A 144,179-nucleotide genomic window follows, 5' to 3' on the forward strand; every position below is an offset into this window, starting at 1 on the left:
TGGGTTTGTGGAGAGTTTCTGTTTCCTTTGGAAGGTTTCGGAGCATTTGCTGTCCTTTCCTCTTCTATCCCTCTGTATTTTGTATTTTTGCTCCATAAAATGTGTACAAAGTCGCCCCCTTCTTCTTCTTTTTTTTTTTTCTTGGAGTGTTGAGTCTTTTCTGTGCTGTTTTCTGTCTCTATCTGAGTGGCGAGGTCTAGGTTTTCTTATCTTTGTCTGGTGTTCAGAGGCTTTAGCCCCAGGCAAATTGTCCATTTTTGGGTGTTACTGCTCTCAGTTCCCTCCCGATGCTTCTTCATTGCCTTACTCCCACGCTCTGAACCTGGCTTTGCACTGTCCCCAAGGTATTTCAGAGCCTTTTTGGGCCAGAGAGGCCTGCACTCTGAGGGGGGGAGGGGCCGAGGCTTCCTGGAGATCCGAAGGCTCCTGATAGGATTAACTTCAGTTGGGTTGGATTGAGTGTGTCTTAAAGCAGGGGCCTTCCCTGAGCCTGGGAAGGAAGGATCCAGCCAGGGGGCTACAGTCTCTCCTCTGTCTCTCTCTGTTTCCCTGCTGTCTGGGTGCCCCCATGACTGGCTCAGGTTGTTTTCAGTGTGAGACCTTCAGAATAGGCTGCCCTGGGGTCCTTTTGCTGGCTCTTATGTTCATGCTGCTGCCTCAGACTCAGTGCTCTGGGTTGGGGGGGATGGGTCCTAGGACCTTCCTTCTGCCTATCCTTTAGATCCAAGTGATCTTGGGTTCTGACTTTTGGGGGGCATACCTTTTGATCCAGGTTCAGGTGGAGGGTTCCCTGGATCTATCCTGTTGTTTGTTTTGACCTAGGTGTCCTAGGAGCATTGAGTTTGAGATCAGTATGGAAGGGGTTTTGACTGGAACTTGATTCTTGAAATTCTTAAAACACAAACATAGCAGAACAATTTATGTGGTAGCAGAATGAGGTCCATGTCTATCTGTTACAGGAGTTGCTCTGAATATACTATCAATTATCCTTAAGAAAATCAACTGATACCACTACTAGGTTTGCATTCCCAAAAATTAAAAAAAAAGGAAAACAATCTATTTATATAAAAATATTTCTTTTGGTGGTAGTAAAGAATCAGAAATTTGGGCTATCTCAATTAATTGGGTAATAGTTGAACAACTTCTGGCATATAATTGGAATGGAATACTACTTTGCTCTAAGAAATGATCAGCAATATGATTTCCTAAAAACCTGGAAAGTCTTACATGAACAGATGAAATGTGAAGAAAGCAGAAACAGAAGAACTTTGTACAATACACAACAATATTTTTTGACGAGCAAGTATGAATAATCTAGCTATTCTCACTAATGAAGTGATCCAAGACAATCTCAAAGAGACATGATGAAAAATGCTATTGGCTTCTAAAGAAAGAACTAATGGTCTGAATGCAGCCAGATTTTATTTCTTTTTTATTGTTTGAGATCTCTTCCACAAAATACCTAATATGTGGAAATTTTTTACATGATTATAAAGGTAAAATCTATATCATATAGTTTATCTCAGGGAGGGTAAATGGGAAAGGAATATGGGAGGGAAGGGAGAGGGAGAGATTTTGGAACTCAAATTAAAAAATTATATATGTAATTGGGGAAAATAAAATAATATTTAAAAATTTTAAAACAGAATAAAAACTCTAAAGGAAGGGGGAGAAATATATATTAATTTAATATGACAATATTGACATTGTTCTGATTTTCTGAATTCCCTCCTAATCTCCTTTCTGTATATTTGTTCAAACTTTCACACACCCCAAATCAATTTGTATGTGAAAATTCAAAACTGCCATTACATTTATTGATTGACTCATTCAATGAACACCCATTAAAAACAACACAAGATTGCAGAGCTGTCCGCGGTGGTGGTGGCCTAGGCTGAACATCTCTTCTCAGGCAGCTCAGCACTCATTTTTAAAACCCTGTACCACTGCCCTGCTCTAGGCTCTGGTGCCTCAGTCTCCTCTTGGCCAGAAGGGAAATGAACTGGCAATTCCCTAGTCCAGTTTTGACTTTCCAGGGGCTCTCCCACACACCCCCCCAGAAAACCATGAAGAGGGAGGGGATAACTAAATTGATGACAACTCCTTCCCAAGCCCAGCAAGACCCCTGGACCAGGGTGGAAGATGTTGGTACCTAGCCAAAAAAACTTCACTGGAGATTTGGTGGAGGATATTGGAAATCCCTCCACCAGACCTCACTCCCTTAGCGCCTCTGGTGTCCTCAGAGCACACCAGACAAGATCAGTTGAACTTCAAAAACCATCAAAGGCAGAAGATACAAAGAGAAGGAAAAATGCTGAAACCAATCAATGTAAGAGTAACCAGTATGGTTTCTCAGCTGGAATTCGCTCTCCAACCCAAACAGCTATTTCACCAAGTAGTGAAAACGGGCTGCATGAGGTTTTTTGGGCTGCAATATGTAGACAGTAAAAGCTATTTGACTTGGCTTGAGCTAAACAAAAAGGTAACACAGCAAGATGTCAGAAAAGAAAATCCTCTGCAGTTGAAGTTTCAAGCTAAATTCTTTCCTGAAGATGTGTCTGAGGAAGGAATTCAAGAAATAATGGGCTTTTCCTTAACAAGTTACAGAATCTGTCTTAAATGATGAAATAAATTGGCCCCTTGAAACTGCTGTTCTTTTGGCTTCTTATGCTGTCAGATTTGAATATGGAGATCATAATAAAGAGGTTCATAAACCAGGCAACCTGGCTAATGATAGACTTCTGCCTCAATGAGGGCAGCTGCAGCTGCTGGACGTAGAAGTGGCCATTAAGAAAAATTCCTTAGAATTGTACAGAAATTGATTGGCTGCATCAGATGAAGATCTCCTCTGAATGTCTTCCTATAGATGCTGGATGGTCATTTGTCATCAATCTCTAAAGCTTAATTATTTGAATGTTCTTATTCTATATCATGTTGTGACATATATTTTAAAGTAATAATGTCAGGAAATAGGTGTGTACTCTTTTTATGATGTTTAAGAGAAGCATATACATGAGATAGCAATGTGTTAATATTTTTATATCCAATTAGACATGCTTGGCATTTCAACATTAATACTCTCCTCAATGAACCTTGAGTGTTGCATTCATTGTACTGTGTTGTGGATAATAAAAATGACTTGTTTTTTCTCCTAAAAACTAATTATTTTAATTGCTGACCATTTAAAAAAGCTCCACCCTGATGAATTTTTGAGTATGTTATTGAGAGCATATAGGCAAAGATCACTTCTTCCAAACCTGTCCCCACCTTGTGGTTTGCTATTTAAGTGGAGAAATATAATTTAGGAGAATAAAAAATTTAACAAAAATAATATAGTTACCTGTCCCAGAGTCATTTCTATTTGAATTCCATGTAATACATGGGAAGGAATAAGAACGTTGTCCAAAAGTTATATTGTTCTTCAGTATTTGCAAATACTTTACATATAGTTGTTTTTGTTTTTGTTTTTCCATTTGGGCTTTATAACTATTCTTACAGAACATTTTTATACTATGTGGGGTGGCAGATTCTTTTATCTTCATTTTAGAGATATGGGAATTGAGTTGTAAAATTTCTTGGAGAACACCTCCACATTCAGCAGCTAGTGAGTGTCCAGACTGATTTGTGAACACAGACCTTCCTGTCTACTGATTCATAACTCTGTCTCCTATGACAGATTATCCCTACATAAATAAGCATTAAAAGCAAATATTTTAAGTCATTTTAAATGATATTTTATATATACACATAGATATAAAAATTATGAATTTTATATAGACCATACACTTGAATTTTTACAGATTACTTAACACCTATATCGAACTGTTTGGTATTCAGCTGGATTCATGGAAAGCACGGGAATTTTTACACAAAGCAAAGAAAAAGCAGAGAAGCCTAAATCCCAGGAAAACAGCAAAAGGGCTTTACAACTGCTCTGTTATCATCCACCTTCAGCAATGCCAGTTCTACTTTTCTTCCAAATGAATTCAGTGCACCCAGCAACAAATCCTGCCAAGCAGCCCTGAAGCTCTAGTTGGCAGTTCAGAATTCAGAGCCAATCCTATCTGAGACAGCTGTTCTCACGGATGGCATCAAAGGCTGTCCAAACCTGACTTTTGGCTGTTTCCTTAACTCACCCAAAAACACATTTGAAAATTCACTCCTAATTGTTGGAACAGTGAAATTTTTTCATCAAAGACTATTTTTCACCTCTTCTTCAAACTTTCTTTTTTGAAAGAGGAAGAGTTGAGTTGATAAGGAAATAACATTAAAAAAAAGAAACTGATTAATGTAAAATAAAAATGACACATAGGATGGGGTAGATAAGAGACAAAATTGTGAATCAGATCAAAGCAGTTTTTAGCATACATCTTACTTTTCTTCAACCTATGACAACATATAATATCCTTTAGGACATGCTTAATCCTCTTCCTGGGAATAAAATTACAATCACAAATTAAGACACTTCCTCTCCTGAAGTAGATGAAAAATCAAGGTGTGTGAGGGTATACCCAAATGCCTAGATAACAGCCACTCTTCTCTTGTCCACTGATACACTTTTTTATGATGATTATTCAGTGATCCCTTACCAATCAAGGAAGTTTTGTTCCAGAGTCCCCTGTGATAAGTGAAAATCTACAAAGTAGCAGTGTTAAGTTTATTTCCTTACTTATTCATATTTTAAGGCTTTATAAACCCTTCCCACTTTCATTTCAATCTTTTCCACACTCTAATTAAGCTACAGTCACTGAGCCAATCAGTGGCCAGCATATAGGACACAATGCTGAGGGTGGTTGCCTTTCATTCCATCAGTCAATAGTGTACTGAGAAAAGTATAACTCCATGATATAGTCTTAGATATGTATTTTTATCCATTTTAATCCATGATAAGTGAAATGCAATATAGTGAAAGACAGGACGACTGAACTTGCATAATGATCCATGGACCATATTTTCACAGTTTAGTCAAATTATTTAAACTCCATAGTCGATAATTTCCTCAAAAGTAAAATTATGGTATCAGATGAGATGACCATTTAGATCTGTTCTTGTTCTAGATATTTATTCAATAACTGTTTTCCTCGTCTTAATTTTTAGGGATTAGTTTTGAGGTGAAAATCATACATTTATTCATGCTAAGATATGATTGAGTAAGGGGCCTAGGTTCATAGAAGCTTATAGAATCCACAGAATTATAGGATTAGAGGTGAAAGGGACCTTGGTGGTCATGAAGAGGTCATCAAAACTAACAGATTAGAGCATTGGATATTGGAGGTTAAATGAGTTCCCCAAAGGGACAGATGATATGTAGGAAAGCTTGGGTTAGTCTTTAAATTCCCTGATTCTAAATCCAAAACTGATTTCAGGGTGCCAAAACTATTTTCAAAGGTTGTTAATTAAAATGAATTTTGGATGTTCAGTCAATTCTTGAAATTCACACATTTAACTTTCACAACTTCACTGCTAGGGTAATAATTGTGTGAGAGTGTACTAGAAGAGAAGGAAGAATCTTTTTACTTAGTCACTACATTGAACAAAATGTGTTTGACGTCAATTTATATAATATTCTTTCTCTTTGAAAGAAAAAAATAACAGATATATCAGTTGGGAGCTTATGATCTACTGTTTGATAATGTGCTCAACCTCCAAATAAATCCCTTACACTTGGAGTAGCTTTCTGTGTCCCCATGTATGAAGAAGGCCACTGTTGCAATGCTGAATTTTTAGAAATATATGACACTGAAATTTTTATTTCCTGCCAGAGAGAATAGGAGAGTGTACAAAAAAAAATTCAAAAGTAAAGGCTTCCTTTTAATGTTTTTCACCCTGTCTTGTTTATTTTTTTCCAACTCATACACTAATAGAAGTATCATATTCTTTACCTTATATTTCAAGCAGAGAAAACTAGATATATTTCCGGTAGTCCTTTGTTTGTATGAATAATTTCATCAACTTTGGAAATGCTAATATGTTTCTGACATCAATTTCGGCAATTAGAATTGTTTAGTTATTCAGTTAACAAGATAATAATTAGTTAGTGCAGATGTGCAGTTTTTTTTTTTTCATTTGCTAGAATAACTTATGGGAACAATACTTCAGTGTATTAGATTTTTGTTTGAAAAACATGTGGAAAACAAAAACAGAAACAAAATATTATCTATTATGAAGGTCATCTTTGTGGACCAGGATAAAGGAAGAAAAAGTAGTGTACCTTTATCTTGTCAAAAGGCCACTGAGACAGTCTGGAGAGAATTCTTTCATACTAAAATATAAGATGAAAATGAATCATTTTTTTTTGTTTAGATTAGGTATATTTTTGGAGAGTGGGGGACTTTGCAATATATTTTCAGGAATGTTAGGATCATTGTTAATGATCCTAATTTACATTCTGTATTCAAAGCATGGGAACTTCAATGGAATTTTTCCTCAAAGCAGGGAAGTGCTTGTTGAAATTATGTTCTAACCCAGGAGAAGAACTTCCCAGCCCCACTGGAGGAGTCTAGCACCAAAACTCAGCATGATATTGACCAAGGGAGCTGATTGATTCAGTCTTAGGTTTTGTGTGTAATTATGGGAAGACATTAAGAAGGATCTGATTTCAGGAAAAGTCAACAAGTATGAATATAATATTCTTCGTTTTACATTATATTCTCTCAATCATGGAAAGCAATTTGTTTTCTACCTTCTTGCCTTTCTCTAGTTATACCTCATTATAAATATCCTTTCTTCTTTAACTCATCCACTAAGAATCCTTATCTTCCTTCAAGGGTTAGTTAAGGTACCATATTTTCTTTTAAACTTTCCATAATTCTACTATAACTAAAGGCTCTCTCTACCTCAAAATGGCTAGAATTTACTTTTCTATCCATAATACATTCAACTTCTTTAATTTTAAAATGTTATCCAAAGACCCTGGAAAAAATAATTGGAAACAGATACATAGAAGAATGGACTTGAAGTTAGAATTAACTTAGTTAAAATTTTGGCTGCCATTTTATAAATGTGTAATTCATTCAAACTCTTTTCATTTTAGCTTTTCTATTACTTGAAGTGGAAGATTTTAACTACATGATCCTTTATGATCCCTTCCATCTCTAAATGTATGACCGTATGAATTTGATGAGTTATTCATTGATAGTGTATAAAAACTGCACTGTGGATTAAATTTTTGAGATATTCTAAGTTAATCTTCCTACAATATCCCATGTATACAAAGCTGTAATGACCCAAATGAGCACTTTCACTGACTCCTTACTTTATACTTCAACTTGAATTCCTGCATCTGGAAGAAGTAGAAATTAATTATATCTTCCAAAATTACATGACAAGAAACAACAATGTGCTTCTCTTCATCTAATAATATAATATTCCTAAAACAACTTCTCTTTTAGTTCATGACTCATGAGAATACACAGTCTCCTCTGAACCTTCTTTAGGATTGCTTATCTAGCTCTCATTGTGACCAAGACATTCATTTACATAATCTTAACTCAAAGGATATTTTTTTTGATCAATAATGACAAAAAACTAACTAGATTAAATCCATGACCTTCACAACATAAGTCCTATGCTCTATGATCTCACTAGCCATGGGCAAATGCTAACTATTCATTAGAGAAATGATAAGATCATTCTTAGTCATTACCCTACCCAAAAAGCAACATGTGCATTCTCATTAATGAAAACAATAATAAAAACTTCTAATCTTTAATACTATGTAAAATAATGTTTGTTAAAATATTTTCCTTTTCTTAAGTGATTTTCTATTATTCTGCTCTGTTCCCTCTGAAACAAAACACAGTTATTTATATATATATACATATTATATGAACTATTGGAGTGAAAGAAAATTATTTTAATATTTTTTCAGTTCTTTTAGTTTAGTTCTACTCTAAATGTATTGCATAGATTGAATTGAAGTCCTTGTTTACTGAACTTTGATGCTTTCTTATAAATTATTTGTAGGGCTATAAAAATCATGATAAGAATTTGAGGAAACTTCAGGAGAGTAAAGATATCTGGAATTCCGGGAATGATATGACAGACATCCTTTTGTTAGCTTCATTGAGAAATGTCACAACCTACAAATTATGTATATCCAGGTAAATGTACTACTATATATACCTACACATAAATGTATATTTAATTTTCTATTTAATTACCCAACAAAAAGTATCTTTTTTTTTAACCCTTACCTTCTGTCTTAGAGTCAATACTGCGTATTGGCTCCAAGGCAGAAGAGTGGCAAAGGCTAGGCAATGGGGGTCAAATGACTTGCCCAGGGTCACACAGCTGGGAAGTGTCTGAGGCCATATTTGAACCTAGGACCTCTCATCTCTTGGCCTGACTCTCAATCCACTGAGCCACTCAGCTGCCCCCCCAACTGAAATTATCTTGCAAATGAAAGTACCTTAGAATCTAATGCCTCTCACAAAACAGTAATAGATTAAAAATCCCTGGAATAATTCCCTTCACTTTGGTTCTGATTCAAATATGATAGAGAGCTCATAGTTTCCAGAGACAGCTGTACCATTTGTCAATCAACTCTCATTGTTTTCATTAACCTTTTTTGTCATCATCCCATCATTATTTATATATTTTATTCAGACTTCTGGAATCATTAAAGTAGGTGGCAGAACTATTTTCTCTATGAGGAAATGTCCTTTAATGATACAAATATATAACTTTTGTTATTTAATAAATGTTTGCGTTACTGAGAGGAATGTGATTGGCCCAGATTCACAAAATGTTGACACTTGAACCTGGGTTGTAAAAATGTGGGGACAACCATTTATCCACTATGGCATGATGATGGTGTTGGTGGTGAATCAATACTTATTAAGTATCTACTTTATGCCAGCAAGTGCTGATGATGCAAGAAGAGGCAAAATAGCATCTTTACCTTTAGAGAACTCATATTCTATTTGGAGAGACCCATGCAGGCAAAAAATTAAACAAACAATATATGGGGTGAATAGGAAATAATAAAAAGAAGTCACTACAATGAATAGAAATTCAAAAATGCATCAAGAAGATTCAAGATGGGATTTTAGTTGCAGTTTAGCTGCAAGTGAATTGGATTTAAAAGAGGTAGAGTTGTACAATTTGAATAAGCTTCAAGCTCTCTTCTAAAGTTGTCAAAGTCCAATGACAAGACAAAAGTCAAGATGACTGCTGATGGCCTGGAATACCAAGGAGGACCTTAGAGGACTTAAAGTTTGACCAATTTCTAAATTCTTCATAGTACTTGCTTGAGCTTCCTTTGTGGTTGTTGCAATAAAATGTTCTCATCAGCCTATTATACTGGAGACAATCTTTACATGTTTGGAGTAGTCATCCCACTAAATCACTAACATGCTTGATGTATGGCAATGACTCTCATCCTGAGAGGATTTTTATTGTGGCCTGGCCACTTGGTATGCTTTAGGTAAGAGTTAAGTGAGAGGTATGATACCAAAGATAGATAAGAACTGCTAAAAAGGATGTATCAAGTCCTCTCTCCAAAATTAATAGTCTTTCATACAACACACCCCACACCCCAAAGTGGTTAAATGAGTGCAGCTAGGTGGCACAGTTGATGGAGTGCTGGGCCTGGAGCCAAGAGGACCTGAAATCAAATGGAAGTTCAAACATTAGAACTGTAACCCAGGACAAATCACTTAACCCCATTTGTCTAAGTTTCCTTATTTGTACAATGAGCTAGATAAGCAAATAGCAACCCATTCCAGTATCTTTGCCAAGAAAACCCCAAAAATGGTCATGAAAATTTGGGCACACTGGAAAACAACTAACTAACACAACTTTAAAATAGTATGGCAGAAACTAGGCCCAGACCTATATCTCACACCATCTACCAAAGTAAAGCTGAAATGGATACATGGTTTAGAAATAAAGGGGGATACCATGAAGAAACTAGGAGAGCACAAAGTAGTTTATCTGTCAAATCAATGGATAACAGAAGAAATTTTTGACCAAAGAAGACATAAAGAACATTACAAGATATAAAATAGATAACTGACTACAAATTTAAAAGTCTTTGCACAAACCAAAATGAATACAATGAAGATTATAAGAGGGAAAGAGATAAAAATTAAAATATTTGTACAAGAATATTCATAGCCATGCTCTTTGTGGTGGTAAAAATATTGGAAAATGAGGGGGTATCCTCAATTAGGGGATGGATGAACAAATTTTGGTATATAATGGTGATGGAATATTACTGTGCTGTTAGGACTGATGACCTGGAGGATTTCTATATGAAATGGAAGGAACTCCAGGAAGTGATGCAGAGCGAAATGAGCAGAACCAAGAGAACATTATATACAAAAAGTGAAACATTGTCTAATATTAGACAATCCCAAGGAACTTAAGAAAAAGAATGCCATCTGAGAGAAAGGACTGTGGGAGTAGGAACAGAAGAAAAACAAATTACATCATTTGTTTATATGAATATATGATTTGGGGGTTTGGTTTTAAAAGACTGCTTTATTGCAAAAATAAATACTGTGGAAATAGGTATAAGGGATAACACTTGTATAACCCAGTGGAAGTTCTTATTGGATCTGGGAGAAAGAAGAGAAGAATAAAGGGAAAGAAAGAAAAATATGTAAACAGGGAAATATTTTTTTTAATTGAGATTATAAGGGGAGAAATTATAGCAAGTGAATCTGATGAAGATTTAATTTCTCAATATGTAGAGAACTAAATCAAATTTATAAGAAGTCATTCCCCAACTGATAGTCAAAAGTGTTGATCAGTCAGTTCTCAGATGAAGAAATTAAAAGTATCTTTTGTCATATAAAAAGTATACCAAATCACTTGTTTTTTTTTTAATTTCCAACAACTGATTTTATTACATAGTTCAGAAACTTTCACAAGATGTTTAAAAAAAGCAGAAAATCTCAACCTAAACCAAAACAAAACAGAACAACTTCCCAAAAAACTTTACAACCACTTTCAATGTAGTTTTCTATTTTTCTCACTCAGCTCCAAACCACCTATTGTGTGCAAAGCGCATTGACTATGCATCTAAATGATAGATATAGACTATGAAATTCTTTATAGTATTTGTAGCAGCTTATGCAAGTGCAGGCAAATACAAAGCCTCAAGACAAATTGTACACAAACTTTACAATGTAGAATTTGAACTTAAAATAGGAAACAAAATCTACACAACTGTAAAAATCAAGCACAGATACCAGTTCTGAAACTTAGAAACCATGTAAAAGGGAATCTTGTTTTTTTTTTTCCTTTCAAGTGCTTTATTCTGCTTCAGAACAGTCAAAATGAAGATGTAAGCTTTTGTTGTTAGTTTAAATTATGTATGGGGTGTATGGGGTGCTCACGGAGAAGTAGTATCTCTGGTATGGAGGGCTTGTCGTGCCCTCCTAGGGCAGCTCTCCAACCTCAGACCCTCACATGACACCCAGCTCTCACTTGTGGCCCCTAGTAGCTGCAAGCATGCGGCAGCAGCCACAGCCAGGGCAAGGGCTTTGTGAGGGTATCCAGCAGGTTATAGACCCCTGGTGAACAAGGGCTTTGCTCACCCAGCATGTGAAGACTGCTTCAGCCAAACAGATGGAAGAAACCAATAAGAAAGTTCAACGGCTGAGAGGGCGACGCAGCAAAACACTGTGGAGTGCTTAGGGCATGTTGCAGCACAGAAGACAACACGTTCATCCAATGCAGCTGAGGAAGTCTCCAGGTGTAACGACTTTTTGTGCCACTGGACTCAGGCTTCCAATGCCGAGAGAGTAGGACTGTCTCTGTGCATCAACTTTTCCACTTAAATCTCCTTCACACAGAAGTGTTTTTGTGCACACTCTTCTACATCACAGATGAAAGTACAGAAAGACAATCGTCATCCTCAGTTACCAAGAGACTACTACTAAATTATGTACTCTGTAGATAGTATAACCAATTTTAAAAGTTACAAATAGATCAATGGATGTCCATCAGTTCATTTGGATTGGATAGACAATCAATCTATATCCCTGAAAACAATTCAGGCAAAACTGGAAGGTATTTCATCTTGTGCAACTTTTCATTCTTTTCTTTTTCTTTTTAAGCAATTTTTACTGATGGGCATTGTAGGGGGATAAAGGACGTGATTTATAAAATGGTTGGGCTGAATTATTCAAAATTAGGGTCCAAATAGATTTAATTTAAATTTATTTACATAATATAGAAAGAGTGAAGTTAGAAAATCAGAGGGAGGATAGGGTAAGATATCTAGCCTAAGCACTAGGTAATTTACTCTTAGCCCCTGACTCAAAAACTGGAAGGGGAGTTTAGTCCTTAACTGGAGAGGCCTCAACCCTTGTAGCCAAGGATCTGAGGATGCAGGGCACCTCTCTCAAGAGCTTTGATCTCTTCTAAGGCTAGTCTCTTCAGAAAATCCAGGAACAGAGTCAGCCATTTTCATTCACACATGTCAATTGAAAGGGAGAGATTTAAGAACAGTCACACCAAGTTCAAGGTCTCAGGTCCAGTCAGCAGATTCTTCACCAGCCCCCAACCTGAACTCAGAAATCCAGAAGAAGTTAAAGTTCTTCCTGAAGATCTATCTCTCTGAAGAAGATCTCTGAAAATCTCAGACAAATCTCAGACAATTTTCCCGCACAGGAAGTTGTAACTCCCTTTTAAAGACACTTTCCTTTTCGTCACTTCCTGTGCCTTCTTCCACTTTTTGAGTGGACAAATAATATTCTAAATCCTTGCTTAGGACTGAGTCAGTTGATTCTGATTTGTTACCCACTATTGCACACATGGGTCACAGTCCTCCCCACTCAAGTGGAAGTAGGGTATTTACACTTTTGGTGATTAAACCTAAAAATGGGCAGGGGAATTAATTCAATCTTCACAATCAGGGGAGAGTTAGTTAGTTTCATTTTCACAATCAGGGGAGTTAAATTTAATCTTTACAATCTCCCTGATGATCATTGGAGACTAGTCTCCCCATTGAACTTTTAACATAAGCATCTTTTTCCCCTAAAACTTTCTTCACTACAGCTATCTACAATATTACACTTTCTAAGAGGAAACTGCAATTGTTAGATAATAAGAGGTATGGTGAAGGAGGCACACATGCAAGACAGAAAGCTGAGGAATCATCTGTCAGTCAAATGAAAATTCCATTTTGGAATGTTACTAGGAAAAGCAGTTGGAGCCAAGCCAATTGTTGGACTGGGCAAAAAGGCTTTTGCTGACAGCCTGAGGTGAAAGAAGAAGCTAATTGTATCTCTGGAGCTTGAGTTAATCAAGTTGGAGGTGAGCTGGCTGATTTGAAGGAAGAAGAAGAAGGACCATAGTCCTTATTTCTCTCTCTGACTGACTCTATTTCAAGCTTGTGACAGAATTGCCATTTCCCTCAATATCCTCCAAACCAACACTCATTGTATATAATAGGGAAATGCTACTCCTCTTACCTTATCCTCTACCCTTTTCCTCTCTTCCCCAAATAAACTCTTACTTGAAAAAAGAAGAGAAAAGAGTATTTCCTCTGAAATATCATAGCTCACATTGAGTGACTTGAGGGAGACAGAGGAAAAGGGGGTAGGGGAAGCTGAAAGGCTTCTGAAGAGGGAGGAAATTGGAGGCATTGAGGGAGGAGGGTAGGCAAACTTTGATCTATTAGTTATTGAGTATCCATTGTAAAAAATAGACTCGAACTCTGGACTTCAATCCCCAGAAGTCCTTTCTCCACTGCCCCAGAATGCTTTGAATTCTCACGTGGGCCGAGATTGAGAAGGTATTTAACCTGATTGCAAAGGTTTTTGAGGTCTCTTTTGGACTTCCGTTTTCGGGCAGACGTGGCTCTTTCCATAATGTATGTGAGGTCTTGTCTAGGCCTCTCTGGCCTAGGCATGTTTTCCTTATCCTGTATTTTCTTTAATCCTTAATCTTCAATAAACCTCTAAAAATATAATACTCCTTGCAGAGAGAAACTAATTTCTACCTGCCTCAGTCTCCCCTAAATTTTAACTGTTACGCCATCAAATATACAGCCCTGTACTCCAGGTACATGATGGCTACTTTCCTCATTAGATTTGTAGTTATAAGCTTCCCTCATCTGGCCACCTGCAGGGCTCTAAGTGTTATTATACTGGTGAAGATATACCTCTTCTGTCACCAATTAAATTAGGAAATTCAGGTCTCAGGTCTAGCTAGAAGAATGTCTTCAATTTCAGAAAGTTTCTCAGGACTAATCCAGTTGTTTTCAGGAAACTGTACATCAAACTTCATGTAAAGATCACCTTTTTCAAAGGGATTGTGATATTGTGGCATTCCTTCTACTCCAACTACATGGACACAGTTCATGAACAGCCTAATTCAATTTCTTTGCCAGGTGGAAATTTCACCACAATTTGACAGGCATCTATGTGCTTAAATGTGAATTGAAATCCACATAGTGTTTCAACAAGTCGGATCTCTCTGGAACACCTCATGCTTTTTCTCTTTTAGCAAAAGAACAACATCACCTGTTTCCAATCCTGGGAACTGGTCTGCTTCTCCAGAAAAATGTAATTCTCTGTCCATGTTTCATGCCTTTGCCTACATGGACTTCAAGCATCTTCACTTCTTTTATCACCTTCTTTCCTTCACATTTTTCACTATGGTCTTTCTCATTAATTACTTCTCCTTCTCCATTACAATTGGAGCACTCACACTACATCTGCTTTACCATCCCAGGAGCCAGCTGTCTTATAATTATTCGTACACATTGTGTAAAGGGAACCCTTTCCTCCCAGGATTATGAACTGAACTTTCTTCTTGTCTGAGCCAGCCCATTAGCATAGCTGGAATGCTCCAAATAGAAACTTTGATTTGTTCCTGAGTTGTGATAGATCAGCACACAGGGAAAGGAAAGGATGTGGAGAAAGAGAACTATAAAAAAAGAGACTGTAAAGGAGATTGAATTCTCCTCTGAAGGTCTTTGGCTGGCAGTCTTTCTGTGATTCAGAGTTGGTGGCTTGGGTGGAAGACATTCTTGTGTACTAGTAAGATTAGGGTAAAAGGCTAGGAAATATTTTTCTATTTCCTTCCCTCCTTATTTCTTTCTTAGACTATATATTAAAATTGAATTGTTAAACACTAATATCATCCTTGTATCTTAAGGATTAATAATTTTATAAATGGCATCCACAATAATCTTTTAAAAACTAATATATTTCCAAACTAATTTCTAAATATTTCATTTATTAATATTACATTTGGTATGTAACATTAATTTTCAATATTACAAAGTCGACCCTGACATGCACTACATTTCTAACAGTTCCTGTCTTGTCACCTTCGCCATTGCAAGCACTGAAAAGAACATTTTTGCTAAGTTGCAGTTTGGTGGTTTTGCCATTATAAAGATCTTCTAAAGACACCTTGAGTGGATGCATCAAGTCCTCGCCTCTTCCACCATTTTGACTTCTATTTTGATTACCCATAAAACTGAACCATCTTCCACTAAAAATGTGAGAAAAAATAACATCCACTCCACTGTCTCTACCACTACCCTCTGAAAGGCCTTCTTTTCCAAAGAGATCAAATAACTCCCATTTCTCAGGGTTTGATAAAACTTCTTATGCAAAACTTATATCTTTGAATTTGTCCACACCATTTGGATTCTTATCAAGGGTGGTATTCCTAGGTCAACTTTGTATTTGCCTTCTAGAGTTCATTCTTACTGGTGCCCAGGGGAGGATGAGTCATCAAAGAGGAACTAGGTTTCAATAACAGCTAATAAATAGCAGTATGGAGGTAAATTATTTAAGATTAATGAGGGGGCATCTGGGTGGTTCAGTGGAATGAAAGCCAGGCTTGGAGAAGGGAGATACTGGGTTCAAGTCTGGCCTCAGACACTTCCTAATTGTGTGACCCTGGGTAAGTCACTTAACTTCCATTGCTTAGCCCTTACCATTCTTCTGTTTTAGACCCAATACACAGTAGTGATTTTAAGATGGAAGGTAGGGGTATAAAAAAAGATTAAGGGAAGTTTTCTGTCTCTTAAGCAGATATTACAAAGGGCATAGTAGAAAGCTCAATACTGTTTGGATGAAACTTTACAGTAGGAGGTTTGGGGAAATGGAAATGAGGTAGTAGAGATCAGAGGTTTGGAATAGAATTTGGATGATCATTTACAGGAGTGATTAGTTTCAGCTGAATTCATCACTAATTTTAAAGCATTACTCCAATTCCCATGAAGTTGAGAGATTGAGCTGAAGGCGAGTAAAACTATTGTGGGAGGCACATGGGCAGAAGCTCTATTGGGAGGGCATATTTATCAACTCTTTTCCCCCTCCAAAAGCTGGAGATTGGGCAGGAAAAAGGGCATAGCTAGATATGGAAATTGAAACTGCACAGTAGGAGAAATAAGTCACATTCCCCACTAACTTTCCTCTTCCTCAAAGGACAAGTATAGCAGCAAATAGAAGGCCTGAATTGAAAGAGGAGGGTGCTCTTTGAATCTGGTAAAAGATATCCCAGTTAGGAAATTGGCCTAGAGCAAGAGATAGAAGTTGACTTGTGCTGTCACAATGATGATGGTATCCACATATACTTTGATCACACCTGTTATTTATTTAGTATTGGTAATGCAGAACAATTAGAGTTTATAAACTATATATCATCTAAAATATAGTTATATTCTCTGAGTTAAATTCTCAGAGATTATATTTGAACCCATATGTTCTTGGCTATGTTCATCTCTCTTTCCATTACATCTTTCTTCCTAGTAAGATCAGAATCAAATGCATATTCTTTTGTTGTTGGTTTATAATTCATATTTCTATATTGGATCATGGGATTATCATCAATCTATAGGGAAAAGCAACTTAGAAGATTCAAATATGAAATAATATATTTGTGATTTAGAGATCTTTCAGACATATAAATATGAATTATTATTAATATTATTATTGTATATTCTGTAACCCTAAGTGTTGCAGATAAGGAATTGATGCCCAAAGAGATCAAAGGAGTTGCTCAAAGACCCAAGGGCTGTCACTACCCAAACAAAGATTCTTGTGGAGATGTTGTATTCCCATTTTCATTGTGGTTCCCACTTAATGAAATGCCTTACATCCTCTATCTCTCGGAATTTTCAATATTTCTTTGAGATAGGTAGTAGATACAACATTTTCCTATTTTTCTATGAGGAAATTTAGACTGGTGGAATTGGAGAGAACTCGTCAGAATTACACAAGGATGCATCAAATCCAACATTTTAGCTCACTTCTTTAAAGTCCAAGTAAGTACCTTTTCCATTAATGTCAGGTTTTTAAATTGAGCCTTTCCTAGACTTAACTCTCAATCATTAGCCCCAAAGAAGATAAACTTAATCACTTTCCCTTCCCTCAAAATATTCCCCCTTCTACTGATATTTCTATTACTTCTATTCCTAAGTTTCCTACTATTATACCTCTTCCTGCTCCTCCTCCTTCTTGTTATATAATGGTTTAAGTTTTGAAAAGTGTTTTAGAAATATCTCAGTGTATCCATAGGAAGACTTTTCAAGAATAGTTTTGGAAGATTTCACCATTTCTGACTGGTGAAACTTCCTCTTCTTAGTCTTTTTTTCAGATGACCCATTTTCTAGATTCCCCACTATTTTTGTTGCCTTCTGTCTACTTTCTAAATATTCTGTCCACTTTTAAGTGGACTATCCCCCCAAATGGCCATAATATCAGTACTGTAATAGAAATCCATATGATCACAGTATAACTATTATTGCTCTTCCTCTAAGGGGGAAAAGTCATGAAATGGAAAACATAGACATTTGGGGGTAAAAAAAAACAACAAGGTCCAATTCTTTTTTTTTTTTATATTTTAACTATGTATCTTTGATCTGGCAATTTTACACCTAAGGACCTCAAATCCTTTATCTGCAATATAAGGGAGTTAGACTACATGGCCACTGAAGTCACTGCCAGTTCAAAATCTATGATCTCATTATATTATGCTTTTATTAATGCAGTTTAAGACATTAGATTTTCTTAGCAGTCATTTCATAATATTGGCTCATACTGAGCTTTGAAATGCCTAAATCTTTCTTTAGATGAACTCTCATCAATTTCATTTCCCTTCTTTTATATGTGGGTCATTTTTCCCCCTTGCCTAATGGAGAATGTTATGTTTGGCCTAAAGAGATTCTTTGTCTTAGTATAGATTGATGAGTTCCATGTGCTTCAATAATTTAGAATTTGATGATCACATCCAGCATTTTGACTATTCCTATCCACTCCATCTAATCCATACATACATACTTCCTTGCATCACTTTCTCACCAAAATTTTTTGAGAACTTTGTGGCAGATGCATAAAATAACAATAATAAATAGGATAATGATAGAATTTGCTCCACAAATCAGTGATCTTTGCATAGTTATTCAACAAAGAATCACTTAATTAACTATATTTTCTAGAAATTTACTCATCAGAAATATAAATGTTTTAATTTTTGCAATCAATGTGATGGATTATTTTTTGGATCTTTGAATCATCTATAGTCTTTTGTCTTCATAACCAACCACATGCATTTGTGAAATGCCTAACTATAGCTACCAGGTAGTAATCAACCATGAAAGAGAAAAGCTAAAACTAGTAGACCCATATATTGAACACATATTGACTCTGATCATATTACCACTATACTCTTATTGAATGCCTATAGAAATTTTAGGGTTTGTTACAGTTACTTATATAGTGATAAAGAGAAGTTACTACTTTTGACAAATATCATGTAGTTCAATGGAAAGAGCATTAGATTTAGAGTCAGGAGTTCTTGCTTTGATTTCTGGTTTTTCTATTTATTATCTAAATGGCATTGAACAAGTCACTTAATATTGCTAAAATGGGTTCTTATGTATTAAATGTGACAATGGGAGATAATAATGTAATAAAGAGTGTAGGTATCGTTGATGTCTTTGTCCTCTTCTCTTTATTTTCTGCAGTTCTTTCCCGCTATCTACAACTGTTAGAATATTCATTGCTTCATGTTCATTGAACATATGTTTTATACAAGTTTTTTCAACATATTGTCTCCCCAATTAGAATAAGAACAGGCACCATATTTGTATTGGGGTCATTGTTATTGAAGTTTTTTTTTTGCTTTCCCCTTTATAATCTCAATTAACATGCTTTTTGACTCATTGACAAAGATTTCTAGTGTAGGGAAGCAATATAACCAGATGTGTGTTATTAGGAAGATTCATTGGTACCTCTGGGGGATTGGATTAAAAAATTAAGAAACTATAGGTAATGTCATTAGCTTGTCACCTATTCTCAAATCATAATCCCCTCTGCCATATAACTGGTATATCATCATCTGACCATTGATTTAAGAGTTCTAGTAAAGAAGTTCCAGGGACTGAGGGAAAATCATAAGATAGACAAATACCAATGGAAACAGAAGGGAATAGAGAAAAATCTCATGGTGCAATGGATACAAACATTAGAAAAATTATGACACAATTGAAAGTGCACTGGGATTGAAAGTCAAGAGATATATGTATAGACAATAGAGTTTTGTGGCATTAGACAAAACCACTTTGAACCTTAGTTTGGTCATTTTTAAGTGTTTTATTTTGTTATTTTTATAATATTTTATTCATTATATTATATAATAATTTATTTTATAAAATTTTAAATATTCTTTTTTGAAGCTTTACAATTCTGTGATCCTATTTCAATAGGTAAAATGTGTCCCCTCCCCATCACCATCACTCTGAAAAATAAACCTATAAAATAAAATCCTGAAGTTATGAATCTGAATAGCAACATTTGACAGTTCTTCTATGAATTTAGCCTGATATATTCCTCAGAGGACCTGTTTTTCTACCTTGGTATTCCTCTATCCTTATAGAGCATTGACATGTGAGAAAGATGAATCATACTAAGATAAGTTAAAAACATCAGTGCATAAAATGAAATTAAATGTCTTCCATTCAATAATCATATTATATACATACACACTATATTATATATGGAAAATGAGGGAAAGAAATTAGTAATTTCCTCAGGGAAAGAGGTCAATTATTGGCAGAAAAGAACCTATAATGTAAACTTAATTAATCATCAAATATTTATTAATCATGTACTATGTGAAAAAAACCTGTATCCACTCAAAGAGTACATATCTCTTAGGGAAATTAAGTTTCCTTAGAGAATTAACCTTCTCTACTTTATTTGGACTCCATGGAAGAAGATTCACATGCACTAGGTACCCCTCAGTACTAGTGTCCTGTTTTAACCAATTACATTATTACCTTACTGAAGGCAAGGACTATTTTATTTATTTGTTCACCCTGTAAGAATAAAATTTAATATCCAAATACTCCCAAGTATTATATTTAATAATATTTACAAATAATAAGTTGAAGTAAAGGAAAATAAAAAAGGCTACAGCAAAGAGGGAGTTAACCCAGCTCTGGTCATGGGGAAAAAGAGATCACAAAAGGTGGAGTTAGAGAACTTATGCAAGGACACCATGTGGAAGAAGGGAAAAGGATTCTGGGAGATGAAGTTTAGGGTTCAAGATTTCCTAATTACACAACCCCATATCTTAATACTGTACATGGCACATAATCAATAATTAATAAATGTTCATTGAATTGCATTGAATTGAAACTCAATGTAGCTTATTTAAGAACATCTCTATCTTTATCCATATGTATACATCTATGTACAAACACAGAAAAGCAATATAGAACATACCAAATAATTAGTAGTTATTGAATTAGTTAGTGCAACTATTAAGAAAGAAAATTCAGCATACACTTTGTTCCATTGTTCTAATCAAAATATGAGGAAACTAACATATATAGAGTTTTGCATTCCCAAGGTCCCGTTATAGCCAGTGGCAAAGGTAAGTTCTTGAAAAGTCATCTGCCTCACAATTGGGACTGTTTTCACTATACTGAAGAAGGATTGTAGTGGAAATGATTTGAAAATCATGTCACATATTGATGCTTATGATTTCTCATATTATCTAGATATCCAAAGTGGACTTATGGAATTCGTTAAAAATACAATTTCATTGGTAGTTGATATAAACTCCATTTGGGTTAATCATAATAATTCTTCACAGATTCCTTTACTATAATAGCCATTTCATTAAACAAACAACAAAAGAAACTTTAAAATGAAATGCTGAAATAATAAATCTGAAAACCACACTCTCAAATATTTGATAAGACTTTTACAAACTTGGCTTTTTCTATTTCTCAGCTTACATTGATGTAATAGAGACATGGATCATGGCATTTTCATGAAAGATTGCACTAACTGATCCATTAAGAATTAGAGTTCAAGTGAATAGGTATAGTTTCTTGCCTCAGGCAGAACAATACTTTTTTTTTTTTGCATCTTGGTCCTTAAGGAGTTTTATCTAATGAAGTTATTTTTCATATATTTTATACCATAGCCACAAGTATATATTTCATTGACTTCAGGAATTACTGGTGAAAAATGCCTTGAGAACAGAAGACTTGAAATGAAATTATAGTTATCTCCAAATATTCATAAGCTCAGGGTTTAAAGGTAATCAGGCCAAATCTAGAAATTTTATATATAAGGAAACTGAAAAACATACATCTGGAATCTGGTTGACTACTTTAAAAAAACAATGATAAATTTACAATTGTATTTCTGGAGGTACTTAGTGTGCCTTTCCTTATCTCACTTTTTTTTAAATGCTCCAGTTGGCTTTTCTCTCAATTATATGTAAAAACAGTTTTTAACATTATTTTAATGACTTTTTGATTCCAAATTAATTCCTTCCTCTCCTCCTTGAGAAGGCAATCACATGAATATAGACTATATATGCAAAGTCATGAAAATATCTTTCCATATTGGCCATGTTGCAAAAGAAAACAACAGATAAAAATAAAGGAAAAAAAAACATGAAAGAAAAATTTAAGTATGCTTTGAACAACATTCAGACTTGCTCACTTCTTTCTTTGGAAATGGATAGCATTTTCCATTAAAAGTCCTTCAGAATTTCTAATATCATTATATTGTTGAGAATAACTGAGACACTTACAGTTGATCATCATAAAATATTGCTATTACTGTGTGAATGATCTCCTGACTGTTCATTTTACTTTGCATCAATTCATATGAGTCATTCCAGGTTTTTCTGAAACATGAATGCTTTCTTTTGAAATATACTTTGGAGGACTGTTTAAATTACATCAAAGTAAGAATTTAGTTTCAGAGATCCCCTCCAGCTCAGAGATTCTGTTATTTTTTGTTTGTTTGTTTTATAGTATCTTCTGCAACATCTTACACAGTTGTCTAAATTCAGTAGCTACTGTTAAAAGTAATAGCTAGTGTTCTGATGATTAAAATAAGTGGGAGTCATAAACTGTGGCAGATAAAAGAGTGGTTGGCTTAAATTGTGACCACAGAAAATATTGTTTTAAGACAGTGTCTTGTTTTAAATCAAATATAAGGTGGTCGCCACGTGAAAATAACCCAAATATAAAATATACCCAAGTTAGCTGGGTTTTATAGAGATTTTAATTAATACAAATGAGGCATTAATGAAAGAGAGAGAGAGAAAAAAGGAAATAATGAGAAAAAGGGCTTGACTAGCCAGCCTAGGCCAGCATGAGCCAGCCTAGGCTGAAAACCCTAAGAGAGAGATCAGTCATTCTTTTATCCACTCACCACAAAATTTGTTCAAGCAAGATTCTAGTTTTCAGAGAGACACCAGCTGCCTCCTCCAATTCAGCTTTTCCCAGCTGAATCTCCCAAGACCTCCTTTTAATGGGAATTTTCTCCTATGTCACCTCCCCTAAGTTCTCACATCTACCAATCACAGTAGACATTTTTCCAAAGGACAGACCATTCTTAATTCACACCTGAGTAGACTTAAACTTTTAATTAAGTTCACACCAGAAAAAACCTCTGAGTAAGTTCTCACCTCTTTGCTCCTTGTAAATTCACAAGTTGCCTTACCTTTATAGGTACTTAGCACCCTTTTGTATTGGATCTAAAAATAGGCACAGCTTATGAACTTTTGCCTTATTATAAGTATGGGTTTAAGTATTTTTCATTATTCAGCAAGGAGTTTCTTCCCCTAAAGCACGCTTAAGTAGGGGTAGAGTAGAGGTCTCACATTCCTGATCTAAGTTCCTTCATTGTTTAAAATGGGGAATGGTTTTAACCAAGTGTTCTGAAGTAGGGTCTGAGAATTTTTAAGATTCACAGTGTGAAGGCAGTCAGCCAAGGAGTAGATGAGTCTGCTAGTATAGATTGGATATAGGATTCCTGAAAAAATAAATGCTTTGGTAGCTCTTACCACTCTTTTGCCTTAGAACAAATACTCAGTATCATATTTGACACAAGGATATTTTGTTTGTTTGTTTTATGGGAGAGGCTAGTGTGAAGAATAAATTTTCTCTCCCCTGATTGTAAAAATTAAATTAACTCCCCTGTTCATCTTTAGACTTAATCACTGAAAATGTAAACATCCTACCTTAAAGTTGTTGGGAGATCTGCCCATTTTTAGATTTAATCACCAAAGGTGTAAACACTCTATTTACACTTGAGTGGGGATGTCTGTGACCCATGTGTGCAATAGTGGGTGACAAATCAGAATTAAACTGACTGCCCCTGGGCAATCCTAAAGGAAAACTTCAATTGTGATTGGTAGATATAAAATTAGAAGGCAAAGGAAGTGATGCAAAAGAAAGTTTCTCTAAAAGGGAGATACAACTTCCTGTGGAGAGAGAATTGTCTAAGCCTTGTGGGAGAATTGTCTGAGATCTTCAGCTGAAGAAGAATCTGTTGACTTTACAGGAGACCATTTTCCTGATGAGGCTGTTTATAAGTCTCTTCTTTTGGACTGATGCGTGCTGAGTGAAAAAGCTGACTCATTTCCTGGATATTTTCTGATGAAACTAGTCTCAGGAGAGACCTACCGCTTGAGATAGATTTACCCAGGTGGCTTTGCTGAGGCTAGCTAAGGCCTATCTCTCCCTGCCCAAGTTGAGCTAGAGGCCAGGATACATTTCTTAGTGCTTAGGTTAGATATCTTACACTATTCTCTCTCTGATTTTCTACTTCATTCTTTCTATAGTTTGTAAATAAATTATAAGTAATTCTCATTGAAATAAATTAAATTCCTGGTGACCCCATATTCTTAAATAATCCAGGCCAAACTTTTATAAAAAATAACCCTTTCCCCCCCTTACAACAGCTAAATGGCTCAAGGAATAGAGAGCAAAAGTTAGAAACTAGAGCTACTGCATTCAAACCTGGCCTCATAAACTGCCTAGCAATGAGTCTCTGGGCAAGTCTTTTAGCATCAATTGTCTTGCCCTTAGGGACCTTTTGCCTTAGAACTGATACTCTATTAATTCTATGACAGAAGGTAAGGGATCTTTTATTTTTAAAGGAATTAGCTTGGGATGAGGGTGTGAAGATGGAATTAATTCTCTCCTATTCATTTTTAGATTTAATCACTAGAAGCATATACACCATATTTATACTTGAGTGGGAGGAGGTCTGTGACCCACATGTGTGAAAGTGGGTGACAAATCAAAAACCACTGACTGGCCCCATGAGCAGTTCTAAGAAAAACTATAGACTATAATTTGTCCATGTAAAAAGTAGAGGAAGGCAAAGGAAGTGACACAAAGAAGCATCTTTAAAAGGAGTTACAACTTCCTGTGAAGGACTTCTTCCTTCTTCAGAGTTCTGAATTCGAGTTGGAGGCTGGTGGAGAATCTGTTTATTGGACCTGAGACCTTGGAATTCATGAGACTGTTCTTAAATCTCTCCCTTTGAACTACGCTGTGGGTAAATGAAAAAGGCTGACTCCTTTCCTGGATTTTCTGAAGAGACTAGCCTCAGGAGAAGCCTGCACTCTTGAGAGAGGCTTCATGACTAAAGCCCTTACTTTATTCATCCCTGGGTCCTCAGCTTAAGGCTGAGAACCCTCTGGCTGAGGACTAATTAGGTCTGCTTGGATTGAGCCTGAGGCCAGAGTGAAACACTTAGAGTGTTAGGTTAGATATCTTACCCTAACCTGTCTCAGATTTTCTTTTACTCTTTCTATATTTTATAAACAAGTTACTAAAAAATCATTTGGAATTAATTAATTCCTGGTGATGACACTCTGATAAATTGAGGCCAATCATAATTTTACCCCTTACATTCTACCCCTCATAAAGGAAAGGGGAAGAGTGGTTCTATTTCTCAATGACTATAGAATGAATATACAAACTACAAAAGATCAAAATATCTGGCGTTTGGTTTGGTTTCAGTAGCTGTGTCCCAAAGGGCTTAAAACTGCATGTGTTTAAAACAGTGGTGGCTGGCTACAATATCAGCATTGGGATCTGAGATGTATGATGAGAACAAACAAGATAAGCCAAGAGAGAGCTTAACAGAGCCTATCAAATGTAGCCTGGTGTGAAGGCCTAACTAGAGATTCTACAAAGATACTAACTTTAGAGCCTAGTAGAATTATAGATAAGTGAAGGGAGGCTCATGTGGAATCTTTGAACAGAGAAAAGAATTTGCCGTAATTAGAAGTTTAGACTTATCTTTTAGTCTTCTGTTTTCTTGACATGTTTGCATCTCTGTGTGCTAAGTAGAATAAATTATCTCCTTGTTCATTGGGTCTGTAAGAGGAAAGTATACCTCCAGTTTGGAAGAAATGCTTTTTGTAACCCCTTGTCTTATTATATCTTCTAATAAATATTCCATCTAAAGGGTATTTAGAATAGAATGCTAACTGACTGACAATGAAAAGGAAACTCACCAATGGGGGCTTGTGTATGAAAATACCAGAAAGGTTAGCCCAGGAAGGATGCCTAACATGAATAAAGAAAAAAAATGCTTAATGAGAATTCACACTATCAATGCAAGAAAATGTCTGATAATTAGCCCATAATGTTTCTCTATAGTTATTTTTTTTAAAGGATTGAAATACCCAATTTGTTAAATAGGTTGGAAAATTCCAATAGACAGAGACCAGATGAAGATGCTTGAGAGGGATGGGATGTGTCCTGTAGGAAATTTTCAGAGGCTTTAGGAGAAAATAGAAAAATGGTATTAGCAAAGATCTATCAAGAGGAAAAAGTAAAACTCTCTAAGTCTAAAGATGTAAGGATAGGATTGAAATCAATGCAGAGAAATTTAAAGGAAAAGATAAAGAAATGGAAAGAGATATATAAAAGAAATCTTTCATCAACTTTGTGGAATACTTTAGTTATTTAATTGTCATGATTCATGTTTTTGTTCCTAGCTTAAATGAGAGATTGACCTAGCTTGGCTCCATAGTGTTCGATACAGGAACTAAAGAGAAAATATAATTAGAAACATGAAATTATTTCCTTTCTTGAAATACAAGTTAGGGATATACATTGGAAGATCCTGCACTCTATTATTCCTTATGCCAAGTACCGATATCTAGGGAAACATTTCCAGAACAATGTGTTGAAAGCACTGATTTATCTTATTGTTAATAACTTTATGCTGAAAGGGATTATAGACTTCATGCAATCTACTTCCTTTTTTACATAATAGAAAGCTGAGGCATAGAGAAAAAGAAGTTACTTGACATAATTCATAAGAGAAAGAAAGGAAAGATTCAAGATTAAAACTTATGCCTTGACTCTAAGTTTAGTGGTCTCTTCAAACATAGCTAGTCAGGCAGAGTCAAGATGGTGTCTTAGAAACAGCAAAAATTGATACCATTTAAAAATGTTTATTTAATTAATTTAGAATATCTTTACATGATTCATGTTTTCCCTCCCCCTCTCAGAGCCAACAAGCAATTCTACTGGGTTGTACATGTGTCATTGTTCAGAATATATTTCCAAAGTATTATTTGCAATATTTGCAAAATTTGTAAAGTCTACATCCCCAATCATATCCCCATCAAATCAAGTGATCAATCATATGTTTTTTTTTCTTCTATATTTCTGCTCCCACAGTTCTTCCTCTGGATGTGGATAGCATCTTTCTCAAAAGTCCCTTAGAATTGTCCTGGGTCATTGAATCGCTGCTAGTAGAGAAGTCCATTCTGTTCATTTGTAACACAGTGGATCAGTCTCTGTGTACAGTGTTCTCCTGGTTCTGCTCCTTTCACTTGACATCCATTCCTAGAGGTTTTTCCACTTGTAAATACCCCTCTATACCAATCAAAAACAAAGCACTTTGAGGGCAGCTGGGTAGTTTAGTGGATTGAGAGCCAGGACTAGAGATGGAAGGTCCTAGGTTCAAATGTGTCCTCAGACACTTCTGAGCTATGTGAGCCTGGGCAAGTCACTTCACCCCCATTGCCTAGCCCTTACCACGCTTCTGCCTTAGAACCAATACACAGTATTGACTCCAAGACCAAAGGTAAGGGTTTAAAAAAAAATCACTTCCAGGGGGACAGAAGACCAAAATCAATAAAAAAGAAAGAACTACAGGATCCTAGATTCAACTTAACAGGGATGTAGAGAAGGTTGAATTCTTGGGTATAAGGAAAAGAAAGAAGGAAGGTCCCAATGCCCCTCCCTCACCTACTGTACTTAGGCAGATGGTGGGATCTCAGAGTGAGGGCTACAACTGGGATGGAGTACCTTGCTAGCACAACTACTTGAAGCTCAGGGTTCTTACCACATCAGGAAAGGATACAGTTAGTGGAGAGGACCAAAGGAGAGGGCAGACTGGTTATAGCCCTCAGTCATGACACTTCCATCTCAGGTAACTGATGTGGGAAATGTGGCCTCAGGGCATATTCAGCTCTGCAGATCAGCTCAAATTGCCTAATCTGGTATACCAGCAGATGAGAGAAGAAGCCTCAAGAGAGCAGAAAAGCTTAAACTCACATAGTGAGCAAAGAGAGGAGCAAATGTACAGCCCACAAGGTGGGGTGGAGAAAATTATGAGTAAAAAACAGAAGAAAATAAAAAGAAACTGAAATTGAAAGGTTCTATTCAGAAAAACCACATATTTGGACCAGAGGTGGACCAAGGAACATTAAGCAATACTTCAGAAACTCCAGGTAACTGAAGTCAGTCTCTGGAAGAGCTTATTACTAGTCAGAGTTATAGGAAGTCACTTAGAAGACTTGTTCTGTATGAAGCATGTAGATAGTTTGTGATCCACATTCCTGGAGTCAGAATCACTGATGATATTATAGACATATTCACATGTTTAAGCAAAGCAATGAAACTGTAGTCCTTTAAGCAGAGATACTAGGGGAATATGTAGATCTGCATCATTTACTTTTGGCTTTAATAATTATTAAACTGAAATCTAAGATCCAGAAGTTTATTCAGATATGTAGAAAGGTCAAATGGTCAAAAAGAAAGAAAATTTTAATAAAAATACGATGCTTATGTGTAGATGGAGTTCTTTTTAATTGTGAGATATGTCATAGAACAGAACATATTATTTTGTCTTAAAAGAACTTCTTTGCTAAAAATGAAGAGTCCTCATGATATCACCACTCTATCACTCAAAACATGCAAATGTGAACTACTCAAGGACAAATCCATTTATACATATCCAACATAGAATTTTTCCGTTGTTACATGAGGCAATAAGGCCACATGCAATTAAAAATTAATTCCTGAGAGTTGTTAACTTAAGGGTCATTCAAATAATTTTTTAAGGATCTATAAATAATGTATTCCTTGCTAATTAGCTGCATCTACATTACCTTCACATTTCCTAGTTAACAACTAGCAGCAGATCTTTCGGGTAATTTAAACTCCTATTTGTTATTTTTTTTTAAAAAAGAGTCAATTATACAGATATGTTTTAGGAGACATTCAGGACTCTTCAAAACAGTCTTATTTGATGGAATAAAAATATTTGTTTCTATATTAATGAAAAGAGTAACATATGAATGGGAATGATTCTGTCTTGAACCAATCAGTAATCAGAGACCTTAGAGAACTTATCTTGACAAGGAAGAGGTGCTCGGTGTGGGTGTCTATTGAAAAAATACAAAGCAACATCAGAATCAATTTTTGATGAAATTAAGCTTCAGTTTGTCATATTGCAATACCTTCATCCATCAAACTTTTTCCTCTCTGCCTCTCTCCTTTTCCTTTCTTCTTTCCTTCCTTCCTTTTTCCCCATCCTACTTTTTCCAGTTTCCTATCTTTCCTATCCTTCTCAACCCTCTAAACTGTACTATTCTTTATTCTTCATCTAGTAGATCTTTTAATTACTCCTAATCCAATGCCCTTTCCATTGTACTAAAGATTCATTTGAGATTTAGGATAAGGTATGGTCCTTCTCCTTATTACTTCATGTATATATGTGTAGTGATAGAGGGAGATTAATCTCAAAGAGATCATGTCATGAAATCCAAGTGAACTATAGTCCATGGTGCAAGAAGAACTGGAAAATTTGGTTGCTAAGTCTTCATCAATGATTCTTCTTTGGTTGAGAAGAAAGGGAAAGGTGCTGCCAAACTAGAGAAGGGAAATATATTTAACTCCCTCTGTCTCTGCTTTCCCTCTGTCTATTTCTTTCTTGGGCTAGGGAACCAGATTTTACTGAAATTTTCGCACCCCAAAATTGATCTATAAATTCACATACTATCACTGAAAAGGGTAGATATGTAGGCTATGTGGAGCATCTGTATCTGGAGTACCTGTCTGTCTTTCCATCTATCTATCTTTTAGCTATAACAGAAAATAAGATGAGGGGATTGGATTATCTTCTCCTCTCTTCTATACAAAACAGGAAGACCTGACAGGAAGATCTTTAAGATACATTCAAATGCAGACATTTTGTGATTTTCAAATCTTTAAACTATTTTTTTAAATGATGTGTTGTTTCTAGAAAACAATAGAGAATTGTAGAAGTATTTGAATCAATTACAACTATATCAGAAATCACTGACAATCACTGTTGGGTTATACATAGAGATAATATCCTTTGAATAAGGAAGAACTGAGTATGGACCTCTATTATATATTTATGGTATAAATTAGGAAGAACTACTAAACTTAAAAGCTTCTCATTATTTCTTTTTTCTTTTTTTTTAAACCTTTCTTTGGTCTTGGAGTCAATACTGTGTATTGGTTCCAAGGCAGAATAGTGGTAAGGGCTAGGCAATGGGGGTCAAGTGACTTTCCCAGGGTCACACAGCTAATAAGTGGCTGAGGCCAGATTTGAACCTAGGACCTCCTGTCTCTAGGCCTGGTTCTCAATCCACTGAGCTACCCAGCTGCCCCCTCATTATTTCTTGAAGACTAAGTTTTGGGGAAAATACTCAACTGCATTGGGAAAAAAAGAAATCTAAAGTATGAAAATTTGAAAGGATCTTGTTGATTACATGGAGTGAGTATAGAGGTTGTATTTCATTAAAAAGAAACCTATGCAATATGATAGTTTATATATATACTCTAGATAGTTCATAAGAATTTATTAAGTAATCATATTTCATATACTGTGCTAACCATTGGGTGAATAAAGACAAGCAAGAATACAATCCCTTATCTCATAACCTTAAAAGGAAATCAACATCCATATCACTATATAGAAACAAGATATATTGTAGAGATTATCTTGACCTCTGCAACTAACTGGTTATGTATATTTCCTTCAACTTTAAATAATCTATATGATCTCTAAGGTCATTTCCACCCTTAACATTCTATGATTTCAGGAAAGTTCTGATTTTGGAAGGGGAAAATACAAAAGGAAGTATCTACATTATAACTACATAGTTGAAAATGTCAGAACAAAATTAGTTTAGGTGAAATTGAAATGCAAGATAAGTTTCGTGGTAGTGGAATGACAGCAAACGTATGATATGGATGCCAAAGATAGCATGCAGATTGCTTTCTGTGGGCATGGGGCTGCCATCCTCCATAATTCCTTACTAGAAAGGCAGAGGGACGCAGGCAAAGCTTCTCCCTTCCCCACACTCCACCATTCCTGATAACATTTTTCACACCATCAGTCCCTCTGCCCAGTAACGTAATGGGAATGCATCCTCCCTTCCTCCCCTGTGTGGGATAAGATGGGGAGGCAGGGAGCATCCAAAACTCAGTGAGGGATAGCAGCATGGCCTGAGGTCTCTGAGGGGAGGCAAACATGTCTCTCTGTGTCTAAAAGGTTCACCACCACCATAATAGAGAGAGATTACCTAGATAATCTCCTCAAAGAGATCAAGTCATGAAATCCAGATATAGTCCAGGGTAAAAAAAGAACTTAAAAATGTCATTTTTAAGTCCTCATTAGTGATTCTTCTATGATTGGTTGTAAAGAAAGCACTCCAGGCATTCCACATAGTGCTGACCAGCATATGGGAAGAGGAAGACATGCCCCCAAAACTCAGAGATGCCTCCATCGTAGCCCTATACAAGAACAAAGGCTCACGAGCAGCCTGTGACAACTAGAGGCATCTCACTACTTTCCACTGCTGGAAAGATCCTCGCCCGTGTTATACTCAACAGACTCCTGTCAACTGTTTCAGAGAAGAACCTGCCTGAATCACAATGTGGCTTCCGACCAGATTGCAGCACCATCGACATGGTCTACATGGTGAGGCAAATGCAGGAAAAATGCCTTGAGCAGAACCTGAGTCTCTACATTGTCTTCATAGACCTGACAAAGGCGTTCGACACAGTGAACAGGGATGCATTGTGGGTGATCCTCAGCAAGCTCTGTTGCCCAGCAAAATTCATCAAACTGATCCAGCTCTTTCATGTCGACATGACAGGGGAAGTCCTATCTGGTGGAGAGACTTCCAATCGCTTCAACATCTCCAATGGTGTGAAACAAGGCTATGTCTTCGCTCCGATACTATTCAATCTATCCTTCACCTAGGTATTACGAAATGCTGTGATAGGTCTAGACCTGGGCGTCTACATCAAATACCGACTGGATGGCTCACTATTCGACCTTTGCCGCCTGATTGCAAAAACAAAGACAACAGAGAGACTCATCCTGGAAGCTCTCTTTGCAGATGACTGTGCTCTCATGGCCCACCAAGAAAGTCATCTCCAAACCATTGTGGACAGGTTCTCCACGCAACAAAACTGTTTGGCCTGACTATCAGCCTCAGCAAACTAGAGGTGCTGCTCCAACCTGCACCAGGGAGGCCAACTAACCAGCCGTGCATTACAATCGACAGCAAGCAGCTTTCTAACGTCAACACCTTCAAGTACCTGGGCAGCACCATTGCCAACGATGGATCCCTAGACCATGAGATTAATGCCAGGATCCAAAAGACCAGCCAGGCACTCGGGCGGCTGCGCTCCAAAGTCCTCCAACACAGAAGTGTAAGCACTGCGACGAAGCTCAAAGTGTATAACGCAGTGGTCCTCAGCTCACTCCTGTATGATTGCGAGACATGGACACTGTACTGGAAGCACATGAAACAGCATTACACCAAAGCAACTAGAACTCGCTGCCTCTGACAGAAGCAGCTGGCGAACCCACATTAACCATGCCGCCACCACCTTTGAAGATGAGCGACGTTGACGCCTTGCCGATGCGCCGTGAATGTCGACACCAGGCCACAACCGCACCTCCCGTAACAACTGAAGTCCCATGCCCCATGTGCCACAAAATTTGTGCCTCAGCCTTTGGACTCCAAAGCCACATGAGGGTACACCATAGATGAAACTGCACAAAGACAATAGTCATTCTCAATCACCAAGAGACTAACACTACTACTACTTCTACTACTTGTCTATTTCTTTCTTGGGCAACTAGATAGTATGGTGATTAGAGAGATAGGCTTGGAGTCAGGAAGACTAATCTTAAGTTAAAATCTGGCCTCACATACTTAGTAGCTGTGGAACAATGGGCAAATACTTAATCTTGTTTGCCACATTTTTCTCATTTGAATAATTATCTGAAGTAGAAAATGGCAAAATATTCCAGTATCTTCACAAAAAAAAAAAAGTAAATAATGTGGTGAGTTGGACTTGACTGAAGCATGAGCAAACAACAATAAGGATCTCTATTTTCTCTAAGATAAAATTCAAACTCCTCTGTTTGGCTTACAAAGCCCTTCATAATTCTGACTCCTCAAAATATTTCTAAATTGATGTCATGTTATCCCATCACAAGTATCCTACATTGCAGCAAAAGTGGACTGTTTCTGTATTTTCATTACAGGCTGTATTCCATCTTAGAATGTCTCTCCCTCAAATCTATGCCACTTGGAAATCTTAGTTCCCTTCATAGCTCAGGTGAAGAGGTACTAACATCTTTAGCAATATTCCTCATATTTGGATCTCATGTCTAATTATTGCATTTTTCTTGAATTAATAATTATTCCAGTACCATTCATTCATTTGGCTTATTTTTGATCATCCATATTAAGTCTGAATAGTTCTTCATATGTCTCCTTTGTTTGTTTTTATCAATTATTGTACTATGTTTTTTTAAAGGATTTCTTAATTGACCATTTTCCCAGTTATTTATGAATTCTTTATGACCTGGTATGTTTTATTAACTTAAAAAGATATTATTCAGAAAAATGAGTACAACTTAACATTCCCATATTATGTTAAAGATACATTTTCACCCTAATATTATATTTAAATCTTGAAGCTATTTATTGTTTTTTAATTTGGTAGCCCAGAAATAATATCTGAATGTGAACCCACAAACTCTAAAGCTATCATAATTACACACTGTAGATTGATGCCTCCTTCCATCAAAACCTCTATTTCTTTTCTCTATGAAGTGTACCATTTAAAAGGGAAAAAAAAGAAAATAATAAGGTGTAGTCAGTGTGGACTCCCTCTTTCTCTATGTCTAGATCTGAATTTTACCTTTGCTTCTGATTCAGAATCTTCCTGTCTCTCTGTACTCCCTTTCCTCTCTGAAATTATCATTTTGTTTCATTCAGAGTCTGCCTATTGTATCTGGAGTCTGCCCTTCATTTTCTTCTTACCATATTTTCCCCACCTTTACTCTTCTGCTCAAATCTGTGTCTTTTTCCTTACTCATATAGCTCAATATCCTATTCACAATTTATCAGATTTTTCTTTGCCAGATGAAATACCTGTGATGTTTACCATCTCCTTCTTCACTCCACCCTCACCCCAAGAGAGTAAGCAAGTTGATCTGGACCATACATGTATTATCATGTAAAACATACTTCTGTATTGGTCATTGTAAGAGCACATTCATACAAAACCAAAACCCAAAATAAAACCATAAATAGATCAATGTGAAAGATAGTATTCTTTGATCTGCATCTGACTTAAAAAAGTTCTTTCTCTGGAGGTAGATAGCATTTCCCATCATAAATCTTTTGAGGATTGGGACAGATCATTGCATTGCTGAGAGTAGCCAAATTTTCACAGATGATCATTGTACAATATTACTGTTCCTGAATACAATGTTCTTCCTATTCTGCTTATTTTGCTCTTCATCAGTTCATACAAATTTTTCTAGTTTCATGCTCATCATTTCTTATAGCACAATAGTATTCTATCACCAAAATGTAGCACAATTTGTTTAGCCATTTTCCATTGATGGACATCCCTTCAATTTCTAATTCTTTGCCATGAAAAAAGAGCTGTTATGAATATATATATATATATATATATATATATATATTTACAAGTAAATTATTTTCCCTTTTTATTATCTCTTTAAGATACATACACAGTAGTGCTATTACGGGATCAATAGTTATGCATAGTTTTATAGTCCTTAGGGAATATTCCAAATTTTCCTCCAGTGTTCAGATCTGTCAACAATTCCATCAAGAATGCATTAGTGTTACAGTTTTGCTATATCCCCTCCAACATTTACCACTTTCCTTTACTGACATATTGGCAAGTCTAATAGGTGTGAGGTGGTGTCTGTGTCCTTTTAATTGGCATTTATCTAATTAAGAGTGATTTGGAACATTTTTTCTTACGATTATTGTTAGTTTTGATTTTTTGTTCTGAAAATTGCTTGTTCTTAACTTTTGGTAATTGGGAAATGGCTTATAATCTTGGAAATTTGACTCAGACTCAGTTCTCTATAGAGCTGAGAAATTAGCCATTTATCAGAAAAATTTGTTATAAATATTTTTCCAAGTTTGTTGATTTACTTCTAATCTTGGTTATATTAGTTTTGTTTGTACAAAAGTTTTTTTAATTTAATATAATCAATTATTCATTTTATATCTTTTAATGCTTGGTCTCTTGTTTGTTCATAAATATTTCACTTCTCCATAGATCTGCCAGGTAAACCATTCATTTTTCCTCTGTTTTAGTTATATCACCCTTTATATCTAAATCATATACCCATTTCAACCTTATCTTGATATAGAGTGTAAGCTATTGGACTTTACATAATTTCTGTTGTACTATTTTTCAATTTTTCCCTTAAGTTTTTGTTAAACAATGAATTCTTATTCCAAAATCTGGGGTTTTCTTCGGTTTATGAAACACAAGATTGGTAAGTTAATTTACACCTGTATATTGTATATCTAATCTATTCCATTGTTCTACCATTTGATTTCTTAGCCAATAGCAGACTGTTTTGATGACTATTGCTTTATAGTATAGTTTGAGATCTGGTACTACTAGGCCATCTTCCTTCACTTTTTTTGCCCATTAATTCCTTTGATCTTCTTGGCCCATCTTGGCCTGGTTCTCAGGTCCTTTATTTGGGCTAAGGCATATTATATATACTCTCTCCTGCCTTGAACTGGGGTTTACATCTTCATTACAAACTTGGGTTGGGGCTTCTGTCATTGCTCTGGGCTTACACAGATCAGGCATGCCTTGTAGACTGCTTTTGGAAGTGATTCCATACCTTACTGTAGCCTTGAGTAGGTGCTTGAAACTTTACCAGATATGATTGGGGGGCAGTTGTTATACTGTTATTAGCTTAGACAAAGTCTCAGGATCTGGAAATTGGCTTAGGCTCATGTTCATGGCCTGGAACAATAGATATGGGGTAGAGGGGCTTATTGTTGACCTACATGGGTACACCTTGGTATTTCTTCCTTTTTGTTGTGCTCTCTTCTCACCCCTGCTAATCAGGTCTTCTTTGCCTATATTTCTAGTTCCCTGGTTGAAAGTAAGTTGTTTCACTCTGTCTCCTTTTTGATTCTTTCTCTCTAGTATTCATTTTGAGGTGTTATTTTAGAGAAAATTCTCATAGTAGATCTTGCTTTCCCCCCTGCTTCTATTCTGCCATTTTGGCTTTGCCAAAAATGAATTTTAATGAGTGACAAACAAAAAATTTGCATGGAAGACAAACTACCTGTCTTTCTGCTTCTGCATTTTGACAACTGAATCAAATTGATACCTTAGCGTTGGGAAATTGGTGATGAGCTAGTGTAGTAGAGTTGAGGGTATTTTTTTGTTTGTTGGTTTTGTTTATTTGTTTCATTTTGTCCCAACTATGACTCATAATAGTTATGACCTTAATAAAGTTAGCTAATTTCTAGGAAACTCACTTGTTTCATTTAAAAAAGACATAACTTTAAGAGAAATGTTATTTCTGCACGTGTTAGTGAAGATATGGTGCTTTCTAATAATCTGCTCTATTTAATTGGAATGTGATGAAAAGGAAGATAGTAAATTCTCTATCACTGGAAACATTAAAACCAATATTGATGATTACATTTGTAAACATTAGAAAAATAATTTCTGTATTGCACAGCTTCTAAAATCAGATGTTCTTCCAGTCCCCTTTCCAAGTCTGAGATTCATCTGAGTATTTGGCTTCAAGAATAAAGAGAAGTGAAACATACTGGTAACCATTTTTTAAAACATAGGTGCAAATCTATGAGAATTTCTTGGATTAAATTAAAAAAAGAAGTTGGAAATATATCCCCACCTCTATTCTCTTTTATTATTAATCTGTATACTATATTACATCTAATCAAACAAAAAAAGAAAGCATTCATTAATATTTTAATTAATTAAATTAATTCCATGAAGTAATTGCTAAGACCTAAGATTATTCAAGAATGAAGTTTTGTTTGGTCATCTTTCTGACATCATAGATCACAGAGTGGGATATATTTAAGTTAAAGTTTTTACTGTAAAGAGGAATAGGCTATAGGAAAGAATGTGTTAATGAATCACAAAATTTGGGGCCTACAAATGAAAAGGAAGAAAAATATCCTTGACTTTATGAAACTTATAGTATATTGAGGGAGGTAATATATAAATGAAAAAAATGTTCATAAGACATGAAATAAGTACATAGCAATTATCCAGAATCCTTTTCTAGATAGCATCTTTATTTCACTGAAGTTGAGAATAGGAAATTACTTTCTAGAACATATTAATTTATTTCCCTTTTCTGACACTTTAAACAAAGAAACACATGCAAAAATCCTAAAGGTTCTACTTCTAGAACAAGAAAAAAACTAGTAGGCCACCATCACATTATAGATCTTAACTCCAAAGCAAGGATAGTAGCTTGTAATAGAGATAGTAAGCATTAGAAGTAGAATTGTAACTTTACCTTCTCACTACAGTGACTATATTCTAGCCATTGCCCATTGCTATCCTGATGAAGATTGTATTTTATTCAGTGGTAGAGCTAAGGCTAAGCCTCAGGTATTTTAATTGTAAGACCACTACTCTAACTTAATATAACACTGCGTTAATAATATCAAGTGAGAAAATATATTTAAAATTCTTTGGATAAACCTTAAAATGCTATAAAATGTCAGTTTCTGCTATTACTACCACTACATCTCCCTAAAGCTAAAAGAACCTCCTACTGATTATTCAATGAGTCTTAGATTTCAAAAACCTCCACAATCTAACTCTATTCAACTTTTCCAGCTTTCTATAATATTTGTCTTGAATGAAATGAAAACTTCAAGTTCTATTCAAAATGTCTATTCATAATTCTCCAAATATGTTTCTAAACATGTTTTTCCTAAAACTATATCTTAATCTGTTAATACTTCACACTTCACCCCAATGTGGAAAAACTGTGCCTGATGTGAGGGATGATTTCAAATCCTATATCCTCCCAGAAAGCTGTTCCATTGTGAAAGAAATGCTATTTTCTTCCCCTGAATTCTCAGGGCTTGACTTAGGTATTTACATGTCACCTCTCCTATATACTTGTCACATTCTTTAATTATTCATATGAATATATCTGACCCTTCCCCTTACTACTGCTGTGTGATTGGATACAGGGAATGTGTTTTATTTGATATTGATTTGTAACCCATCAGAGCATTTAGTGAATCAAGAAGTAAGGGTATTTGTTTAAATTTCTCTATTCAACAGTAAGGGGAAGAATGTAAGGAGTTAAAATTAAAAGGCTGGAATAAATTATTTATAATTATGATTGCCAGGAATTAGTTTCTTAATGCCAAATGATTTTTTTAGCAATTTATTTATTAATATAGAAAGAGTAAAAGTAAAAAAAATCAGAGAGAGGATAGGGTAAGGTATCTAACCCAACACACTAAGTATTTTCTCCAACCTCTGGCTCAACCCAGGCAGGGCTAATTAGTCCTTAGTCAGAGGGACCTCAGCTTTGAGCCAAGAATCTGGGGATGAATAAAGTAAGGGCTTCAGTCATGAAGCTTCTCTCAAGAGAAGAGGCCTCTCCTGAGGCTAGTCCCTTCAGAAAATCCAGGAAAGGAGTCAGCCTTTTTCATTCACTCATGAGGTAGTTCAAAGGGAGAGATTTAAGAATAGTCTCACCAAGTCCAAGGTCTCAGGTCCAGTCAATAGACTCTTTACCAGCCTCCAACTCAAACTCTGAACTCTAAAGAATGAAGAACTCCCTCACAGGAAGTTGTAACTCCTTTTTAAAGGCTCTTCTTTGTGTCACTTCCTGTGTATTTCTCTATTTTTTATGGACAAATTATAGTATATAGTTTTGATTAGGACTGCCCAGGAGGCAGTCAGTGGTCTTTGATTTGTCACCCACTTTTGCATTTGTGAGTCACAGACCTCCCCCACTCAAGTGTAAGTAGGATATTTACACTTTTGGTGATTAAATCTCAAAATGGCATGGGGTAGGTAATCCCATCTTCACACAACTTTGGGTTTCTTGAGGGCAAGGACTATTTTTATATGTGCTTATATTTGAATCTTCATCAACTAAAATTTTACAAGCAACTGGCTAATAAGTTCTTATTAGGAGACAATAATTTATGTGGTTACTATTTGCAATTACAAGCTCAAAAAGACAAGCATCTGTAGTCCTTGCTCTCCATGACCTCATGTTCTATCAGGATGAACAACATGTTGTAAGATTTAAATTACTGTACAAAATTTCAAGTGTTATTTTTATAAAGTTTATTATCTGACAAAATAGAACCACATGATTAAGTATTTCTATCTGCTCAAAAATTCCACTACACCAAAGCCACAACAGGAAGAAGAGCAAGAGATGAAACTACACCCAATTTCTATCCTCTCTACATAAGCACATAATGACAGTAAATGAGTAGGGTGATGAGGATCATGGTTTTGCTGGGGATTGTAGTTTATAGGGTGACAGATTCTAATTGCACAATGTAGAGATTAAAAATAATAAAGACATACTATCTTTATAAAGTAAATTAATTTTGGTAATTATATGAAGATATAATAGCCACCATCATCAATAACTAGCATTTTATATAGTAGTTTAAAGCATACAAAGTCCTTTAAATACATTAAAGTATTTTGATTCTTAAATAACTGTACAAGGTGAGTGCCATTCTTGCCCTCCATTTTATAGATGAAGAAATGGAGGTTGAGAGGTTAAGTGACTTTCCCAAGGTCTCACTGATAAATGAGTCTATAGCATTACGTGACCTCAATTGTTCCTGAATCCACTCCAAACACTGACAATTTTAATTGAAGGAGTAATCAAGAAAAAACATATAGAACACTTTCAATGAATTTGGAATGAAATAGAAATAAATATAGCGTACATTTGAAAAATGGTCATGGGTCATCATGAGAAATAACAGCAAAAGCAACAAGAAATTCAGGTTTTCATAAGCCATAGAGTATTTGGAGGAGGAATTATGAAGTAGATAGAAACTTATTGTGTAAGATTTGGTTTAAATAATGCATCATATATTTATAAATTAAATTACTAGTTTAGTCATCTAGCCCCTCTGTGTATTAAAAAAATTGGTATAATAGTTTCTACCTCACAAGTTCCGATGAGAATTGAAATAGATCATAATAAAATGGATGCTACATTATATATGTTATTAATAACATTAAGGTATGTTAATTATATTCAACATGAAAGGTACTAATATCTAATATTAAGAAAAGTGTTTTCTCACAAGGAAGAACTAAAAACTACCTACCAAAGGCATTTGACTTCCATTCCAACTACTCCTCACTGATTGTATTGAATTTAGTTGATATTATATATGTTTTTTTTATGGAAACAATTACAAGATATTTATTGACATAAATGTAAATATTTTACTTCTTCCTGAGTAATTTATATTCCTATTTATTATCACTATATGGCCACATATAAAGCACAGTATTCTAATTATAATGATGATGGTGATGCTATGCAAGCAACAATGCTGCTGCTGCTGATGTTTGCTAAAAATGAATAGAAGAACTACAAAGTCCTGAATGTTTTCTAGAATTTGTTTTTCTATTATTTTCTTTCTTAAAATGCCAAATTTCTTTACTTTATTCTTACTATTCATAATGCATTTCTGTATCTTTGAAGCTAATATTCCAAGAGCCAAGTCCCTAATTTCATTTGAATGACAGGGAACTTCAATCACAAAATAAGTCCAATTTTCCTATAACTTAAGGCAACATGGAGGCCCCTTTTCTTCCATATTGAATTTTCATTAATACAATATTGCTTACCAAAGGCAAGAAGACCCTATATTTCTTTGTCAAGTTTAAGATTCCTTTACAAGTGTTGATCTTTGTTTGGAAATTAAAGTAATCTCCAAGTTTATTATAGTGGATCAGAATAGCCACCTTGATTAGGCCAGCCAGCCAGCCCAAGGAGAAGAGGAGAACTCTCTCTTAATTGACATACCAGAAAGAAGAAGTTCTAGGAACGTTATAGTTCGCTATTCTGAGAAAAGTTGGTTGACATTCAGGTAAGGCTAATCGTGCAGCTCTCTGACAATTAAGGAATGATAATCATTTCTGGGACTCATCTGCTTCTAATGATCTTTTCCAGGGGATCAGTACTTCCTAGATCAAATCTCCTATAACTGAATAAGGACAGACAAGGAGAAAGACATATCTTTTAGCAGACAGCACCAGATTAAGATGGTTGGAGCTTTCAGACAACAAGGAGATGTCCCAGGGCCTAATGGTAGGGCTGATAAGAACATTCCTTTAAACTAACTCTGAGGGAAAACTGCATTTCTGAGTTGAGCTCTATGATGAAAAAATGTGGGTTGGGCCATAATGTAAATTGGGACTATGTATAGAATAGGGAAAAATGCAGAATAGAAGCTATTATTAAATAATATGATATATATTTAAATTTTTCTCAGTGAACCTGACTTTTAAAATAATCAGATACTTTAAGATGGGAAAATAATTTCACTTCCTTTACATTATCAGTGGAGCATTATATGTAAAATCCTTGATGTCTGAACTTACTCAAAATCTATATTTACCAACAGCAATATCTGGAAAGGGAGCAGCTGGGTGGCTCAGTGGATGAAAAGCCAGGTCTAGAGATGGGAAGTCCTAGGTTTAAATCTGGCCCCAGATACTTTCCAGCTGTCTGACCCTGCGTAAATATCTTAATCCCCATTGCCTGGCTCTTACCACTCTTCTGCCTAGGAAACAATATGGCTTATTAAAAAAGAAGAGAGAAGTATCTGGAAGCCAAATATTCATACAAATGTACATATATATGTATACATGCATACATAGTTACATGTACTATGTGTGTGTATATATATATATATATATGTATATATATATATATATATATATATATATATATATGTCCTGGAAATGAGTCTAATCATATTGCTTTCTAAAAATTTACTATTCCATTTAATTATAAAAATTGTATACCTCATTACTTTGGCTAATGCTAATCCCCTCCAAAGGAAAATATCACTCATATATTACAATTTGAACTCAAATGTTTCAGCACTAATCTATTAATGAATAATATCAGCATTACAATGATAAAACTTTTACTCTTCACAGCCATTTAGAGATATTTGCTATGAAAGAAAAAGTAAGGATCATAGTTACAACAGAATCAAGACTGTTTCCTCAAGAGTACGGCCTCTCATAGTATGATGTTACAGAGGAAAAACAACCTTAGCTCTGTTTGTTTTCATAAGTCTTATTTATCAGCCAATTAGGTAACAAAACTTCACATTTTTCATAGAGTATCATAACCTGACTCACAATTAACCAGGTAGAAAAATTTCCCATTCAGAAAGAAATAAAACTGTGCAAAAAATAAGTTAAGATATTCTACCATGGACCATTCCAAGGATATCCCCTCAATATTCTTGGGAATAGACATCCACATATAACAGTTTATAGACTTCAGCAAATACCATTTGCTCCTTGAGTAGTGGACTATAGGCTTCTTGACAATACAGTAAACTATCTGGTTATTAAAACTCTAAACAATATGAAGTTACAATTCCAAGAAAATTTTCAACAAATAATAAAATTTCAGTCATCGTAGTCCGAATATTTTAATCTAAATATTGTTAATTGTCTCATGTTTCCCTAACAGTTATATTGTTTTGTAAATTAAAAATATAAATAATGAAAATAAAAAATAAAAATTCTGGAGTTCATCCACTGATACATACAGTGAGTACATAATATTTAACTCCTGATAATGTCTTCAAATTCATGTATACATATGTGAACATTACATTTTGATACATTTTCACTTTAATTCACCAGGATAGTTGAATAATTTCAGTAGAAAATTCCCTCTTTATTAAAGTAGCTTTACTTCCACTATTTGGCAAGATGCAGGTAAGGTGAACATTTTTCCTTAATTCTAGGTTCTCAAACTTTAGAATCTTACAATCTTTAGTCAGCAAAGCTGACAAAATATCATAATCCAGCCTGAAAACAAAGTCCAGCCTGAACCTAAAAGGTACCTAAAAGATAAAAGTACTTATAAAGTCTTGAATATTTCTTCAGACAGCAAATTACTATCATCATTTTATTGTTTTGTTACTTATTTAAAAAAATACATCCCCTTAAATACTGAATAGATTTCAAATGTTTATATTATCACATTTGTCTCAAAATTCAATTTTTAATCAAATAGGATCCTGATTAAAAGATAATTTATTTATCTAGCAGCATTTCTGACCATGGCTTTTAAATTTCATAATATGAAAAATAGAAACACAATAATGACATATAAAATAGCATCCACCTAAAACATGAAAGAAAACTTATTAGCAGTTACATGATGTTAATTAATATGAATGCATTTCCAAATTATCTTCCTAGAAAATAATTTATTTCATTACCTCTGACACTTTATGTTAACTACATCTAAAACCTAATATAGAATTATCCTGTATTCAGTAATTATATTCAATTAAAGAAATAATAACAATAATAGTCAATATTATTATAATCCTTTCCATAGGATTTCACAATGATTAAATAATGTGATCCTTACAACAACCCTGGGAGGTGGGTAACATTAATATTTTCATCTTCACAAAATGGAAAAATAAGGTAAACAGAAGATAAAATAAGTTGCTTAAGATCACACAGCTAATAAACTTCTGAGACCAGAGTGTAAATCAAGTTTTCCCTAATATGTGCATTCTTTCAATAATATTTCCATTTTTACAGATTGAAATGCTTTTTGTATTTAATTGCCACAATTAATAAGACACATTTTACTACATCTTAACTTAGTTTCTAAAAAAATATCAAAGAAGTCAAATCTTTATTTGCAACCATAAAATCAAAACCTCAATTTTCCAGGGTCCTTAGGTACCTGAACTTTACAAATGGAGAGCCAAGAGTCAATAATTAACTCATTTTCAAAGCTTTGTGTTAACACTTTTACCTTTCCATAAATATTTTTATTTTCTTTTAGAAATCACCCCAAATCCTTATTAATTCCTTTTCTTTTGACAACAGAAATTCCAAATTTTTTGAAATTTTATGAGTTTATGAAACTCCAAATTGATTCTTGACCCTGACAACCTGGTTTCAAGCAACCCCGTTGCTCAGTCTTGTCCCCAACAGAACCATAAACCATATTCAAGCACCCCTTTATTTTTTTAGATGGAATTAATGTTTATAATCACATCTTAAGTACCAGTTTTATTTCTTAGTTTATCATTTTGTTCTAAGCAATTTCCTGACACCCTAAACTTTGGCTATTGTATCTCAGCTTCTCAAAGTCAGTTTAGATTTTAGCTAGCATACTTTCCAAGTGAATGACAGGGCATAAGCCTTCCTCCTTTTCCAATATCTATATAAGTACACTGTGTCCTGTACTGCAGTGGAAATCACAGGTCTGAGGTTCTTTGCAGCTTCCCAGATTTAATCTCTACCTCAATGAAAAACCCTTATTATAACTACTTTGGTAGGTCCATATTTTTTCAAGTGAACACTGTTCATAGTCTAACTCTTTCCTCTCATTTTTCCCTTAGGATTTTCAGTTTCATGACCAGACAAAACATAGGGAAAGGATCCATTTAGCAAGGTCAAATCATTATTCTCCTGCTTTGGCACTTCAAATGTTACATACGTCTGGAATCCATTTATAGAGTCGTCTTTCAAGGACAAACTATTGTATTTCCTTATCATATCCAAGACTATCTAATGTACTAATTTTTATTCATAGTTATCCTTTTGTAATATAGGATAAAAAATTTAAACAGCCCCAATTAATTATAATACTATTACTATTCTGGGTCTATAAGAGCTTATAGATGCAAGGTCTTTCCCAATTTCTTTTATTGATTTTTGTTCTAATTTACCTAAATGACACTCATATAAGGCTTTACAAGTTCCACTTCAGTCTATCCAAAAACCATTTTTCATTCTTGGTTACTTCTCTTACCCTGGAACTGCAAATATCTACTCTATTATCCAAAACAGAGTCTGAATTTGATGGTGGGAGTGGAGCAGATAGGCCTTACTCATGGATACTTCTCTGTATTTTTCTAATTATCCTTTTAAAATAATTATTTATTTAAATTTACTAATTTTATTAATCAATTAATAAATATTATATATTGTATTTTTGTTAAATATTATAATAATAAAATTATTAAATTAATTAAATTTCACTTATTTAAGTTATTCTCTTATTCTCTTTTCTTGGTCAAGAAAGAGTTAATAAAAGGCAATTATTAAGTACCAGATTTTTTATTTGAATTATGACACCATATTTTAAATTGCACTAAAATAGCATTTCCATACTATTGTGCTAAAAGGAATAATGAACTGGATGAATTCCATGTGAACTGTAATGATCTCCAGGAATTGATGCAGAGTGAAAGGAGCAGAACCAGGAGAACATTGTATACAGAGATGGATGCTCTGTGGCACAATTGAATGTAATCGACTTCTCTACTAGCATCAATGTAATGATTCAGGACAATTCTGAGTGACTTATGAGAAAGAATGCTGTCCACATCCAGAGAAAGAACTGTGGGAGTAGAAAATTAGGAGAAAAACAACTGCTTGATCACATGGTTAGATGGGGATATGATTGGGGATATAGACTCTAAATGATCACTCTATTTAAAATATTAGTAATAGGGAAATAGATTTTGATCAATGATACATGTAAAACCCAGTTGAATTGCTCATTGGCTACAGGGGGAAGGGAAAATAGGAATTATATAACCATGAAAAATTCTAAATTAATTAATTGAATTAAGAAATTAAAAATAATAATAATATTTCTAACAAGGAATGATTCCTCAAAGATTAAGTTTTATTTTTCCTTAAAATAAATTCTAGAGAATAGTATCTGAAATCTCTAAAATATGTCATCATTCTTTAAGCTATTACTAAGTGCTTTATCAGAAAGGAAAACAAAACAAAACAAAACAAAGAGTTGAATTCCTTAACCAACAAATGTCTTAAATCTGCTGGTTTTAATGGAATCAATCTCAGGCCTCTTTCCTAACCTCAAATATATCCCCCCCAGAAAAAGGTGTTTAAGCTTAATCTGAAAACTTCTAAAATATACTAAAATATTTTTATCAGTTATCCAAATTGGGAAATTAATAGTATAGGTATTTTTTTGGTTATTGTTGTTCAGTAATTTTTCAGTCATGTCTGATTCTTTTTTACTTAATTTCATGTTTTCTTGGCAAAAGTAATGGAGTGACTCATTATTTCCTAATCCAGATAATTTTATACGTGAGGAAACTGATGTAAATAAGATTAAGTGACTTGCCAGTGATCATACAGTAAGAATTTGAGGCTAGATTTGAACTCTGGTCCTCCTGCTCCAGGGTTGATAATCTATTCACTTATCCATCCAAGTTGATAATTGTATTTCAGTTTAAAAATGTAATTACTCATTTATATTTCTCAGCCAAAAGTTGTCCTTTCTTTGATTGTTTGACTTGATCCTTGTTACCATAATCTAGCCATGTGTAAAATAACAGAAAGTATTTTGAAAGTTCTCTTTTTAACCTAATCTCTCATTAAAAGCCTAAAGTGGGAATTGGTCTTGCTTCCTGGGACAGAGTATAGCATTAGATTACAGAAAATTGGGATAACTGCTTGAACTCTGAACTTTATCTTTCTTAGCATTCTAAATTCTTTAGTTGCAGCTTTTCAGCAATCTTTGTCTGATTGCATTTCCCTAAGAGAAGCCTTTTATGTTAGGAGAATCTACCAAAAAAAAAAATCACAAAACACCACACAAGCCCCAACATTCTTCTGAGCATTTTACAAAATAACAAAGACAGAAAAATGACTACGAACACATAATTAGTAACCTCATTTCCCACTGACCAGATAATCTCAAAGCCTTTTAACTGCCATAATTAAAAGTCTTAACTTCAGACCAAATCTGTGCCCCATTTGCATTTTTAAAATAATTTAAAGCAAACTGAACTTCTTTAATAATCAAAAGTGACAAATTGAAGTGAAAATAGGTCATCAGCTGAAATTTCTTTCAGTTTTAAAACAAGTTTCACATAATTCAATAGATCCCAGTGCACATTTGTTACTCACTCACCAACTATATTTATTCTTTACTAACGGGCATGCCACTCACCAATTTGATCATCTGTGACACATTTTACACTCTTCTCCAACTTACGTGGAGGTCTACCTATTGCCTCAAAGAGCCTTTCCAGGAAATACCTTCCCAGAGCCAATCTAGGGGCTGCTTCAACAATGTAGGAATTTAACTTATCTCAGAAAAATTTGAAATTGATGGGGAGGCTGACTTTCTTGGTCTGGCTTAGTTCACCAAAAACAGCAGTCAAATCTAAGATAACTGCGGAAAGAAAGGTTTAAACTTCTGAACATATCAATTTATTAAGTATGCTTGTCAATTGCATGACAAATTAATACCAGGCCCCTTCAGAAAGGCATTGAGCTCTGAAAACAAGAAAAGACAGATTTTGATGCATTAAAAGAAAACAATTAACAGGATATAATCAGGATACAAGATTACTTAATCTAATTTTTAATTGAATTGAAGATTAATAATTTTCCCCATTGAGAGGGGAATGAGTAAGTTTTTTCAGTCTGAAATGGAAAAAGCAAGCAGATGGGCTTTCCCTGAGGGTAAACAGGATGTCACTCAATTCTCATGATTGAAAAGCAGATGGAATTTATAGAAAAATAAAACTTAAAGTCTCAAGGTGGATGCATTTTTACAAGATGGGGTCATTTTGGTTCAGATAATTGTCTCAACATTTTCTCCTCCTCACAACTAGTACTTCTAATCATCAATAGAAATTAAATTTCATTGATTTTAGCATCATATTATATGATCCATGATCATGAATTAGAATCACTAATTAGACAATTTTCTTGATTCTGTAAAATGGCTATGTACCATATACATAATCCTCAATAGAAACATTATCACATATTTATAAGATATTGTGAATGTAGCTGCATAATTGATCTTATCTAAAGGGGAAGAAATGAAAAGACTGGTTCTTTTTAATAGTTGCTAAATATAAGCTAATATTTAAAATTAAGGAAATATAAAGTATAATGCTACCAAGTTTTTCTCATTTGACCAGATAATGAGAAAAAAAATAATGTTGCTTGCTTAAGTTTACCATGAAATGCAATATTTTCCTTTGAATAATGATATGACACTGTTATTTTAATAATGCCAGTATTATTCATATCAATTATTTAATCAATTATTCATATCATAATATCAATTTATTTATCTTTCCAAAATATATTGATTAAATTTCCACTTGGGACAATTTAAGAGCTTTTTTCTTGTACAATAGAGGGAATGGAACATTTATATAAGTTCCAGTCACAAAGGAATTTACTATCTAATGTGGGGGAAAGAAAAATATAGATAATTATCTATTTAACCTTCTTTAAGATGCAGAAATACATGGTATTATATAATAAATATAAGAGAGAGTACTTTCAGGTAAACAGGGCTGCAGCTTAGACCTCTGCTCAATGCTTATAAATATAGACTACCTCAAAAGGACAAAAAAATCAAATTCATATGAATGGATTCCATAAAAGGACTCAGCATTGAAGGTATGTAGGATTTGGGCATTTCCACACCATCAGAGGGTGAAATAGCCTCCACCAAAATGTGAGCTGATCTACCCTCTCCCACCCCACTACTGAGCCAGTGCACTAGATTCAGAGCCAGCCCACAACAGAATCAGTGAGTGAGCCAGGGGCACCTCTAGGTCCTTGGCAGCTGACTAAGACCACCAAATGTCTACCCCTGAGAGCAGCTAGACTTGAGTCCCCAACAGCTGGAAGAGTGCAGGCTTCAGGCAGGGAGATAGCACAGAAAAGGACTGCAAACAGTAGAAGCTGCAAAATCTAGAGAGGTGGCCTGAGGCAAAAACTTCATTCCTTAGCCCCATACCCACAGAAAGCCTGCCCTCCTTACTCAGACTTCCAATTGGAAAGGGAATGAACAACCAGCATAGTAGGAAAAACAACTGCTTGATCTTGTGTCAATGGGGATATGATTGGGGTTATAAACCCTAAAAGATCATCGTACTGCAAATATCAATAATATGGAAATAGGTCTTGTCCAAAGACAAATGTAAAACCCAGTGGAATTGTGTGTCAGAAATGAGAAGGGAGGAAAAGAACATGATTTTTGTAATCCTGAAAAAAGGCTATAAATTAATTGATTAAATGAAGTTTAAAAAATATAAGAGAAATTTTAATGAATTATATGGCAGAAGAGATGAATATGTTTCATGTATATATATGTATCATATACATGTGTATATATGCGCATGTTTGTGTCAATGTGTGTGTATAAATATATAAAATCTTTCTTTTCCCATGCCTACCATGCATCCAGTTTTTCAGTCTTTTGCAATCTGAGTTCTGAACTAATCTATCACACAACTAAAACAAATATTTCTGAGGTTGATCATGAATTTTTAAATTACTAACTTCTACAATCTGTAGTTTCACCAATAAGAAATTTTAAAAAAGAACAAGTCTGGGCAATGTGCTATGGTTAGAGTTACAAAAAGAGGGGAAAGATATTTCCTGCCCTCAATCAAGTTTACAATCTGATAAGGGAAAGAACATGCAAACAAATATAGAAGGGAAATGATGTACAGATTGGATAGAGAATAAGTAACAAAGGAAGGGACTGGAGGGAATGCTAGCTACAACAACATCTGACCTTCACTTTAAGAAGTTACTTTAGTGACTGAATAGAGGGTGTATTGGAATGGAGATAAAATTGAGGAAAGAAAACTCACAAGTAGGTTATTAGATAACCCATATTTGAGGAGATAAACTCCTGAAGTGTAGTGGTGGCAGTGCCAGAGGAAAGAAGGGCCCATACTCAAGATATGCTGGAAAAGTAAACTAAAATCAACAGGTTTTAGCAAAAGATTGGATACTAAGGGGTAAGAGATAATGAATAATCTAGAATGATTCCTAGGTTTCAAGTCTAACGGATTAGTGTGATGAATATTTTTCAGTAAATCTGGAAGAAAACAAAGGAACAAAATCCAAACCAATCTGTTTTACTGAGAGGTACTGGTGTTTTTAAGCAAAGCTGAGTCATTGGGCTTCCTACCCACCTAAGACAATTGAATGAGAGGTCTCATTACTTATATACCCTTGTTATAACAAGAGTATCTGGGATCCTGGAAAGAGGCAGATTTATTGGCATTTGGGCCTAGTGGGAATATTCTCCAATGGCTAAACCCCAAATATTTGCAATAGTCAGCTTATATACATTTTACATATGTAACTGAATGACAGGACTTATAATAGTATTTAGACTAGAGATAGTTGGCTATTCTTGTTTAGAAATGATAAATGGAAGAGGAAGGTATCAAGGATGAGGCAGGAAATTGAGGGGGTGAGAAGGGATAGTCTGGAACTATCCATAGGTATGTCAAGGGCTTTTATCAGAGAAAGGAGGAAGGAGAATTCAGGGAAAGGGTAAAGCTTAGAATTCTGCCTGAGCACCCTTACTTAAAAGGTGGGAGATATATTTTCTGACAATGACCTCAAAGTCATATAAGATCCAAGGTTGACCCTCAGTCCTCAGGACAAATATGAACCCCATGTCTTCTGAACAACATGTCTTAGGTCAGCATTGGCAAGGGTTTTCAAGTTCACAAGACCAAAAAGCAACTTCAAGCTTCCTGTGAGCCCTCCACATTACCCAAGAGAGCTGAGAGAGGAAGTGCTCATTTTGGGTGGCTTGACAGAGGGGTGAGATATGCAAAATAATGTCCTCTGACACTAGGAAGATAGAGAACAGAGCAGCTCCCCCATACTGACTGGGCATGTGTGCCAATATTTTGCCAATACTACCCTAGATGGTAAGACAGATATACCTCATAATGTAAGGGAATATATACTGGAATGGTAGTGTCTCTTAGAGTACCAGCTCAGAGATCTATCTGAGAGAATACACAGAGGACATGGCCTTCCAGCTTTCTGCTTAGAGGATGTTTGTCTTCCCACAAATGATTCACATCCTGATGTTTAAGGTGCAGAGATATTGCAAAATGCTGGCTTGTTATAGAAACAACAGTTAATAAGAAGTTACAGCAAAAAAAATTCATTATATTCAGTTTTGTTAATAACCTTAAAATATAATTACTTAATTCTATTAATCACCAGTCAATAATTAACCCAGATTGATGACCTTTTTTAGTTAAATATTATTTAAGTCTAATTTATGAGGCCTTACCTGTAAAAGTTTCAAGGATTCTCATTCTCTTCCCTGGGAGGATGATAGTACCTTCAACAGTAATAAGGTAGGAAGAGGGAAATTAGGGCAGAAGATGGTGAGTTCCATTTTGGACATATTGAGTTTAAGATGTCTATTAGACATCTAGGCTAAGGCATTTGGAGATGTTAGTCTGGAGATCAGCAGACCAATTTGGGTGGGATATGTAGATCTGATAATTATTAGTATAAAATGGTAATTAAATTTATAGCTCCTGGTAAGATCATCAAGTGAAATACTTGAAGGATAAGACCCTGTGTAAACCTTAAAATTTCTTAGACTTAGGAATGTTGGAAATTTCCCATTGGGAAACTTCATACTTAAAAAAAATCTCCTACTGATAGTAAGAACTCTATTGGAATATGAAACCCCTTGGCATGGGAAGATCCTTCTCCCTACTTAAGACTACTTTAGGACAGAAACCTTTTGCTAAACAATGGAAAGGGCTTTGACCTATGCTTAAGCATAGAACAGGAAGTTCTTTGAGTCATGATTGATTTTAGAAATGATACAATAGAGATACTTGGAATGACAGAACCAGGTCTTGGAAACTACAATCTCCACCCTACTCAGAGTAACAGGATTTAGGAAGGGCTACAGCAAAGATCAAGATTTAATTATTTGAGAATATGACCTTCAACAGACATGTGCAAAGGGGACAGACCTCTGGGTGATCCTGGGTTAAGCTAGAGCCACCATTGGCAGAGGGGAGAGATCAACAGTGATTGATAGATGGGAGAACTTAGGGGAGGGAACATAGATTTTTGTCTTAAAGATAGCGGGGTCTGAGAACTGAGAGAGGTGAGTGGTCCTGGAGGGAGAGCTCCTGGAGAGGTCTTGAAGGAGGCTGTGGAAGGAGAACTCAGGAGGAGTCAGGAGAAGGATTCTCTGGAAACATTTCTAGAAAGGAGGCTCTCTTGAAGGTGGAGCCTGAAGTTGGCATGAGAAGCCTTACCTAGAGAAATCTTGGGTGAGTGATAAAACCAACTGACTGATTTATCTCTTAGGACTGAGTTCTAGGCCTTATTGGCTTGAGGCCCTTCATTCTTATTCCTTTCTTACTTTCTCTCTTTTTCTATTGATTAATCAGTGTATTATAAATTAAATTTCTCTATAAAACCCAGTTGGCTTGGGCATATTCATAAATTGGGAATATATCCCCTGGCGACCATCTTATATTTATATAAAACCAAGACATAGTAGAAAACATATTTCAGAGGTCATAATTGTTATATATTTCCCTTGCTTCCAAACATTTTAATTATCACATTTTATGGCTCCCACTCTCTTATCTACAACTATTTAATGCTCAAAACTATTTTAAATCTAACACCTGGACAGAATTTTAAGGGATACCTACTGTTACAGAATGTGGTCTAGAAAAGGATCCAGCAAAGAAAATAGAGAAGTAATGGTCAGATAGATAGGAGGGAGAGCAGGGAGAAATAATGATCTGAATGATCTGAATCCCTAGAGGGAAGACAGTATCAAGGGGAGGAAATGATTGAAATTACTAAATGCTGTAGCAAAGTCAGGGAGCATGAGCAGAAAGAACAGGATAATGGATTTTTAAAATTTAGAAGATCCTTAGTGACTTGGAAAGAGCAGTTTCAATGGAAACATATGATCAGAAACCAGAAAGGAGGGGTTAAGAAGTTACTGAGGAGATAGAAAATAGAAACACTGATTGTATGATGGTCAATTAATCATTAAACATTATGATTGACTAGATGACACATACTTTGCTAAACACTCAAGATTAAAAAAAAAAAGATAGTCAAGTATCCTGCCTTTTTTGAGAGGAAGTAAGATACACACACAGATATATAATATTGTGTTTATGCATAAATAAATATTTAAATGTATTTAAATACATACATACATATATATGTATATATACATTCTCTCTCTCACACACACACACACACATACACACACACCCTCTGGGTCAAAAGATCTTGAGAGTTTTTCCTCTTCTCATAGAGATCACCAGATCTGAGTTCAAATGGGTAATGGGTTCAGTTGTGAGAGAACTGGAGAGCTTTATGTTCTTTCTAATCATTCTTTTAATATTTATGCCACCACTGGTTCCCCAAGGAAATTTTTTTCCCCTCTCCTTCTTTCTCCTATGTTTGTCTCTTGCCTACACTATTCTCATAATGGCGTTGAGAAGGGAAAAAAGTAAATCTAGAAAGTAAATTAGGAGAGGACCTATTGATTTCTTCCACATGTACAAAATATTTTTAAAAGATCTGATCTATAAAGTTCTTAAACCACAAACCTTATCTTGTAATTCTTTTAAGAATCTTGAGTGTTTCCCCAATGGCTTTAGATAAAAATTCTAAAAATCTGTTCTTTATGAATGAAACCATTAAGTTAATTCAATTCAATATGTACATGTCCTGTGTCTGCTTTGTATTAAGCACTGGTGCTAATGAAACCAAAATGAGGTTTTCCCTACCTTCAAGAAGTTTATATTCTACTATGACCAAACTGTATACATTAAAGCAAGTATAGTTCTAGACTAGAGCCTGGTCAAAGATTAGATTAAGTTTTCAGTGTGTTCATTTACATCTTGGAAATTTAAAAACACTAAAAAATGTCTCTCATTTATTGCTTTGTTGATTGCCTAGGTATAGAAATTGGTGGAGAAAATGTGAATAGTGTAGGTTAAAATTATTGTTCATGCTTTTTTTCACAGTATTTTGTTAAATATTAACCAATATACCTTGAATAATAGTAAATATAAAGAATATACAAAAATATAAACAAGTCCTTTGAGGAAGATAACCATAGGAAGGGAATGAAAAAATAAAAAAAATAAAAGGCATTGTGAAGGGGTTAACACTTGAAAATAGCTTTAATGTTTTCCAGAGATTTGAGGAGGCAAAGAGAAGACAATGTTGAGCATTCCACAGGATTGTCTTAATTGGTAGAGTTGGAAGATGCAATATTATGTGCAGAGAGCATCAATTTAGTGAAATTGTTTGAGATATAAAGAACATAAGTTGGAACAATGAGAAATCAGAATGGGCAGACTGTTTAAAGGAAATTTGTGTAGGACTGACTCTTGCCCAGCTTTTCATAGATATTATATACAATTATCTTTCATGGATTCAACATTCTAAGCTAATAGTCCTATGTACTGACGTCCACATTGGCACTGCCCCTCATGTCTTTGTGCATTTATACAGAATTTGACCCTGACCACTAAATCCAAATGACAAGCAGTGTTGCTGTAGAAAAGAGTCTGCCTTGGGAGTTAGTGTTCCTAAGTTTGAATTTCATTGCTGCTACCTATTATGTGTGTGTTCTTATTCAAGTCACACATCCTCCCCAATCTTCTAATTTCTTTCTCATCTGTAAAAGGAGTTTTAACTAACTAACCAATAAGGTCACATCCAGTACTAAATATTAGAACCTTAACACCCCGCACCCTCCTTTCCTTGGGCTCTCATACTCCCTCATTTTCATGAAGGCTTAGATCAGGTGCTATGTCCTATGGGAAGTCATTCTTGATCCCAAAATGATGACCTTGTCTTTTATCCTTTTTGTCATAAAATTACCAAATATCTCAGTGCACAATGACTAAAGATCTAGTTTGGTACTTAAGCAGGCTTCAGATTCAATTTAAGTCTACTACTGAAACATCTTAGCTGTGTGATTTCAATCTTTTTTCCTTATCCTCCCAGTTTTGATCCCTAAGTTTGATCCCTAATTCATGACAATTATTTGCAAAGAACCTCCTGACTTGCAGTGACAGGAAGACTTTCCTCACTGGTGTAAAGATTAAAATTTAGGGGAGATGGGGAGACTGCGGCAGGTAGAAATTAGTTTCTCTCTGCAAGGAGTATTATATTTTTTAGAGGTTTATTAAAGGTTAAAGATTAAAGAATATACAAGTAAGAAACATGTGCCTAGGCCAGAGGCCTAGAAAAATAACCTCACATCACGCAAGAGACCGCCTGCTCCAAAACGGAAGTCCAAAAAGAGCCAAGAGAGAGAGAGAGAGAGAGAGAGAGAGAGAGCGCGCACTCTCAAAAGCATTTGAATCAGCTTAAATACCTTCTTGATCTCCGCCCAGGTGAGATTACAAGGCATTCTGGGGAAGTGGAGCAAAGGCTCGTGGGGATTGTAGTCCTGTATTCAAGTCTATTTTTTACATTGGAAAATCATCAATGGAATCACACATCCAATAACTATACTGCCACAGCAGAATACACAATTCATTATCTCTACCCTTTTCCAGAAAGTAAACTAGAGAAAATTTTTCCTTTGGTCATTATTTTTTTTTATTTTCTCTTTGTGTCACAAACATCTAGTACAGCTCTTAAGTCACTATAAAATCTTAGTGATTCTTTTTGTTTTTGTCTAAGTAATTTATTTAGGGATTTGACTTTAAAATCAACTGGATTTCAATAGAAACGTGTATATAGATAAAAGGAACATTGGTTGTGTCTGGAGGAGAGAGAGTAGTACTATTGATATGGAGTATTGAGTACATAGAGTTAGTAATATTGTAACAAGAATGGAAAATTGGTGGGGAATACTAGATTGTGGAGGATCTTTAATGCCAACACAAGTTAATATTTTCCTTAGTAGACATTAAACAACCAATATTCTTTATCCAACTATGGGTTTAATAAACACAAAAAAAGATTATTTTAAGAGCAGAATGAATCCATAAAAATTAACATTTTTATAGACCTGTCCCTCTTGCCTTCACAACAATTCCAAGAGGTAGAATGCAAGCTTCCTGACAGTTGGTTATTTTTTTCTGATATTTTCTTAGTTTGTTTTCATCTCTGTATCCACAGTAAATTACATAGTTCTTTTGTTACTTCCAAACATTTCTCATATCTTCCTTGATCCTTCTTTTCTCCAGACTACTCATCCCAAGTTCATTCAATTGATGCTGAAATTATGGGAACTTTAGACCTTTTCCAAATCCATTTATTATCTCTGAGATGATTTCTATGTAAAAAATCTGTGATGGATCCAAGAACTGAGCATAATACTCAAGATGTGTTTTTACCAGGACTAGGTATAGAGGGACTATTATCCTTACCTCATTTTGGGAAGCTAAGCCTTTCTTAACATATATTTCTAATATTAACTCTTTTGGGGGCAACCTACTTTGCCTATGTGCAAGGCTGAATTTGTGGTTCTATACATGATACTATTATATGAATTGATGCAATCACATCATGAAAAGTCAAGTTCTGTTATCTGTTACATTTTGTAGGATATGATAACTATGATAACTCATTCATTTTTAATCTCAGAAGAAAACCTATGGGCTTTTCAGCAAAAAAAAAAAATTACATTTTTTTCCTCTTACATTTCCCAAAATTCAATGTTTTGCATGTAACTCCTACAATTTTCAACCAAGCAGATAACCTGACCTTCATATCTTTCAATCAGTCATATTTTGTACTGCTCATCATCTAAAATTGAGTGGGAATTGATCATCTGTGCCCTTTTACTGACTTTCGGAAGCAGATTTACGGAACACTAACCTACATGTCACTGGTATGTGGCCTTTGCTACAATATCCTATTTTTATAATCCCATGCTCAATTTACTGTGGATTTCCAGAGGAGGAAAATGGTCCTCAGCCAGTTGATCTACATTCTCCCCAATACACAGAAAAATTCCTCAAGGACTAGTACTTGGCCTTTTCCGTTATGCCAATTGCATGCCCTTTTTAAAATCTGGTTTCTAAATTTGTTTTATGATAATACAGCTATGCCAATGGTGTTCTCATTTAGTGCTTTTATGATAAAGGTCACTCGTTCCCTCTAAGGAGCCCTTAAGGTTTGAAGTATACCTTTGAAGCTCTGAAAATCTTTTAGCCAATAAAAGCAAAAATAACCCCCATAATAAAATAACCCCAACTTAAAAAAAGTATTTGAAACTTCAAGAAATTATTTGCAATGTTGACCAAATAGATGGATATTCAGACATTTAATTTTTTTCTTTTTAAAGTATATATATATATATATTTTCATATATATATATACATACATAATATATTTATGTACATATACATGCCTGTGTGAACACATACACATTTATGTGCATACCCATGTGTTTATGACTATATATATATATATATATGTTTATATATATATATCTGTGGGCATATACACAGACACATACATGTATGTGTTTGTGTTTATGTGTATTTCAATTTGGCATGTTACTTTAAGCTTAGCATATGGGTCCTGAAATAAAATGATAGTCAATAAGGTATCCCCTGGGTATTCATTGACTCTTTTAAAATATTAATAAACTTGTTAGATCTGTAGATAGTTAATAATTTGTGAATATTAGGTTTAGGAAGTTGGGGTTATTTTATTAAGGGGATAATTTTGCTTTAATTGGCTGAAAGTTTTTCAGAAATTTAAAGGTATTTGTTACATCAATGTTGTAAAAAACTACCTAAAACTAAAAGAGTCAAATACAGAGAAGTTGCTGATAGTAGCTGTAGTTATCATAATTTCAAAATATTCAGAATAATAGGAGGTCCTCACATCAGTGAATTCACCTCCAAACAAAAAAATGGTATACACATATATGTACATATGTACATGTATAGATACACACTTATGAAGGCAGGGTAAAAACTCCATTTATGTTATTAATTCATAAGAAAAACAGTTGGTTTTTTTTTTTTTTAGTTTGCCTGCTAAACTTGTGCTTTCTTTTCTATCAAATCTGTGAGCTCTTTGGGTGGGAATAACCTATAGTACAGTGAAAATAAAGCTTGAACTGAAGTATACATTTGAATTATATTCTTATTACATGTATGACCTTAGGAACATCACTCAATTTCCCTGGATCTTATTTTCTCCCTTTTTATAATAAGAGTTTTTGACTGAATATATATATATTTTTTAATTAGTTCCAATTCTATTTTTGCTGATTACTACACGTGTGACCTCAGACTGCTAAATTTCCTTCAACCTACATTTCTGCATTTTTTTAAATGAAGAGATTGGATTCAATGGTCACTAAGATCCCTTCTCATTCTATGAGAATACTATGGTTCTAATTATATGGCAAGTCAAATCCTTTCCAAATTGAAATTTGGAAATCCCTTAGTAAATATGAATAGACATCAAATGGTTCTAATTCTAACCAATTTTCTTGGTTTCTTCTGTATTAAAGCAAAATGGCAAAGGATTCAGAATTAGCCTTGTATGGTAGCTCAGTAAATGGTTTTTGGAGGAAGTATGAAAACTTATATAATAATTATTACTATTATATAACTATTATTAGTCATCTGTAATTTTAGATCACATTTATGTCACTCTACTTGACCTCTCTGTTTGACCTGGCATGTGACTGTTTCAAGGTCCTAAGTGATTAAAGGAGGAAAATAAAAACACTGCCATGTACTTCCAAGGTAGAAATACAATAGATAGTGGCTGTGTCTTAGACTAGTGGATTTTAGAGAGGCTTCCAATTTGGTTGTAGAGTGACACGTTTTTCAGGAAGACATTTCTCAAAGCCCATAGCTTATACTCTACAGGGATCCATAGTCTAATCCAATGTACATCATGTCATAATATCAATGAAATTAAGTATCTTTGACTAATTCAAGTAATTAGTTCTCCAATTAACTCCAGGTAGGGTCTGAAAGGTCTAGGAATGATCAAAGAAGTCTTCTAGTCCACTCTCTCATTTAACAGACATTGAAGTACATTTTACACTGTTTGAGATGGGCAGGAGACTGATCTTTCACAGAGTGGGCCATGATTTTCAGCACCATACTTAGTCATCTATTTAGGTAGATTGGTGAAACCTTCAGGGCATAGCCTGAGTTTAGCTAACAGAGTCACAAGTTTTGAGTGTAAAGCACAGGCTGTGGGCTGTTGGGATTTTTCACTTAGTGGACTCTGAAAGCTTAATGGAGGTTTAAGGGAGCATTTTTATTCATCTTTATTGCTGCTCTCCCTAAGTGCTCCACCTCCACACTTAAGTCAATGCTAGAAGCATGTGGGGGCTCAAGAAAAACCTCAAAGAAAAAATGGACTCCTAGGAGCAGAGTTCTGGGCTGTGAGATAGTAGCTCTTAGGGGTAGGGTATCCTTTCCAAGCTTGAAGTCAGAGAAGTGAAAGAATCCCCACAGGTGAAGTCCTAAAGGAGATGATTGTTGCTAAAAAACAAAACAGAAGAAAACAAAACAAAAAAACACTGGCTTACCAGGCAGCAGCAAGCACTCAGCTGTTCTCAGTTAAAGAGAAAAGTCATTATCTCACCTGTCTGTGCAGAACTCTCAGGGAATCAGTAGTAGTCAGGAGGCAATAGCAGCACAGCTGTAGAATGAAAAAAGAGCGAAAAAAGAGCTTCCAAACTGCTCCATAGCACTAGACCAACAACTGTAGCTATGAAGCTAATCTGTCCCCATCTATTCCAATCTGCTCTACAAACTTAAAGAGGAATAAAAATTCCTAACTCTAGAATATAGTTACTAACAAGCCTACTCAAGAATAACTTTGGGAAAAAAAAAGTACTGAAGAAAATGAGAATATTCATTGTCCCTTCGTGGTTGCCAAAAATTGTAATGGTTAAAATGGGTATCACCAACAATTGTCATTAACCATTAAGTCATAAGACTGTTAATAGCTAGATTTATTAATAAGAAAAAAGAAAATAAGAATGAAACTTGTAAAGGAGGTGAAGAATTTCCTAGCCTAATAATCAAGAGTCTAACAACTCAGTGTCTGTCTCCAAATCTCAGCCTCATAAAATAACACCCCCCTTCCTACTGGGTCTCATCTTATAAATCCTTACTATATCAACTAGCTCTCTTACATCACTCCCCATGAACAAATCACAATTCCTCAATTAGGCCAGTACCACCCAGTATAAGGCAGTGCCTGTGGGATCAATTCCCTGATTGCTCATTGACCCAAATTCAAAACAAATGAAAGGGAAGTATGAATCCCTGATTGAGCAAATCAAAATACAAATTCCCTTCTCACAACACATAGTGAGAAGTCAAGCAATTTGATTAGTTAGTAAATCAGGGAATTATAAAAAAAAAAGTTTTCTTACTCCAATTCTTGGTTACACATTTATTCATCTAGGGAGATATTTTTTCAACCCATAATAGCTAACCATTCAAGGTGTTTTAGAACACTTTTCATATATAGTTGTACGTTGCTCATAAAATGCCTTTTAACAAGTGAATAAAGCAAACCTCTCAGCCTTTTCATTGGCTTATAACTTGGCAGTGATAAAGGGAAATGTATATATTTAAAACTTATTAAAATTCTGTTAAAATATGATAGATACTAAACTAATCTTTCTTATAATTATTGGATATTTAATGTTAGCTCTTTAAAAATAAAATCAATTGGTTATTCTTAATATCTATTTTATCTTTTGAAAAAAATGTATAGGAAAACTTCACTCCTTTGCCAAGAAATTTTTAGTGCTAGTGACCCTCTTTTCTAATATCTTACATTTGTTTTTATATAATTATGCACACAATTTTACCACATATGTAATCTCTTATGAGAATATAAATCCCATTGTAGCAATAGAAGTACCATTTTGAATTTTTTTTGCAAATTTATTCACCTATATATTTAAATTATTAAAATATGTTTATGATATTTTAGGGAGTTTAGCACAATTTCTAAAACACAAAAGACACATACCCATATAAATATTTTTCAGTCATTAAGTTATCCATAGACTATTTCCTTTTTCTGTTTTCCAATAAATCAGTCTACTACCTACAGTAAAATATGAATTTAAATGCTTATTGTGTCACAGATTTATTATCTGAATGGTAGCAACACACCATGTTTAGAGCATTTGACAGTTACAAAACACTTGCTGCACAAAAATATGAGGTAACTTGTGTGAATACACTTACTTTTAGGGGTCATTGTCTTTTTATCGCAAGTGCTTACTAGAGTGCCAAATATTTAAAAATTTTTCTGTTTAATAAATGACTTTGTTTCATGGATGCTGAATCTTAGACACAGACATAAAATGATTTCTCCAAGGCAACACAGCAAGGAAGGGTGAGAGCAAGGGGGTCATTTTACAAGATCTCCAAATTTTAATGTTGGATTTGATCACAATTGCCACCTAATCTAACTCATATTTGAAAAGTACCCCAAGTAAAAGACAATGAAAATGGTATTTCCATATATGCACGGGATATAATTTAACAGAGAGAATAATCATGAGCTTGCATATCGAGGCAGGTTCTTTGGTTAATCTGAGCCTTGGCTTCAGAGCAAGTCCTTATTCACAGAAAGTTATTTCAAGGACATCCAAAAATTCCCAAAATATTTCATCTACTTCAAAGTATCCCCACCATCACTCGAGTAAAGTTCTTTTAATTTCCATTTTTCTCTCCTTTTGATATCAAATGTAATAGAATAGAATGAGGATTATAAGAATTTTCCCATTTCTATATGCTTATAGTTGTTAGGGGCAGAAAGTAAGGGGTTGGACTAGATTATTTAAAGGTATGGTCTCCAGGAATTAATCAATTCCAAATGATTTTTTAGCAATTTATTTTTAAAATAGAGGGAAAGTGTGAAAGTAGAGAAATGAGAAAAAGAGCAGAGTAAGAAATCTAGCTTAATGAGCTAGACTATTGCTCGGGCCCTGGCTGTACTCTGGCAGTACTCCAGAAGTCACAGCCAGTGAGCCTATGGGTCAATTAACAAAGGTTTTAGCCACAAGGTCTCCTCCCAAATGAGAGGCCCCTCCAGAGGCTAGTACCTCCAGGAAAGCGAGTCAGGCAGTGAAAGACCTCATCACAGGAAATTCTTGACATTTTTAAAGACCATTCCTTTTTGTCACTTCCTGTGACTTCCTTCCATTTTACAGGGACCAATTACAACTAAAGCTTTGCTTAGGAATGCCCAAGGGCCAATCATTGTGTTCTGATTCATCATCCACTATCAAGCATATGGGTCACAGACCTCCCCCACTTAAGGATAAGTAAGGAGTTATCTCTTCTGTTGATTAACTCTAAAAATGCGCAGGGGAGAATTAATTCCATCTTCAGGTAGTTCAGAAAGCCCTTTCCCCATATAGCCTCTATGACATATATAATGCAATTATTCTCTTGAATTTAGAAATAATGAAAAAAAATTCTGAGAATTAAACCACATTGTCCTTCTTTATAGAGCTTTGAGCAGAGGAGCTGAGATTTAAATGGAGGGCATCTGTCACTGATTTTGGTTGTTTTTCCTAGGATTATTTTCAGTGAATATATGACATTTATGTAGTTATAAGGTTAACTTATGACACATTTTAGGATTCTAAGGAAATAAGGTACAAGACAGGTAGGTAAAGTTTGGCTATCACAAGAAAGTCACAGGGAATTAGGAGAACATCAAAGATTTTGAGAATTCTGAGAAGAGGTGAAGAAGGGAATTTTGAGAGGGATATGGAGAAAACTGAAACACTGAAAAGTCACACCATATTAAATTAATTCTCTAAAAGATATATATAGAGAGAATTGAACTCTCTTAAATTATTTTTAAATGTAATCAATCAGCAACCTTAAATTTACTCAAATCAAGAATTTGAAGTAACCCTCTTAGCACTTAGCTAACCATTAAGTAAGAGAGCTCACAAGTCACTAGTTTATACCCCCAAAGGCCACAAGCTCTTGTGCAAAAGGAGGCAAATTGGGAGACTGACATTTGTTCCTGTGAAGAGATGGAGAGACAGGTAGTGAAATGGAAAAAGCAGGATAAAAAGCCAAGCCCAAGGACTGATTCATTCATTCTGCATTGATGAGCCAAGCTGAAGGGAGACTCTTGGAGGCAATCACTTTTTCCTGGACTACTCCTGGGCTAGAGTATTCTACACTGGAGAGACTTGTTGGCTGATTGACTTAGGTTGAAGGAAGAGGCTTGGATTGGTGGATTTCTGGCTGAAGACATCACAGGGGCTTCCATGTGGAGATCTGGAATTGAGGGAGCCCTTGCTGTGGTCTAAGCTGGACTTCAACAGATCAGCAATTAGGCTAGTAGGCCAGAGAATTCTCTACCTTCTTTCTATCTTTCCCACTGTAATACCTTTACCTTGTTGTAAAGAAAAGTTGCTAACATTTTTTTTCTGACTTAAGGATTAATATTTTATAAATGGCAACCACAATCTTATTTTTATACCTTTCATATTTAGTCAAGCCCAATTTTAAACCTTTATATATATATATATACATATATATATATATATATATAATCATAATTTCTTCCAAAATAGGATACGTAACATACTATGAATAATTCTATATATTTTTAAAACCTTGCCTTCTGTCTTAGAATAAATTCTAATTATTGATTCAAAGACAGAAGAGAAGTGAAACCAAAGCAATTGAGGTTAGGTGACTTACCTAGGGTCACACAGGTAGGAAGTGTCTGAAGAGAGATTGATACCAGGACCTCTCATCTCCTGTCCCCACTCTCTATCCACTAAGCCACCTTGCTGCCACTACTTACATGTATTAAAAAATGCTTCCTATCTCAGTGACAATAAAGATGATGATGATGATAAATGTGATGAATGATTATATTTCCTGACAGGTGGAAGATGGGACTTAGAATAAAAAAAAATTAATTCAATTTCTCTCCATCATATATACTAATTAAAGACCAAATTGCCAATCTGAATTGGTAATGACATTTTCAAAAGAAAATGAGAGCTCCCTACCTTGATGAAATCACAGTACTGTCTCTTATTGACTATTGTATCTTATTGAATTAATTTCTTAATTGAATTAATCTCTTAATTGACTGTAATATCTCCCTTCCCCAATTCCTATTCTATACAATTACAAATATTTTCCCAAAGAAAAAAAATCTTATCACATGACTATCTCTACAATAAATTTCACTAAGTCCAAATTGTCTCTCAGTTTAAAAATTAGCTACTGTATTCACTTTAACATTCCCTCTCAACCTAGTCCCCACATACACTTCCAAATATATTACATATAATTTCCTTTAACACACTGTATGTTACAGACAAATTGATCCTCTTCCTCCTTCTCATACATGACACTTCATTTCCCCTCTCCATACCTTGGCATTTCCTAACTACAATGCCTTTGATATATTTCCATTTCATTTCTGCTTCTTAAAATTACTTATTTCCTTCAACATTTTTCTCAAGTGCGATGTTTTACATGAAGTCTTATTTCCCCCATGAAATGAATCCCTCCTAATTTACTTTGTATTTATTCTACATTAATTTTCTCTATATTTACTTATTTTAATGTAGCCTCTATAAGCAAAATATAGGCACTTTGAAAGCAAGTATTCTTTCAGTTTTGTTTTTTTTGCTAGCATGGTGTTTTGACATAGTGCAGGAAGTTAATAAATACTTATTAATAGATTGATTAATTGATATTTTGGTAATTAGATCATCTTACTTTGTTTAACAAGTCCTCTATTCCCTGAATTATCTTATTCCTTATGGCCAACAGTTTCAACTATGTTGTCCTTTCCCTATTTTTAAAGTTTTTTCATAGTTGTAATTATTCTCCAATTACTTTAGCATATATGTTTATATATTGGAATCATGGAATAATTGTTTGTGGATAGCTTTGTTGATTATTCAAAATCTTCATCTTTGCATCATTATATCCACTATACCATGCAAAAGATACCTAATCAAAGCTTAAAACATTAATCTTTCTCTTACTCTTTCTCCCCCGTGATTTCTCTTTCCTTCCTCTTCATACCTTCTTCTATTCTTCTTTCTTTCCTTGTTTCCTTCCTTCCTTCCCCTCCTGTTGTCTTTTCATTTATTTCTCCATACTTTCCTCCTTTTCCTACCTTCCTTGATCTTTTTCCTTACTTATCTGTTAGTCTGACTTCTCAAGAGAACATAAAATATATATAACCATTATATTCCATTTAGAGTAGATTCATTCATGGAAAGTGGTTTGTGATCCCTTTCATATTCTGAATATCCATGAGTCAAATTCTACTCCCACTTCTAATCTCAAGTTAATTCTCTTTGGCAGAACAGGGTTGTTACAAGGGCATTGCTGATAAGTATCTTGGGTTTAAGTCAATACTTCAACAAACAGCTCTCTGGAGGGAGTATTTACTGTGGGCATGTTAGCCGGGAGCTCATCATTGTCCCCATTCATCTTATTTATAACCAACTGCTAAAATGTCAAGTTGTTCTGGTAGTTCTAAGTCATTCTAAGATAAGTAAGTGAAAATTAGAGAGCTGTAAGCATTCTGTTTGCTAGGAGATGAATACACTATCAATCCATGATTGGGGAAATTGGGGCACTTATTACCGTCCTTGAAGTGAGAATAATGTTGGCATTTATATCCACTTAAAAGTACGATTTGTGGCCCAGGAACTGGGTAGACACACAAAGAACAAGCAAGGCTGACTAATCAACAACATGGGTAGGGAGATGTAGTACTTAAAGAATTTTGCTATGATGATATGGTGAACAGTTCTCCCCATCTCTAACCTGACCCACTGAAATTGCATAATACTAGTTCTTTTTCCCCCCCCGACTTCATCCTTTCTCTTCTTCAATCCGTATATCATTTAGCTGTAAATCTATATTGTTGAAACCCAGATCTGACATCATGACACTTCAACCCCTCCAAAATATATTAATGACTTTTCTTTTGTCTCTAGGATAAACACATACACACATGCATATACCTCATACTTAAGGTTCTTTTCTTCAGAGATTTCCAAATTATTCATGTCTTCTCTTTGAGTATTCTCTAATGCAATCAAATGACTGTACTAATGGTTTCCCCAAAAGATATTTCATTTCCTACTTCCTAGCTTTTGGAAAACTAGTTCTCCTTTCTAGGTTGGACTTATTTCTTCCCCTCTAATTGTGATTCAGAATTTCGTCATATGTGGAATGTCACCTCCAGGGAAAGATCTTTCCTGATCTTCCTATGCCAAATAAATGATGCTTTCTCATTCTCAAAATTATTTTGAAGTAGTTTATATCTGATTCATATTGATGTCTCTGTGTTCCTTTTTGTCCTCTAACAGGAGAATGTCATCTATTTGGAGTGAGGAGTAAGAAAGAAGGGAGTAACAATTATTTCATTTTGAACTTTTTTTATACAGTGTATAGAATGACAGGATTATAATGAACTCAATACATAGTAGTTGATCTGAATGAAATAAGACTAAAGTGAAGTGCAATAAAAATTAAAGTTTCATACAGAAATTTAAAAGTTTAGATGGAATATGGGGGAAAATCATCTATTCAGTGCCTGGTTAGGATGACCTGAAAAATTCAATTTTAGAGGTGGTGCAATCTTCTAAATCATGCTTCAAGAAGTCCTGCACATGTTCAAATAGAATTGTTTTTCAGTTTCCTCAAAGAGAAACAACAACAGCAATAGGCATTAGCATATATATACATATATATATATACATATTACATATAAACATATAAATACACACACATACATATATATTCAATTTATATATGTGAGGAACTGTCCTAAATACTCTATAATTTTTATCTCATTTGATTCTTGCAACCCTGGAATGTATATATTATTGTCATCCTCATTTTTCAAATGAGGAATTTGAAATCAATAGAAGTTAAATGATTTTTCCATGATTACATATCTATGTAGTAAATATCTGAGAACAGTTCTGAATTCAGGTCTTCCTGACTCCCAGACCAGTATTCCATCCATCTAGGTTTGCTAAATAACTTGTGCCAATGACAAGACAACCTTTTTAGCAATCCTCTGTGCCATTGTAATGTCTATTGGATATACTTTCTGCTAAAGTATATGTTTCAATGTGTCAATGTTCCATGATGACACCCCCCAGCCTGGAAAAATAAATTACTATATTTTTTCAACTGAATCAATGAGATTATAGAAGTGGTAAAGTGATTTGATCAGTAAGAGATATTAATAAAGGCAACATGTGAACCCATGACTTTTTGACTCCAAATGGTAAAGTCATTTAATATTTTGATTTTCAGTATGAATGAATAAATACATTATTTTAACATAGCTGAGAATCATTCCTATAATAAGTCTTCAAAACAGAATGCATATATGATATTATAAAATTAGTTAAATAGGAGGGTTAATTGAGATAGGATCTCATTGTCAAATATTATGACTGTGACAGGAAATATAGGATCTGTCTGGTCCAAATACTTTATTTTATAGATGAAGAAATCAATCTTGTAGCACAATAACCAAGATATTACTTATTCAAATCACTACAGTTCGTTTATTATGCCATTTTGATCCTTTTTTTTCTTCTCTCTCTCTGTGTTTTTGTGTGCAAAAGATTATTTTTTCAGTAAATATATTGGGTATAAAAGATTGCATGAGAGGAAAATACAGAAAAGATAGATTCCCTGTTGATTGACATGAAATTAACACATTTACATATTTTCTAGTAATAAATATAAAGATATAGATATAATATATATTTATATATTCATATAAGTGCAGTAAAATCCTTCTTAAGATAATTATAAATTCAGAAAAATAAGAAACAACTGAAACTGGAGAGTCTAGATATCATTTTATACAATCATTCCCGGTCTCGATAATAATGCCATGGTTCACATTATCATTAATTCAATAAGAATATATAAGTTCCTGCTCTATCAGGAATTATGCTAGAAGACTGAGATACAAAGGGAAAAATGATTTCCTACTCAAGGTTGGAGTAGCCAGGTGGTGTATAGGTAATAATAGACAGAGTGCTAAATTCAGGGAGACTCATGTTCCTGAGTTGACACCTAACCTCAAGTCTTTCAATAATGCCACCCTGAGCCTGGTTGAAGAGGGAGTGATTGAAGGAATAACTCCCTTTTTATCCTTTGTACTTAAGCAGTGCCTCCTCAGGCCAAAGGCAAATGCACTTTCAGTTTAGTTTAAGCAATCAGTCCCATTGTTGTCTCTCTGACAGAACCTACTTTGGAAACTGCCTGCTCTATATTTAACTTCCCCTTACAGGTCTTCCTTTCAGAGTACTCAAGAAGGTAGGTCAAGGTGTGGCTGACTGTGGATGCTGTGGGAAGGGAATTCCCCTCCACATTGTCATTTTGTTTGATATCTTCCACCAAGGACCTGAAAATCCTTTACCATTGAGATGTGCAAGTATAGAGAGACTCTCAAGGAAGGGAAGTTGAAACCAACAAGATGAGAAGCTGATCACACAGGCACTGCCCCACTGGGCAATGCCAGCCAAATTAAGGAACTATGATTGGTTCCTGAGATGCGATTTGGGAGAGCTAGTGGGTGGAGAAAATTTCTTATAAGGCAAGACCAAGGCATTGCTCTGGCTCTCTCTTGAACTCTTCTGACTGGAGCTTGGAACCTGAGGGAACCTCTGTCAGTGGTGAGCTTAAATCCATTGAAGGGCAACTAGGGTATTTAACCAAGCAACTCTTTACCTCTTTCCTATATTTCCCTCTTTTTACTATCACTACTTTGATGTAATGAAGCTACTAAATTTACTAGCAATATTCCAAGCTCCATAAGTGGTTCTCAACACCCTGTAGCAGAAGAGGAGATCCAGGACCTTATTTCTCAAAGCTTTCCCTGAGCCTTGTCACCCAAAGTTTCCACTTGTCACTGCCATGTCCAGCCTCATCCTCATTTACATTGCCATTAAACCTTTGTTACATCTGAGTAGCAGAGGATTATTCCAGTAACCAGAATATCACATGGAGGCCCACAGTCTTCTCTGCAGAAGAGAATTCAATGTGAGATCCTTTGGAATAAGAAGTTGCAAGAGACTCCAAGGAATAGCAGTATACAAACCCAATTCTCATCATTCCATAACAAGGCACGGTACATTCTACAATGATCTTCTTCAGAAAGAAAGGACATTCTATACCCAGAATGGCACTTTGTACACATTGACCAGTGAAAAGGTGAATATTATGGTTGAGACTGAAAAACAATCTAAATTTAAATGGTCACCAAGGAAATCCCAAATAATAAAAATACCTAAGTCAGCTGCCAAATTTTTATGGTGTTTTAATTACAACAGGAGGAAGAAAATATGAGAGAGAGAGAGAGAGAGAGAGAGAGAGAGAGAGAGAGAGAGAGAGAGAGAGAGAGAGAGAGAGAGAGAGAGAGAGAAAGGAAAAAGGGAAAGAAGGAAAAAGGGAGAGAGGGAAAGAAGTTTAACTCAGAACCCCTCTGGCTTGGAATGAGCCAAAGTGGGCATTAAGGCCTTGGAGAGCCAAGGCAGGGAAAGTGGTCAGTCCTTATCACTCACGTGACCAGTCTGAAGGAAAACAGTCAGCCGGGCTCCTCCAACCTCAGGATACAGCATCCAACTGCACTCTAGCCCTCCTCACAGGAAGTTCTGAGAACTCCAGAGGCTGCTCTCTACCTCATTTCCTGCATCTCACGTGTGCAAATGGTGGCTCAAGCTTGACTTAGGACTGCAGAGGTCTATACTTTTTTGCACATGTCTGTTGAAGGTCATATTCTCAAATAATTAAACCTTGAGTTTGCTGCAGCCCTTCTTAATCTTGTTACACTGAGTAGGGTGGAGAATGTAGTTTCCAAGACCTGATTCTGTTATTCCAATATCTCTATTGTTATCCATCAGGAAATAGCTAAATTTGATCTTATAAAGAATGGTCTGAATAGGGTGGAATAGTTTTGAAACTCACACCAGAAATAGTCTATGTGGTTAATACAGCCCAAACAAGAAGCCATTACAGAAGCCTTTGTCATTTGCAAGCTCTGTCAGTGTATACAATATAGGAAGTAACCTGGACAAGGAGCTAGAACTTCTTCAGACATTTAATAAGAAAATCAACTAGACTTTTCTCTACATGAAAAAGACTGAAGTCCATGTTGGGTCCCTATGCCTAATTCAAAGATGGCCATTATTTTCATTATTATTCAATATTGTACAAGAAATGCTAGCTTTAACAAAGATGTTGAAGGGATTAGAACAGATACTGAAGAAACTAAGCTATTACTCTTTGTAGATAATATGATGATATAATTAGAAAATCATAGATAATCAACAAAAGACTAATTTAAATAATTAGCAATTTTAGCAAACTTGCAAAACATCAACACACCTTATTCATCAACCTTACAACATATTATCAACAAAGTCAATCAATAAGACAGAGAGAATTCCATTTAAAATAACAATGACAATTATATAGAAAATGTTTTAAATGATTACACATGTAAAAATTATATCATATTGCCTTCTGACACAAGGATTGGGCAGGGGAAGGGAGGAAGGCAGAGGATTTGGAAATCAAAACAAAGGAAAATTAGAATGTTAGAGTTGTTTTTACAAAAAAAAATTGTGGAAATGCTATTAAAATAAATTCTACTTTGAATTATCTCTATCAGTTCATAAAGGTCTATGAACAGGAATATGTAATATCATTATATTGCTTAGAGTAGTAGCCATTTACTTAATGGGATTTATTATTCCCACTATATTTCCTATGTGAAATTACCCACTCTAATAACTACAGTGTGAAATCCTTGAAAGGAGAATGAGAAATGGAAGAGAGAGGAGTTGGAGGCTAAGTGGGAGGTGATGATAGTGGAGAAAGCTGGCTACTACGGCTTCAGAGGAAGCCTGGATAAAGTGGAAGCAAACCCAACAAAGCTGAAGTAGGACCCTGTGGAGCATGCCAATTACCACCAGAAGATTCAAAGAAGAAAGCAAAGTAATGAGCCCCAAAGCCCCTTGGCCTCAAAAATCTGAGGTGGAGGAAAAGGAAAAAAAGCAAAAAGAGTAAATACCTTCTAGGCAGTAGACAGCAGGAAAAGACAGTCCAGTTCAATATGTCAAAAGAAGAACTAAGGGCACATACATTAGTTTGGAAAGAAAAAAGGATTGCATGTTTATATTTTAATGTGCTATAAAATAAAGGGCTTCTAGAATGAAGGATTGAATTCCAGTTTCTTTACCCAGAAAGGTAGTTGCTGAATATTGTTCCTGATCCCCAAAATTGTGACATTGGTGAGCCTGTATTGTTTCTCAGGCAAGGATGACTGAATTTCACAGTTGGAGTTGTGTCCATGGTTACACAGTTATAGGGAAACTGACTTCATTTTCTTTAATCAGCATTGCAGGGGCAAAGAAGGCAGATACCTGACATGGTAATTAGTTATCCCATTTAGTCATCCCATTCCATTAGTCATCCCATTCAAAGATACCTTTGGAACATTAAATGGTTGGTAGGACAATGAAACAGGCATCCCCTTTTCCTTGAAATCTTGAGGCAATTTAACCACTATTTCCACCACTATTCACATTTCTTGGAAAACTAATAATAATATCTACAATTTTTATAGCTTGCCACAACAACTCTGAAAGGGAAGGAGATTTTGTTATTATCACAATTTTATAACTAAGGAAACTGAGACCCAGAAAGACCAAGTGACTTGCCTACTATCACCAGCTATTCATTGTCTGAGACTGGATTGAAACTAGGAACTTCATGAATCAAGTAATCTAACCACTTCTCCTAGTTGCCTTCAGCTATTGTATAGTTTTCTAGTTAGTCCCCAAAGCCAGAAGATTCAATAGGTAGACAGGCATAGTTATCATAATTGAATTTCCCAACATATTAGAGCCATGGAATCAGGAAGTTCCAAGTTTCTCAAGTATTCTTCATTTTCTGGAAAGTTTAATATTAGGATTATTTTTCCTTACAAGTATATTTTAAGACAAATTTCTATTGAAAGAAGTTAAATTTATGAGCAATTTTTCTGGATTGAAGAGGACATTTCTTTTGAAAGTTAAGATACTATATATTTAAATTAAAATGCTTTTCCTATATATATATATATGTATATATATATATATACATATACAGTCTACATATATCCACACATACCCCTTAAAAATCTCAGTATTATTTTTAAAAATTGTATTTGCAATAAAAAGATATATAATTTAAGTATGTTTAAAATTCTGTTATTACACAAGATAGTATTCCTAACCAAATGTTATAATGAGAGAGATAAGGAGAGAGTTTGTGCCTTTAATCCTTGGCATCTTTTGACTTTGAGTTACTGCTAACTATTGAAAGTATCAAAAAAAAAAGACGCCACAGGAGTAAGAAACAGTAATGATTTTCCTCACTTTGATGCAACAAAGGACAGTATTTGTCATCAGAACCATTTACAAAGTGTCACGATATATAATTTCCTGAGCTGAATTAGTATAAATTTACATATATATTGTTTAACAATAAAAATAATTCTCATTCATGGGTTTGTTTGATTTGTTCAAATGCATTTGCTGTCCCTTCTTTATGAACTTCTGAAGAATAAAGTGCCCCACATTCATGGGGGGAAAATTATTGCTCAGGAAACACTTGTATAATAAAGGATGTGAAAACTAGAAAAGAACTGAATGAAATTTGCATAATGGCTATATTTTGAAAAAAGAGTTCCAAATATTTTTGAGATCATATGACTAGCCTTGTGCAAAGGATCCTATAACTATATTCATCTAAGAAACAAAAATTGCCTTTTAATTCATTTAATCAAAATAACAGATAAGCATATGAATCAGCCTCCAGGATGTCTCATTCACCATATGTGGTTCTGTAGGGAATTGAAAGTGGGCAGTCTGGGGTAATGAATAGAAAGCTGGCCTCCAGGTTAGAAAAATCTGGTTTTCCCCTCTGTCTGATACATAAATAAAGAAATGGTTATTAGTATCAAATACTAGTTATGCTTTATTTCTCCACTCTTTAGACACTTGCTAAAATACCTCTCCCTTTTATACCTGTAATAAAATAAACATCATCACTAGTCCTGAAAAGGGAATGCCAATTCTTTTTTGTTCCCATCACTATCTCTGTGATTCCCCTTACCAAAACTGCCCTCACTTGCTACCATTCCATTGTATATACCTTCTCTCATTCTCCTTGACTCAGTGGTAAGAATATTAATATTGGAATACTCCAATATTAAGAAAGAAAAAGAAAGAAAGAAAGAAAGAAAGAAAGAAAGAAAGAAAGAAAGAAAGAAAGAAAGAAAGAAAGAAAGAAAGAAAGAAAGAAAAGAAAGAAAGAAAGAAAGAAGAAAGAAAGAAAGAAAGAAAGAAGAGAGAGAGAGGGGGGGAGGGAGGAAGGAAGGAAGGAAGGAAGGAAGAAAGAAAGAAAGAAAGAAAGAAAGAAAGAAAGAAAGAAAGAAAGAAAGAAAGAAAGAAAGAAAGAAAGAAAGAAAGAAAGAAAGAGAGAAAGAAAGAAAGAGAGAAAGAAAGAGAGAGAGAAAGAAAGAAAGAAAGAAAGAAAGAAAGAAAGAAAGAAAGAAAGAAAGAAAGAAAGAAAGAAAGAAAGAAAGAAAGAAAGAAAGAAAGAAAGAAAGAAAGAAAGAAAGAAAGAAAGAAAGAAAGAAAGAAAGAAGAGAGGGGGAGGGAGGGAGGGAGGAAGGAAGGAAGGAAGGGAGGAAGGGAGGAAAGAAGGAAGGAAGGAAGGAAGGAAAAAAGGAAGGAAGGAAAAAAGGAAGGAAGGAAAGAAGGAAGGAAGGAGGGAAAGAAGGAAGGAAGAAAAGAGAGAAAAAGAGAGAGAATTTTAAATACTATATTCCAAGAACTTAACTAAAATGGATAAATGATAACCTGGGTCCAAAGTTGAAAAGAAAAAGGAGACATTGATGCATGGTATATCTCTTTTCATTGACCAAAGGAATGAATTGAAATCAAACATCCATCTCATCAATACTGTCAGTTCAGTAATATTGTTATAAGACAGCAAGATGAGTATAAGATAGTTAAGTAGATTATGATAGAAGCACTGGACACTTACTTTTATATTAAAATTTCTTATAATGATATGGAAAATAGCTTTTTTATCAGGTGTCATAGCATTAATAAACTCAAACTAAATGTTCTGAGAATCCCAAATTGTAAATGTGTCTGGGAAATTCATCAGTGGAGGAAACACATGGTGAATTAAGAATGTTGTCTAACTTCCTGTTCACAGATGTAACAGTTAAAATTTAGGGAAACTGAGGCAAGTAGAAATTAGTTTCTGCAAGGAGTATTATTTTTATGAGGTTTATTAAAGATCAAGGGTTAAAGAAAATACAAGCAAGAGAGGCACATGCTAGGTGGGCCATGAGGCCCACCCAAATTTCACTCACATCATGAGATGCATCTATTTGCCAGAGGAGCCAGGAAGAGAAGAGAGCCCACCATGGGCAGAGACCCTCTAAATAATGATTTTGCTCTCAGCCCAGGTGAGAACCCAGTGAGATTACAAAGCACTCTGGGGAAGTGCAGCAAGGATTTCTGGGGATTTAAATTCTGGATTCAAGTCTATTTTTACACAGAGTCATTCAGATTGATAGTTGAGAAGAACCTCAGAGTTCTGGATCAATGCTTACCTGAAAAAAAATGTTCCTTTGAAAATATATTCAATTAGAAATCATCAAACTTTGATTGAATACCCATAGGGAAAGGAACCCATAACATTCAGAGGCAGCATGCTTTATGTTGTCAGATTCCTAGCTAAAATATCTCATTTCAATGTCTCCAGTGGACATCCTTGGACTTATGAGATGAAATATAACAAATTTAATGAAGCATTCAAATTATGGTTCTTCAAATGCTTCAATACAATTGACATGATTCTTCTAAGGCTTCTTTAGATTATTCATCTCTAGATCTTACCATCTTGATTCAATTTACACTATTTCAAGGGTGCTGCATGATTCTTTTTATCTGTCACTCTATCAGTGTACTTTCTAAAATACAGTATTCAGAACTGAACACAGTCCTCCAAGTGTGGTTTGACCAAGAAAAAGGAAAAAAAATATGACTCTTAATTCCTTAATTATTTAGTGCTAGTGTTCTGAAGGCAGCTTCAAGTTTTTTATTGTTTTTATTTTTATTGTTAATTTTAAACACAGAAACTGGATTTCTAGAGTTTAGAAGAGTAATGTGGAACTAAGGTGTTACAAAAAGAGGATTCTAACAATCTGGGGGTAAGGGGGGAGTCAAGATGATAGAGTCATCCAGAGAAGCGCTGTACCACCATGAGAATCCTCTCTAACCAATATTAAAATATCACCACAAAATGAATACAGGAATGAAATAATCAATAAGGAAACAGTGAAACAAGTTTCAAGAAATAAAAACATAGGCAAATAACATCAGCGGCACTGAAGTGAAAGGAGAGCAGAGCCAACAAGAAGCTTTATCAAGGAGGGAAGACCAAACCACCCCCCACTCCATCTACATCTGCTCCCCCTGGTTCCCTATTCCCAAGCCAACATCCATACCACAAAATCCTGACAGGGAAAAGAGTAGTATAAACCTACCTATACTCCTTGACATTTCAAACCTGTGGAGAAGTCTAAAGCCCCTGAAAAGAAATGCTAGTCTGGGTTTGAGACAAGGACTTGGTTCACACTTTGGAGTGGCTGATAGTACTAAATACTGAATACTCATGTTTTTGCCAAAGCTCAGGGTGGAGCTCCAAGACAGGACAATCAAGGGTGTGCCTGATTGGATCAAATACATAGTGAGACAAAAAAAAACAAACAAAGAAACAAACTTGATTATAAATCTGGGGCTAGAATTTGATCAGCCCCTGATCTGATCAAGATCAGAGTGAGATCAAAAGTTTACACCTAAGTCTGAGGCAAATTTTTAAGCTATCAGCATCTCCAAAGTCAATTGAATCAGCAGCTGGAGGAGGCTCTCAGAGCTCTCAGCCCTCAGACCATCACACCATATTCCCAAGTTACCTATAATTATATAGGAAAAATGAACAAACAACAACAACAACCAAAAAACAAACAAACAAACAAACAAGCTAAAGCTAAAGAAATTTATGGACACATGGAAACAAAGAACAAGGTACAGACAAAGAAAAAGACCATGAAAGCAAAGGAAGCACACCCAAAGTCCAAAAGGAAAAAAAAAACATAGGTTGGACAGAGATTCTGGAAGAACTCAAAAAGGATTTCAAAAACTAATTAAGAGATACAGAGGAAGAGTGGGAAGGAGAAGTGAAAGTGATAAAATAAGAAATGGGCCAATTGAAAATAGACAACCAAAAACTGACAGAGGAAAATAAGTTCTTAAAAATCAGAACTGACCTTCTATAAACTAATGATTTCATTATAAATCAAGAAATAATAAAGCATAATCAAAGAAATAAAATGATGAAAATATGAAATATCTTATTTTAAAAAAACTGACTTAGAAAATAGACATAGGAGAGACAATCTGAAAATTATTGGACTACATGAAGGCCATGATCAAGAAAAACTCTTGGACATCATATTGCCAGAAAGTATAAAAGATAACTGCCCAGAGATCCTCAAATAAGAAAATGCAATTGAAATTGAAAGAATTCACAGATTGCCTCCAGAAAGAAATCATCAAGTGACAACTTCTCAAAATATAATTGATAAATTTGAGAGCCACCTAGCCAAAAACAAATACTTCAAACAGTCAGAAAGAAACCATTCAAATACCATGAAGGTATAATCAGGGCCACACAGGACCTAGCAGGTTCTATGTTAAAGGATTTAAAGTCATGGAATATGATATTGAAGAAGGAAAAAAATTTGGGTTTACAACCCAGAGTCACCTATCCAGAAAAACTGAATATATTCTTTCAGGGGGAAAATGGTTATTCAATAAGATAGAAGATTTCCAAGTGTTCCTGAGGAATAAGTCAAACAAAATTTCTGAAGTCCTAATATGAGACACAAGAGAAACCAATAAGGGTAAATAAGAAAGAAAAAAAAATTAAGGAACTCATTGATGTAAAAATGTTTACATGTCTACATGGAAATGAGATTTCTGTAATTCTCCAAAATTACTCTTAGTAATAGAGAAGACAGAAGGGATTTACTCAACTTAACTTCTCTGCCCCTCACTATGGTTAAGTAGAAAATGAAAAGATTAGACTTGATGTGCTCTTAGTGTCCTTCCATTTCTAAATCTATGATTGCCTGATCCAAATGCCTAGCTCTGGTTGCCACATTATCCCTTGGTGCCAAGTTTACTTTAAGAGATACTTTTTAGTCAATTTCTGATGTTGAGGTTAAATGTAGATGGCACTGTTTCACAAATAACTTTCTATAAATAATCTAAGAGCATATCTAAGCCAGGTGCGAGGACAAGCCACTTATGAGTTTCATGGAAGAGAACTTAATGTTCTTGAAGTTTTCTATCTGATTTTTTATGTATCTTGGTAGTCATGGAGGGCAGTATTCCCCTTTTAACATTTGAATAGAGTATTACTTTACCCATGAAATTTTTTATGATTTCTTATGCAGTTATCCAACTACCTTTGTTTTCCTCCCCCAAATACCTTTAATATATTCATTATCTTATTTTTCTGTTCATATTTTCTCAACCTTTAGAATTAATATTCCCCACAATATGGACATATGTGTCTTTAGTTATTCATAATGTGAAACATAATGCTCAATTTATTGTAGCTACATCATATATGTTGATTGCATTCTCACTAGATTTCCCAAAGTCCTGGAACTTGAATTCAGATCCAAGTAGTGAACTTTTTCATAGAGAACTTACTAATTTTTCCTTGAATGTGATTTTTTTTCTGGAATCTCACTTAGTTTTCTCTATTGATAATTTGTTATTCCAGGCTCTAGAAAATTAGGACAGCTTGTGTATTACAAAATGTCTTCTTATATGAGGATTTCTCTGGCTGAATTAGCTTCCTTGATGTTTGCAAAAGCCATTGATCAGATTCTAGTTCTCTGAAAGACAGTGTATTTTCTTAGGTTGACAGTCCTATTTTGTTAAGAGGGAAATGTGTAGATAGAATCCATTTTCCAGGCTCATCCTGCCCAAGCTCCTCTTACACAACATCCCATTTTGTGTGCTTACTGTAGAGGACAGAGTGCTCTCTGGGGTGGAGTTTGGTGCAATACAGGCCTGAGTGGGAGCACTGGTGCTGGCTGTGCAATCAAGGGCTTTTGTGGGATTTGGGGGTTTAGCAGGTTGCAGATTTTGACTCCTTGATTCAGCTTAGGATATTTTATCTAGGTGATATTTTCTGTCCTTCCTACATTTCCCTCTTTTTACCTTTAATCTCCATTTTTATTAAAATTTAATTGTTAAGAGCTACTAACTGACTGGTGACTTGAGAGTTAATTTAATAAACCATGACCACAACTTTTTAAAAATTAATATTATATTTAATATTTTACTTTCAAAAGTAAGAATGTTTTACTACTCAATTACCACTATCACAGTTTCCTAGATGGGCTTGATGATATGGCTGAAAATATTAGATTTGGAGTGAGAAAACTTGACTTGAAACCACAAATTTAATCACACTTACCAGTATGAACTTGGTTAAATCACTAAAACCTTTTCAGGCCTCTATTTTCCTTTCTATTATATGAATAAGTTGGACTAAATGGACTCTAATATTTACTTCTGCTAATTTGCTCTTGTAGGGACAAGTCATCTCACTCTCAAAATATACTAGCAAAAAAATAATAAATACAAAGTTATTAAACTAATCTATATATATTTTATCTTTAATGATTTTGATAATGATAATGATACAGTTGGTGATGCACTAAATTTTGGATGGTTTGTGGTACATTTCTTCTCTATATGCAGGATGACATTTTCTTTTTTTCATTTAAATGTGTGCAATTTCAGTTAATAATTTTATATGATTCTTAATCTCTGAGAATACAGTATCCAGAGAAGTGTTATATGCTAAAAAAATGATTTATTTTGCCTTTAAGTGATAGGTATTCCTTGTATATGAATATCATTTCCTCAATCTATACCATATTCATGTATTTTTCTCTCTAAAGTTATTTTTTAATTCAGTAATGAATTGTACTCTTATTTTAAGTCATCATTAGTATTCATAAAGATATTTGTAGGAAATATCTCCATGTGAATACCCTATAAAGGAAATATTTACCCTATTACATCTCCTTTCCATTATGCCATATTTCAAGCCATGACTTGCATATGAAAGGTGTAATTGTATGAGCATATTTATTCATTATTCAGCCTATTTTCCTCTGAAATTAAAAGTAGCCAACAATCTAAAGCTATAGATGGATTAAACAAATAGGAGTTTACAAAGGCACTTTCTCTCTCTCTCTTTTTTGTCTTGTATTCTCCATCTTGTCAGTGGAGAGAAGAACTTTGAACTTGCTAGAGAAAGTTGACAAGACTGAATAACAATAACAAATAAACTCATGTTGACTACCAGGAATCACCAAAGTCTTCTGAAACTAGTTACATATCATATTGTTAATTAATTCAATAAATTTGCTTAAGAGCAATACCATTTTCACTAGCAGATTTCATTTAACAAATAGACAATATAATGGAAGATACTGAGTACAGTATGTAGATCAATTAAATTGAAAGTATATATAAATATGTGTATATATGTGTGTGTGAATATGTATACATACATACTTATTTTATATGTGTATGTGTAAAAATAACTTTTTACTGTATGTGTAAGGCCCTTAGTAGGTTCTGGGAAAATAAAGCTAAAACTGAAATGGACCTTATCTTCAAAGATTTGATATTCTTCTTTGATGACAGAAGGCTTAGGTGTAGGCAAAATATTTTGTATTTACAAGTTATTAATATCATAAAAAGACAATGAATTGAGCCCAGAAATTGAGAAAGAATCATGTAAAAGATACTAGCCAAATCACACATAGAAAACATTGGTGCTTTTCCATGATTCTAAGGTATGAGGCTGTCAAAAAACACATTTTTGCATCTAATATTTTTAGTGATGCTTCTTAATGTTCATAGCTTTAAAACATTTAGAAACCTGGAATAGAAAGTGAAAAAAAAACAGATATGCTCTGAGTTCTCTACCCTCAAGGATGTAGCACTTAAGTGATGGATAGAGTGCTGGTCTAGAGTCAGGAAGACTCATTCTCCTGATTTGACACATTTCACAGACAATAATTTCTTCCTCCTCCCCCTCTCCAGGGGAGTAGTTATGGACAGAATTTCTTCTTTTCAATCTGTCCTTATGCATCCTTATAGATCTTGCTTTCAGAGTAGAGTCAAGGATGTAGCTCCATTGCTGTCTCTCCCTGTTACATGTCCTACTGGGTCACTACCTTCATTTAACTCATGCAGGCTACCATCTTGGTTCCCCAGGCACAAGAGCAGGAGATACTCAGGAGTTCTTGCAACTGAAGGCTTCCCCATGTTATTGCCAACCCCACAATAAACTTCACTGTTACCACCACCATGAACTCTATGTAGATATTGTTGTTTGTTCCAGTAACCAGAACTGTATCAGAGGGGCCCACTACACTGTCAGCATCCAAGGATTCTGTGTCAGATCCTTTGGAACAGGAAGCTACACTCTCAGGATTATCAGCATACAAGCCCAATGTTTATTATTTCAAAACAACCTATGAGAAGATCTATAATGATTACAGAAAGATAGGGCATTCAGTACACTGAATAGGATTTTGCACATGTTGAGCAGAAATAAAAGAATTAATCTGGTACTAAATAGATTCCTGAATTGTCAAGATCACTTGATCTCATCCTTACCTGTGAAGAGAGAGTCTATGGAATTATAAAGACAAGGTCATGGAAAATTTAAGTTACAGAGAACAAGAGACCTAGCAGTGGGTAGATGTGGATGTTTTTAATGTCGGCATTGAAAACAACCAAGAAGAAATTATTCTAGGAGGTTTTTTTTTTTCCATCTGTAATCTCTGTCAGCATTTACAAGACACAGAAGACATGGAAGACAATATAGCCAATCTGTTAAAGGAATTTAAGGAGAAAACCAACTCTATTTCACACTGTATATTTTTATTGAAGACCTCATTGGGTTCTTTTAGTGAGTTAAGTATCACAAGTTTTCTGATAATTCCCTATTCTCTCTGACAACAGTCTCCAAATTTGCTTTTGTTAATTTTTTTTTCTTCATGGTGATTGAATTTTACTTTCAAGTAGTCTACCTTTAGGCAGTGTTGTCCAAATAAAATGTGCATACAAAATGAGAAGAAAAATATATAAAAGCAAAACTTTAAAAAAGAGTATTTTTTCTAATTCACTTTTCCTTATTGTAAATTTGTTTTTAACTAATTATGATGAGGAATTTTTCTTTTAAGAAAAAAGTTAGTATTGTAGTTTTCTTTTTTCATATGGAGAAACATTTTTAATAATCATTTATTGACATCTTAGGATCAATTCTTCCAACTTCTTCTCCTCCCCAGACAGCAGATAACATGAAACAGTTTACATGTGTGATAATAAAGTGTATATTTCCTTATTTATCATAATCTAAAAGAAGATACATATCATTGACACTACAGAAAATTCCTGGAGAAAATAAATAAATAAATAAATATGCATTCAGATTCTTTCATTTCCTTCCATAGCAGCGGAGAATCTTTCTCATTGTGAGTCCCTTGGGGTTGTTCTGTATCCTTGCATTGCTAATAATAGTTATTTCATTTATAGTTGATCATCATATACCATTGTATTTTCTTGGTACATCATTCTAATGGTTATACATACTTCACTTTGCAGCATTTTACATAAGTCTTTCCAGGTTTGTTTGTTTGTTTTTTTTTTCTCACATAAATTGTTCATGGTGTCTTCATTTATTTCTAAATCATGTATTCATTTTGACTTTACTGTGCTAAATGGACTGAGATATTGGTCTCTGCCTTGCTTCTGCTATTCTGTATTCCAGATTTTCCAGTGAGTTTTCTTTCCAAAAGATTGAATCTTTAGATTTTTCAAACACTAAATTACTGTGGTCATTTACTTCTGCATGATGTATGTGTAATATATTCCTTTGATCTATTACTTTTTAATGACTATGAAACTTCTAAGCAGGATCAACCTTAGATTCAGAACAATGGGTACCTATTCCCCAAAAGCTTCCTCATCAAATTGGAAAATGCCTTTAAGCTCCACATCTGGTAATTTTAAGGGGCATAGAGGTGTAGCTCTGTTGTACTTCATTCTGTTTGAAGGTCTCTTTTCATTTTTGTATATAACCAATTGCTGCTTAGACCAAAAGACATGTTCTGCTGATAACGGATACTGGAGTAGACAACAATGAAAACAGAGAGGTCTGGAAGATAGCCTTAATTCAAAAGCCCTGGTGTTATACCCAATTTGGGTTTGTCCATGATGGGATCTGACTCTTCCTTATTCTTTTGAATCCTGAAGAAGACAATATGAAAAGCAGTTTGGTGAAGAACATGGGAAGATATTTATGGTCATGCTTTTTCTTTTTCTTTGCATTTATCTATAATAGGTTTAGGATGGAGCTTCAGAACTCTTTGTCTTTCCTTGTATTTATTCTTGGTTCTACAAAATGCCAAAGTACCTATATTCCTGCTTATGGTGTCTTCCTGTATTACCTACCAACTGATACAATAAACTCTTGACTCATAAATTAAATGAGCAATAAAAAGAACTATATTATAATTTCACTCTGCATCAGTTCCTGGACATTCTTCCAGTTCATATACACATCCTCCAGTTCATCATTCCTTACAGCACAGCTGTATGTCATGACCATCAGATACCACAATTTGTTCAGCCATTCCCCAATTGATTGACACCCTTTTCTTTTCTGATTTTTGCCAGCAAAAAGAGCATGGCTAAGAATATTTTTTTGTAAAACAATTTTTCACTCTTATCTCTTTAGAGTATGAACCAAGTAGTGGTAATGCTGGATCTAAGGGTATACATCCTTTTAAAGTCCTTTGGGCATAGTTCCAACTTACCCTCCAGAGTGGTTGGATCAATTCAAAACTCCACAAGCAATGCATTAGTATCCCAATTTTACAACAGCCCCTCAAACATTTAACATTTTCCTTTACTGTCATATTGACCACTGCTAGGTGTGAGGTGGTACCACAGAGTTGTTTTGATTTGCATTTCTCTAGTTATGAGATATTTAAAACAGTTTTTAGGTGCTTATTGATAGTTTTGATTTTTTATCTGAAAATTGTCTATTCATGTCCATTGCCCATTTTTCAATTGGGGGATGGCTTGATTTTTTATAAAATTGATTTAGTTCTTTATAAATTTGAGTAATTAGACCTTTGTCAGAGTATTTTTGTTTATGAAGATTTTTTACCAACATGTTTATCCCTTTCTTATTTTGGTTGAATTGGTTTTGTTCATACAAAATTTTAATTATATGTAATAAAATATTTAATTTACATATTGTATTTTTCCTAACTCTTGCTTGGTCTTAAAATATTTCCTTTCTCAAAGAGCTGGCAAGAATACTATTCTGGGTTCACCTAATTTACTTATACTTTCCTTCTTTATATTTGTCATTAACTCATGCTGAATTTATCTTGGTGTAGAATGTGAGATATTGATCCAAACATAATCTCTCCCATATTATCTTCCAATTTTCCCAGCAGTTTTTGTTAAATAGTGGATTTTGGTCCCCAATGCTGGGATCTTTGAGTTTATCATAGACTGTCTTGCTGAGGTCACTTACCCCAAGACTATTCTACTGATCCTCCTTTCTGTCTCTTAGCCAGTATCATATAATTTTGATGACAACTGCTTTATAGTATAGTTTGAAATCTGATATTGCTAGGGCAACTTCCTTGATATTTTTTTTCATTATTTCCATGGATATCCTTGATCTTTTGTTCTTCCAAATGACCTTTGTTATCTATCTATCTATCTGTATGTATATATATATATATATATATATATATATATATATATATATTTCTTTTCTATTGCAGCAATTTTTTTTTCTTGGTAATTCAATGGCTATGGCACTAAATAAGTAAATAAGTTAGGGTAGGATTGTCATTTCTTATTATGTTAGCTCATCCTACTCATGAGCAATTAATAGTTTTCTAGTTATTTAATTCTAGTTTTAATTGTGTGGAAAGTGTTTTGCAGTTGTATTCATATAGTTACTGTGTTTGTCTTGGCAGATAGATTCCTTAGTATTGTAAACCTCAAAATTCCTTAGACTTATAAATGTTGGAAATTTCACCATTGGGATATTTCATACTTGGAAAATTTCTTACTGATAGTCTATTGGAATGGGAACTCCATTGGCATGGGAGGTTCCTTCTCTTCCCTTCTTAAGATTACTTTAGGACAGAAACCCTTTGCTGAACAATGGAAAGGACTTTGACCTATGCTTGAGCATAGAACAGGAATTTCTTTGAGTCTTGATTGATTTTAGAATTGATACAATGGAGATACTCCACCCTATTCAGTCCTAATAAGATTGAGTAAGGGCTGCAGCCTAGATCAAAATTTAATTATTCCAATCTCTACCATACTCAAGTTAACAGGATTTAGAAAGGGCTGTAGCAAAGGAGTATAGATTTAATCATTTGAAAAATATGACCTTCAACAGACATGTGCAAAAGCCAGAAACCTCTGGGCGGTCCTGGGTTAAGCGAGAGCCTCCATTGACAGGGAAATTGATGAAGAGTGATTGGTAGATGTGAGGACTGAGGGGAGGCAACTTGGATGGTGTCCTTAAAGATAGGAGGGTCTGGAGACTCGGGGGAGAGGATTGAGTTTTTGGTCGGTGGTTCCTGGGCTCTGAGGAAGCTTGCTCTGAAGGAAGCTGAAGGTGGGGGCCTCTGAGACTGTTTCTCCATTTTGGTCACGTGAGTAATAGGGACTGATCTCCTTTCTTTGCCCCAGCTATCTAAGGGCTTGGGCCTTTTGGCCCAGCCTAAACAGAAGGGGTATTTAAGCCCTATTCCCTTCTCTCCCCTTTCTCTCTATATATATATCTCTAATTCCTTTCTTGCTCCTATTGTAATTAAACTCCAAAAAAGGCTGACGGCTGACTTGAGTTTTTCATTTAGGAATTACATAGCTGATTCCTTGGCGACCTTAAATTAATATATATCAGTCTTTTAAAGTGATTCCCTTGTAACATTGTGGCTGACCACACGGGAGTCTAAAGAATCCTCTCAATAAAACTTTTTCCTTGCCTTTTTACTATGCTGTTTCACCACTTAGTTCTTTTTTTTTTAACAAAAAAACTTGGCTTAAAGACACAGCTGCTAGAACACGTGAGTATAAAAAACTTTTTCTCTTTTCTCCTTAAGTTAAATTGGAATCAGCAGTTTTTTCTTTTTCTTCCCTTTAATCTTAAGGGACAGCTGGGTAGCTCAGCGGATTGAGAGCCAGCCCTAGAGGCAGAAAGTCCTGGGTTCAAATCGGACCTCAGATACTTCCCAGCTGTGTGACTCTGATAGACAGAAAACAGCTGTTTTTAAATCTCAGCAACAGGACTCTAAAGTCCTGGCTGGAAGAACTGTTTCTAAATATCCTTTCCCTTAAGGAACAACTTCCTGCATTAAAAAAAAAAACCCTGTGGAAAGTTTGTTGCTTTGCCCTGCTCCCCACGTGTTTTGTGAAATTACAAAATATATATATAAAAATGGGTACTACATTCTTTGACAATTATATGGCAGCTGAAGAAGTAGGGGCATTGAGGAATGAAGGATACCTCCAAATTTTTATATTAATAGGTACTGTCATTTTTGTACTCCTCAATACTATATTTAGAGATGAAAAAATAAAAAATATTGAGGATAAAATAAAACAAAATGAGGATAAAATAAAACAAAATGAGGATAAAATAAAACAAAATGAGGATAAAATAGAAAATATTGAGGATAAAATAGAAAATGTTGAGGATAAAATAGAAAAAAATGAGGATAAAATAGAAAATATTGAGGATAAAATAGAAAATATTGAGGATAAAATAGAAAAAATTGAGGATACAATAGAAAAAAATTGAGGATACAATAGAAAAAATTGAGGATAAAATAGGAAATATTGAGAATAAAATAGAAAAACTTGAGGATAAAATAGGAAATATTGAGGATAAAATGGGAGATATGGAAGATAAAATAGGAAAAATTGAGGATAAAATGCAAGCCCAATTAGAAGATCTAAAATGTTTCTTACAGGATCAATGGGCAAACACCCACTCTACCAGAAACAGACCTGTTTCTGAACCTTTGAATGAGGAAATTTCCTTCCCTGAAATAGAGATGGAAAACACCTTCCCTATAGCCCAGTTAACAGACTGCTTCTCTCGTGCAGTGCAAATCTTGTCTGAATTTAATCCCCAAAACCCTTCCCCTGCAATCCCAGCTTCTCATGTTCCTTCTCCTACAGAAAACCAAATTCCAATGCAAGGGAGATCTTGTCCTCCTAGAGAAACCTGTCCTTGTCAAACTGACCCACAGGTGCAAAATTCAACTAGAGGCCTGTTTCCTCTAAGAGAAGTACCTGAAATAGGACGAAATGGGGATGTGGTGACTTTAAGACATAGGATACCGTTTACTCCCCAAGAAATAAATGAATTTACACGAAATATCCCCACATATGAACAAGATCCTTTTCTAGTAACAAAAAAGATGGGAGACATATTTTTTCAATATAATCCATCTTACAAGGACGTTGAGAGCTTACTACAGGCTTTTTTAAGTGAACGTGAAAAAAATAAAATAATTGCTCATGTCAACAAAACCCGGGGGCATAATGCAGCACATTGGCCATCTCAGGATCCCGAATGGGACTATAATAATCCTGAGGACTATCTACAACTATACCGTTGTAGAGAGGCCATCCTCACGGCCATGAAGGAATGTGCGGACAGTACAGATAAGTGGATGGAACTGGAAAAAATTAAGCAAAAGGAAAACGAAACACCCTCCAGATTTATGGACAGAATTATCGAGTTTGGGGACAGATACTTAGATTGGGACTTAAATAAAGAGAATAGTTTAAGACAAGTTAGAAGAATCTTTGTAAATAATTCTTGCAAAGTAATTAAAAATTATTTTAAAACACAATGCCCAAGATGGTCAGATATGGACCTTGAAGAATTGCGAAAAACAGCTATATATGTTTTTAAGGGAAACGAAGAAAAGGAGAAAGAGAATAATGATGACATGGAGGAAATGAAGAAAAAAATGAGATGTGTAATAGATAGGATAACTAAATTAGAAAGTGGGCATGATAATGAACCAACGACAATTGCCCCTCTCCAGAAATCCAATTATCAATCCATTACTTGCCACTTCTGTGAGAAGAAGGGCCACAAAATGATGGAATGTAGAACCTTTCTTAAGATGTTTGGAAGGAATACACAGTTTAATAATGGTTTTAGAAATAATAACTATAGAAATTATGATAATGGTTATAGAAACCAAAATTCTAGAAATTATAATAATGACTATGGAAATAACTATAATGAATATAGAAATAAGAGCTTTAGAAACCAGAATTATAGAAATAGGAATTGGGAATTTAATGACAATGCTCAAATTGAAGAAAATTTTAATGATTATACTCAACAATATATGAGAAATGGCGCTCGTCCAAAAATTACTCGAGGTACTAATGACCCTCAGAGAGGTGCCCTTCAGGGGGGTGCCCAAGGAATATCCCAAACACAATGATGGTGCCCGGGGGGGGCTGGGGCACAGGAATCAGAGGATACAACCTTTGATTTCCCAGACCCTGATGTCCTACTACCCGTTGTCCCTATCCACTGCCCTCCCCATACTAATGAACCCCATGTTACCTTAAAAGTGGGTAACACCTATTATGATTGTCTATTAGACACCGGAGCTTCCTGGTCTGTATTAAAGAGAACACCTGATTTACAATGTTATTCTATTGGCTCAGAGAATGTAATGGGAGTATCAGGAATAACCCAAAGAGTTAAAAGACTTCCTCCTAGAATGGTGTCTGTAGGACCCCTGGAGGTACAACACTCCTTCCTTTTGATGCCTGACTCCCCTTTAAATTTGCTGGGGAGGGACCTTCTATGCAAACTCAGAGCCACAATAACCTGCTCCCCAGATGGCTCATTATCATTAGAAGTACCAGAGGAATCTTTCAATTTACTCCCTGTACTTCTCTCTGAAAACCAGGAGGCAAAAGAACCTTCCATTTTTGAAATACCTAAAGATATACCGGAGTCTCTTTGGGCCACATCTTCTTCTGATGTAGGCTTACTTAAATCTGCTGTTCCTGTGCAGATAAAAACTAAATCTAGCCCACCTCCTTCTATCCCTCAGTATCCCCTCTCAAAGGAGGCAATTGAGGGTATTACACCAGTTATTAACTCATTAATAGAACAGGGAATAATAATCCCTTGCAAATCTGAATACAACACGCCCATCCTGCCAATTAAAAAACCAAAAAAAGGGCCCAATGGCAAGCACATCTATAGATTTGTACAGGATCTAAGGGCAGTGAATAATCACGTTATAAAGAGACACTCCGTAGTTTCTAACATACATACTATTATTTCATCTATTCCTAGCACAGCTACATACTTTACAGTAGTAGACTTGTGTTCAGCTTTCTTTTCCATACCAATACATGAAAACTCCAGGCATATTTTTGCTTTCACCTGGAAGGGCTCACAATATACCTGGTGTCGGCTGCCACAGGGTTATGTCGAAAGTCCGAGCTTATTTGAGCAAATTTTGAGCCAAGACACAGACAATATAACATTTAAAAATAGCAAATTAATCAAATATGTAGATGATCTACTCTTGGCTTCAACAGATGCAGAAACATGTCAAGAAGATAGCAAACACCTTCTTTTGGAATTGCACAAAAGAGGACATAAAATCTCTAAGGATAAAGTTCAATGGTGTCTCCAAAAAGTAGAATATTTGGGATTCATCTTGACTGCGGGTGCTCGTTATATTTCTCCAAAACGAATTGAGAACATTCAAAAATTGAGTGCTCCTACCACTAAGAAACAGCTGAGAGCAATTTTAGGAGCAACAGGGTTTTGTAGACAATGGATTCCATGCTATGGGGAAATCACTAAACCCCTTATAGCATTAACAAAGGATTCGGTTCCTGAACCCCTCAAATTAGAGCCTGAACACTTGTCAGCTCTAACAGATCTGAAAAAGGCTATCATGTCTGCCCCTGCTCTAGGCATCCCAGATTACAACAAGCCATTTACCTTATATGTGCATGAGCGAAGAGGAGTAGCCTCTGGTGTGTTAACTCAGACTTTGGGACCTTCTCAGCGCCCAATTGCTTATTATTCTGCCCAACTAGACCCAGTAGCAGCAGGAGCACCACCATGCCTTAGAGGAGTAGCTGCTACAGCCTTACTAGTAACAAAAACCGTTGATTTAGTATTGGGATGTCCATTAACAATAATGTGCCCACATGAGATTGAAGCATTATTGGTAAAACATAGAACACAGGCATTCTCGGATCAGAGAATTACAAGGTATGAAATAACCTTATTAAATAGTGAAAATATTACCTTGAAACGCTGTTCAACTCTTAACCCTGCCACCTTGCTTCCAGATTTACCTACTTCAGGAGAACCACTACATAACTGTGAAACATTAGTGTCCATGGCAGAAAAGCCTCGAGATAATCTCTTGGACACTCCCTTAGACAATGCAGATCTGATTTTATTTACCGATGGTTCCTCTTTTATGAGGGATGGCATACGTTACACTGGAGCTGCCGTAGTCTCAGAATTTGTCACTGAATGGTCAGCTTCACTACCTTCTAACATTAGCGCTCAAGGAGCAGAACTCATAGCTCTAAAACAAGCTTGTATAATTGCCAAGGATAAAAAGGCAACAATTTATACAGATTCTAGATATGCTTTCGGCATTTGTCACTCAGTCGGGATGCTATGGCTCCAAAGAGGATTTTTAACCTCAGCTGGAAAATCCATAGCTAATGCAGAAATTATTAATGAAGTTCTTTCTGCTCTCAAACTGCCTAAAGCCCTAGCTGTAGTTCATTGCTCTGCCCATACAGGTGGCTCTGACCCTGTCTCTAGAGGAAATGACCGAGCAGATGCCGCTGCAAAACTAGCAGCCATAGAAGGACCTGGATTAATTTTAACATTAACAACCACTGATAATTTAAATTTATCACTCTCCTATAATGAAAAGGAAGTGGAAAAATGGAAACAAAAATTTAAAGCAAAACAAATTAATGGAGTATGGGTGTCATCTGAAGGAAAACCCCTGCTCCCTAGAAGTTTCTATAACCAAATTTGCCAATCTATTCATAAAAATGGTCATTTTGGCACCCAGGGCATCGTGGACTCTGTCAAGAGAGTATGGATAGCCCCTGGTATAACTACTATAGCCTCTAAAGTATGTTCAGCCTGTCCTATTTGCCAGGCATATAACCAACATGCATATCGTGGAAAAGCCTTTGGGGGACGTCCTCTGGCTTACACACCTTTTGAACATCTACAGATAGATTTCATTACAATGCCAAAAGCTGGACGTTATAAATTTTGTCTAGTAATTGTAGATCAACTAACCAGATGGCCGGAAGCATTTCCTACGACCCGAGCCACAGCAGATTTTGTTGCAAAGATACTTTTAAAGGAAATTATTCCTCGTTTTGGCCTACCAGCACGTATTGACTCCGATAGAGGGAGTCATTTTACCGATTCTGTCTTAAATCAAATATATTCTTGCTTGGGGATAACTCCAAAATTCCATGTTCCATATCACCCCCAGAGCTCAGGCCAAGTGGAGAGGATGAATAAAGAACTTAAGACTATGATTGGCAAATTATGCACTGAGACCCATTTAAAATGGCCTGAAATTCTCCCTCTGGCCCTATTTTATCTTAGAAGCAGGCCTAGAGGAGACTTACATATTTCACCATTTGAGATGCTTTTTGGACATCCGCCTATACAGGCTAAGCCTTTCTCCCCGGCTTATACATCGCTATTAGGGGGAGATATTACTATTGCTTCCTATATACAGGAGTTACAGCACAAACTACGTGAACTTCATGAATCCGGAGCTGCAGTACAAGCTGGACCATTAGACTTTTCTCTGCATGACCTGAACCCAGGAGATAAAGTTTATATCAAGAATTTCAAGCGAACTGGAGCAACTCAACCTTCATGGGAAGGACCATTCCAAATATTATTAACTACTCCAACATCTATAAAGATTGGAGAAAGAGACTCTTGGATTCACTGTTCACATGTGAAGAAAGCATCTTCTGCTGAGACTGATTAACTCTATCTTATCATATGAATTGTGACTCTATCTTATCATAAGAATTGGAGATAATAATCCATAGACAAATGGATATTTTTTTTAAGAATATATTGAATTACTGATTTTTTTCTTATTTTTTCTTATTTCTTTTATTTTATTTTTTTATCAGAATATTTGATTTTTTTTCATTTTTGTACTGAAGGTACACATAATTAATATTAATTTTTTTTCCCTGCAGTAATACAAGTTAATATATATACTCTTGCTATAATATCAATATATGCCTAAAGGCTTTAAACTATGGGAACCTGTCATTTATTGATAAAATATTATAGGACTGTGATTAATGTTTGTGTCTGATTCCAGGAAAAGGGATAAAAACAAGGAGCACAGACTAAACCTGAATAGTGCCAATAGAGCACACATGAAATATTAAAGTGAGACTCAAGGTTGCGACGCTTAACTTATGTTTAAGTCGTAGGACTTCCTTGTATCTACACTCTTTTCGAAATACTCAAACAAGTACAAAGCTTGACTATCATGCTGGCTCCCTATATCTCTGAAGGAAAAAAATCAGACAAGGGAATGACATTTCCCCATCAAAATAGAATTCTAATTCTTTCCTTCTTATATTATGGCAACTTCCTGTAGTCTTGGCTACAAATGGCTAAGTGAAATATTACTGTATTCTGTCCTACATACTTGTGGGATAGAAATTACTTTAAACTGGACCTATACAAGGTCTATTTTGAATTTTTCTTATGTTTTTGATTATTTTTCTATTCTTTTGATAATTGACACATACACCCCCATAACTGAACATTGCATTCTGAGCTAACCTTGATATTTTTTTTTTAATACTTACTTCAGGGGGGATTGTATTTTAATTTAAAATCTAAGAATTTTTTCATTTTTGAATTTTTTTTGTTTGAGATTTTATTTTTATAAAAATCCAAGACTTTTGTTTAAGATTTTACTTTTATAAAAAATTCAAAGATTTTGATTTTGTTCAAGAAAAGATCTTCAAGAAAGAAGCTTGAAACTTTTATATCCAGAGAATGAACTGTTGCAGAAAGATGCCAAAAACCTACACTTCATCAAGAAGATTAAGAATGAACTTTCGATGTGATTGATTGGACTGAACTTTTGATTGAACATTTATTGTAACATTTATGCCAAAAGGGACTGCCCCTAATTTGGCTTTCTGTCAATGCGCCTAGCAAACATTGGTTTTGCTTTCTTTTCTTTTCTATTTCCTCTCTCACTATTCTAATTTCTCCTAGAAAATTGAATATTTCTTTAGTTAGAAGTGAATTTAGAACTACAAAATGATTATATTAAATGATCAATGGGGAGACTAGTCTCCCAATGATCATCAGGGGGGATTGTAAACCTCAAAATTCCTTAGACTTATAAATGTTGGAAATTTCACCATTGGGATATTTCATACTTGGAAAATTTCTTACTGATAGTCTATTGGAATGGGAACTCCATTGGCATGGGAGGTTCCTTCTCTTCCCTTCTTAAGATTACTTTAGGACAGAAACCCTTTGCTGAACAATGGAAAGGACTTTGACCTATGCTTGAGCATAGAACAGGAATTTCTTTGAGTCTTGATTGATTTTAGAATTGATACAATGGAGATACTCCACCCTATTCAGTCCTAATAAGATTGAGTAAGGGCTGCAGCCTAGATCAAAATTTAATTATTCCAATCTCTACCATACTCAAGTTAACAGGATTTAGAAAGGGCTGTAGCAAAGGAGTATAGATTTAATCATTTGAAAAATATGACCTTCAACAGACATGTGCAAAAGCCAGAAACCTCTGGGCGGTCCTGGGTTAAGCGAGAGCCTCCATTGACAGGGAAATTGATGAAGAGTGATTGGTAGATGTGAGGACTGAGGGGAGGCAACTTGGATGGTGTCCTTAAAGATAGGAGGGTCTGCAGACTCGGGGGAGAGGATTGAGTTTTTGGTCGGTGGTTCCTGGGCTCTGAGGAAGCTTGCTCTGAAGGAAGCTGAAGGTGGGGGCCTCTGAGACTGTTTCTCCATTTTGGTCACGTGAGTAATAGGGACTGATCTCCTTTCTTTGCCCCAGCTATCTAAGGGCTTGGGCCTTTTGGCCCAGCCTAAACAGAAGGGGTATTTAAGCCCTATTCCCTTCTCTCCCCTTTCTCTCTATATATATATCTCTAATTCCTTTCTTGCTCCTATTGTAATTAAACTCCAAAAAAGGCTGACGGCTGACTTGAGTTTTTCATTTAGGAATTACATAGCTGATTCCTTGGCGACCTTAAATTAATATATATCAGTCTTTTAAAGTGATTCCCTTGTAACAGTATTTTATATTACCTAGTGTGATTTTAAAAGGAATTTGATTTCCTGATTCTTGCTTCTGAGATGAGTTGGAAATATATAGAAATGTTGATGAGTTATGTGGGTTTATTTTGTATCCTGCAGCTTTGCTAAAGCTGTTGATTGATTCCACAAGCTTTTCAATTGATTCTCTTGGATTCTTTAAGTAGACCATCATATCATCTGCAAAGAGTGATAGCTTGGTCTTCTCATTGCCTATTTTAATACCTTCAATTCCTTTTTCTTCCCTAATTGCTACTGCTGGTGTTTTGAGTACAATGTTAAGTAATTGAGGTTATAATCATAGGAAAGACCCTTCTATTCTTATACTTGCTAATGTTTTCAATAGGAATGAGTATTGTATTTTGTCAAAGGGTTTTTGGAAGCCTGGGTCCATTGGCATGAAAAGTCGTTACACCTGGAGACATCCTCAGCTGCATTGGATGGCCGTGTTGTCTTTTGTGCTCCATCACGCCCTAAGCACTCCACAGTGCCTTGTTGCATTATCATCTCAGCCGTTGAAACTTCTTGTTGGTTTCTTCTGCCTGTTCCACCAAAGCAGCCTTCACATGCTGGGTGAGCAAAGCCCTAGTTCACCAGGGGTCGACATTGACCCGATGGCTACCCTCACAAGGTTTAGCTGGCCTGTCGAAGCCATTGCCCAGAGTGTGGCCGCTGCCACGTGCTAGCATCTACTAGGAGCCACAAGTGAGAGCTGGGTGTCAGGTGAGGGTCAGTGGCTGGAGAGCTGCCCTAGAAGGGCAGGTTTCCAATGCCAAGAGAGTGGGACTGTCTCTGTGCATTGACTTTTCCACTTAAATCTTCATGCACAGGTGTCTTTGTGCACAAAAATTCACAAAGACAATCGTCATCCTCGGTTTGAGAGACAACCAACAATATGGTCAATTATGTTGATGGTTTTCCTAATATTGAACCATCCTTGCATTCCTGTTATGAATCCCACGTAATCATAATGAATGACTCTCATGATCACTTGCAGGATTATTTTTGCTAAAATTCTCTTTAAGATTTTTGCATCTTTGCATTTTGCATTTATTAAGAAGATTGGTTTATAGTTTCCTTTCTCTTTTTTTGACCTGTTTGGCTTTGGCATCAGTACCTTATTTGTGTCATAAAAGGAATTTTGGTAGAACTCCTTCTTTGCTTATCATGTCAAACAGTTTATATAGTATTGGTATTAGTTGTTCTTTGAATGTTTGATAGAATTCACTTTTGAATTCATCAGCACTGGGGATTTTTCTTAGGGAGTTCTTTGACGGCTTGTTCAATTTCTTTTTCTAATATGGGATTATTTAAATATTCTATTTCTTCTTCTGTTAATCTAGGCAATTTATATTTTTTGTAAATATTCATCCATATCACCTAGATTGCCATGTTTGTTGTCATATAATTGTACAAAATAGTTTTTAATGATTGCCTTAATTTCCTCTTCATCATAGGTGAGGTCTCCTTTTTCATCTTTGATACCGTTAATTCAGTTTTATCCTTTCCTTTTTTTTGTTAGATTGACCAGTACTTTGTCTATTTCATTTGTTTTTGCAAATTACCAGTTTCTAGTCTTATTTATTAATTCAATAGTTCTTTCACTTTTAATTTTATTAATTTCTCCTTTAATTTTTAGGATCTCTAATTTAGTTTTCATCTTGGGATTTTTAATTGTTTACTTTTAAGTTTTTTGATTTACATGTCCAATTCCTTGACCTCTGCCCACCCTAATTTGTTAATATAATAACTCAAATATATAAATTTCTACCTAAGCTCTGCTTTGGCTTCATCCCATACATTTTGAAAGGATGTCTCATCATTGTCATTTTCCTCAAATTAAATTATTAATTATTTCTATAATTTTTCTTTAACCAATTTTGAAGGATCATATTGCTTAATTTCCAATTAATATTTGATTTGGCTCTCCATGTACCCTTACTAATTCTTATTTTTATTATATTATGATCTGAGAAGGTTGCATTTATTTATGCTTTCTTATTCTTGTTTGCTATGTTTTTATGCCCTAGCACATGGCCAATATTTGTGAATGTACCATGTTCTGAAAAAAGGTGTATTCCTTTTATCCCTATTTATTTTTCTCCATATATCTATTAACTCTAATTTTTCTAAGATTTCATTCACATCTCTAACCTCTATTTTGTTCATTTTGGGGTTTGATTTATCTAGATTTGATAGAGAAAAGTTCAGGTCTCCTATTAGTATAGTTTTACTATCTATTTCCTCCTTCAACTCCACTATTTTCTCCTTTAGAAATTTGGATGCTATACCATTCAGTGCATACATGTTGAGTATTGATATTTCCTCATTGTCTATACTGCCTTATATCAGGATGTAATTACCTTCCCTATCTCTTTTAATCAAATCTATTTTTACTTTGGCTTTATAAGATATCATGATTGCAATGCCTGCCTTCTTTTTATTCAGTTGAGGCCCAATATCTTTTGCTCCAACCTTTATTCATTACCCTGGGAGTATCTATCTGCTCCAGGTGTGTTTTATCTACCCAGCATATGGTAGGGCTTTTGTTTCTGATACACTCTGCATTTTCTTTCATTTTACAGGTGAGTTTATCCCATTCACATTCAGAATTATGATTGCCACTTATGTATTCCCCAACATTTTGATATCCTCTTGTAGTTCCTCCCTTTCTTATTTTACTATATCTTTTAAAACCTGTGGTTTGCTTTTGATCAGTCCCCTTTATTATTTTTTAATGGTTGGTCCTGAATATTAAATTGGTGGTTTCCAGGAATTTGATTTCAAAATCCCAAAATGAATTATTAAAATAGAATGGAATTTATTGTAGTTTATTTTACAATAGAGGAAGCTATTAAGGAAGATAGGAAAGGTGAGAGGGAGACAGAGACAGACAGACAGACAAAGAGACAGAGAGAGAGAGAGAGAGAGAGAGAGAGAGAGACAGAGAGACAGAGAGAGAGAGAGAGAGAGAGAGAGAGAGAGAGAGAGAGAGAGAGAGAGACAGAGAGAGAGAGAACTTCCTCTTAACCAGTTAGAAATACTAAGGCCCCAGCCAGGGTAAAGGAGTCTCAAGACAATGGGCATTTCTTAGAGGTTCACAGCTCTGGCAAGGAACTAAGTCAATCTTTACACTCATTGTAGTGACCATCTAAAAGGAAAACAGTTTGAGGTCTCCTGCACAATCTACTCCAGGGGTCCAGTTACACAGCCAACTGTCTTCACTCCAAGTCTGAGTGTCTGCCTTCCAGTCTCTCATATGAGTGAATCTTCTTCATTATTCAATTTTCTCTTATGTGTCTCTGATTCTTCTATTTAAAGACTTTTTTCTCTTGTTTCACCTCCCCTAAACATTACATCTACCAATCGCAGCAGATGCTCATCTCCAGGATTGCCCACTCAATGTATGAAATGGTTGTTCACACCTCTTTTATTTAGTTATACCTTTTGTGGTTAGTTAACATCTCCTTTTGGTTAGTTCACCTTTTGTAGTTAGTTAACACCTTTTGTCATTAAAATGCGGAGATCTACTTTAAATATGGAGTTAACACTTTGGGGATTAAAATCTAAATATAGGCAGGAGATTACAATTTTATCTTCACTATTAAGGAAGAGCTAAGTACCTTCATTGTTACATTCAGGAGATAGTCAAATCTAATCTTCACACCCTAATCCCTACCTTTATATGCCCTCTCCCTTTTTGTTCCCTTCTTATTTTTTTAGGGATTGTTAAATTCCCTCCCCCATCCCTTTATCTCCTTGTTTTTTTTTTTTTTTAATTCTCTGCCCCACTCCCTCCCTTGGTATTTCCCTTCTCACTTTCCCTGTATGGTAAGATAAAATTCTATACCCCAATGGATCGAGGTGCTCTTCCTTCTTAGAACTGATTTCACTGAGAGTAAGGTTTAAGTATTACCTATTAGCACTCTCTTCCTCTCCTTCTTATAATAGTGTTCTTCTCTTCCACTTCCCATGAGCCTCTTTGTGTGATATAGATTATCTTATTTGTCTTATTCCTTCAAGTTTCTTTTGGTGCCATCTTCTATTCCACCTACCTTTTTTCTTTTTCTTTTTTTGCATATCCTCTTAGCCCACTTATTACCCCAATCTCTATCTGTGAATAATTATTCTAATTACTCTAATAGTGAATATAATTTTTTAGAGTTACAAATAACATTTTTCATATATTCATATAAACAATTTGATCTTAATGAAGCCCTTAAAGAAGAAAATTTGAATTAAAAAACACTTTTCCTTTTCCCCTCTCTTTATTTACCTTTTCATATTTCTCTTGATTTTTGTGTTTGAATATCAAACTTTCCACTTAGTTCTGGTCTTTTCTTTACAAATACTTGGAAATCTTATATTTTGTCAAATGCCCATACATTCCCTTGGATGTATGCACTCAATTTTAATCGGTAGGTGATCCTTGGTTGAAAATCCAATTCTTTTGCCATTCTGAATATTATATTCCAAGTCTTGTGGTCATTTAGTGTGGAAGCTGCCAGATCTTGTATAATCCTGATTGTTGCTCCTTGATACCTGATTTGTCTCTTTTTGGCTTATTGTAAAATTTCCTCCTTAGCTTGGAAGCTCTTGAATTTGGCAATTACATTGTTGGGGAGTTGTCTTTTAAAGAATTAGTGTAGAGGGTGTTCTATGAACTCTTTCAATGTTTATTTTGCCCACTTATTCAAGAATATCAGGACAGTTTTCTTGTATAATTTCTTGTAGTATGATTTCAAGATTTCTGTTTATTTCTGGGTTTTCAGGTAGACCAATGATTCTCAAATTGTTTTTTGAGACTGATTTTCATGGTCTATCCTCTTGTTGTTGAGATATTTTATGTTTTCCTTTATTTTGTCAGTCTTTTGACTTTGCTTTATTAATTCTTGCTATTTCATAAGATTGTTGGTTTCCAATTTTCATATTCTTGTCTTTAAAGACTGGTTTTCCTGTATAATCTCTTGATTTTCCTTTTCAGTTTGGTTGATTCTGCTATTTGGGACTTCCAGCTGTTTCTCCAAATTTGAATTCTTGTTCATTAAACTGTTATTTTTTATCTATGTCACACTTTTCTGGCCAAAATTATTCCATCTTTTTCATGAGCTCCAATTTAAATTATTGAAGAGCTTGTTGACAATTTAGGGTCTCTCTGGAGACTCCAAAACTTCTACTGTTTGCTGCTGTTCTCTGTGCTATCTCCATTTGTGCACCCAAGGTCCATGCTCTTCAGTCTGCTGGGGTCTAAAATCTAGCTGCACTCAGAGGTAGGTCTTTTTTGGTCATAGTCAACTGCCAAGGACTTAGAGGTGCCCCTCGCTTGCTCTAGATGTGCCCCATCACTCTCACTGATTCTAGTGCATTGGCTCTTATTCTGGTTCCCTAGGTGGGGTGAGGGAGGGTTGATCAGCTCAGAATTTTGAGGAAGCTAGTTCATCCACTTATAGTGTAGAAATGACCAAATCCTATGTACCTTAAATGCTATGTACAACTTTGGAGTTCATTCATTCATATGAATTTTTTTTTTTTTTACTTTTTGAAGTAGTCTATATTGGTTAGTGGTGTGCAAGGAGAGTAAGAGTCTTGGGTCTACACTGGCACCATGTTTAACCAGAAATCTAGGTTCTGTTTTTCTATAAAAACTAAAGATGAATTTTGGGATAGATGATTAAGGAGAGTTATATTCAGGACAAAAGTGATATAAACATATAAATAATTACTAGGTGAAGTATTTTTAAATCAATTATATATCCCCTTCAGCTTTCACTGATTGGGAGATTAAACTTCTATTTTTTCAACTTTGTTTCAAAATTGCAAGCTACTCAAATTTATAAAGAACTAAACCAATTGTACAAAAACTTAAGCCATTCTCCAATTGATAAATGGGCAAGGGACATAAATAGACAATTTTCAGTTAAAGAAATCAAAACTATTAATAATCACATGAAAAGGTGTTCTAAATATCTTATAGTCAGAGAAATGCAAATCAAAACAACTCTGAGGTATCACCTCACACCTAGCAGATTGGCTAACATGACAGCAAAGGAAAGTAATGAATGTTGGAAGGGATGTGGCAAAGTAGGGACATTAATTCATTGCTGGTGGAGTTGTGAATTGATCCAACCATTTTGGAGGGTAATTTGAATCTATTCACAAAGCATGCTAAAAGACTGTATGCCCTTTCATCCAGCCATAGCACTACTGGGTTTGTACCCCAAAGAAATAATAAGGAAAAAGACGTACAACAATATTCATAGCTGTGCTCTTTGTGGTGGCAAAAATTGGAAAATGAGGGGATGTCCTTTAATTGGGGAATAGCTGAATGAATTGTGGTAAATATTGGTGATGGAATACTATTGTGCTCAAAGGAATAATAAACTGGAGGAATTCCATGGGGCCTGGAACAACCTCCAGGAATTGATGCAGAGTGAGAGGAGTAGAACCAGGAAAACCTTGTACACAGAAACTGCTACACTGTGGTACAATCAAATGTGATGGACTTCTCCATTAGTGGCAATGCAATGATCCTGAACAACTTGGAGGAATCTCCGTGAAAAACCACTATCCACATCCAGAGGAATCACTGTGGGAGTAAAAACATTGAAGAAAAACAATTGCTTGAATACATGGATTGGAGGGAAATGGTTGGGGATGTAGACTCTAAATCAACATCTTAGTGCAAACAACAGTATGGAAATAGGTTCTGATCAAGTACACAAGTAATACCCAATGAAATTGTGCATTGGCTGCGGGAAGGGTGGTTGGAGGGGAGGTAGGGAAATAATGTGATTATTACAACCAAAGAATAATATCCTAAATTCACTAAATAAACTAATTCAAATGAGAAAAAAAATGTCCATGTAGTTAAAAAAAAAGAATGCTATCCATATCTAGAGCAAGAACTGTGGGAGTAGACATGCAGAAGAAAATCATATGTTTTGGAATTTTGGTTTTAAAAAAACTAAAACAAAAAACAACAAAAAAAGAAATTTGTAAGGTAGTAAAAGCCACAGTATGGACAATATGTTTTAATATTTGTTTAGTTTTAGTTTTAGTTTTTGTGTGGATGATTAGTCAAAATTTTTATGAGTGATTGTAGAGCTCAGTTAAAAGCCTCTTCATTGTTATCAGGCTTGTTATAATCAACACTACTCAAATAATTTGACACACTTATGTTATCTATATATAATTTTTGAACATTAAAACAATATATAACTGTTAGTAATCCTTATCCTCATCATTATTATTCACATCATTATTATTTCAAAAGATAAGAAAATTGCAGAAGCAAAGTGCTTTAAAATTGGACTTCACAAGCAATTTAGACTGAAATGTGTCATCCAAAATATCCCTTTCTACAACATTCTTTGCAATTTGTTAATTTAAACTTCTATTCTTAGACTTGCAGTGAGGGCTTCTATCTCCTGCAATACCTGAAAAGGCAGTCCATTACTGTTACTCATATCATTCCTCCATTGCATTCACACACATCTTTCACAGAGGCAACATGGCAATGAAATCAAACAGCTGTTATTTTCATCTTGCCTAATAGCATATCTGTTGGACACTCATATGACAAACTATGATCATAGCTTAAGAAAGACAAAAATGTGGTTGTTTATTCAAAATCATGGAAGTTTAGTGTTTTTTGGGAAAAAAAATCAGATGGTGAAAAATCACAGGTGCCAAATAATGCCTACCTTAGAGGATATATTTAACCCAAAGTATAACTTTAAAAATTAATGTAGAAATTGTCTCTTCGTGTATGTTTCCTCATAACTACATTTCATTAAATGGTAGCTAACATAAAAGGGTAAAAAGAAACTCTTAAATAGAATCCTGAAATCTTAGGAGAGTCATCTTTTGGGAACAATATTTTAAAATATCCAAGGTTTATTAGATGTGGTTTTGCAGATGATATACATTTTTCATAGGGACTTTCATTAGTAATCTTCTTCTCCTAATGACTGCATAATTAAACCATAATGGGATATTTAGGCTTATGACTATTCATAGGGAAGCTGTTATAACAAAACAAGCTATAATTAACTACAAGCCCAAAATATATTTTCATTGCTGTAAAGATTTCTTCCACTCATCTTCTGCTTTGCCAATTTTTAAAATACAAATAAAATAGGGGAAAAGAAGCATCAAGTCATAAATATTAACTTCCTGATCTAACATATTACATAATCCAAATTCTTTTATTTTCTTTTATCCTTTCTGACAATTTGGTCATTTGTCCTCTGGGAATATTTAGCATAGTTAATACAATTGCCTTTTATTTATTGTTGTTTTTTTAATGGTGTAAATAAACTTACCATATCAACCATAGTAATAATGAATATTTTGATTTTTCACCTCTTTTTTCTTTGAAATGATCAATGTACAGTTTGATGATATGGAATACAGGCTAAAGAACAAGGGGAGATGATTCAAATCTTGCTGATGAAACATAGTATCTCTGTGATTGTGGAAAATTTCAGAAAAGTTTCTGAGAATCTTAAACCAGTGATATAAAATTGAAGAAATAACAGGTATTTCTTGCATACGGATCTGTGAAGAAGGCATATTGATATAACATTAAAATATCTCAATTGGGAAATTGAAGAGATGACCATTAATTGTAAAATGGTTAAATGCATTGTGACACATAATTGTGATGGAATACTAATTTGTGGTAAGAAATGATGAACAAGTCAATTAAAAATATGGAAAGTTGCATATGAAGTTATAAAGATCAAAATGAATAAAACCAAGAGAATATAACATGTAGAAATATGAATATTGTTTCAACAATAACTGTGAATGTTCAGCTCCAAAGAATTGATAAATAGAAACATATATAATATATATGTATATGTGTTAATTTGTAATATATAGTCAAATGGTGCCTTCTCTTTTCTATCAATATTTATTCATTCTATTTTTATATTTTTGTAATGATAATAACCAACATTTATTAACAACTTTCCAATGACAAGAAATGTAATCATTATTTTATTATATATTATTTTGTTTTGTAAAATATTTCCCAATTACATTTTAATGTAGTTCCCTTTCTCTACAAAGAAAGTGTTACTTGCTTCATGTGGACCAGGAGCCATGCTTATGCTATTGATATTCTAGACAAGTTTCTGAAATACAAATTACAGAGGTAAAAATCAGCATTGTCAGTGAGAGATTCCTCACTTAAGACCTTCCTTTACCACTGACATCAAAGGTCTAAATTTATTCATTTCAGTGTCATTAAAATTTTCAGATTTATTCTTTAAGAATTTTGTCCCATCCACAGTACATATTTCTCATAATGAAGGACATACTTAAAATTGATTTTTGATAAGGATTAGGACAATATCCAAGACTTCTTTCCTAGCCTCTTTTAATCAACAAAATATAGGGAGTTTATTCACAATCACACATATATACATAGTCACTGCAATCATCATTAATTAATCAATTAGTTAACAAAATTGGGTGAATAGGGTGTTCAGGGAAGACTAGCACCTTTGATATAAGGGTTTGCCATGCCCTCTTCAAAGCTGCTTATGGACCTTTGGTATCTACCTATCACCCAATTCTAATCTCTTCTCCAAAAAGCAGTGATCACACCCTGTGCATACTCTGTCAGTTTGTTAAATTAAGTTGTGGATAAATCACAGGCCCCGAACCAATCAATAAGTTAGGGGAATATCTACTCCAAACATTTGAAATCTTCCCCAGTGGAATGGGAAAATGAGAATAAGTTGTTCTCATGGCCACGAATACATCTGAAACAACTGCTTTGGATAATTCAAACTTTGGTCAGACATCAAAGACTCAAGATTATTCACTGCAACCCAAGTCATTGACAGTTATTTTTATCTTTGCCTTGCCACTGGATTTCAATGACTGTAAGAAAAGTGAGCCAAATGACTGTACAATTCTACCTTCCAATTCATGAAGTCATGAAATGTCGCTTGGGAAACAAAGGATGTTAAACAACAGTGAATCACATAGTAATACCTTAATGGAATATTCCAGTTCCCTTCAGTAAAACTTCTTATTTTATTTGGATAAAATCAACTTATCAACCAACAATCTTTTATTAAGTGTTAGAAAATATGTTATGGTTAGGTGTATGTTGATACAGAAACAAAAGCAAAAAGAAAACAGAAAATACTTGTGCTTAGTCAATGACTGAGTTAAAAATGTGAGAAGACATGTTAAAAAGTTTATGTAAAATCTATTAAGATTTATTTTTGAGATGGGGGAAGGAAACAATAACAATTAACCTGGGTTCAAGGTACATATCAAGAAAGATCTTATATAGAAATGTAACAGCTAAAATTTAGGGGAGACTGGGGCAGGTAGAAATTAGTTTCTCTCTGAAAGGAGTATTATATTTTTTAGAGGTTTATTAAAAGTTAAGCATTAAAGAAAATACAGGATAAGAAACATGTGCCTAGGCCACAGAGGCCTAGACAAGACCTCACCTACATTTTGGAAGAAACTCCTCTGCTCCAAAATGGAAGTCCAAAAGACCGAGAGTGCCCCCACCTACGGGGAAGACCCTTTAAATAAAATTTTGTTCTCCTTCCAAGTGAGAATTCAGAGCATTCTGGGGAAGTGGAGCAAGGACTTCTGGGTATTGAAGTCCAGAGTTCAAATCTCAATTTTACAGAAAGTGATTCTTGTGATATGAATTGACATGAACTAAATAGAAGGAAGTAAGGGCATCTTTTCTTTGATGTCTTGGGGGCAATCAGTGTAATGCAAAAGAGTAGAATAGAAGATTGAGTTCTATTCATTAAGAACAACAAGAAGGAGAGTGAAAACTTAGTGTGTTGTTTAAAAAAAAACCTTCAAATTCTACATAATCATAAATCCAATTAAATTCCTTAATATGATCTGAGATATGTATAGCAGACACAATTATCCCCATTTTACATGTTGATTAAAGGAAAGATAAAAAAATGGGTTTTAGAAAAAGTCATTAGTCCATGACTACATAAATCTGTTAAGTTGCAGAGGTGGGGTTCAGGTTTTATTTTCTGGTTTATTATGTGAATGGAATAAACATAGATAAATAGAGAGAGAGAGAGAAAGAAAAAAAAGAAACAAAGAATGAAGATAAAAAGAAGAAAAAAGGAAGGAACATATGTTTACATATATCATATTGCATATATCTATACATGCACATATATGTGTTTAATCATGTTTATGAATGTATATGTATCTTTGTATTGTCAAGCAGAATTATAATTAAGGAATCAGAATTGGAATTGTACCTGAGATGGAGACAGTATGTCCTTCCCTCAAAGCCTTCATAGTTCAATGAAGAAGACACCATATAAGCAAATATGTACAAATGATTTAAATACAAGATCCACTGGAATTCCAGATAGAAAGCTATAAAACCAAGGAAGAACAGGGAAGTTTCCTTATAGAAGGTGGAATTGTAGATGGGATTTTTATGAAAGGAAGAGATGATCATTATCTCTACTTTCCTTTCCAAGACTTTATAAGCTTCCCAATTACATTCTAATGTAGAATTTTTAAGAGAAATTGTAATGTACTTATTTTCTCAGATAATGTTGTTGAATGTTGTATGATATATTTCTTCATTATTTAAAACATGATGGATAATATATCCACCTACAAGCCCAAGATAATTGTACAGTTTGCCATTAATTTCTATGGCTTGCTTGAAGAAGCATTTTGCTTTTATTTGAGTAAGAGGTCAAACCTATTTTTTTCCAACATAGTAGCATATATAGATGTAATTGACTTCAACAGTAAGTTTAATTTTAGAGAAACTATCTCTTAAATTAAAAAAAAATGATTCCTGAGATGTTTTATAAGGATCAAAGGCACTGGATTAGACAGAAACATTGGAGGCCTTAGTTCTATTATGTAATATTAACCCACCTCCCTCAAGTAAGTGGTCCCTTGAGAATGGTGGGTAATGAGGAATTTGTTAATTAGACTTGAATTGTGTCAGGTTGGAGAATTTGCTTAGCTCAATGAATCTAGAGATGTAATTGGTCCAGCAGAGAATGTAGTAAACCTATGAATACGAAGTGAGATAAATTGAGTAAAGAAGTCCTAATGGAAATAAACAAATGAAAACATTTACCTGTACTTTTAGCAGCATAAGAAACAACGTTATTTTTTAAATAAAATTTTATTTTTTATGATTTACATGTAAAAAAATTTAAATGTATTTATTAAAAGCTTTAATTTCTAAATTCTCTTTCCTCTTCTCACCCTCTTCTCTCCCCTCCCTTCTACTCTTTCATTCCCCTCCCTAAGATTATAACAAGCAATATAATATAGACTTTACATGGGCAATGATGTAAAACCTTTTTCACTTTCATTATTTTGTGGAATAGATCCCTATTAAAAAAAGTAGAAAGAGTGAAATATAGTATGAGTTACTATATTCATACTCCATCACTTCCTTGTCAGAGGGCAGATGATATTTTTCATCATGAATTTCTGGGCTTGGCTAGGATTATCATATTGATGATAATAACTGGATCATTCACTGTTGTTCATCAAAAGCTATTGGTGTCATTTCATACAATGTTTTGGTTCTGCTTACTTCACATTGCACCAGTTCGTGTCTTTCCAGATTTTTCAAAAATCATATTATTTGTCATTTCTTGTAGCATAATAGTATTTTATAACTATCATATGCAACAACTAGTTCAGATATACCTGAATAATGGATAACAACAAAAATAATTTCAATTAATATATTTTTTAAAAACAAACAGCTATGTTTCCCTTTTCAAAAATCTCTGTGATACAAACCTACTAATGGTATTGATGGATCAAAGGGTATGCATAGAGAAAAAAATATTCTTAATAACAGACATTATGCTTCTGAATCATTAAGAATTGACTAATCTCTTTAATTAGTTTTTTTTTTCTTACTTGAGGGGATGTGTTGAAAAAGATGAATAAATGAAGTCATTATGTCTTTAATATGTGTCATGAACTACATTGATGACTCGAAATATCGAAATAAAATTCCAATATCCCCAAAGATTCAGCACAGAAAAGCAAGTGATTGCTATGGAGGCATGCTTTGGTTTAGAATTTTACCATAATGGTGAATGTAAAGATATGAGAGGTTATTGACCAGAGTACTGCTTTTATTAGAGTGCCATGTGAAAGTGGGTCATAGAATCATTTAAATGGAATTAGAATAGATTAGTATTTGTGCCATTTTCATACACAGGAATATAAATTAAATCAGAAGTTATAGGGTTTGAGCCCCACTTCTTTAACTTATTGGCAATACCAACATATATAAATTACTAATCTTTTTGAGACAGTGTCTAAATCATGAAGTCTAAAGGATATGCAAAATTGAAGTATATATATTTGTGAATATATATGTATCTTACATATACATATAATAAGCACAATTTGAGAGACTTATAAAAAGTCTAATGCCTTTGGGAGACAAATTTACACTGGGTCCTCTCTCTTCATTGTGCCTTCTTTTTAGTGATTTCATCAATTACTCTAAATTATCACTGTACATACAATTCCCATATATATATATATATATATAAATGTATATATATATACATGTCCTAATAAATATGTAAATAATGTAAAAATAAATTTTTAAAAAACAGTCCTAATATTCTTTCCTCAGCTTTAATCATTTATCTCCATCTGATTTTTCTTTTAAACTTACCTTCCATCTTAGAATCAATACTGTGTATTGGTTCCAAGGCAGAGGGGCAGTAAAGACTAAGCAATCGTTAAGTGACTTGCCCAGGTTCACACAGCTAGGAAGTGTCTGAGGCCAGATTTGAATTTAGTATTTACCATCTCTAAGCTGGGCTGTCAATCCACTGAACTACCCAGCTGCCCCATTCATGTGTTTTTAAAGCTTTTGGTGTCAAATACATGGCCTGTAGCCTTCCTCCTACCCAAAATACTGAGGTGCAGTCAAATCATATTAAAATATAATTAGGAGATAGTTATCTGACTAAAATTATAATTATCATAAATATCCGCTTATATTTTATGGGTGACTTCATACTATTCATATACATAATTGTAATTACTAGAAACATATTCCCCTCTATTCTATTTTTCATATTGTTTATTCTTATTTCTCTTTCTTCTTACCTATCCCTCTTCACAAGTCTAATTTACTTTTTACAGTTTCTTCTCCAATTCACATACTCTACTAAAAGTCCTTCCTGCTTTCTATGCCATTAATTTCCTATTTCTTTGTAAATAAAGAAGACTTTTATACCTCATTAAATGCATTTGTTATTCCTTCTTTAAACCAGTTCTGATGAGAATAAGAGTCCTGTTCTATTCTCTCCATATCAATACTCCCCTCCTCTTTAATAATTCTTCTGTTCATATTTCTTTTCTATGAAATAATTTGCTGCATTTTACTTCTCCCTGCCAAAATTTATTTTTAAAATATCATCAAATCATAATCAGTTCAAATTAAAGGCTTCTTCATATATATACTCTTTCAGCTATCCTACTGATGATAATAACATTCTCAAGAGTTACAAAATATCATTTATCATTTACTAAATCCCTTAAAAATGATCTTCCATGTTTAGCTTATTATATTTCTCTTAATTATTATAAAATAAAAATTTAGTTCAGTTATTGTCTTTTTCTTAAGAATAACTGAAAGTCCTTTATTTTACTAAACATCTATTTTTCCCTTATAGGATTAGGGTTTCTTTCAGCTTTTCTTAGTAATTTATTCTTTGTTGCAAATTCAGCTCCTTTGATCTTTGAAATATGCTTTTTGGACTTTTAACATGGAAACTGCTAAATTTTGTCTCATCCTGACCATAGCTCCACATGAATTACGTTGTTCCTTTCTAGTTGCTTGTATTATTTTGTTGATAATATGGATGCTTTGAAACTTAACTATATTATTCCTGTGAGTTTTTATTTTGGGATCTCTTTTAAGTGATGATTTGTGGAGATTTTACCAATTACTATTTTATCCCATAGTTTTAAAACTTCAGGCCAATTTATTAATTGGTCATTAAATATTATTTGAAGTGTAGTGTCTTGATTCCTTTTGATCTTAATTTTCAGTTAGTTCATAAATTCTTATATGACTTTCTCTTGATCTGCTTTATTAAATTATTTTTTTAGATTATATGTTGATATAATTTTTAATTACTGCTTTTGGACATTTTATGATCCATGATATCTCCCTCCCAATGCTTTCCCCTCCCCAAGATGGCAGGTAACATGATACAGGTTATACATTTGTTATCATACAATGAATATTTCCATATTAATTATGTTTTGAGAGAAGACACATGTCAGTATAGTAGAGAAAAATTAGGAAATAAAGTGGTGCTGCTCAATCTGTATTCTTATTGTATCAGTTCCTTCTATGAGCATCAATAGCCTCTTTAATCATGAGAGGATTAGGGTTGTCCTGGATCTGTGTTACTTATTATGAAAATTACCATTATACTATACTCTTTTTAGTACCCCAAGATTAATTTTGGATTTTAAAAAAGGGAGAATTTTAATATTAAGTTTGAAATAGTCCACTCTCTGATTGAGCTAAATTGCAAATGGATTCAATCTAATAGTGGGATACATTGCAATTTGCCCCACTCTATGATTACATTATGAGAGTGGACAGAGGAAATATAGTAGGGATAGAGGAGTGGACAGGCACACTCTGAAGCAATTCTAAAGGTCTTGTAACTCCTGATATGTGAAAAAATTATTTCTTCCCCCTAGAGACTTCCTAGCATCCAGAAATACTGCATCTTTCCTGAAGTGAGATTGGAGTACTTTAATTGAAGAGGCTTTTGAAAGGAACATCATGAAGAGCATATATTTGAGTATGGAGAGGAAGGATGTATATTTTCCAAGGAAATCTAGAGGGAGAGGGGATGTACTTAGGTGCAGCTCTCTGCTCTCAGCTCTTGGAGAAGGTTTACTAAGAGAACAGCTAGCCCCCTGTGGATAGAGGACTTTCTTTCCCTAGCCCATTTTCACTATTTAATAGATATTCATAAATTAAGATACAAGATCCAGAGAATTTTTATCTTAACATGATATTTAAGTCATTCGTGGTTGATCGTGATGTTATTGCTGTTATTGGGTATAATGTACTATTGGTACTGCTCACTTCACTTTGAACAACTTATTTTTAATTTGTGTGCATGTGTGTGTGTGTGTGTGTGTGTGTGTGTGACCCTTTATCTGTTTTCCAGATCATTTGTTTTTATAATATGTTTAATTTTTCATTTTTTTCTTTACTTTGATTTTTTAAACATTTCTTGATGTCTTTATGATATTATTGGCTTCCTCTTGACTAAGCATAATTTTTAAGAAATTATTTCCTTCAAGTTTTTTTATATTCTTTACAAAATGGTTGACTTTCTTTTCATGATTTTCTTGCATTATTCTTTTTCATTTTCCAAATTTTTCCTCAATCTCTCTTATTTGATTTTAAAGTTCTTTTTTAGCTTCTTCAAAAACTATTTTTTGGGCTTCTGACCAATTTACATTTTTCTTTGAAACCTTAGAAATCACTGAGTTGGCTTCATTTTCTTCTGAGTATGAACTCCAATATTTTCTACCATGATACTAGTTACCTAAAGATTCATTCTTTCTCTATTTTCCAAATTTCCAAATATTTTTTATTGTTTGTTAATTGTATGTTAGAGTCAGGCTCTTCTGAAGTGTGTGGAGAATAATGACTCATGGATCAAGTTTTTATCCTATTGTCTTCTAGTCTTTTTTTTTTCTGGGTGGCTTTGATTTTTGTTGTTGTTCTTCCAGTGTCTTGTAATCTAAGGTCAGTTGTTTGATCATTGTACCTCCTCCTTATATCATGGTCTATGAGTGACCTTATGTACTATTCTCCATTCTGAATTACCACCATGGCCCCAGCACTGCTACACAATTATTTCTTCTTGAGGTCTCTCTTGCATCCAAAACTACCCCTCTGCCTTAGAAATGAAACCAAGGGCTTTGCTCTCTTGTGACTGATGCTGAATAGGGCCCACAACTGTTTAGGATAGTCCTCAGTCTCTGGTGCCTACTATTCATTTGCAGCCACATCCTGAGACCTAATCTAATCAAAGTTCATGAGTTTCAGGCCAAATGCCAGCAGAAGTATACTTGTAATCATCTTCCCATCAACTGCCCTACCCCTACATCTTCCTTGTGATAAAAGTTCTGAAAACTTAGGATGACACTACAGCAGCTCTCAAGACTTACTATTAACTCAGTGCTATCTTCACTTCATTCTGCTCAAGTCACTACTCCAGGAGAATCTTTCCTAACATGCTCATAATTTTCCTTAGTTGAAGACTTCTTTTCTCTGACTTTTAATCATTTTTAGTGCTCTGAAATTAATTTTGACATGTCACTTTAGGTCACTAAAATTTTTTTAGGAGAGTCAGGTATTTTTCTGTCATATTTGTCATATCCCCACAATTTCCAGGTGGTAGGATTATAACCAATAATCATATATATAGCAAAACTGAGTATAATCCTTCTGGGGCAGAAATAGATATTTAATGAATTAAAGGACTTTAAAGCAGTTCTCATGAATAGGGCAGAAATAAACACAAAATTTGACTATCAAAAAACTCAAGAGACCCATAAAAATATAAAGAAGACAGATAAATCATAAAGGAATCAATAAAATTAAATCAGTTACATTCCTACATATAAAGAATATATCTTTAAATCCTAAGTACTTTATCATTATTAGGGCAGTTAGAATAAGTATACATTAGCAGAGGGCATGCATGTGAGCTAATTATGATAGGATGATATAGAAGAACAAAGTTAATGGGTGAAAAAGAATCATTGGGAAATGGTGGAAGGGAGAGGCAGAACGTGGCAAAGAAGCTCATATAAAAGAGGTACAAAAGAGACTTTTACAGTGGAAGGGAAGATGTGGGAGTGGTGGCAATCCTTAAACAGAATTGTTTAAAAATGAGAATAATACACACTCTCAGTTGGGTGGAGAAATCTATCATACCCTAAAAAGAATTAGGAGAGGAAGGATTTAAGAAGGGAGCGCCACTGATAGAAGACACATTGAAAAACAATTGAACTTGCAAAAACAAAACCAATACAGATAAAATTAGAAGGAATTCAGAAAACTGGGGAGAAATATAGCAAGTTCCTCTAATAAATATATAATTACTCAAATATGTAGAGAACTGAGTTCAATTCCTTAATATATATCATCACCTTATTTGAAAAATGATCAAAGGATAAGAATGAGGAGTTTTCAGATGAAGAATTCAATACTACCTATAGTAATATAAACAAATATTATGTCATTATAAATTAAAAAAATGAAGAATGAAACAATTTTTATGTATCACCTTACAGTTATCATGGTTATATGACAGAAAAGAAAAATGATCAATGATGCAGGGGAAGTGGGAAAATTGGATTACAAAGGCCCTGTTCATAGAGTTGTGAACTAATTCAAACATTTTGGAGAGGAATTAGGAATTATACACAAAGGGCTAAAAAACTGTGCAAACCTTTTGACTCAGAAATCCCACTACTAGGTCTATATCCCAAAGAAATGTTTAAAAAGAAAACAATAACATTTTAAAAATTGATAGCAGCTTTTTATTGTGGCAAAGAATTAGTAACTGAGGGGATTTTCAATTGTGGAATGGTGGAATATATATATATATAATATATATATGAACTGAAAAAGTTAAGATGTATTATTGTAGTATATGATATGTGGTATATGATTGTAATGGAACACTATTATGCTCTAAGCAGAATGTTTTCAGGTCATCCTGGAAAGATGCATGTGATCTGATGCAAAACTAACTGAGTAGGCACAAGAGAACAGTATACATAGTAGCAGCAACTTACATACACACACATGCACATATATGTATATTTGATCTATGTTTTCTTTTACAATATGACTAATATGGAAATATTCTTTCTGTGATTAAATATGTATAATCAATATCAAATAGCTTGTCTCTTCAAGGATCAGAGAGAAATGAGGAAAAGAGGATTTGTAACTCAATTAAAATATGCAAATGTTAAGAATTCTCAACATATAATTGGGAAAGTATAAAAAATTGTTATAAAATATGTAGATAAAAATATCCTGGTAGTGTATTTCATTCTTAAGGGATAATTATCTATTGAACACTTGCTAAGGCTTTCTAACAGCATCATAAAATTTCCATACTATGATGTAATGTTGACTGATTGCCAAGGATGTAAGCAGATGGTTACTGATGACCTGAACTAACACTTGAGCTCTAACAATGTTTAACTCCCTAGAGTTTCAGTATATTTACTGTTAACATATTGTTTACTACATGTGAATAAACACATTTCCTATGGAGCCAGCTGTCTCTGGAAATACTGTGTTGGATGAAATTATGTTCGCATGGTATAATAATTCATTATGTGTAGATCCACCTATATTTGACTTTGAATGTCTCATCTCTATGCCTTCCCAATTTGAAATTCCATATATATATATATATATATATATATATATGTGCTAACTCTATTTTGTATTTGAAAATCAAATATTATTCCCTTTAGATAACTCAGGAACACTGAGATCATTGCGAAACAAGCATTGGTTGTTACTTTCATTAATTTGAGTGATTTAGGGACAAATATATATTCTATCTTTTAGTTGTTAGGTTATGTTTCTGTAGATATATAAAAGGAAATTGCAATGAATTATGAATTAGTGAGTCAACAGTCAATAAACATTTATTAAGCATATATCATGTGCCAGAAAAACTGGGAAAATCACAAGGGACAGAAAGAAAGGTGTGAACAGAAAAAAAATTGCTGCTCTCAAGATGTTTACAGTGTATTGAGGAATGTGATACACAAATAACTATATAGGATGATGTTACCCATGGGGAAAACTGGAGATAATCAACATAGGGAATCTTTCATATTCTAACATTAAAGGATTTTGAGAAAGGGTTCAGGGAGAAGTTTGACTTTTATCTTAAATATCAATGAAAGCAGGGAAGGTAGGAGGTAGAAATTAGGAGGAGGGACATTCTAGGCATGAGGGACAGTTGCTGAAAATGACTTTAGTAGGGAAATGGTTTCTACTGTGAAGAACAACAGTAAAGCTTGGATCACAGGGTATATGCATTGGAATGATAAAAGCAAAATTACTACATATTTAAGATGAGTCCAGGCTTGAAAAACCATCAAAATTTTACATTTGATTGTGATGGGAATAGGGAGTGATTGGAATTAATTTTCAGGCTGTGTGGCAGGGTTCAAATAGTTACACACTTTAGGAACATCAATTTCCTGAGTAGATAAATCAGAATGGAGAAAAACTTGGGGGCAGTGAGAGAAAGAAGCAAGGTATTGCCAGATTACAAATCTAAAGCAATAAGGGCTCACATCAGATATGTGGTAGTTTCAAATGATGGGGCAACTCTATCTAAACAATGTGAAAAAAACTCAAAATGATGGAAATCATCATGTTATGAAGTATTGGTAAGAGATTGATTCATGAGTTGAAGAGAAAATCCAAATTGTAAGTTGAGATTAGAAGGATGGTAGTGCTCTAGATAGTAATAGGGGAAATTGGAAATATATTTATTAAAAACAACAATTGATTAAGTTTTAAATATTCAGAGTTTGTGAGAACTATGAAAATTCAATTCAAAATTTTCAACAGGCAAGTGGACATGTGGGAATGGATGCCATGAGATGGGTGGGATGGAATAAAAGATATAAAAACTCTCTTCTTTGGGATGATACTTTAAAACATGAGAGCTGAGGAGATTACTAAGTGACAGAGGATAGTGTGAGAGATGAGGTATTGCGGAATCACTATATTTGGGGACATAATCTAGATGACAAAGAAGGAAAGGAGAATGAAAAGTGACCAGACAGGCAGTTTGTAGGCTTCTTATACCTTACCTTCAATCCCATTCTTTTACATCCAGTGACACTGAGCTTCTGGCTATTCCATAGATAAGACACTCCTTCCATTAGGTCAGGACATTTCTTTACTATCCCTCATGTCTGAAATGTTCTTTCTCCTTAGCTTTGAGACCTTCCTTTGAGACCCAATTAAACCCCATTTTCTAGAGGAAACCTTCTGTAATCCCTCTTAATTTCAATATTTTCCCCTTTTAAAATTATTTCTCATTTATCTTGTATGTTTGTATATGTTTACATTTTGTCTCCTCCATAAGATTCTAAACTCCTTGATGTCTGGTGTTTTCTTTTCCCTCTCTTTTATCTCAAGTTCTTAGCAAGTGCCTGGCATAGAGTAGGCACCTAATTATTATTATTAATTTATTGATATGATGTTGATCAAAGTAGTAGAGAAGGAAAGAGTGACAATGAGAGAATCAGTACTTATCCTTTAGCAACATCCATCCTGGACAATTACTTTTCTGGACCTCTTCTTCAGGCCCTGACATAGCTTTCCCAGCTCTAAATGAATAATCTCACCAAGCTAATGATCATTGACTTCCAAAGCAATGAAATTATTATAGTTCTCCAGGATCTCATTCCTTTATGACTACTTTTGAAGAGGGTCTGGATACTCCTATTGCTCCTGGCTGAATTTTTCTAAACCTTTACCTTCGTCTTGGAGTCAATACTGGGTATTGGTTCCAAGGCAGAAGAGTGGTAAGGGATAGGCAATGGGGGTTAAGTGACTTGCCCAGGGTCACATAGCTAGAAAGTGTCTGAGGTCATATTTGAACCTAGGACCTCCCATCTCTAGACCTGGTTCTCAATCCACTGAGCTACCCAGCTGGGCCCTCCTACTGGCTGAATTTAGCAGCCACAAAATCTTGAATTTCACCAATATTTTATAGACTTTGGCTGCCAGTAGCATTGAGTCCTTTCCTACCTATTCCACTATCCATTTCTTGGTCTTTTTCTTGGTCTAAGGCAAACCTATCAGAAATGAAATCCACATAAAGGCCTCTGTCCTTGAAAAATAACCTATTGACAGGCAGATCTTGAAATGTCCAAAAGTCCCCTAACCCTAGAACTGAAATAAAGATAAGTCAAATGAATTCAGTCTCTGCCAAAGACTAGTGTCCAGTATCACCCTCTACCCTGAATCCTGAACTGTAAAGCAAATCTACTCTTTATTATATTTTCAGCTGAATTCTGGGAGAAGCCTTTGATAATGGATACTCAAATATCTTCTCCACCAGCTGGCAATAGCTATAGGACTAACCAGCCTGTGATACTGGTATTTTCTGATACTTATTCTAATAATTATCATCATAAAAGTGAATTGTTCCTTTATTTGCCTAGATTTTATTAAAGTAACCCATAGGCCCCAAGACTCGATGATATGAGATTGTTGAAGTTTCTTCTTAATCGACCTTATTTCAACAGCTCCATGCATTAGGACATTTGCTATTAAACAACAGAGACTTATAATAAGAGTAAGTAAAGACTGAATTACCTTCCATAAATCATCCTTTTAAAGCTTAACATGTACATGCCCAGTTCTATAAAATAGTTATAAATCATTTCTATGCATGTATACAGTACAGGTACATATTATACACACAATTAAATTATTTAAAATTGAAGGAGTCCTCATTGAAGAATTTCTTTTAATATCGCAGATCTAGTATGATCATGCAACTTATATATAAGCATTGTCTAAGGATACATTGTCCAAAAGACTGTGTGGCCGTGGCCATGCATTCATTCAAATTAACTGTATATTAGGAAAATATTTCAAAACTATAAGTACAATAAAATTGGAGACAATGTTAATGTGTGGCTTTGTTAGTCTAAATACACTGAAAAAGCTCCTTTTGTGCAGTTCTATGGACCTATTTCTATTGCAGTTTGATACCACTGATATAGAAGACTAAGAGATGACAAAGTTTGCCCTGTGTCACATAGCTAGTATGGCAAAGAAGAAAGATGGGAATCTTGGCCTTCCTGGATTCAAGGCCAGCTCTCTACTCTCTACATTATAGTGCCTCTGCACCCTTAATTTACTTTCAGAATAACTAGAAAACACATGTCATACATTCTTTGATTCATCTGCTTCCTTTCTATTAGAGATGAGAGCAAGAAAGAAATTAAGGTAAAATTAGCATTCTTAAAACATGTAGAAAGAAAGACCACAAAATGTTGCCATGCATTGAAGGGTCTAAATTTAGAGGGAAAAAAGGAAAGTCATTTAATCTCAATCAAACTCAGTTGTTGTAACTATAAAATGACCAGCACTTACCTCCAACAGTTCTTGTGATGATCAAATGAGATTCTTGTAAAATACTTAGCTCAGTGCTTGGTATATATTTGTGCTTAATAAATACTGTTTTCTTTCCTCTCTACTTTCAGTTTTATTTTTTCCCTTTTCCCTCTATTATTTCAGGTGAAATGTTTCTAAGCAACTCAATTTAGTAAAAAAATAAATTTTATTCAATGTTTTGTAACATTGGATTCAGCATTTCTTAAGTTGCAGCAAATGTTGGTATTCTATTCTGGTTCTCAGCTTTCTCTCCAAAAAATGCTTTGCAAGAAGAGAATAATATATTTCTCAAGAACATCTTTAAGAAAGACACTTTTAAACCAATTTTGGAAATAATAAATTTAAGATGATTTTAACATTGGTCTTTAGAATTAGGCTCACTATCTCCTTACATGTGTTCAAATATTTCACTGTAATTTTCTTTGTGCATGTTGCTATTGGTTATCAGTGTGTGATGTGGGCACAATAGAATGATTAGTTGTGCAAAGATCCATGTTTTTCATTTTCTGAATAAAGAAATGTTTTTTCTTCTCATAAAATGAGAACAAGAAACTAATATCAACCAATGCTTGCAGTTGGAAAAACTCATCAGAAAGAATGTTGTGGTTGTGGGGTGTCTGGGTAGAAGAGGGTTGTAGGGAAATGTTTTAAGGCATGTTCTCTAAAAAAGTACCAAGGTTACTTTTTTAAAATGAATCTGTATTATTAATGTATTAATATTTTCTCCATCATTTTCTTAAGTCTAGACAATCAATAAAGCAATGAATCTGATCTGTAGCTTTTGCTAATTTCAGAAGTGTCAATTCTCACATTGAAAATTTAATAATCATCTCTCTTGACCATGAGGAACTAGCTACAGAAATCATCTGGGATAGGGAAAATGAGAGAGAAAAGAAATACAAATGATTCCACAGCCTACCTAAATTGGTAACAAATTAACTCATTCCCATTTTACATAACAGAACATACATCACATGTCACAAATTAAGTGCATTTATATTTGTATGCTTATAGAGAGATATCAATATGAATATATATGATATAGATATGTAAATGAATATGTGCATAGATATTATAGATATAAAACTCTGCTTATATCTTGTTACTGAGTCTTTTCATTCAAGTCCAAATTTTCACAATGCCATCTGGAGTTTTCTTGATAGACACAATAAAGTGGTTTGCCATTTGCTTTTCCAGTTCATTTTCCAGATAGAGAAACTTAGGGAAATCGGATTAAGTGACTTGGCAAGGGTCATGCAGGAATACGTTTGAGACTGAATTAGAATTTATTAAGATGAGTATTCCTGATTCTAAGCCCAGTTATCTATCCACTAGGAAACCTAGCCGCCCATGAATCATTCCTATCTACATATAAATATAGATCAATAAAGAAATAGTCATACTCTCTCTCTTTGTGTGTATATATATATATATATATATATATATATATATATATATATATATATATATAGTCCCCAAAGCTATTTGCTAAAATTTGACAGCCAAACCTAGGAAATTATTTTGCCCCTTAGAATGGGTGCAGGTGAACTGAGTGATTTGTTTTTTTAAACCCTTACCTTCTCTCTTGGAGTGAATACTGTGTATTGGCTCCAAGGCAAAAGAGTGGTAAGGGCTAGGCAATGGGGGTCAAGTGACTTGCCCAGGGTCACACAGCTGGGAAGTGTCTGAGGCCAGACTTGAACCTAGGACCTCTGGTCTCTAGACCTGACTTTCAATCCACTGAGCCACCCAGCTGCCCCCAGAACTGAGTGGTTTTAGGAACCTCTCTCAGTAAATAAAATTATCCCAAATGATCTATACTATAGTGAGCTTGGTAAGCAGAAAATTGGATGTAAATACCGATCTACCTATCTAAGGCGTAATAAGATCAAAGCACAGGGCTAGACTAGATGATTTGTCCTGATCTCTTTCAGCTCTATTATTCTTCCTAATTCATTATATTTTCATAGCCTCATTCATGTAAATAAATATGCTCAGATGTGGAAAGCCCAAAGATATCCCTTAGTAGTCTGATGTCAAAGAAATTTTGGAAATTGAAAACATGGGAAACAAAATTTTTGAAGATGGATGCTTAGGGTAGAAAAACAGATTTTGAGGTAAGTAGGGAAATTACTAAAAAAAAAGGGGGGGGGTTGGCCTTGAAGTCTATAGAACATAGCAACAAGGATCTAGTTCTAGGAATAAACATTAAAGGAAGAGAGGTGGTTACTGTGTCATGATGGTCAAAAGAAGGTCTGAAAGTCAGTCAGCAAACATTTATCATGCATCTACTTTGTGTGAAGCACTGTGCTAAGTGGAAAGAAAGAGTATTATCAGCTTTCCCTCCTGGATTTGTATGCAATATATTAATATATATATGATATAGAATATATATACATATTATATATAATATATACATATAGTGTGTATGGGAAAATGTATCCAGGCTCAAAGGAGGGTATCAAGAAATACGGTCTTTTTAAAAAAAAGTGTTTTATTGATTGTCTTAAAAAATACCACTGATCTGTGTTCTGGTGTTCTGAACTCTATCTCCATCAGTTTTATTTATCACTAACACTGGTCTTAATTATCAATTACTTTCTACTTCTCAGAATATTTTTTCCATTCCCCTCCTAAAGATCTTTTCATATTTCTCTGTATGACTCATACCTGCCAGCCTTAATTGCATTTCAGTATTCCATCTCATTCATGTGCCAAAGCTTATTCAGTTTTTTACTATTGTTAGGCATGTTTGTTTTCAGGTTGTTGTTTTTATTCCATACTGCTCAGGGAGGGGTAGTATCTCTGGTATGGAGGGCTTGTCATGCCCTCCTAGGGCAGCTCTCCAGCCTCTAACCTTCACCTGACACCCAGCTCTCACTTGTGGCTCCTAGTAGCTGCTAGCATGGGGCAGCGGCCACACCCCGGTCAACGGCTTCGACAGGCTGGCTAAACCTTGTGAGGGTAGCCATCGAGTTGTCGACTCCTGGTGAACCAGGGCTTTGCTCACCCAGCACGTGAAGACTGCTTCAGTGGAACAGACAGAAGAAACCAACAAGAAGGTTCAACGGCTGAGATGGCGACGCAGCAAAGCACTATGGAGTGCTTAGGGCATGTTGGAGCACAAAAGACAACACGGCCATCCAATGCAGCTGAGGAAGTCTCTAGGTGTAACGACTTTTCGTGCCACTGGACCAAGGCTTCCAACGCCGAGAGAGTGGGACTGTTTCTGTGCATCAACTTTTCCACATAAATCTTCATGCACAAGTGTATCATCATACTTGGTTACCGAGAGACTACTACTAAATATATATGTATGTATATAGATATAGATATAGATATAGATATAGATATAGATATAGATATAGATATAGATATAGATATAGATATAGATATAGATATAGATATGGATATAGATAAATGCACACACAAATAGAAGCAGAAAGATATTATAAAGTTAGAGACCAAGATATACACAATTTTGTTTCTTCTTTTTGGTGTTGTATTAACTATTTTTATTTATTATTGTTTTGCTTTCAACTCTCATATCAATAATTTCTTTGTAGTTGAATTCTTTTTGGTGAGAAATTGTCCTTGTTGACAAGATCAGCAGTTCCTCTGAAATATAAAATGATTGAGAACCATTTCCAATTCAGATATTCTCTGACTTGCCCAAAGTCACAAAGCTATTATGTTTCAAAAGATAGTCTCTCTTCTGGTCTTAAGTTTCATATTACCAGTTTTATATTTCATCAATTTCTGAGTGTCAATTTTTGTCACTATACAGATGATTCCTAGTTATTTAGAACCAGCCCTGATTAATCCCTGTCCCAAACTTTAGTCTTATATCACAATGGCATTTCAGATCCCTTCAACAGAATATCTCATAAGCATCTTAAACACAGCACCAGAACAAGTCAAAATCCATTATCTCCCCTAGTAAACTCTATTTTCCCAAACTTTCCTATTTATTTAGTAAGCCTAGTGATCTTTATACTTTTACAGGTTCATAGCTTTGATGTCATTCTTTATCTCTCATTCTCCTTATTCACTTATTCAGTCATTTGAAAAATCTTGCTATATCTACATTCATAATATATTTCAAACATACTCCCTTCATTCTACTCACATAATCAGCTTCCTAATTTGGGTTTTCATAACTTTCTATTAGCTGATTCTTCCATTTTCTGCCTAATTATAGAAATCAACACAGAAATCATTCAATGAATATGCCCAATTTTACAGGTTGCTTTAGAACTTCAAGAAGTTGGAAATTTGGGATCCCTTTGAAGTAGCTGAATGATAGCAAGAACAATTGCAACTTGGGAGAGGATACCACTAAAATTGAGTAAGTTTCAACCCCTGCTCTTGATTGTCAAATGCTTGACCCAAGACTAATCATTTACAGCATTGAGCTGCAGTGAAATATCTATTTGGCAGTACTAGGAAATATTTTAGTTTTTGATGGTTTTAAATCACAATATCCCAAGAGAGTATAATAAAGAAAATGGCTTAATGCATGGCTTCTTAAGCCCAGTATCCATTGTTATTATATCTGCAAATTCCAGTGATATTCAAAAAATGTAATATTAAATCATAACATTTTGAAAATCAGTAGACTCCTCAGCCATCTATTCTAACCCATGCATGAAATTAATTTGCAATATAATATTCTCAGAAAGTGATTACTCAGTTTGTTATTGAAGACTTCTTAATAGGAGGATGCAACTACTTTGAGGCAGCCTATTCTACAATTGGGTACCTCTAATCATTAGGAGATTTTTTTTAACACCAAACTTAATTTGCCTCTTAAAAACTTCCTCTTCTATCATGATTCAATATAAGCCATTTAATTTAAAGAGGTTTACAAAATGTAGAGGGAGACCAGTATTTTAATTCTAAATCTATCATTGGCAAGCTATATAACTGTGAGAGAAACTCCGTAAGCCTTAGTTATCTCAAAAAGGATGTGATCAATGATCTAAAAGGGCAGTTCAAGTTCCAACTTTCTTGCCTCCAGCATCCCAGTAACTGCCCTCTCCCCATAGAGTGCCAAAGTTCCCATATTATAAGAGGCTGATTCACTGAGAACATTTCTGAACAGATGGTCTTTGTTTAGATTAGTAATAAAATAATTTGAAAAAAAAAACCAGGGTTTAGATGACCTTTGTGTATGTACATGAGTAGAAGTACATACACAATATACTCTTTGAAAGGAACAGCTGCATTATTACGGGGTTAAAAATGTGTTAGGTCCACAGTGTTGTTCTTAGTATTGTTTGCTATTAAAAAAAAAACAGAAGAAAAAGAAAAGCAGGCAAGCTTTAATGATAAGATATACAAAAAAAAATAACTTCCTCACAATAAAGAAAATTTGAAACTGCATTATGTTATGTTCACTTCCTTTCTAATAGAGCAAATGATGAATCTCAAAATATTCTTTCATTAACAACAAGACATATTTGTAGTAAGCAAAATGTAAAAAGATCTTGTCTCCCTTGCATTCTTCCCCTCTTTCTACTGAAGCCAAAAATGTTTTGGAGTTTGAGTGGGAAAAATAAATTCCAAGAAAACTCACAAATTCCTCTCTTATCCATAAATCTGATACTTCATTATATTGTAATCTCTATTAGAAGAAAGTCTAGCTGGATTTTTTTTCTGAGAATCTTCTAGGGAAATTCTTTTATTACCTGGAGAGTATGTAATTATCTATACTTCTAAGTTACACAGTGGATAAAGCACCATATCTGAAGTCAAGAAGACTGGAGTCCAAAATATGACTCTGATACTTATTAGCTTTGTTACATGGGTAAATCACTTAATCCTGTTTGCCCCCATTTCCTCAGCTATAAAATGAGCTAAAGAAAGAAATTGTAAACTACTCCTGTATTTCTTCCAAGGAATCTCCAAATTAAATCACAGAGTCAGACTTGAATGAAAATGACTGAACAACAAAAATAATATGCAATTAATATCTGTAAAATTGAATTATATTCCATTAGATAAGATGTGTTGGAATGCCTTTGTACTGGATTATTGAAGATAGGGAATGGGGGCTCCCTGGTAACTGTTTTGCCTTTTTGTCAGTGAAGGTTATTAAATATTTTTTGAAAGGTGACCAATAGCAGCATTCTTTTCAAACTTCTGGCAATTCATGATTACTTCTTGTCACTTATATAAGTCCATGTTGTTGCTGAGAGAACCTCAATGTATTTATTTGTCTTTGTTTAGTGTGAGACAAGGGCTTTACCAAGTTTGTGCACCTTAGAAAACAGCAGAATGAAATAATGTGAGTTAATAATTATTTAATGAACTCTGACTTTCTGGGTTCTTAATCATTAGAGAGGAACAAAATCAAGAAAGAAGGTAACTAAGGTGAATTTATAGGTCAGTGTTGGGATGAATAATTTGTGACATGAGAGAAGTGATTCTGCTTTAGGGAAGTTTCCTTTTTGTCACCTGAATTAATTGTTATTTTTCCTTCAAATAGAGTAAAATGAAAAGTGGAACAGTCTTTCCAAAATAGTGGCAGAAACTACTTAGAGGGAAGAACCCATAATGAATACTATGGAGCTTTTGTTTGCCTGAGGAAGACAGAATTGAGACACTACCTAAGTATAGGGCTAAGAAGCAGAAAATGAGGGTCTAGAGAAAAAGAAAGGTAGGTTGAATAGGGAAGAGAGAGGGAGGGAATTTTTCTGTTAAAATAGACCAAGATGAAATATTACAGAGATAAAAAACATACTACCTGACACACCAAAAGTAAATATTAAGAAAAAATAAACAATTAAACTACATTTTGTTGAAAGGAATAGTAGACAACAAACTAATATCATAATATATAATATATATTACTTCATAATATATATCATAATATACAATAACTCAAACACTCCCAATGTCTTATCATAGAAATTCATAATGGAAATATTAGCGGAACATATATACAGTAGTAAAATCGCAATCAAACATTTCAATATACCTCTCTCAGTTTAGTTAAGTCTAATAAACAATTATTTAAAAAAAAAGAAATCATGAAACTGAACAATTTGATGAAGAAAAAGAAAGGAGTGCTAAAAGGCAGCTTTTGTTATAGAGCTAAAAGAGTTCTTTTAAATAAAACTTCAAAATATGCATATTTCTCTATACCACAAGGACATCTTATGAAACCTTTCCTTTAGTGATACAAATTTATTCCTAATACAAAACAAGGGAATGATAAAAGCCAGAAAAAAACTTGGATAATATAATTAATGAATATTATCTCAAACATTTTAAACAATCCTCTCAAACATATTTAAGAGAGATTGGAAAAGACTTACTCCCAAAGGTGGGCTACTGGGATTTGAATAAGGAAATGGAGGCATGCATATAGAAGTGAAGAGGAATAGCATTCTAGAGGTTAGGGATATACAGTGAAAAGGCATTAAACTGAGAGTTGAGTGTATTATTTAAAAATAGTCAGGATGTAAGTGTCACTAGATCAAAGATTCCATGTGAAGGGTATAATGTATAAGATTGTAAATATGAATGGAAGGCTGTGTAATAAAGAAATTTACAACAAGTAGAGAAGGTGGCAAGGAGTTACAAGAGTTGCGTTGGGTGTGGGGATGACATGGCAGAGTTGTTAATGTAGGACAGTATTGCAATAGAGAGACACTTGTGGTAGGGTAGACCAATAAGCTATCTCTTACAATAAACAAGGCATTAGATAATGATGGTCTGCAACTTAAAGGTTGTAATATTAAAGGAATGAATGGGCTATATTTAAGATATATAGCAATGGTGAAGTTGATTGCCTTAGCAATTGATGAAATATGGAGGGGGGGTATATTAAAGATAGTGAGGAGTCAAGGATGACATATAGGTTTTAACCTCGTTGGCCTGGAAGGATGTTGGTACCCTGTGACAGTAACAGAGATATTTCAAAGGAGGTAGTGTTTAGGTGAAAATATAATGGACTCAATTTTGGATGTGTTGAGATAAAGATAACTAATTGATAACTAGTTTGATATATCTGAAATTTTCTTGGATATTTGGGACTAGAGAGGTGAGTAAAGAGTTTATGGCTAGATAAGTAGATCTGAGAATAATTAGCACAGAGTAGAAATTAAATCCATATGATCTAATGAGATCACATAGTATACAATGTTAGTATTGTTACAAGGGAATCACTTTAAAAGACTGATATATATTAATTTAAGGTCGCCAAGGAATCAGCTATGTAATTCCTAAATGAAAACTCAAGTCAGCCGTCAGCTTTTTTTGGAGTTTAATTACAATAGGAGTAAGAAAGGAATTAGAGATAGAGAGAGAGAAAAAGGGAGAAAAGGGAATAGGGCTTAACTACCCCTTCTGTTTAGGCTGGGCCAAAAGAATGAAGAGGGTGAATGAAAGATCATTGTGGGATGCCCATGATTAGTGTGTATGACCTGGATAAAAGTCAAGCAAAGGTGATGTAGAAGGAGGGTACAGAGAGCTAAGAGTGAAACCCAAAGAGATTGGGCCAAGAAAATCTACAGAAAAGAGAGTGTAAAAGAGAAAAGACAGATCACCAATGTCAAAGGTTGTAGGAAGTTTGAAGATAATAAAAATGGAGTAAAACTTTTGATTTCACAAGACACCTCTGATAACTTTGGGGAGAAGAGTTTCAGTTGAAATGCTGAGTTTGTAAGCTGGGTTGTATATATAATAAGAAGAGAGAAAGTAGAGGAAGAAAATATTTGGGATAGTAGTTAGTAGGATCAACAGGTCTCCATTTTAAGGCAGTACTTCTAGTTACAAGAGAGTTGGGGACTTGAGCAAAGTTTCAGGGCAAAGATTGTTAGCACATGGAGCTATAGGGAAGCAGGAGTACTGATAAAAGTTCTGGAGTGAGGAAGAGTGCTTTTGGTCACTGACAAAGGAAGAAGGTCACTGGTAGCAGTTTCAGGGATCTGATATTTGTTAGTGCTTGTGGCTACTAGGGAGTACAGGCTCTCTCAGGATCACACCAACTGGGAAATATTGAAAAATTTCCGGCCTTCAGAACTAGTTCTGGAAAAGTAATTCAAATAAGTCTAATGACTAGAATATTTCCTCCCCCTCTCTACTTCAAAGTGAGCAGAGCCCAATTTTAACATGAAGTTTAGACAAGAAAAGTGAGAAAATAACAACAATCTTAAAATAAAAATTACTATAGTGGAAAGGAAAACAAATTCAGAAAAGAAGACAAAAAAAGACAAAAGTCTTGGATCAAATCTGAACCAAGAAATTTCCAAGATGTGTGAACCTTGGCAGGTGACTTAACATCAATTGTCTAGCCCTCAGTTCTCCTGCCTTGGAATCATCACTTAGTATTAATTTTAAGTATATGAAGGGTTTAAGGAAAATAAAATAAAATAAATTAAAATAAAGAGTTAAAGATCAGTGGCTGATAAAAATGGACCAAAGGAATTAAAGTGGTGCAAAAAATTCTGAAAACAAATAACAGTTTTGTAAAAGAATCACAAAATATGCCTGAGAAAATTATACTTTGAAAAAATTATCAAATAATAAAAATGCCTAAAAATTCACTGAAGAAGAAAATGTTTTAATGCTCAATAAGACAAATAGTGATATATAAAAACTTAATGAAGAAAATATGTATTTTTAAATTATAACATGGCAAGGGGAATCTAACAACTACAAGGTGTCAAGAAATATTCAAACAAATTCAAAGTAATGGGAAAAAATTGAAAAGAATATGAACTACCTCATTAGGGGGAAATGTTCCAGAATATAAAGTGAGGAGAAATCATGTCAGAACTATTGTAATACTTGAAAATAGTGATTTTTTAAAAAGAACCTAGAATTCAAATTTTGAGAAATTATCAAAGAAATCTGCCCTTATATCCACAAACTAAATAATAAATGTTTTACCCATTTGAATTAGTTTATTTAGTCAATTTAGAACATTATTCCTTTGTTACAGTAATCACATTATTTCCCTCCCTCCCTTTCACCCACTCTTCCTGTAGCCAACATGCAATTCCACTGGGTATTACATGTGACCTTGATCAAAACCCATTTCCATGTTGTTGATGTTTGCACTAGGATATTCATTTAGGGTCTACATCCCCAGTCATATCCCTCGAACCATGTATTCAAGCAGTTGTTTTTCTTCTGTGTTTCTACTCCCACAGTTTTTCCTCTGGATGGGGATAGTGTTCTTTCTTGTAGATTCCTCCAGGTTGTTCAAGATCACTGCATTGCCACTAATGGAGGAGTCCATTTCATTTGATTGTACCACAGTGTATCAGTCTCTGTGTACAATTTTTTCCTGGTTCTGCTCCTCTCAAAGAATAAAATGGAAATGGAAAGAATCCACTGATCACTTTTTGAAATAAATATTAAGATGAAAATTCTCAGATATACTATATACAGACTCTAGAGCTCACACATGAAGAAGAAAATATTGCAAGTAACCAGAAAGATACAATTCAAATATCATAGAGTCAAAGTCAGGATAACACAAGATTTATCTACTTCCACATTAAAGAAGCAGAAGGTTAAGAAGGTGTATAATAAAGCAGGATGATAAGAAGGAAGGAGCGATTTGGAGGTGTTGATCAAGAGCAAAACTGAATTTTGAAGAGAGACAGGTTAAAATGAGACAATATGCATACATATGATAAAAAGAGAAAGGAAATACATACTTATTGATAATAATTCTGAATGGGAATGGGATAATTCACTCATAAAATAGAAATCAATAGCATACTATATGAGAAATCAGAATACAACATTATATTGTTTTCAAGATGCACACCAAACAGAATCACATTTCATTGTACAGTTAAGTCATGTTGTACTCATTGTGACCCAATTTTGGTTTTGTTTTACAAGGAGACTCAAATGGCTTGCCACTTCCTTGTCCTTCTCATTAGATAGATGAAGAAACTGAGGTAAATATGATTCAATAACTGATGCCAGATTTGAATTCATGTCTTCCTGATTCTACATCCATTACTCTCATCTATTGTGCCACCTTGCAGTACAAAAGAAATTCTCTCTCTCTCTCTCACACACACACACACACACACACACACACGCACACAGATATACATATACAGAGAGAACTAAAATAAGAAGCTGGAAGAAAACATATGTCTTAGCTGAAAAAAAAATAAAGCAACAGCAAAAAACATATTTAGTTTAAAAAGATTATCAAGGAAACTTTTGCCAAAAAGGTAACCCAGACAATAAAATAATATCATTTTCAAAACTGTAGCAACTTTGTCTAATAAAGGACTCATTATATATATATATATATATATATGAATATGTCAAGTTTACAAAAACATGAGTCAATCTCCAATTAATAAATGGTCAAAACATATCAGTAGGAAGATTATAAAAAAATCAAAGATATATATAAATATATAGATACATACATATATATCTATATATATATATGCATTTATATATATATGTGTGTGTATATATATATGGAAAGTAATTGGATATGGTTCCCTGTGCAGGCAGAGGTTTTGGCCCCAGTAAGGTGTAGAATTATTTATTTTTGTGAGACAGGGATAAAAGAACACATACTTATAGAAGGCGTCTGAGTAATATAAGATGAAAAGGGGAGAAGTTGAGGTAATACTTGAAAATTGCACAAATTTTTTCAATAAAATAAGATAATATTGTTTGCTAAGAGGGTGACGAAAAATAGAAACCATGGGAGGTTTGAGAACAGATGAAAATGTTTTGAAAAACTACTGTGTAGAATGAAATAGTTAGGTGAAAAGGGAAGTATAAAAATGACATCCTAGCAGGATTGAAGGCTCAGTTGCTTTTATGTAATGTGAATTTCTAATAGAACCAATCTGAATTGCTACATGATTTTCTCAACCTGAATTCAGTGGGAAAAGATAGAGGAATAGGAGAGAAAATAATGGATTGTAGGAGTGATTCAAAACTTTCATTTATGAGAGGCAAATCTTTGTCATTACATAGAAGAGTAGGAAATCAAGAGACAAATATGGTATAGAATTGAACCAATTCATCAAAGGGACAAGAGGTAAAAAAGAGAAGAGAATGCTTATTTTAGGAGTGATAGGAAGAAAATGGAAGGGTTGAGGGATTGAGAGCCATGATATGGATGGAAAAGGTTTGGTATGGAAAAAGAGATGGAAATGAAATATATTTTAATCATATATGGTAATTTCAGAGTTACTGAAAATGGAAAATGTAATTGTTGACAGTGTAAGGGGGAAAAAGGTTAATTATATAAAAAAGGATGGATTGGATTATATTTTAAATAGGGTTGCCAGGATTTTATATTAATTCCAAAGAAATTTATTTGCAAAATATATAAAGAGTGAAATAAGAAAATCAGATAGAGGATAGGGTAAGATATCTAGCCTAAACACAAAGTAATTTACTTCCAGCCCCTGGATCAATCCATACAGGTAGAGTTAGTCCTTAGCTGGCCTCAGCAAACACAAGGACCTGAGGAAGTCTCTCTCAAGAGGTAGGTCTCTTCTGAGGCTATTCTTTTTCAGAAAATTTCAGGAAAGGAGTCAGCTTTTTTATGCACCATGTGTCAGTCCAAAGGAAGATATTTAAGAATAGCCTCACCAGGAACAGGGTCTCAGGTCCAGTAAGCAGATTCTTCTCCAGTCTCAACTCCAAAGAATAAAGAATTGTCTTTCACAGGAAGTTCAACTCCAAGTAAAAACTGCACTCAGGAAGTTGTAACTCCCTTTTAAAGACACTTTCTTTTACATCACTTCCTGTGTCTTCCCCTAATTTTACATCTACCAATCCCAGTTGAATCTTTCCTTTAGGACTGCCCAGGGGAAGTCTGTTTAATTCTGATTTGTCATCCACTGTTGCACATGTGGGTCACAGATCTCTCCCACTCAAGTGTGAATGGGGTGTTTACACCTTTGTTGGTTAAATCTAAAAATGGTCAGGGGAGTTAATTTAATTTTCACAATCAGGGGAGAGTTAATTAATTTCATTTTCACAATAAGGGGAGAGTTAAATTTAATCTTCACAATAGTAAGTTCAAGTGTATGGTTATCTTTGTGGGACATGATTGAGTTATGCTAGGTAGAGAAATACATCATGCAAAGTAGAGTAGGTAGAGGAATGAAGTCATTAGGGTGATTGAGGAAATACAAATAAATATGATGAAATCCCGTATTATGGGAGCAAGAGTTTGGGCAGGAAAGAAAGATTCTAAGTCAGATATGAGCTCAATGAGGATGGAAGGGAAGTTACCTCCAGGTCTAGAAAGACAACAGCTAGTAGTCCTTTGTTTATTTAGAAGTTGTGAATTGTATTCATCTGCTAATTTTTATGTTTCAAATAAGATGAGTACAATGCTTCAAAAATTGTTTCATTGTTTTTTTTGCCATTCCCTCTACATCACTTATTATTTCATATATGGAGAGAGAGAGAGAGAGAGAGAGAGAGAGAGAGAGAGAGAGAGAGAGAGAGAGAGAGAGAGAGAGAGAGAGAGAGAGAGAGAGAGAGAGAGAGAGAGAGAGAGAATAAGAATTCAAGGCAATTTGGGTGGGATGAGAGAATTAGCTAATATCTCAGAATATCAGGAAAAACTTCATATAGAAGGTGCCTCTCTGAGTTTTATAGAAATAAGATATACTAAGATTTCAAGTTGAGGAGGTAGTAGATGTGATGCATGGGAAACAACATAAAAGAAGAGGTGTGCAATTTGTAAGTATCAGTATTAATTTAAGTTTTTCTGGAAAATAGCATACAGAATGAAAAATAATGCATTATAAAAGTGGATAGAAAAATTAGGCCAATTCATGAAGTGTTTTTAAGGCAAAAGAGAAAAATTTGTATTCGTTCCTAGGGGAAATAGGAAGCCCCTAGTATTTATTGAATATGGGAGTGATATACCTGAATTTGTGATTTAGGAAACTCAAGATAGCAATTCTGTATAGCTTAGATAGCAGCAGAGAAACCTTGCTATAGGTAGAAATGTCCCTAAAATTCATCACTTACTATGCAAATCACTGATGCAAAACTATTGAATGATTCTCTATTTTTACCATGATAAACTTTTGACTCTCCAGCCCAGTATTTAAATATCTACAAAATATGATTTCTACTCATCATTTGAGTCTTATTTTAACTTATTCCTTTTTATCCCACTCTATATTTTAGTCAAATTGGCCAGCTAGATGATTCCTATAACAAGCCATTCCAAATCCATAATTGGAACAGATTCCTTCCTCTATTTGGAATTTGAAATTATATCTCTCTTCAGTTATGACCCTTTAAGTTCCTAGAGTCCTTCAAGTTCCAACTAAATGGCATTTCATGGCTCTGAAATTGTTAATAGCTTCACCCTGTTTAAATTACATTATAGCATTGTCTCCACTTTCATGCTGTATCCTCCAAATTAATTCAAAAAATCCCTACATCTTCTAAGCATACAATATTTCACCTAAAAGTATATATTCATAGTTGATCAGAATTCTCTATTCATAGCAGACCCTTAATAAATATTTCTTGCCTTATATATGTTGCATAAGTAGTATGTTAAATAATTTTATATTTCCTATATCATTCATAAGACTACATTTTCATAATCTTTTATACTATAGTCATTACATATTTCCATAATGTATTTTATATTTATGCATTTTTTCACATGTTCACTATCCAAATCAGAATGTAAACTATAAAAGACAGAGAATATACTTTGATAACATAGCTCAGATGCCTTTCATTTTGTGAATTTTTTATCTTTCATCTACTACTCTTCTCTTCCATTCTCTTCTCTTCTCCTCTCTTCTCTTCTCTTCTCTTCTCTTCTCTTCTCTTCTCTTCTCTTCTCTTCTCTTCTCTTCTCTTCTCTTCTCTTCTCTTCTCTTCTCTTCTCTTCTCTTCTCTTCTCTTCTCTTCTCTTCTCTTCTCTTCTCTTCTCTTCTCTTCTCTTCTCTTCTCTTCTCTTCTCTTCTCTTCTCTTCTCTTCTCTTCTCTTCTCTTCTCTTCTCTCCTCTTCTATTCTCTCTTCTCCTCTTATTCATCTCTGCAATGTGACTTACTTCTCTACCTTGAAAAACTGATTGCTTTGTCCAGTGAATGAAAATCAACTGTTTTTTAAATGAATGAGGATTTTTTTTCATATTCACAGAGCATATGAATTGTCATCATCATTGCTTCAGATTAGGAATTAGAATGGATAGAAATAGAGGACTAGAGACAAAATGGCTCAGGAAAGAAATGGAAACACATGGAAATATGGATTGAATATCTAGTTATTATGTTGAAACTGAACTCACACCTTCCTGATGTAAAGGTATGCCCTTTAGTTATCCTACATTTTGGAAAATTGTTAAAAGTCCCTCTAAATCTGAGTCTATTAGCTTTGCACATTGGAGCTACTTAAATAGATGATGAATGGTTATCAATGAATAAATGTACACTCCTTTTAGAACAAAAAGGAACATTAAAAATTGTAACCAAACAACCACATACAATTTAGAAAGAATATTGAAGGCAAAGGAATTTGGACTGCCTCTACCCACCTGGGGCCAACTTGATATTCCTAGAACCCATTACCTTTACTCAGTTGGTGCTTTTGCACAGGCTATCTCACATGTTTGGAATTGTCTCTTTCCTCATCTGTGCCTTATAGTTTCTTTAGCCTCCTTCAAATCTCACCTTTTCCAGGAGATTTTTCTCTATTCCCCCAAGCAGTTATCACCACTTTTAATAAAACACCTATGTTGTCTTTGTATATTTTGTGTATACCTGCATATTTACATTTTGTCTCCATAATTAGAATGTGAACTCAGGAGCAGTGACATTTTTGTTGTTTTGTTATTTCTATTCTATTCTATTCTATTTTTATCATGAGTTCTTTTTTAAATTATATGCCACATAGTAATTGTTTTCCTTCTTTAAACTTTTCTTCTTAGGACATTGATCAATTCTAATTCCAATGGTCTTCTCAGTTTCATGACACCATGGCTGTTCTAAGCCATAGTCTTTCCAATTAATTATTAGGCATTCAATTTGAGTCTATTTTATTTGTATTCTTATATTTACAATCTTGTTATTCAGACACTTTTATTCAGTCCTTATTATATGCCAGATAGTTTTCTAAGTGTTGGAAATGTAAAACAAAACAAAACGAACAAAAAAACAATGTTCTATAAGTTTAAACAATGATGATTCCTCTTTACTATGTCTTCTTCTTCCCCATATTGAATCCAATTCTTCCATTCCATTGTCCTGTTTCCATAAAAAAATGGAAATGTCTAATTACAGATTCATCTAACACATGAAGTTATAATCTTAGATTGAAATATCTTCTAATATAATGATGATATTTGACTTTTATGAGAAGATTAAAGTTTTGCAAAGGACTCAATACTGAATCTTCATAGTTTCATAATAACCCGTCATCGTATAGTGATACACTCCCTTGTCTATTAGATTTTTTGTTTCCATTTATTTTTTTCATCCAAAATAATCTAATATATAACTAATTATGGACATGAGATTTGTTATAATTATGACTACCCAAGAGAAACAGAATGTCACATGCGTTACATCTAAAAATCTGTCTCATTATTTTTTTCCTTTTCCTCTCCCTCCATTAGTTGTTAGTTATTATTATTATTAGACTTAACTTTTAATCACACACAACATTTCATTACCTAAATCTAGTGTTTGCTCTGGCTAGATTGAGACCTATATTGATCTTTCTTCTATTCTGAACCTTTTACTTTCCTAAACTTCCCTATGACTATCAGCTAATGTTTCAAAGGGAGGATTTCTACTCTTTCTTGATTCAGCCCTCTTGCTATTTTCTCTGATTTCTCAATTTTTCTCTTCATCATTATTTACATGTTATCCTCCATCTCTATCCAGATTAATGGGAATATTGACAACCTGTAAAATCTTCAGTCCAACAATGAAAGACTAATTCAGGTTCCCTTCTAACTAAGAAAGGTAAGTTCTAAGAGTTATTAGTTCATGAATTTAGAGTTGGAAGAATCCTTATAGGTCATCTAGTTGAATGAGTTTTTATTTTACAATTGATAGAACAGATCCACAGAGTATTAAAATCTTTTACCTAAAGAGATACCTCTAGGGAGTAGCCAAAGCAATATTATAATGCCAGTCCCTTTTATTTCATATCTAATCCCAATATACTTTGCAGTATTTTACAGGTAGTTTAAACTAAGAGAGGCATTTTTAAACCCTATCAATTAATTATAAAATTAAATTGATTTATAGCCCCTTTTCTTCGGAAGATTTGGACACCAAATTCTGCACTTGACAATGGCTGCTCAGTAGTCACATGATCTGGGACTTTGCCTAGAGAGAAAAGCTTTTTGAAAGCAACCTGTTACTAAAGATTAGATGAGCTGGTTCCTAAGAACATAATAGATTTCCTTTGATCTTCTGCCTCTAATCACAGATCAGAGAATACCCCCCCCCTTTGCCTCACTGGCAAAGTCAGAAGGAACATTAATATTAAAATTTGATTCAGAAAGTTTCCAAGGCATTCCGGAAAGCTTGGAATTGTTGATGTAGCGCTTGGCGATGTTATTCAAATCAGGCAAGATAACAAATATGCTGTGATTACTATTAAAATGGAAATGACAGCCACAAAAACCATTATGATAAGTGACCCCTATGGAAGGGAAATATTTTATGGGTGCTCAGTGTGCGTGCAATCAAAGCAGGGGGAAAATTAAAACTGCAGACTGTGATGGATATTACAACTCCTCTGCCCTCAGACCTGTCTGCCAGAGCACTTACTGTATGTGAACAGGAAGGAAAATCACTTTTGATTTGATTTTTTCCAGAATGTGTACTGGGCTCTGGGTTGCAATTTTTTTCATTGATTATCCAAAGAAATCATAGCATAAAAGAATTATTAAAATTTACTTGTCCAAATATACATACATATACACATGACTATATATATGGATGTATATGCATACACATATATTCATATAAATGTTTGTTTTGTATAATATATTTGGATAAATATATATAAATGCCTACTTATATAGCTGAACACACATATATAAATGCATAGATTACTTGTAAGTGTATCTATTATATATATACTTATGTATAGACATGTATACTTTTAGATCTATATATTTCATATATGTCTTTATAAAAAGACTTAAAAGTGTATACACATGAACATATATGTAGATTTAGTACATATGTATGTATTTATTTGTATATGCCGATTTAAATACACATGAATATATACTGTGAATATATGAATGTATTAATCTATGAATGCATGTATGTACTTTTTTATTAAAAGATACCACTGAATCTTTAAATTGTGATTCTAACCATAGAATAGGCAATAAACACTCACACATACCAAAACAAAACCTCTTGTGGTTTACACAATGGTTCCACAAACTTCCCCTAAGACCTCACAGAGCAGTGGGTAGGACCCTTCAATAGGAGCCAGAAGACAATGGTTCGAATTCCAGGCTCTGCCTTTTTTTTATCCATATGACCTCGGGTAAGCCTCTTAACATTTTTTAGGTCTAAGTTCTCTCACCTTTATGAAAAAAAATAAAGATGGGGCAGGATTAGAACAATGGAAAGATTTTATCTCAATGCAAATCAATGATTTTACCCTGGCACTTATGTTGGGCATGTTATTTCCATCATGGTTTCTTCAACTATGAAATGACAGTCCAACGACTTAGCTTTTGAATTCCTTTCTAATTTTCAACTGTTTTATGTTCTATGATGTATGTTGAACACCAAACTCTCATTATATACCACTAAACATTTCAATTTAAATGGTTAAAAGTCAGCTGTCTTAGTGAACAACATCTACTGAACATAAATCATTCTTTGTTTGGATAAATAGGAGTACAGAAAGCCAGTAGTGACATTTTTCTAAGAAATTATACCCATTTTCTATTTCTAGATTAGAGAAAGTGGTAGAATCAGGCAGAACAGTGCAATGAAATGGGCCAGGTGGAGTGTTCTTTTCCATTATTCTGGCTTCTTAATCATCACAGTACTGTCTAAAAAGGTCACTGACAAAAGAAGTAGTAATTAATGAGTTCCTGCAAACAAGAAAAACCCACATTTTTATTATGTTATATCCATTCAATATGAGTAAAAATTAGTCCATGAGACATGGGCATTTAGACTGCATTACTTTACTGCTGAGAAGGGCTATGGATCAAATAGGCGGCATAACATGTAAATTGACTCTAAATCAAAATGTATTCAAAGGCACCATATCAGAAATTTATTTTTCCAACTTTCTTTTTTATTATTATTCATATGCCTTGTAATTAAATTGCTGTGGCTGAACTGAAGTGAAATGAGAGTTTAGTAATATCTTGAAGCTGACTTTGGTGGCATAAAGAAGTGGCGAGAAAGGTGGAATAAGTTGAGAGGCAATGTTTCTAGAATGTGTTAGATAATGGGCAGTAATTAATAAGATATATTATATAAAACATCATTTTTGTTATGACAAGCTACCAGAATGGGAAGTTCTTTATAAAAGAAAATAGTCTCAGAATATATTATATTTCCTTCATGATATTGAGGGCATTATTGCCTATCCTTTGTGACTCAGAATCATTGACCTAGATATTTATCTCCCTCATTTCCCATATATAGTCATTTTCTAATTTGGAGGATTTTATATATATATAATATATGCATATATATATATATTATAAATCTCATCAGTCTTTTCTTTTCATTTGTGTGACCACCAACTTATAAAAGGCATATCATAAACTTGAGTAGTTTACTGTATTATGCTATGTATGACCCTAGAGGTTCATGGGTGTTCAAGGAAGACTAGAACCTATGGCTCATGGAGATGTTTAAATTGTTGTTTATCCACTCTTTGGTGTTCACCTGGCATTTAAATCTCATTTGTGGCTCCAAGAAGGTATAGCATATGAAATGGGCACATACCAGTAAACCATCAGAGCAGATGGGCTTAACCAAAATGAGAGTAACTAAAAGAAAAAAATCATATACGAGTTGGGGGGATTGTCTACTCTAAGCATGTGAAAGGAATGTGAGGATGAAAACAATTTGCTCCAATGGCCAGGAAAATGGCCAAAGCTGTAGAGAACTTGATATTTGTTCAGATATTGTAGACTCCAAGGTCTTCCACTGCATCCTGGGCCATAACCAGTCATCATGACATTCATCTTGCCACTGGAATTTGATATCTCTCAAAGAGAGAGTGAAGCAATGATTGTATGAAACCCTGCCTCACTTCAATTCAATTCAAGTAAAAGTCAAAGCATCGCCCCATGATCTCAATGTTTCTCTTTGTAAACAAAGGGCAAATAAAAAGAACAGTAATCAACTCTGAACATATCCTCCTCATAAGGTTGTTTGCCCCTCATTCATCTTTTACCCAGTTTAAATATATATATATATATATATATATATATATATATATATATATATACATATATATATATGTATGTATGTATATATATACTTTTCCTAAAGCAGTGGTTTTACCATGTCTATTTTCATAGTGGTCAATTCAACTGCTCTCTCTTGATTATGGGCCAAAATGTAAACTTTAAACTTGGCATTAGACCTTTCAGATTCTAACTGAAGACTTATTTTTTTTCAGATTTATTTCATTTCACACATTTTCCCTTGCTATCCATAATAACCAAGTAAGCTAATATAAGTGCTGTTTCTATAACTCAGATTTCCATCTCTCACCTTCATGTAAGGTATTCCTGCCTCCATGAAATACATAGTTTTCTCTAAACTTTCAGTTTTAAGATTTAATTTAGATGCCACCTACTAAGGACAACCTTCCTAATCTCCCATTATTAATGTTCTCTCTTTATTGATTTCAAGTCTTTTTAAGGTCGTTATATTAAAGCACATAACTCATATGACAGAATTTTCCCTACTAAATCAGGCACTATTCATTTTTTATAGTTCTCTCTACTAAATAAAAATGTTGAATTTAGACAAGGAGTTTGTAATTTTGTAAGTAATTAGTGAATTTGTTGTAGAAACTTGCCAAGAGCTGGCCACATGAGCTACAACATTCTATAGATAATTGAAATCTATTCCCAGTAATTATCAAGGTAAAATCAAATTTGTGATCTCCTGATAAGATTGTGGATTAGTTATCTCTGTGCCATTGCCAAGTAACTACACCATAAGGATCACAAGAAGAAAACATCAAGATTATAGAGTTCTTTTATATTTTTTCTAAGTTATCCACAAAATTGAATTTTTCCATAAAAATTAAATAAATTATTTATCATAAATTACTTAGAGGAAGGAAAAGAAACAGGATAATGTAAAGAATATAAGTGAAATAAAGTGAAAAGAGAAAAAAGAAGGAAATAAGGGAAGAAAGAAAGGAGTACAGAAGAGGAAATGAGAGACCATAGTAATCCATGATCTTCTGAGAATTAATTTGTTTCTTTTTCTCCAAGGAATGAAGAACTTTATCTGCAGTACTAACAGGAAAGGATCTTCTAGTCAAAGTCAGGAAAATAAAATAATATTTCTAGTGATTTTTAATACATAGAGATAATTTGATGTTAATCTGACATTATGCCACTCTTAGTGTAATCTCTTTAAAGGACAAAGGACTATGCCACATAGTTTCTTAAAATCTACCAACCTTGATGATTGTCACTTATTGAGGAAAACTCTCAGGAGAACAAGACTCAAGCAGTCATTTTTTGTGATATGAAAGGACTGGACAAAGACAAAAAGAATTTAGGGTTGCAAATGTTGTTTTCTCCCTGATGTCAAATGAAGGTTATAAGTTTAGGGGAAAAATGAGGGAAATAGTTAATTCAAAGATAATATCTGAGAATACATGGGCTTATGCACACAATCTATAAGAATAATGGCTTTCTGGACAGAGATGAAGAAAAACTAATGAAGGACTCAAAAGAAAGGTGCTCATATTCTTTAAGACAACTTTTTAGAAGGCTATATAGTATCGTAAAGGACCAAAACAAAACAGAGATGAAAAAGACTGATATGGCATACCAAAAAGATGTTTAATATGAGGAAATCTATGAAAAGGAAAGAAGAAACTTAATAGGGAAAAATTCAATGAAAATCTACAAAGAACAGTCTAAAGGAAGTTTTCCACCATCTCAGAAAAAGAAGAAATCTACAAAGAATTTGAAGTGAAAATATGAACAGATCAAGAGACACCGAGATACAATATATTAATAATAGGATGCTTCAAGAATCTGAAAATCTGCTAGCCTTTCCTCTTTACTAAAGGTAGACCAGTGACTACATTCTTGTTTTTCATTAATTATAATTTAATTCTTGAAAACTTAAAGGAGCAAAAGGAGCAGAAGCAGGAGAACACAATACACAGAGACTGATACATTATGGTACAATCAAATGTAATGGACTTCTCTACTAGCAACAAAGCAATGACCCAGGACAATCCAGAGGAACTTCTGAGAAAGAATGCACTCCACATCCAGAGAAAGAACTACAGAAACAGAAACACAGAAAAATATATATGATCAACCACATAGTTCAATATGGATATGATTAGGGTTTTGATGTTAAAAGACTGCTCAACTGCAAATATGAATAACATGGAAATCGATTTTGAACAATGATGCATGTTTAACCCAATGGAATTGCTTGTCAGTTCTGGGAGGGGGCAGGGGAAAAAGAGGGGATTATGAATCATGTAAATATGGGAAAATAATCTACATAAAAATTAAAATTAAAAACTGTTAAAGGAAACAATAAGGATAATGTCGGTTCTAGGACACATTATTATCATCAAGAAGGAGTTTATTGTTAAAGGGGGAGGGGAAATGGGATCTTTAGGAAGGAATGATCATTCCTTATCTAAATTTATAATAGAATAAGAAAAAAGTTGGACTTAGTTTGATCTTAAGGTATTAAACCCAACTCAGGAAAAAAATCAAGTTATAGAAGATCTTTATAAATGCCAAATTTTGCAGGAAACATCAGCCCAGTTTAATATATATATATGTATATATATATTTTTTTTTTTGCTTAGATTTTATTTCTTTTAAAAATGAAAAATAGCATCTGTCTAAAGAGATGCATGTAAATGTGTAAGAACTTTCCAAGAAAATATTATTTAAATAATATATATTCTAACATGTATGTAAGTAGAAATATACATATATCCACATACAAAATATAAAATAAATAAAAGCAGTTAAGAAAGATGACACAAAATATATCATTTTAAAGAATAGTATCCGAAGCACTATAGTTAAAACCAAGCTGAATCTTATAAACAATGCCTTGAACACTAACAGAGAAATTATTTGTTTTATTTATATTGAACAAATATTATTTTATGGCTTTGTGTTACTCATGATAAGTAAAATTATTATAATAGAAGATATAGTGAAGACAGAAATATTGTATGTGTATGAATTGGATTAGATAACTCAAAGAGCATATGAACTTGTACAGAAACAAATACAGAAATGACCATGGTGCAATGAATCACATAAGTAAAGTAGAGATATGAATTATTATGTGAGATTTCAGAAAAGAGAGGTCATTAACAGTTGAACATAAAGTACATCAGTATTTAGAAATAACAATTGTAGTCACTCTGACATAAAAAATCCTTTAGTAGTAGTAGTAGTCTCTCGGTAACCGAGGATGATGATTTCATATAAGTCTTATCAAGTTTCTCTAAAATTAATTCTTTGTTCATTTCTTACAGCAACATAGTATTCTATTACATTCATACACTCAAAAAATCCTTTATTCTATCTAAAAAAGATAAAAACATATAGAACCTAGGGAATTACTGAAAACACAGGTGTGTTAAGCTACTGACTTGGGCTCATACAGCTAGTAAATATTATAGGCAGAATTTGAATCCAGTCTTTCTAAAATGAAAATCAGTACAATAAATTGGTAGTAAAAGTAGTCCAAATAAGAGTCCCAGGGCTAGAGTCACGAAATATCCAAGTACAAATTTGCTGACAGACCTAGGGAAATTTTTAACCTCTGCCTGCCTTACTTCACTTATTTGTTACATGTATATAATGATCACACATAACTCAAAAATTCACTGTGAAATCAGATGAATGTAAAATTTAAATTAATGTCCAATAACTCCAAGTATTATATTTTATAAAATTTATTAGCATTCACTTGAAGTAGAAGAAATAAAAGAACAAAAGTATTAAAGCCTGAGTAAAACCACATGTGAAAAATTCTCCTGCCTGGCTCTCAACCAACCTCCACAACCACATTTCCCAGAAAAGAGAGACAGGGAGGAACTACACAGAATTTATGTCTTCCCTACATTAGTACATTAGTGTAAATATGCAAATGGGATGCTGGGAAAGATAGTCTTGGGGAACAAATTCTAAATACACATGAGATAATATTTGGAAAGTGTTTAGCATAGTGCCTGTCACACAGTAGGTATTTAATAAATATCTGTTCTCTTCCCCCAGAACCATCACATTACTATTATTTCATATGGTGAGCATTAGCAAATTTTAAATATAATTGGTTCTCCAATAAAATTATACAAATTCATAAAGTATTATTTTGTAAACATGTCACTTCTCTGAAGAGATAGACTATGAAGGTCATATACCTCCCCCTCACACCAGGGAGAATATATGCTGCTTAAAATTTCTAATGGTTTTTCTAAGGTGATTGGGCAATGGGTGACTAAACACACAAGGAGGCTGATTATCTCTTTCTCTGTCTGTCTGTCTGTCTCTGTCTCTGTCTGTCTGTCTGTCTATCTCTCTTTATGTATGTATGTATGTATATAAGTTGTGAAGATATTTACTTATTATTCTCCCAGACATATTCTTGTGAAAGAAAAAAAAAATTCTGCAGTTTGTCTTTTTACTATTAACTTCTGAAAACACATCTAACATATATGAAAACACATCTCAGATAAAGATTCGAAACTGTGAGTCATGTACCTGGATTATTCCTGGGAAAAAAATAATGCTATGCTTTGAGTGTGAGAGATACCTTGTGGGAAAATCCATTGGATATGACAGTGAGCCTCATTAGCACTTGTATCTCTGCTTACCAAAGAATAATCTAAGGATTTTATTTGCAGATGTTTTTTATCTTCTCTGTATCTCTCTTAAAATGTTTCTAGTGTTTTGTTTTATTTTTCCATCTCATTCTTTGGTGATTATAGATCTGAGGCTAGGAGTGTGAAAAGAATGCCTTTGAACCCAGAAGTCTTTAGGTTTATCAAAAAGTAGAAGGAAATATATATTTGCTTGATGGAACTCATTCATTCGTAAAATATTTATTAGAAAATTCTTATACATTTTAGACCAAAGGCAAAAGATGTGAATATAGAGACAAAAGACCTTGGTTGAAATCCCTCCTCTGATATTCAAAATCTGTATAACATTGTTCCTGGGTCTTCTGGGTGTCTGTATTTTCCCTTATAAAATAAGAGCATTAATCTTGATTTCCTTTTAGCCTCCAATATATTATAAAGGAGGAAATATACTGTAAAAAGGTGCAAATAATCTCATCAAAGAAATATATAACCAGAATTAAAAGATGGGATTTTTACAATACAAGTTTTTGTTGTTTCAGCCAAATCTGTATCTGTTTCTTTGTGACTTCATTTGGGGTTTTCTTAGCAAAGACAATGTAATGCTTTGACATTTCCTGCTTTGAATCATTTTACAGATGAGGAAGCTGAGTCAAGATAATTTGAGTTACTAGGCCAGAGTCTCATAGCTAGTAAGAGTCTACAGCTAGATTTGAACCTATGTCTTTCTGAGTCCAAATCTGATTCTCTCTCTACTTCTTTCTTAGTATCCTCTATTGGCTATATGACCTAACTAATGATTATTTAAATTTAATCACATATTGCATGCGTCAATGAGTCTTGGTGGTCTTCAAGTCCAAAAATATAATTCTAGAGATAAGAAAAAAAACACATACACATAGTTACATATATGTACTTGTGAGTATACATGTACATACTTGTGTGTATACATGTACATACAGGTATTTTGGTAGAGTCACATATTTGAAGATTAGAGGACAGAACTTAAATTCAAATACTGGCACAGCTACTTATTAGCTGGAGGGCATTGAAAGAATACCTGATTCAACTCACTTGACCAAATATAGTAAAATAAAAGGGTTGAACTGATTGAACTGCAATGATTGTCCTAGCATGAAATTCATCCAGTGACCATTGCATTAAATTTCTTCTTGCATGTGCAAAAAGGAGCAGCATGCTCTAATAGAAAGCCCCAATTTCATAATCAGATTTTTTCTAGACTGTTTTTGACTACTTTCTCTCTAATCTTACTTCACAAATAATTTTTCTAGGCTTCAATTTACTCCATCAAAATAAGAATGACAGCTTCTGACTATGTGTTTTGTTCTTTTTAATTTTTTTGATGCTGTAATTGATGTTAATTTTTTGAAAAGTTCAAAGTCCTAGGAATATGTAGTGTTAGCCTACCATGATGGCTATATTTTATGATTGTTACAGAGAAATTTACAAAGTGAGGCATCAGTGCCTCTAACCTACCTTTGACAGTAAAAAGGATTAGTCTGGTGGTAATGCAGGTTTCCCAAGATGGCTCCACTTTCCATTACTTCAGTATATGCACTGATACAGTATAGGGAATTTGAAACAATTTCAATAGTACATCAAAGGGGATGAAATGAAGTGTTAATCATGGAAAAGTTAATATTGACCTTTGGCAGAATATTCACTCTGCTGAAAGTTCTTATTATACAAATGGTGGGAAATATTATATCTACTTGGGATGAGTAAATGTTAACTTAGTCATAATATTGGTATGTTTTCCAGTAGAGTAGGCAAACTAAAAGTATTTCAGGTAACAAAACTACATGAGATTGACCAGAAGTGATTTCTAAGAAAGCTTCTGATGTCTTTATCTACTTTGTATGCAAAGCTACATAAAAAAAGGAAAAAAAAAACACTAGAAAAGTCAATGCCTATGTTCATAAAAGGCTTTCAGGGCCCCAACTTTTCTTCTTCTAACCTTTACCCCAAATAAATACCTGCTATTTGATACCTATAATTCTGCTGTTAAAAGAACCTATAGAGTGTAGTTGTTATATAGAAGAACAAATGATGGATTTAGATTCAGAAATCTATCAATCAATAAGAAATAATTAAGAGGGCAGAGCCAAGATGGAAGAGAAGGTACAGGAGCCTATCTGATTGCTAGCAAATTATCCTCTAAAAAGTAATAAC

General features: G+C 34.3%; 1 pseudogene; it reads left to right on the forward strand.

Annotated features, from left to right (window-relative positions):
- Nucleotides 1-11,460: 11,460 nt before the first annotated feature.
- On the forward strand, nt 11,461-81,295 carry LOC130457477 (RNA polymerase II subunit A C-terminal domain phosphatase SSU72-like; annotated as a pseudogene).
- Nucleotides 81,296-144,179: the final 62,884 nt, after the last annotated feature.

Source organism: Monodelphis domestica, chromosome 1, assembly GCF_027887165.1.
Source record: "Monodelphis domestica isolate mMonDom1 chromosome 1, mMonDom1.pri, whole genome shotgun sequence".
NCBI lineage: Eukaryota > Metazoa > Chordata > Mammalia > Didelphimorphia > Didelphidae > Monodelphis > Monodelphis domestica.